The sequence below is a fragment of the Cetorhinus maximus genome, chromosome 2 (assembly GCF_964194155.1).
Source record: "Cetorhinus maximus chromosome 2, sCetMax3.hap1.1, whole genome shotgun sequence".
Taxonomy (NCBI): domain Eukaryota; kingdom Metazoa; phylum Chordata; class Chondrichthyes; order Lamniformes; family Cetorhinidae; genus Cetorhinus; species Cetorhinus maximus.
The window spans coordinates 185,522,967-185,667,145 of record NC_135880.1 but is presented as its reverse complement, the minus strand read 5'-3'; the positions used below and the strand labels follow the sequence as shown (position 1 = coordinate 185,667,145).

Sequence of the window (144,179 nt, the reverse complement as noted above, 5' to 3'; positions counted from 1 at the left end):
GTGCAATCACATCCTTCCTATAATGTGGCGACCAGAACTGCACACAGTACTCCATCTGTGGCCTCACCAAGGTTCTATACAACTCCAACATGACCTCCCTACTTTTGTAATCTATGCCTCGATTGATAATGGCAAGTGTCCCATATGCCTTTTTCATCGCCCCACTAACATGCTCCTCCGCCTTCAGAGATCTATGGACACACACGCCAAGGTCCCTTTGTTCCTCAGAATTTCCTAGTGCCATACCGTTTATTGAATACTTCCTTGTCAAATTACTCCTTCCAAAGTGTATCACCTCACACTTTTCAGGGTTAAATTCCATCTGCCGCTTATCTGCCCATTTGACCATCCCATCTATAATTTTCCTGTAGCCCAAGACACTCAACCTCACTGTTAACCACCCGGCCAATCTTTTTGTCATCCACAAACTTACTAGTCCTACCCCCCACATAGTCATCGATGTCATTTATATAAATGACAAATAATAGGGGACCCAGCACAGATCCCTGTCGTACGCCACTGGACACTGGCTTCCAGTCATTAAAGCAGCCTTCTGTCATCACCCTCTGTCTCCTACAACTAAGCCAATTTTGAATCTACTTTATCAAATTACCCTGTATCCCATGTGCATTTGCCTTCTTTATAAGTCTCCCAAATAAACTACATCAACTGCACTACCCTCATCTACACACCTAGTCGTCTCCTCAAAAAGTTCAATCAAATTTGTTCGGCGTGACCTCCCTCTGACAAAGCCATGCTGACCATCCCTGATCAAACCTTGCCTCTCCAAGTGGAGACATTCTCTCCTTCAGAAATTTCTCCAATAGTTTCCCTACCACCGATATGAGACTCAATGGCCTGTAGTTCCCTGGCTTATCTCTACAACCCTTCTTAAATAGCGGAACCACATTATCTGTTTTCCAGTCCTCTGGCACCTCCCCCGAGGCCAGAGAGGAATTAAAAATTTGGGTCAGAGCCCCTGCAATCTTCTCCCTTGCCTCCCTCAGTAGTCTGGGACACAAATCATCCGGACCTGGATATTTGTCCACTTTTATGCCTGCCAACACCTCCAATACCTTGTCACTCCCTATGTCAATTTGCTCAAGAACCTCGCAGTCTCTCTCCCTGAGTTCGATACATTCATCCTTATTCTCTTGGGTGAAGAGGATATGAAGTATTCGTTCAACGCTCTACCGATGTCCTCTGGTTCCACCCATAGATTGGCCCCTTGGTCCCTAATGGGCCCTACGCTTTCCCTGGTTATCCTCTTCCCATTGACATACTGATAGAATATCTTGGGATTTTCCCTACTTTTACCAGCCAGGGCTTTCTCATATCCCCTCTTTGCTCTCCTAATTGCTTTCTTAAGCTCCACCTTGCACTTTCTGTACTCCACTAATGCTTCCGCTGATTTGCTTCCCTTGTACCTACTAAAAGCCTCTCTTTTCCTTCTCATCGTATCCTGAATATCTCTAATCATCCATGGTTCTCTGGGCTTGTTACTCCTTCCTATCACCCTAGAGGGAACATGTTGAGCCTGTACCCTCCCCATTTCCTTTTTGAATGCCCCCCCACTGTTCCTCTGTAGATTTCCCCACAAGCAGCTGTTCCCAGTCTACCTTGGCCAGATCCTGCCTTATTTTACTAAAATCCACTCTCCCCCAATCCAAAACATTTTTTTGTAACTTGTCTATTTCTTTGTCCATTACAAGCTTAAATTGTACCATGTTGTGGTCACTATCACTAAAATGCTCCCCCACCACCACCTCAGCCACCTGTCTGGCTTCATTCCCCAGAATTAGGTCCAGCACTGCGTCATCCCTTGTTGGACCCTCAATATATTCACCTAAAAGGTTCTCCTGTACACATTTCAAGAAATGCACTCCATCCAAGCCCTTAACACTATGTTTTTCCCAATTAATGTTGGGAAAGTTGAAATCACCTAATATAATTACCCTATTGTTATTGTTTTTACACACCTCCACAAATTGTGCACATATTTGCTTCTCAATTTCCCACTGACTATCTGGGGGTCTATAATAAACACCTAACAATGTGGCTGCCCTTTTTTTATTCCTAAGCTCTACCCACAAAGCTTCATTCGATGCCTCCTCCAAGATGATATCTCTCCTTACTGCAGTAACTAACTCCTTAACTAATAATGTAGTGCCTCCTCCTCTTTAACCCCCTCCCGTCTCACCTGAAGATTCTATATCCCGGAATGTTGAGCTGCCAATCCTGCCCCTCCCTCAACCACATCTCATTGAAGGCTACTAGATAAAAAATATTCCCTGACATGTCACTGTCACATGAGTTGGGACATGTCCATAACTTTTATTGAAAGATTGGACAAAAATTTAAATATCCTCATGAAACCTCATGCCGCCTGTAGATGAGGTTTCATGCTTTTTCCGAAGCCCACCAGGATTTGCGGCCTGCCCGCCAACCTTAAGGTTGGAAGGGCAGGTCCATTAATGACCTTAATTAGTTTTTCAATTGCCTCAATAGGCCGTTGACAGGTCGGCGGACGCGCAACTGGCTCGGCTGTGCCCCCGCCGACCTGAAAATGGAAATGACGCGGGGTCACGTTGGGAGTTCCACCCGATGTCATCCTGCATCATTTTATGTGTCGGCGCTCGCCGACTGGAAGATCCTGCCCATAGTCACTAAACCAGGGGACTCACAGATCAAAACTCATTATTCATGCAGAGTTGTTAACAGACCCATCTCACACCTGGTACTGTCTAGGCCCATTTCAAAATGGGACCACTGAGGGGACAATGGACATCATTTACATCTTGATGAGCTTAACCCTCTAGCAGAGTCAGAGGGTCTTCTAGACAATGGCTTCCCAACACAAGATCCTCAATATGGATGGTCACTCTTTCAAAAGCTAATGGCTGGGACATTATCAGTTCTGAAACCAAAGTCAGTTGCAGACAATAGATAAATGTCCCCTTTGACAACATTGTGGAGAAAGGTCAAAGGACTCAAGTGACCATTTTGAAATCTCTATATTCCTTTGAGAACTGAGAAACCCTCAGACTACTGATTTAGCACCAACTGGAAAGAACTCCAGCAGATCCTGGCTGAGTAAGCAGCCGACTGCCATCTCTCAGCTCTTTGAAGCCTGTTTGATTTTAAAAGTCTCTGATCATTGCCTGCCAAGTGGTCTAAGCACAGAAAGCCTATCGTGCTGCAGCCTCATTCATTTCAAGGGTTTTCTTGTCTCCAGCCAGAAACTCCGCCATGAGAGAAACACCCTCTGGACTTTGACTTCTCGGACTCTGGAAATCACGTGAACTAATATTCATTTCTGTTTTTTTTAATGTTGTTGCCCATAGTTGTAAATCTTCCTTTTTTCTATCCCCCCTTATTGTATATGTGTGATTGTGTGAGGTTGTGAACACTCTCCCTTCAACCACACCGCGCCCCCCCCACCCCCACCCCCCCGCCCCCCGTGTTTGGATGTGAATAAACTAACCTTCTGAGTTAATCATAACGCGGGTTTGCTGTGAGCTATTATTAAATTGGATCACATAAATGGAGGGATTGGGGAACATGCCACAGCCTACTTTACAAATAATTCAAAAACACCTCTATTTATAGACAGAAGGGGAGTGGAAAAAGAAGTTCAGTCCTCTTTCTCCTGTCCATAACACTATCTTTGTGGCAATCCTGTATTTTTGTGTATAATTTCTTCCTTTGCCTGAGGTACACAGTAAATACCAGTGAGTGGAAATGGGAATTTTATCAAACTATATATTTTTGTTATCCAAAGGTATTAGGAGATGAGGAGCAAATATGTCTATATAGAATTAGGTCATAGGTTAGTTATTATCTCATTGAATGGTGTAACTGGATTGAGGGGCTAAATGGCCTACTCCTGTTCCCAGGTTCCTATGTTAGCCACAGACTAAAGTTGTGAGGAAAAAATCAATTAAAAACAAGTGGATTAGATTAAAGAAAGAGTACCCTGATCAAAATCCAATCAATGCCCGTAGAGATACTACCAAAAAGGGATGCAGGGCAACTGAAATTTTTCACGTACCATGCATCTGTGCCCCATCCATTTTTTCAGAGCTGATTCAACTTCTTTAATTTGATTTTTAATTGTTAGCTATCAACCAACCCTGCCTCACTTTCCACCAGAGACCCATCTAAGTACACAGCCCAATGACTACAGACACTGCTAAATTCTCTCTCTCCCATTGGCAGATTTCTTTGCCATCCCAGACACTCTGGCCAGGATTTTCTGTGCCCGCTGGCATCAGGTGTGTTCGTTGGAGTGAGCAGGCAATATGGTGAGAAGGCCAAAAATCGGTTTCACGACGTCATGAAACCAGTTTGCGATCGTCCGCTCAGCCCGTCGATGGCGGGCTGCATTCCCCACCATTGGGAACCTCATTGTAATACATCAGCATATCATTATAATGCCATCCGCCGCTGGATCATCCGCCCACATCGGTGGGAAAACATGCTGGTGCAGAACACGTATTGATAGCTGTGACGTGCAGAAGTCGGGACCTACTGCCAGGGCCTTGCTCACATTGCGGACATCCAAGGGGCAGAAGATGCTGGAGCCCAACAGCTACCGGACCCTGGAGGAACGTCCATGGCTGGGTGGATTCTCATGGACATGGCTCTGCTGCAAAGCAGCTCACAGCAGTTGGAAAGTCACCATTGATGCTCACAACTGATGATGGTCAAGGGGGTGGGAGAGGAAGGTCTAGGATCGACTAGGAGAGGAAGAAGTGTCAGGGTTGAGGTTAGGAGGGGAGAATGAAGGTGTTTGGGGGTGAAGGTGAGGGGGGAATGAAGGTGTCGTGGGTGAGGTTGGGAGGGAGGAGGGAGTACGGGCGAGGAGGGAGTACGGGGGGGAGGGGCTAATGGGGGGAGAAGATGGAAACTGGGGAGGTAGGTGTAAGGGGGGGTTGTAAGATGTAAGGAAAGGAGTTTGGAGGGGGAAGGAGTGCAGAGACGGGAAGGAGTCCAGGGGGAGGAAGGAGTGCGGAGAGAGGAGGGATTCCAAGGGGAGGAAGGAGTGTGGAGAGGGGAAGGAGTCTGGGAGGAGGAAGGAGTGTGGAGAGGGGAGGAAGTGAGGGTGGAGGAAGAAGTCCGGAAGGAGTAAAGCTGGAGGAAGAAGTGAGGGTGTCTGAGGGAGTTAGGGAGGGGGAAGAAGTTAGGCTGGAGGAAGAGATAAGGATGGAGGAAGGAATCAGGAGAGGAGAAGGACTAAGGGTGGCGGGAGAAGTAAGGGTGTCTGAGGGAGTCAGGAGGGAGGGAGGGACTAAACGAGGGGGTAGGTCTGGGTTGGGGGAGGTGGGAGGACTAAGCAGCGGGTAGGAGTTCCGGCAGCGGGGAGAAGATGTCTGGAGGAGGGAAGGGGAGAAGATGTCTGGAGGAGGGAAGGGGTTCCAGGGGGAAGGGATAAAGGGGTTTGGAGGGGCGAAAGGGTTCCAGGTGGAAAGGGTCTGGTGGGGGCAATGTCCAGGTAAATGTGCAAGGCAGTGGTCTGATGGGTCTATGACTGCCTCCTGAGGAGCGAACTGAGGGTGGGCGTGGAATGAGGGAATGGCAAGATGACCAAGAGCAGAGTGAGGTAGTAGGGTGAGTGCTCGATGGTAGTGGTAGAAAGGATAGCGAGGGTGGTTGGTGGGAACTCGGAAGCAGACACGGATCTTAAGGGTGGGAAGCGGGAGATCTGGGAGGTGAATGTGGATGGGATGGGATTTTTGGGAAGGAAGGGAACGTGCATGTTCACCTGGACATCCCCGAAGGGTTGAGACAGGTAGGTCACGGAGGGGAGATGGAACTTGATGCCAGGGGAGTCAAGGTGCCCCATTTCCCTCTCATGTTGCCACTGCAGGAACTCACCCATAGCTAGTGCAATGGAGTGCAGGCCTGCATACATCTCCGCTTTCTGCTGGACAAGGGTCTCCATGGTGTCCACCATCCTCCCCATGGAGAGCTCCATACACGCACATGTAGGCACCACTTCATTAGAGAGCAGGTGGACGCACTCTTTTGACTCTCGTGCCACTCTGCTAAGGGCTTCCAACAGCTCTGTGTGATGTTCCCACGCCTTCTGCTGACTCTCCAGGATGAGTTGGGAGGCCAAATCCAGAAGCTTATCATCTGACTCAGACTTCACTGATGCCTGATCCTTATCAGTTCTCCGAGTGCCGGGGAGCTCGCACAAACCTGCCTCCTACTGCTGCGGACATGTGTCCATGTGGTGACCACCAGATTGTGAACCCGAGCCTGCTCTAGATCCAAGACCCACCGAGGTGTGTGTGTCTCTGCGCTGGTGCAGGGTGTGGGTAAGCGCTGTGATGGGTCTTCCAGGCTGCTTATTTCCAGCTCTTCAATGGAGGAAGTGTCCTCTTGGCTGGAGGGGAGGACCTGGATGGGACTGACGGACTGGCTGGTTGAGGGTGTTGGTCACTTGGCAGAGCTTCCTGTGAACCAAAGTAGAGATAAGTAGTGAATGGCAGTAGAGTCAAAAACAGGAGAGAGAGCACTCACATTTCCGTTGAGAGGGATGATGTGGTGCAGAATCCTCACAAGGGTGTTTGCCACCAACCTCACCATCACCACAGACACGGTTCATGTCCTCACCAGTCAGCACATTGGCACACTCCTCAAAGTGAGTGAGGGGCCTAATGTGGGCCACTCCACCTCCGGTCTGAGACCTCTCCCTGCTGATGTGAGCAGGTTTCCCCTGTATGAGAACAGATGGATAGAGTGTGAGCAGGACACATGGCACTGCGTGGAATGTTTGTGTGGTGAGTGGAGCCATGGACTGGATGAGGATATGAGCTCGAGAGGATATGAGCCTGATGGAGATGTGAGGGTGTGTGAGTTAGTGGTGTTGTCCCTTGAGGTGTAAGATCCCTGTGGATGTGTGATGGGTTTGTGAGTGTGTGAGTTGAGAGTGATGATAAGAGTGAATTACCCTGGCAGAATGGATGAGACCATTCATCTAACGGCACTGGGTGGCTGTCCTCTTTTGCAGGGCATTGGCTGCCAATGCCTCCCAAACTGGATTAGTGAGGTTGCTGCTCATCCTGTGGTCAGAGCGGGGGTAGAGGACATCACGGCGAGCCTCCACTGTGTCCAAAAGGTGCTCAAGGGGTGCATCGTTAAACCTGAGGGCTGCAGTCTTTTTGCCTTTCAGGGCCATGTCTTCTGTGTAGCAGTCCCAGGCTGGAAGCACTGAGAGGTGTGTGTGCAGCTGGACTTTAAATATGGCAGCCAGTGTGATGAAGCGGTGAGGTGATGGCGTGGCAAGCAAATGAGAGCCTGCCCGCCTTGGAAACGGCGTGTTTCCTGGGAATGCCTGATCAATCTGATGGGTTTGGGACGATACAGCGTGAGAAGCCGCCATTGCAGCTGGCGGGTAAAATTTAATGCAAATCTGAGATGATTCTGCCCTCTGTTTTAGCAGGATTTAAGGGAGGATTAGAGCGATATTTGAAGCAGGGAAAGGCACTTCCCAGCCAGATTGTAGAGTCTCCTAGAGGCTGCCTCTAGTCAGGAGGTTGGAGCTTGGGTCCTAAGGTCACTGGTCTTTCATCCCTCTCAGTTCTGTCTTGACTTCTTCTCAGATCTATTTCCATTAATTTTAAAACTTGCCCCTGGGGCTGGACCTTTAAGTTCAGTCAACATGTGCCCACATTAAGCACCAACCTTGCTCCAACCTCAGTGGTAACTGTACCGGGACATGGCCCACCCCATGCAATCATTTTCAATTGATGTCAGTTGTAGATGAGCACAAAATATCAATGGGCATTTTGGTCGTTGTCTAGATGATGGTAGAGTAGGATGGGTGAATTAAGACCACTTGCCAACCAGTCCCTACCATACCAATCCACACCATTAGGGGATTGTGAAAATGTTACTGGACCAGTAATCAGACACCTGGATTTAAGCTTGCGAGACACAGAATCATAGGTCACAGAATGGTTACAGCACAGAAGGAGACCATTTGGCACGTCATGTCCATGAAAGTGTAATCACCTACCCTACTCACCCCCTGCCCATTCCCCATGGCCCTGCGAATTTTTTCTCTTCAGATGACTGTACAACTTTCTTTTGAAAGCCATGATTGAATCTGCCTCCACCACACTCTCTGGCTGTGCATTTCACATCCTAACCATTTGAAAAACCCTTTAAAAAAATTCTCACGTTTCGTCTTTTGCCAATCACTGGTGCATCTGGTTCATGGGATGCAACGCTTCAGTAGAGGCTAATCCAGTGTTTTATGATTTATCATAGCTTTCATGCTTGCCCTTGAGCAGGTAGTGGTGTACTGTCTTCTTGAACTGCTACTGTCCATGTGTTGTAGCAACACCTACAATACTGTTAAAATCAGAATCACAGAATTGTTACAGCGCAGGAGGAGGGCATTTGGCCCATCGTGTCTGCACCGGCTCTCTGAATGAGTCACCTAGTGCCATTCTACTGCCTTCTCCCCGTAACCCTGCACATTGTTTCTTTTCAAATAATTATCTAATTCCTTCTTCAATGCATCGATTGAGCCTGCCTCCACCACACTGACAGGCAGTGCATTCCAGACACGAACCACTTGCTGTGTGAAAACATTTTTTCTCATGTCGCTTTTGCTTCTTTTACCAATTATTTTAAATCTGTGCCCTTTATTTGCACCCTTTGTTTTTTTATTTCCTTCCCTTCCTACTAAAATGAATCACTTCAGGTGAGTTCAAATCCCACTATGGCAGCTGGAGGAATTTAAATTCAATTAATTAATAAATATGGATTAAAAAGTTAGTATAAGTAATAATGATCATGAAACTACCAGATTGTTGTAAAAATGCATCTGGTTTAGCAATGTCCTTCAGGAAAGAAACATCTGTTGTCCTTACCCAGTCTGCCTTACTTATGACTCCAGATCCATACAATGTGGTTGACTCTTAACTGCCCTCTGAAATGGCCTAGCAAGCCACTCAGTTGTATTAAACTGCTACAGAAAAGTAAAATCAGAATAAACTCTGACAGACCGCCAACTAGGCACCAGAAATTACAATGGCACATCTTGCCCAGTTGACACCGCCAACATCTGGGGGCTTGTGCAAGAAATGGGGGCACTGTCCCAATGCCTAGTCAAGGCCATTAGACCTAATGTCCCTGACTCCTCCATCGCCATCATCAGTGGTGGTGGCAAAGTTGTATATAGTCAGGAGGGAGTTGCCCTGGATGTCCTCAGCATTGCAATCTTATGGCATCAGATCAAACATGGGCAAAGAAGATTACCACCTACCGCCCTACCTCAGCTGAGGAATCAGTACTCTTCCAAGTTGAACACCACTTGTGAGAAACACTGTCATGCCAGTAAGGATATCATATTCCTAACTTTCAAGATATGGATTCTACCAATGCAGAGTCTTTAAAAAGTGGACAATGTGCATCAGAGATGGCCATCAAAGACCAGGTGATGTTCTGTGGTTTCTGCACAGACAAAGGATTAACTCATATCGGAACATTCTCCTGGAAAGTTATTAAAATGTAAAAGACCATGGATGGAATGCCCTCCCTTGAAAAGATATTCAAAATGCAAAACCACTTGTGAATTTACACCTCCTGTTAACAGGATAGTTACCAAAACTCAACATTGATAGCCCCCCCCACCCCCGACAGAGCGCCTGCGAGCTGAACACTTAACAAAGATGGCTGCGGAGAAACCAGTTTATCACAAGCAGGCGTGAACAATCACCATTCATCTTCCACTATGTCGCAATGGCTTCTACCTTTGGATCGTTTGTGTGGACAAAAGAAGTATTGATCACGTGGTCACATGTTCAAAACTGACTTCAGATAACAAAATTTATAACTCCAGGAACCAGCCAGACACATGGTAGTCTGGAAACCAACAGGACAAGAAGGACCATTCCTCCAGCAAGAAGAATAGAACCCTGCCTTAAGAACAGTCAAACCAGGCAGTGAGAGCAGTGGTGAGGGGAGCTAATTTGTCTTCACCTGCAAAGATTCATCTTGACAGAAACTTAGTAATGATTTTGTCTAGAAACCCCCGAGGCTTCCGTCTTCCATTCATCAAAAGAACCATGAGAGAGAACCCCTCAGGGTCTAAAAAAGTGTGCATCTTGAAGGACTGAAATTTGAACACATGATTTACTTTCTTGTATTTCTGCTAATAATCTAAACGCATGCCTTGTCTCTAAAATCCATCTTTACTTGTGTGTGTCTCTCTGTGTGCCTGAGGGAGTGAGTGCATTTTGTTGCATTTACATTTCGGGGTGCTGTGTGAATAAATATTGGGCCAAATTCTGGATTGCTGTAGAAATTGCCTGAGAAGTTTCAGCTTCCGATGGGCAATTCTCCTGCTCCCCAGGACCATCCACGAATGTCTCCGACTCTGAGTTCGACTTGGGACAGATCCACAGGATCTTGAGTAACCTAAAAAAAATACTTGTAAAACCTAGACTAATATCTCGGTAACTACATGACTGACCCCCAGTCAACCCCCGCACCCCCTGACTCCCCAACCCAATCTGACCAACCTCTGACCAGCCAACTACCCTCCCAACCCGACCAACTCCCATGGCCCCACCTGACCCAACTACCCCCTCAACCTGAGTATCCCCCCACCCACTACCCTCTAACCCACCTCACCCATTTACCTACCTAACCCACTTACCCACCTAACCTCACTAACCAATTACCCACTTACCCCTACCCCACTTACCCACCTCACCCATCTACCTCCTAGTCGCTTACCCATCTCATCCATGTACTCACCCACCCACATCACCCATACATCTACTCACTCACTTGTCCATTCACTAACATTCAAACTGGTCATTAAAACTTACCATACAGCAGCTAGTACTGTAAAGAGGGGTCTTTTACGCTGTTCCTCTTCGCAGGTCCATGTATGGATTCCTAAGCTGAACGAGTTCTTCAGGATGCTGCCTCAGAAGTCAGATCCTTTTAAACGTAACCAGGTAAATGCACAGTTTTCTGATTGATCAGCGTCAGACACAGTGATTCCTATGCTGATCAGAAGATTTGGGCTATTATTTTTTCTTCTGATTTAAATGGACCTGGAAGCCTGCTTTGTGTTTATTACTGAAAAATCACAACGCTCAAAAAGCTTAAAACCTCCCTCTAAAAAATCTTGTTGTGGACACCAATTGGTGAAGAGAAAGGGGAAAATTTATTCCACCATCTCTCTCCCCGTCTGTTACAAGCACTGAGGGTAGTGTGTTCCTCAGGGTAGTATCCTAAGCCCAACCATCTTCAGCTGTTTCATCAATGACCTTCCTTCTATCATAAAGTCAGAAGTGGGGATGTTCGCTGATGATTGCACAATGTTCAGCACCATTCGCGACTCCTTAGATACTGAAGCAGTCAATGATCATATGCAGCAAGATCTGGACAATATCCAAGCTTGCGCTGACAACTGGCAAGTAACATTCATGCCACACAAGTGCCAGGCAATGACCATCTCCAACAAGAGAGAATCCAATCATCTCCCCATGATATTCAATGGCATTACCACTGCTGAATCCCCCATATCAACATCCTGGGGTTTATTATTGAACAGAAACTGAACTGGACCGGCCATATAAACACTGTGGCTGCAAGAGCAGGTCAGACATGAGGAATTCTGTGGTGACTAACTCACCTGCTGATTTGCCAAAGCCTGTCCACAATCTACATGGCACAATTCAGGAGTGTGATGGAATACTCCTGACTTGCCTGGGTGAGTGTAGCTCCAACAACACTCAAGAAACTCAACGCCATCCAGGACAAAGCAGCCAGCTTGATTGGCACCCCATCAATGACTTTCAACATCCACTCCCTCTACCACTGACACACAGTAGCAGCAGTGTGTACCATCTACGTGATGCACTGCAGAAACTCACCAAGGCTCCTTTTACAGCATCTTCCAAACCCATGACCTCTACCATCTAGAAGGACAATGGAAGTGGACATGGGAACACCACCGCCTGGAAGTTCCCCTCCAAAATCACACGCCATCCTGAGTTGGAAATATATTGCCATTGCTTCACTGTCGCTGGGTCCAAATCCTGGAACTCCCTCCCTATCAGCACTGTGGTAATGTCACGAAGATATAATAATTTTCATAATGTTATTGGAATTTATTGTAAAGTAGAGCAATAGTGGGATCTATGTCTATGGGTCTGTGTGGGACTTAATTGAATTAAAGGCAGCTGGTCTGAAGGATTTGATGTATCAGAAGATAAGCTAGGTTTGAAATGTTAATTAGGTAAACATGAGTGAAGTTTTGCATTTTTAAATAAACCAGACTAGCTTGAATTCAAAAGAGGGGGTGAAATGTTTCACCTAGCCAGGAGAAATTAAGAAATAGTGGGCAGAAATTTTCACTTGGCTAGCGGGCGCGTGCCCGACCTGCTCGAGCGTGAAATGACATGCGAAAGTTCGTGTTGGCCTGTTAAGGCCATTAAATATACAATTAAATTCATTTTTTCGCTGCCCATCCAACCTAATGGTTGGTGGGCTGGCGAAAAGGCCAAGCGGCCTTTGCATTTTTTGGAAAGCTCAGACAAGGGCAGGATGAGGTGTCCAAAAGCAAATAATAAAAAAATAAAGGTTTTAAAATTTAATTAATAACATGTCCCTGCTCATGTGGCAGAGTCACATCAGGGGACATGTTTCATTATATTTTTCTTTATTACTTTTTTCATATCTCTCCATCACCCTGAGGCACAGAGCTGCCTCAGGGAGATCACGCAGTGCTCACTTGCATGCCTGAGTGAAGTTCGCACTTGGCTCGCTCACGCTCCTCACCCCCATTCGCACAGGCTGCGCTGAGCACTGCTGCTCGCGTTTCATGCTGGGCGAGCCTTAATTGGCCCACCAGCATGAAATCGTGGTGCAATGCCGATCATGGGCGGCGGTCGGCTTCCCAACTGCCCCTGCCCGCCCCCACCGAGCACCCCCACCAAGGGCAAAATTCTGCCCAGTATGTTTATTTTTCCTAAAGATTACTGGTAAAATTGGTACTATGATAGATTTTTATTATTAGAGAGGTGAAGTTCAAAGACATAGTGAAACAATGGGATTTGCATTCAAAGGGGAAATCAGTATAAAGGAGATGAGGCTATGTGCAAGGGAGGGAATTCCAAGATCTAACAAGTGTGAAAAGCCTCCAGCCTCTGTGCCCAAACTGCTGTCTGCAAGAACTGAAGTTAAGAAAACTCATTTTGAATTTGATTATTCAGGGTATCATGTTACTTTGCCTGGTTCTTTTAAAATATTATGTGTTTTTACAGTTGCCTTAACAGAGGTGTAACTGTGGGTTAGATTATCAGGGGAGCTGTAAGTTATTATAGTGGTAATTTGTAAACCTATGAGCTTAAAATCATTTTTTTATTTAATAAAGGTTTAATTAGTTTTTTAAGAAACCTATAAGACTTGGTGGCCTTTTTACTGAATTTAAAGCCCGCATCTCGAAATAAGTACAAATTGCAAATAGGTGTGGCAGCTGCTTCAAGTTTCCCTCTGGGATTTGGACATTTGGCATTTACCATCTGTCTGCCATAACAGGTAACCTACACCACAGGGACTGCAGTGGTTCAAGAAGGCAGCTTACCACCACCTTCTTAAGGACAACTAGGGATGGGCAACAAATGTTGATGGAAAAAGCCAGCGACACCCACCTCCTGTGAAAGAATAAAAAGGGAACAGAATGTATTATGGGTGGCAGATTTCAATGCCCATCATTAAGAGTGGCTCCATAGCACTACTACTAACTGAATTAGCTGAGTCCCGGAGGACACACCTGCCGTACTTGGCCTGTGGCAGATGGTTGAGAGAACCAATAAGAGGGGAAAAGCATAGCATCCAGAAGCCCTAAAAAAATTGAAGTCAATGGGGGAAAAAGGGCATCAGGAGAAAACTCTCCACTGCCTGGAGTCATACCTAGCACAAAGGAAGGTTTATGCGGTTGTTGGAGGCCAATCATCTCAGTCCCGGGACATCACTGCACAAGTTCCTCAGGGTAGTGTTCTAGGCCCAAGCATCCTCAGCTGCTTCATCAATAACCTGCCCTGTATTATTAGGTCAAAATTGTCAATGTTTGTTGGTGATTGCACAATGTTCAGCATCATTTGCAACTCCTTAGCTACTGAAGCAGTCCATGCCTGTATGCAGCAAGACTTAGGCAACATTTGCTACAGCTGATAAATGATAAATTAAAGTCGCCGCAAAAGTGCAAGGCAATAATCGTCTCCAATAGGACAGAATCTAACCTTTCCCCCTTGACATTCAATGGCATTAACATCGCTGAATTTCCCACCATGATCATGGAAGTTAGCATTCACCAGACATTTAACTGGACCAGCCATAGAAACATTTTGGCCACAAGAGTAGGTTAGAGGCTGGGAATTCTGTGGTAACTCACCTCCTAACATGCCTAAAGCCTGCCTGTCATCTATAAAGCACAAGACAGGATTGTGATAGAATACTCTCCACTTGTCTTGATGATTGTACGACCAACATTATTCAAGAAGCTCAACACCATCTAGGACAAAGCAGCCCAATTAATAGACCCTCTTAAGAATTCATTCCCTCCACCTTTGTGGCACAGTGACATCAGTGTGTACCATCTTGAAGATGCATTGTAGCAACTCACCAAGGTTGCTTTGACGGCATTTTCCAAACACGTGACCTCTCTCACCTAGAACAAGATGAGGTGACAGGTGGGAACACCGTTACCTGAAAGTTTACCTCTAAGTTTACCACTGTCGCTGGGTCAAAATCCTGGAATTCCCTCACTAACAGCACCATGCGTGTATCTACACCACATGGACTCCAGTGGTTCAAGAAGGCAGCTCACTGCCATCTTCTCAAGGGCAATTAGGATTGGCAATAAATGCTGTCCTTTTCAGTGATGCCAATTCCATGAATAAATAAAAATAGTTCAAGTATTAGTAGCAGTTGTTTTGAGGCTTCAAAAAATAAAGATAAAGATAATGGTCCTTTTTCAGCACTAGCTGACTTTGAGGTGTGCTGGTGCCAGAATGAGGCGAGTTTCCCTAAGAGCCACTAGCTAATATAGATGAGTCCCTCAGGAAATGCATGCGTCATTCCCTCAGGTGACACCAATTCAGCCCCAGGACTTTGGCCTCCAATTGGTGGCAGTTCATTTAGAGGAACCACCGTCTGAGGACTCAACCTTGCTCAGGGTCACATATGCTGTGGGTGAGTTCCAGTTTGGTGAGGAAAGGGCGCAGGAAACTAATCCGATTGAATAGGCCATATGGGGTGGGGCTGATGTTGCTGCAGGATTTGGCACATATCCATCTATCATGCTGCCAAATGCACTATGACATGCAAGTGAGCACTTCACAGCTGAGTCGAAGAAATAATCCCTGCCACAGAGTGAGGACCAACTTCAGAGAGCATCGCTGCGGCATCCGGCTGCGTAGAGTTCCTCAATGACCATCAAGTGGATCTTGCATCACCACTTGGTGACTACAGGAGCTACAGAATCAATTGTTGCAGATTCCCTTTAATGCTGAGCAAGTGGAGGAGCTGCTACTGGCTAAAATCATTTCCAGCAGCCATTCTTGGACTGGCAGCCAAGGGAACATTGCCTCCAGCTGTAGTTTAGCCCTCCCCATCTTCAGGCACAGCAGACATTTCAAGGCTCTTGTACTATACCAGCCCATCATTCCAGACTAGGACCTGAATTACAGGGAGTTTTCAACAAGTAACCTTTGAAACCCTATGTCCATATCCACCTCCTCAAGCTATGATTGTGCCTTTGATAAACCCAACACAAATCAGGGTGAGTGGGCCATTTCCAGTAATTCCTCTGGACAGGCGTCCAGAAGACCAGAGTATCATCTGCATTCGCATGTTTCCATGTTTTCACAACTTGGTTGGTTTGACCATCAGAGGACCATCCACTAGTAGACTTACTGGTAGGTGACATCAATGTCTTCTACCATCCATACATCTACATTGAAAGTGAGTGAATGATAATTACAATCAGCTTCAAGTTCCAGAGGCTCAACTGTTGAGAGATTTCCCCAGTTGAACCTTGTTTTGTATGTTAAAAGCAAAAAAACTGCGGATGCTGGAAATCCAAAACAAAAATAAAAATACCTGGAAAAACTCAGCAGGTCTGACAGCATCTGCGGAGAGGAGCACAGTTAACATTTTGAGTCCGTATGACTCTTCAACAGAATTAAGGAAAAATAGAAAAGAGGTGAAATATTAACTGGTTTAAGGGGGGGTGGGACCAGTAGAGCTGGATAGAGGGCCAGTGATAGGTGGAGATAACCAAAAGATGTCATAGACAAAAGGACAAAGAGTTGTTGAAGGTGGTGATATTATCTAAGGAATGTACTAATAGGTGACATTAAGGGTAGAAAGCAGGACGAGCAAGGTACAGATAGCCATAGTGGGGGTGGGGTGGGGGGAAGGGATCGAAATAGGCTAAAAGGTAGAGATAAAACAATGGATGGAAATACATTTAAAAATAATGGAAATAGGTGGGAAAAGAAAAATCTACATAAATTATTGGAAAAAAGGGGGGATCGGAAACACCTTCGGTCTGTCCGCAAGCATTCCCAGACTTCCCTGTCGCTTGCCATTTCAACACTCCACCCTGCTCTCACGCCCACATGTCCGTCCTTGGCCTGCTGCAATGTTCCAGTGAAGCTCAACGCAAACTGGAGGAACAGCACCTCATCTTCCGACTAGGCACTTTACAGCCTTCCGGACTGAATATTGAGTTCAACAATTTTAGATCATGAACTCTCTCCTCCATCTCCACCCCCTTTTTCCAATAATTTATATAGATTTTTCTTTTCCCACCTATTTCCATTATTTTTAAATGTATTTCCATCCATTGTTTTATCTCTACCTTTTAGCCTATTTCGATCCCTTCCCCCCACCTGACGCCCACTAGGGCTATCTGTACCTTGCTCATCCTTTCTACCCTTAATGTCACCTATTAGTACGTTCCTTAGATAATATCACCACCTTCAACACCTCTTTGTCCTTTTGTCTATGACATCTTTTGGCTATCTCCACCTATCACTGGCCCTCTATCCAGCTCTACTGGTCCCACCACCCCCCCTTAAACCAGTTTATATTTCACCTCTTTTCTACTTTTCCTTAATTCTGTTGAAGAGTCATACGGATGTGAAATGTTAACTGTATTCATCTCCGCAGATGCTGTCAGACCTGCTGAGTTTTTCCAGGTATTTTTATTTTTGTCTTGTTTTGTATGTAATGTTTCCACAGGTCTTATTTGTCACAGTATCTGATCTAGAGCTGGTGATCCTGGGAGCATAGGAATTGATGCTACAGTTGAATACTACCACTCTGAATTCAGGAAGAATGCCAAGTCACTTGAGAAAAAAAGCCAACTTTTTTTTTAAAGAGAATCTTGATCCTTTATTCTGACAACCTTCACATAAGGCTGGAGACTGTGTACTCAGGGTGACGGGGACAGGTCCTGCAAGGGAACAGACTCTGGCTTCCAGGACAAATTGATTAAAGTGAGTGTTATTCATGGGTGCTAAGTCCAAACAGTAAGCTGAGCTGTCAGGAGTAGATCCGCACTTTCCCATCTGCTCTCTTTGTTAACTCCTGTAAACTGCTCTCTTGCAAACTGAACCCTTGTAACCTCCTCTTCATTCTTTAAGTAACTCGGCATTTTTAACCCCCACCCCCCCCGCCTCCCCGTTGTCTCTTAGGCCTTATGGCAATGTCTGGCCACTTTCTTTACTTCATTCTGCAATGGTGTTAGAATGAGTTCTTGAGTGTGTTAAAAGTTGACAAGCCATGGAAGTTGGGGGAAAACATGTGGATGTGCCTTCCGAAGTTAGGAAGTCAAAAAAATTGTCTTAGGAGGGAAGTTATACCTTAAGATATTTTATCCAGGTGCCAATGCATCCCAATGATTAGGTGCATGTTCTACCCAGTTTATTTGCTAACATTTTGGAGCTGGTGTTTCATCCAATCTCAGAAACCGAATTCCAATCTGCTGAACACAGCACAACTGACAACAATAACCACTTATATTTATATCATGGATTTAATGTAATAAGATGTTCCAATAAGCTTCACAGGAGCATTATAAAACAAAGTATGACACTGAGCCACAAAACGCTATGTTGGGCTGGATTTTATGGTTTTCAGAAGGGTGAGGAAGGCGGAAAGGAAAGTGAGTGGTCTGCTCACTTCCACCACCACCATCTCAGCTCAGTGAATCAAGCGTTGGATGGCCAATTAGTGGCCTCCTCAGCAGGTAGACGGCCAACTAGCAGTGCGAAAGGTAAGCTCCATGCCCAATCGGGTGTCTAGACCAAGACATCGTGTGGCAGAAAGGTTATGCTGTGAACAGAAAGTCTGGCACAGCTACAAATTTAAAGGCTCCTCTGCTCTCTCAATCTCTCTTTTTTCTTTGGGCAGGCTCAAAAAAGTTAACAAAGTCCAGAGACATGCAGGCGCTGTCACCTTCAGCAGCAAAATCCGCTGTCACATGCAGCCATGATCCTGGGGACAGGCCTTTTCTTCCACCCTTGTTACTTTGTCATAGCAGTTGCAGAGCACTCCCAAACTTTATACCCGCCTGACAGCCGAAAAATATAGCAAGCAAAGAAAAATTGCATACAGTTGGCTCTTGAACAAGCTCAATCGCTTGTTAATTGGTTATTTCAAAATGTTGGGCAGGCTTCTGATTTACAAGCCTACTGGCCTTCTGTAATATCTGAGACTGGCGTGTTGATGATGTGTTGTCTACCCAATGTCATCACGCTGTATTTTACATTTGTGTGAGCCCTATTTGTGGCCGTGATATCCAACCCTTTGGGTTAGATGACCAAAAGCTTGGTCAAAGAGGTTTTAAGGGTCATCTTAAAGGATAAAAGTGAGGTAGTGAAGTGAAGAGGTGTAGGGCAAATTCTCTAGAGCTTTGGGCCTCGACAACTGAAGGCTTGGCCACCAATGGTGGAGTGATTAAAATCGGGAATGCTCAGAAAGTTAGAATTTGATGAGCGCAGATATCTTGGAGGGTTGTGGGGCTAGAGGAGATTACAGAGATAGGGAGAGGCGAGGGATTTGAAAACAATGATGAGAATTTTAAAATCAAGATTTGCTAGACTGGGAGCCAAGGAATGGAATAAATAAGGGTTACAGCAGCAGATAAGCTGAGATGGGGCAAATGTTACTGAAGTGGAAATAGGCGGTCTTAATGATGGAATGAATATGAAGTCAGAAGCTCATTTCAGAGTCAAATGTGATGCCAAGGTTGCAAACAGACTGTTTTAATCTCATTCTGTAGCCAGAGAGAGGTATGGAGTTAGTAGGTAGGTAGCGGAGTTTGGAGCGGGGACTGAAAAAAATGGCTTCAGTCTTTCCAATATTTCATTGGAGGAAATTTCTGCTCATCCAGTACTGGATGTCAGATAAGCAGTCTGATAATTTAGCAACAGTGGAGACGTCGAGAGAGGAGGTTGAGGAAGAGTTGGGTGTCATCAACATACATGTGAAAACTAATGTTTTGCTTTTGGAAGATGTCATTGACAGTCAGCATGAAGATGCGAATTAGGCAGAAGCCTTAGAAGAAGTTTAGCCAGTGGGCTAGTGTAAAGGAGGGATGTGACAGAGACAGCTGATTGATGGTCTTGTACTTAGTGAGAGAAAAGTCCATGAGATCCTCACACTTGTTGGAGGTGATGGTGGAGGAGACAGGGGAGAGGATAAAGTAGATGGTTGGCAGTAGAGAAAAGGAGCCGGGGTTATGTTTCCTAGGATTAACCTGGAAGAGTATGCACTTTTAGCAGACAAGAGCAGGACCCAATAGTGCTTTAAATGGTCCGGTCAGATCTGGTGGTGGAGGCTGAGCCAATTGTCCATCATATCCTTTCAAGTCTGTGCTCATTGGACTTAAGGGAGTGGAGATGAGGGCCATATCAGGGGCAACGCCAGGTTGAAAGAGAATAATTCTTACAGTGGACTAGGGCGTCCAAGGTAGAGGTGGTGGTGCAGTTGAGTAAATCAGAGCTGCAGAAATGTTGCGGTGAAAGTAAGGCCATAGACAGTTGGGATTTTGAAGATGCAGTTATGAGTAAATTGGGGACAGTTTTTCCAGGGACAGATACAGAAGGAAGGAGGGTTGGGTATTGGAAAGGCAATATGGGTGATGAGGGAAAAGAAATGATGACCTTATCTGTGATTGATATGATGGGACTAGCAAGGCCATGTGAGGTGGCAAGATAAAGGTTATTATGGGTTTGGGAATTGACATGGAGCAAGAGATTAAGGGAAGGTAAAAGGATAGTGAACTCAGAGGAGAGAATGATGAGTTGAAATGGAGGATGAGAAGTTGTTCAGTGCAAAAGGCTAAAGGAGGAAAGCAGTGAAGAGATCTCAGTGAGAAAACTTTTATCATATTTGGCAGGGTGACAATCTGTGCTGGATGTTCCAGGATTGTCCCAGAATTTGACTTCCTGTCCCACGTCGTGTGCGTGGGCTTCCCAGGACGCCATTTGTCCTGGATTCCTCTGGATAACAACTGAGATAACTGCTCCGAGTCCCCTTTTGCTGCTGCCCAAGCACCTTTGGTATAGCCAGCACAGTGAGCATGCACAGACCAGAACCAGCTCAGTGAGCACGCGCAGACCAGAGCCAGCTCAGTGAGCACGCGCAGACCAGAGCCAGCTCAGTGAGCACGCGCAGACCAGAGTCAACTCAGTGAGCACGCGCAGACCAGGGCCAGCTCAGTGAGCACGCGCAGACCAGGGCCAGCTCAGTGAGCACGCGCAGACCAGGGCCAGCTCAGTGAGCACGCGCAGATCAGAGATCGACAAGAGAATTGAATTTTTAAAATATTCTTTCATGGGATGTGGGCATCGCTGGCTGGGTCAGCATTTATTGCCCATCCTAATTGCCCTTGAGAAGGTGGTGGTGAGGCAATTGGGATTGCTGCTTGGAAAGAATGTGTGAATGAGCCAAGAGGATGTTGAGAGGTACAACAGAGGGAAACTGTAGGCTTATCCACGAGGGAGTGAAGCCTGAGATAGCAGGAAGAGAACAGGAACGGTGAGGAGCACTGAAGGTTTGGGGCAGGGAATTGGGAGGGTAGAGTATTTGAGAGGGCAGAAGTGAAAGGAAGCATGGCGCTGGGGGTAAAGAGGAACGAAGTTAAAAAAGGAGCAAAAGTGGAAAGTGAGTGATGGATTTGGGTCTGAAGCGGCAGCCAAAATGTTCATGCAAATGGACTCAGGGAAAGCTCAGATCCCAGTGAATCAAATGGTGTTACATATAGCACTTTAGAAAATACAGATTTGGATAGTTTTGATTCAAGCTGTAATGATACATAAGTGAGAACAATGGAGAACTCACCGACAGGCTTCAAGTCATCACTGAATGTTCAGTTCCTGGTACAGAATTGGACTGGAGATCCTTAGAGATGTGGTGAATTCAAGGAAATCTGTGGGCAATTCCTCTCCCACTCACTGAGATTCCAGGAGAGACATATCAAAATATAACCTAACTACTCACTCCTATAACTGTCAATGTTCTCTAAGGAATCTGTCAAACATCCTTTGGAAATACTCAAATGACCCCACACTCACCAGGCTACATATGCTTGTTCCAGAGGGAAATGATTCTGTGACAAGTGATATTATCTGGTACATATAGGTAGTTTCCAATCTGACCACCCCTTCCAATTCAAATAAACTTTGTATCTAATCCCTTCATTTCAGGCTGCACTTCATCAATTATTATGGAATAATCATAACCCTCACAACCAAACCTCATTATGAACAGCTTGAAGACTTGTTATCATCCTGTTACTACTTCTCCAGCCTCTCCAATATCTTAATATTCTACATCAAGTGTGGGGTCCAAACCTGTTCGCACTACCCCAAGTGTGGCTGTACCAAACCTAACAATAGGTTTTGTCATTTTTCTCTTTGGCCCACCAACATAAACTGAAACACTTTCATTTCCCTATAGCATCCTCACACTGCTCGTACGCCTTTAAACACAAACTGATCAACTACCATCTCCAGACCTCTTTCCTGATGTGCTTTGTTCAGCAAATACCTTTGTAGAATGTAGACATTCCAGGAGAAACCAAGTTCCATGTACATAACACTTCATTTATCAATAAACCAATCAAAATTACAGGGGGTTACACTACCCAGAGAATGGTGAGAGTTCAGGACTCATTACCACGAGCATTTATTGAGGTGAATAGTATTTATACATTTAAAACAATGGAAGATAAACACATGAAGGAGACAGGTTATGCTAATAGAGTGAAATTAAGTAATGTGGTAAGAGGCTTGTATGGAGACCAGAGACCTACTGGACGGTTTCTGTTCTGTAAGTTGTTTGTGAAGTAACATCATCCCCACATGGGCCCATTTACCAACTAATCTAAATCCATCCTCAACCAATTGATACATCAGCAGTGAATGTTACATTATATTTAACTCCTTTCTTGATCAATAACAAAAATATTGACCAGTAAGGGATCCTGAGGATCTCCATTCATATCTGCGACCTAATCTGATCCATTATCATTGATAGCAAATTTATCTGAAATCAATCCATGTGGGGGAGATGGTGGCATAGTTGTAATGTTGCTGGTCTAGTAATCCAAAGACCCAGGCTAATGCTCTGGTGACATGGGTTCAAATCCTACAGCTGGTGGAATTTGAATTCAGCTAATAAATCTGGAATAGAAAGCTAGTCTCAGTAATGGTGACCATGAAACTATCATCAATTGATGTAAAAACCCAACTGGTTCATTAATGCCCTTTAGGGAAGGAAATCTGCTACCCTTACCTGGTCTGGCCTACATGTGACTCCAGACTCACAGCAATGTGGTTGACTCTTAACTGCTCTCCAAAATGACCTAACAAGGTCAGTTCAAGGGCAATTAGAGATGGACAACAATGCTGGCCTTGCCAGCAAAGCCCACATCCCATAATAAAATGAAATTTTAAAAACCTCAGATGTAGTTTTTTTCACTCACATTGTAACCGGCACTCTCACAAATCCATCCAGCGCTGGTGAGGACAGTATTGATTGAGACGGTTAGTTTGATGTAGCACAGTGGGGATTAGTAGAGGAGGAGTGAACAGGAGCAGATGGAGGTGGGTGCTTGATGAGGAGCAGGGTACAGCCTTCAACAGAAGCAAAGCACAAGAGGCTGTTGGTGTCACTGGCCACTTTTCCCTGGAGTTTTGAGTGTATGATGGATGTTTGGAACAGTTTACATTGCCACATCTCTGGGGTTCTAATGAATGGCGTTGAAATGCTGCAATCAGCATTGGAATAAAGCAAATCGGAATTCCATTCACCATCTCAGTGATTTACAACCAAAGAGCAGCTTTTGTGGAGTTGCTGTTGTAATGTAGGAAATGTAGCAAATTCTTTGAACGGTTAAATCATGAGACCAGGTTACAGTGACTAGACTTGTATTTTATTGAGTATACAAATGAGATAATTTAATTGAGATGTTTAAGGTGATCAAAGGAGTTCAGAGGATAATACTCGACAGAGAGAAACTTTCCTTGCCATGACAGCTGTGACCTCTGGATACTGACTGTTTGGAAGGGCATTGGAAGAAGCGAGGAGAAACAGAAAGCTCAGGTGGCTGAGAAGAGGGTCCAGAGAAATCAGGGGCCAGTGAATCCTGCACCTTCTCAGACCACTGTCTGCCACCGCAGCAAATACAGCAGAGACTGCAATACCAGACTGGGGCTCCCGAGGCCCATCAGACAATGTTTAACATAGAGTTGACCAGCAAAGCGCAAACCATTGTCTTATGAGACAATGTTATCGAAAGGCCTAGGGCACTAAAGGCAGGGCCACCAATGGTGGTGCAATTAAAATTGGGGAAGCACAAAAGGTCAGAATTAGAGGAGTGCAGATATCTCGGAAGGTTGTGGGGCTGCAGATTAGAAATAGGGAGGGGCGAAGCCATGAACAGATTTGAAAACAAGGATGAGAATTTTAAAATCTGATGTTGCTCGACCAGAGCTGGTGTAGGTCAGCGAGCACATGGGTGCTAGGGGAATGGGGCTTGCCGTGAGTTAGGACATGGGCAGCAGAGAGTTGGATGATCTTAAGTTTATAGAGAGTAGAAACTCCATCACTAGAAGGATTCAAATTGATGAGGAGGGGCTATTTGATAAACTGTCGGTACTTAAAGTTGACAAGGCACAAGGATCAAATGAGATGCATCCAATGATATTGAAGGAAGTGAGAGTGGAAATTGCAGGGGCCCTGGCCATAATTTTTCAGTCTAGACTCTAGGGAGATGCCAGAGGACTGGAGAATTGCAAACATTTTTGAACAAGGGCACAAAGGTTATTAGGATAAGCCCAGCAATTACAGATCAGTCAGTTTAACTTCAGTGGTGGGGAAGCTTCTAGAAACAATTATTAGGGATAGAATTAATAGTCACATGGAAAATGTGGGCTGGTTAGGAAGAGCCAGCATAGATTTCTTCAGGGAAAATGGTGTTTAACTAACTTGCTGGAGTTTTTTGAAGAGGTAACAGGGTTGATGAGGATAAAGCTGTTGATGTAGTGTACGTGGACTTCCAACAGGCATTTGATACAGTGCCGCACAACAGGCTTGTGAGAAAAGTTATAGCTCATGGAATAAAAGGGACAGTAGTAACACAGTTACAAAATTGGCTGAGTAATTGGAAATAGCGTGTAATGGTTAATGAATATTTTCGGGCTGGAGGAAGGTTTGTGGTGGAGTTCCCCAGGGCTCGGAACCTCCCTTGATATAAATTAATGGTCTAGATCTTGGTGTGCAGGGGCCAATTTCAAAATTTGCAGATGATACAAAACTTGGAAGCATTGTCAATTGTGAGGAGGACAGTGTAGAACTTCAAAAGGACATAGGTAAGTTGGTGGAGTGGGCAGATAGGTGGCAGATGAAGTTCAATGCAAAGAAGTGTGAGGTGATTAATTTTGGGGAAGAACATGGAGGGACAATATAAAATAAGGGGTGCAGCTCTAAAGGGTGTGCAGGAGCAGAGGGACTTGGGTGTATATGTGCATAATTCATTAAAGGTGGCAGGACAGGTGGAGAGAGCAGTTAATAAAGCATAAAGTATCCTAGGCTTTATTTATAGGGGCATAGAGTACAAGAGCAAGGCAGTTATGCTGAAAACAAAAAACTACTGCGGATGCTGGAAATCCAAAACAAAACTGAATTACCTGGAAAAACTCAGCAGGTCTGGCAGCATCGGCAGAGAAGAAAAGAGTTGACGTTTCAAGGAGGACTCGAAACGTCAACTCTTTTCTTCTCCGTCGATGCTGCCAGACCTGCTGAGTTTTTCCAGGTAATTCTGTTTTTGTTTTGCAGTTATGCTGAACTTATATAGGACACTAGTTAGACCTCAGCTGAGTGTCGTGTATAGTTCTGGGTGCCACGCTTTAGGAAGGATGTGAATGGATTGGAGAGAGTGCAGAAGAGGTTTACAAAAATGGTCCAAGGGATGAAAAACTTTAGTTATGAAGATAGATTTGAGAAATTGGGACTGTTCTCCTTGGAAGGGAGAACACTAAGAGGAGATTTGATAGAGGTGTTCAAAATCATGAGGGGGCTGGACAGAATAGATAGGGAGAATCAAAGGTTATCGGTCATAGATGGGAATATGGAACTTGAACCACAAACAGATCAGCAATGATATTACTGAATGGCAGAGCAGTCCCGAGGCACTGAATGGCCTATTTCTGCTCCTATTTTGTATGTTCATATGTAAACTGTTCATGCTCATAAAAGGATCGAGAACAAGAGGGCACAGATTTAAAGTGATCTACAAAAGAAGCAAATGCGATGTGAGAAAAAACTTTTTCACACAGCGAGTGGCTTGGGTCTGGAATGCACTGTCTGGAAGTGTGGTGGAGGCAGGTTCAATCGAGGCATTCAAGAGGGCATTAGATGATTATTTAAATATACACAATGCGCAGGGTTACAGGGAAAAGGCAGGAGAATGGCACTGAGTCATAATGCTAAGAGTGCCGACGTGGAGACGATGGGCTGAATGGCCTCCTTCTCCCTAACACTTCTGTGATAGAGTGTGGGAGACCCGACAGGATCAGATTGAAATAGTCGAGTTTAGAGGGATCAAAAGCATGAGTGACAGTTTCAGCAGCGCATAAGCTGAGACAGGGGTGAAGTCTGGAGATGTAACGCGGGTAGAAATAGGCAGTCTTAGTGATGGAATGATTATCCGGTCAAAACTTCATCTTGGGATCAAATGTCAAACCAAGGTTACAAACAGACTGGTTTAATCTCAACCAGGGAGAGGGATGCAGTTAGTAGCTAGGGAACGGGGTTTGGAGTGGATACCGAAAACAATGTGCCCAATATTTAATTGGAGGGAATTTCTCCTCAACCAGTACTAGATGTTGGATAAGCAAGTCAAGGGAGGTGGTGATGAAGTATAACTGGGTGTTGTCAGCATACATGTGGATGATGTCGCCAAGGGGCGGCATGTGGACAAGAAATAGGAGGGGGCCCCCAAGTGTAGATCTTTGGGGGACACCAGAGATAATGGTTCAGGATTAGGAAGATAAGCCATTGAAAACGATTCTATGGCTGCAATTAGATTTGAATGGGACCACGTGAGAGCAGTCCCACCCAGCTGGATGACAGTGGAGGAGGATGGTGTGGTCAACCAAGCCAAGGCTGCTGACAGATCAAGATGGGTGAAGAAGTTTACTTTTGTAACTGTCACTTAATATAATTTGTGACTTTGATAAGAGCTATTTCAGTACTGTGGTAGGGGCAGATGTACCATTTGCTCCCCTGATAGCTCAGTACCACATAGGGTCATTCCTAACATCCAACAGGGAAGTAGTTGGATCTGCTGCTAATTTTTGATTTACTGGAGAGTTTATCACACTCCTACAGAACTTCTGTTTGCGTGTGCTGCAGCATCTGTGGAAGCAGGTGACAATCTGAGTAGCGAAGGGCCTGGCTTCTCCTTGGTTATTCCATACTGTGATCAGTGAGTTGGACATATAGTCTATAGTGAAGATGGCAATGTACACTTTCTATAATGGAGACTGATAATACATGTTCGGCAACAAGAGATGTTAGTATATATATACTCTAGAATGTAAACTGTGATATACGTGCCAGTATACAGTTCCATAATGTAGGCTGTGATATTTATGTTCTGAAATGGAGATGCTGAAAAACATGTTCAATAATGAAGCATGTGATGCAGATTCTATAATGGGGCATATGATGTAGAAGATCTATAATGGAACGTGAGGTGGATACTTTCTATAATGAAGAAGGGGATATAAAGGTTCTATAATGCAGACTGTGATATACATACAATGTAGCCTGGTGTTAAAGTTCTACAACTGTTGCTGATATCGTCTGTACAGTCCTGAGTGGGGATCCATTGCGTTGGATCAGGTGTTCCATTATTCTTGTTACTTCAGTGGCAGATTCCAGTTTTTTAATGTGGGTTTTCAGCACGCTCACAATGGCTTCTTCTTCAGCCCAAACACTGCGACCATAAGGATAATTTCAATACATGCTGGAAGAGTACTGAAAAACAAGCAGAACCACCATGACATGTAAGAATAAAAAGTCTTCTTTATATAAGCATTTTATATTGGACAATCTGGACACAAACACAAGAGTTATCAAAGCAGAGCTTGCATGTCTGGGCACAGGTGCAGCAACACCAGTCATGATTCCGTTGTTGACCTGTGCTTTGTATATAGTTGAGAGTTGGTACAGGGGTCCACAGTAAGGTGTTGGTAGAGATATACCCACACTGTGTGTTTGGGTACAAAGTTAATGAAGTACTTTTTGAACCAAAGTCATCATTATAATGTAGAGAACTTGCCAGCCAATTTGTTCACATCAAGCTCCCACAAACAGCAATGCAGTAATGATCTGTTGATTGGCAGCTAAATATTGGCCAGGACACCAGAGAGCGTTCCTTTGCTCTGAGCATTATGACTTAGTGCCATTCTGAGAGCAGTTAATAAAGCATACAGTAATCTGGGTAACCAGTCCCTTATTAAAAGGGACATAGAGTATAAGAGCAAGGAAGTTATGGTGAACTTAGTTAAGGCACTAATTAGACCTCAGCTGGGGTATTGTGTACAGTTCTGGGTGCCACACTATAGAAGGGTGTGAACGCAATGGAGAGAGTGCAGAAGCAGTTTTTACAAATGGTTCCAAGGATGAGAAACTTAAGTTATGAAGATAGATTGGAGAAGTAGGGATTGTTCTCCTTGTTCAAAATCATGAGGGGGCTGCATAGATCAGATAGAGAGAAACTGTTCCCGCTCGTAAAAGAATTGAGAATAAGAGGGCACAGATTTAAAGTGATCTGCAAAAGAGGCAAATGTGACGTGAGAAACTTTTCACACAGTAAGTGATTCGGGTCTGGAATGCACTGCCTGGAAGTGTGGTGGAGGCAGATTCAATCGAGGCATTCAATAGGGCATTGGATGATTATTTAAATAGAAACAATGTGCAAGGGTACGGGGAAAAGGCAGGAGAATGGCACGAAGTCATAATGCTTATTTGGAGTGCTGGTGCAGAGGTGATGGGCTGAATGGGCTCCTTCTGCCTGTAACAATTCTGTGATTTTATGTGACTTCAGATCCACAGTAATGTGGTTGACTTTTAACTGTCTTTTGCAACAAACTAGCAAGGCACTCAGTTCCAGGGACAACAAATGTATAAAAAATGCTGGCCTTGCCAGTGGTGTCACATTCTATAAAAGAGTAAAAAAAATTAAGTCTCTGGAGTAAAACTTGAATCCATAACCCCCTGACTTAGGGGTGAGCAGGCTACCCACTGAGCCACAGCTGGCACACAAGTGTACCCAGTGCTGAGTCTGGATGTGTTGGTACAGGTGTACCTAGCATTGGGCATGTGTTGATATAAGTGTAAGCAGCACCAGGTACCTGGGTGTGTGCCAGTAAGAGTGTACCCAGTGTTGTGTGCACAGCAACAGTAGCTGGCCATTCAAATCCTCAAACCTGTTCCACCATTCAGTAAGATAACCTCTGGTCTATGACCTAACACTTATGTACCTTGGCTTCATACCTCTATTACTCTTCACAAACACAAACCAGTGGATCTCAAATCTAAAATTAGTGAATTGGCATCTACTGCTTTTTGTGGGAAAGGTTCCACAGTTCCTGTCATAATTTGCCTAAGAAGTGTTTCCTAACCTTTTGCCTGAATGGCCTGGCTCTGATTTTACGGTTACGCTCCCTTGTCCTAAGACTCCCTCGACAAGCAGGAATACTTCTCTGCTTCTCTCTGATGAGTTCTTTTCTAAATCCTCAAAAAGTCAATCAAATTATCCTTTCACTTCTACATGAGAAATGTCCAGTGTACAGATGTGGTCTAAGCAGGGCTTTGTATATCCGTAGTAAAACTTTCTCTGCTTTATATTCCAAACCTGTAGTTATAAAGGTTAACAATCCGTTAATCTTTTCGGTTATTTTATTATATTGTGTGTACATAAACCCCATAATCTCTTTGGACCTTCACTATTCCTGGCTTTTCATCATTTAAATAATGTCCAGGTCCATTCTTTTTTGGTACAAAATGGATGACTTCAAAATACATTGAAATCTTTCTAACACAGTTTTCCCCACTCACTTAATCTATTAATGCGGCTTTGTAATTTTATGCCCTGCTTACACTGCTTATTATGCTACTGATCTTCGTCTCATTGCCAAGCTTTAATATTTGGCTCTGTATTGTATTATCTAAGTCATTAATAAATATAGTAAATAGCTGAGATCCAGTACAAATCCCTGGGGGCTACTGCTAACAGCTTCCTTTCCAATTCAAGTATATTCTCATTATCCCTACTCTCCACCTTCCAACACCGAAACAATCTCCTCACCAGTCGATAATTTCACATAATTACAGAATTGTTAGTGCAGAAAGAGGCCATCGGCCTATCGTGTCTGCACCGGCTCTCTGAATGAGCATTATGACTCGCTGTGCCATTCCCCTGCCTTTTCCCTGTAACCCCGCACATTGTTTATATTTAAATAATTATCCAATGCCCTCTTGAATGCTTCGATTGAACCTGCCTCCACCACACTTCCAGGCAGTGCAATCCAGACTTGAACCACTCGCTGTGAAAATGGTTTTTTTCTCACATCACATTTGCTTCTTTCGCAAATCACTGTGTCCTCTCGTTTATAGTCCTTTTACGAGCTGGAACAGTTTCTCCCTATTTACTCTGTCCATCCCCCTCACGATTTTGAAAACCTCTATCAAATCCCCTCTTAGCCTTCTCCTCTCCAAGGAGAACAGTCCCAACTTCTCCAATCTATCTTCATAACTGCTGTTTCTCATCCCTGGAACCATTTTTGTAAACCTCTTCTGCACTCTCTCCAATGCATTCACATCCTTCCTAAAGTGTGGCACCCAGAACTGTACATAATACTCCAGCTGAGGTCTAATTAGTATTCTATACAAGTTCAGCATAATGGCTTTGCTCTTAAGAGTCATAATGGCACAAAAAGAGGCCATTCAGCACATCAAGTTCTGTTGGACAATCCAGTCAGTACCATTTCCCTCAAGTACTTTCCTTTTGAAATCATCGATCATCTCTGCTTTTACTGCCCTTGCAGGCAGCAAGTTCCAGGTCATTATGGCTCAAAGTGTAAAAACCCCACTCCTCTGCCCCATATCTCTTGCCCAAAATCTTAAATCTATGTCTCCAAGTCCTTGTGCCAGCTAATGGGAAGAGGTTTGATTTGTCTACCTGGGTTCTTTTAACTATCTGAAGCTAGTAGTAGTTGTGCCGATCCAAAATGTTCTACTTGTTAATATGGTTGAATGGCTTCTGACATGGCTTCTTATTGGTATTGTAAGAAGAATGGGATCAATAACCTGACAAGAATAGTCATCAAGTGCACCAGACGAATCCACAAATGCTTCACCTAGCCCCTTGTCAAGGAATTGTCCAAGTTTTACCACCATTCGGCACTTGAGAGCTAACGAGGCTAAATTTGGCTTGCTGAACTGCTTTACGTTAGCCCAGTTCTGATTATATTGGTATTTAAATTTCAAACCTCCCATCAGGATGCACATAAATTACAGAGTGAAATAATTTTACACTTTTTTGCCATTTAGCGAAGTGCTCTGATCCTAAACCACACTCCCAAATTTTGTTACGATCTGGATGAGACCCGCAAATTTTGTTAGGATTGGTTAGGGACTCTACTAACTTTTGTTTTAAAGTAGACAAAATTAGAAATCATATTAGTAAGGGAATAAAGCTATAAGATTCCAAGTTTTAAACAAACAGGAAAATATTTACTATACAAAAGTCAGCAAAGCAGAGTCAACACTATTTATTTTATACTCTAACATCCAAAATCAACATGAGGTAAACATGAACTAACAGGAAAACTGTGGTCGTACACACCACAAACAGCATGTTAAATACAGACACAACAAAGACAGGTCCCCCTGAATTTTCTCAGCGACACACCCAGATGTCAGTGAGCCTCCTGAGGCATTTCAGCTCCTCTCTTTTGAAGATCTAGCCTCTGGTTTCCCTCAAAGGCCACCCCAATAACTGCACCAATGAGTGCACGTCTCTCAGTTGCTCAGCCTCTTCTCCCAAGACTGCATTCCCACTGGATTCATAAGGCTGTACCCCAGCATCTGGTTACCAGCACTGTTGCAGCTCTCTAACTACTCTGAGCAGAATCCCATTGCTCACAGGCTTTCCTTTGCCCCCAAATTCCAACTTCATGGAGTAAACATCTGCTTCACTGCGCTGATAATTACCCAAGGCTTCTCTTAACCCCAACCTCCCTAGCAGCACAAAGCTAGCAATCTGCTTCAGCTCCAGGATCAACTGAGCAACCAAAGCTCACCACGGCCTGCTGTCCCCACTGCCCCTTGAACTGATCTGTGACCTTTTAAATCTTAACATGGTCAGCTCCTGTCCTTAGGCAGAGTCTAAAGTATCAACCCTTGGTAGACTCTGTAGCTTAAATATTACAATATCCAGTCAATCAAAGGTCACTCCCACAGGTGATAACTTACAAAACACAGACAAAAATCCAAAAATATAGATTCCCTCTCAAAAATCAGACAATATCATAAACCAACAATTTTTAATAGCCTAATAATCATGGTTAACAAACTATAAACAGTGAATATACAAATTATTCTGCATTAACTACTTACTGATTATAAAGTTACAGTTGAGATCAGAGATTAACATAAATTGGTGAAGATAACTTAGGATCGGACTTCTTAGCTAGCTGATAACATTAGATAACAACTCTATTGAATAGGTTATAATCAATATACTTGTAGTTTTGGAAAAGTTCCTAAACACAATCACATCTATATAAGATGGTGTGGATGAACTGGTTGTCTATTTTCCTCTAGGAGGATAGTTAGCTCTCTAACATATCAGTGTGGTGAATCTCTATTTGCATGGGTTTCTATTTGTTCCTTCTGCATCATCTCTCTGGGGTAAGTTCACCTTCTGTACTAGTAGCAGTATCTGGACTAGTTGATCTGAAGGAAGCTTTTACATCTACCTAATAAACTTACATTGGCCTCTATTTGACTATAGACAAGCAATTCTAACCCTGGATGCATGTCAGATGTCAGCAGCTCATCCACGTAATGCTAAGGAAGCCTAAGGCCCAGTTTTGGGCCAGCCTGATTCCTGGGCGGGGTTTGAGCCCAAAAAACAGGGTCAAGCAAATTGCTACCCATGGTGTTCTCCATTTATTGAGTCAGGAATAAATGAAACCTACCAAAATTAAATTCTGTAACAAATTTAGACAATTTACAGTCTTGCTTATTGTGCCAAATAGATGAATCACTCCCTAACTAAATGATTCATCTACCATTAGTCACCAGCAACGTTATAAACAAAATAGCAATGCCAAGGTAGAACAAAAAGAACCACATGCTGGATGTTTGCAGGGTTCAGAAACAACTGAGCTGTTTGTAACAGTATTGTTGTTGCACATATTAAATAAGGAGTAGGGCGGGGGAGAGAGAAAGAGACAGAAACAGTATGTGGAAGAAGAAAAAAATACCAAGGAAAAATAATGCAACATATTTTATAATGAACGATAGTAAGTAAAGAGATAAATAGAAATAAAAGCAAATAGAATTACTCCATGTCCCTATTAGTAGCCTAGGATACTGTCAACTCCAACTCCAGCATGATGCCACCACCAAACACATCTTCCCTTCACCCCACCGGCAGCATTCCGTAGGGATCGTTCCCTCCGGGACACCCTGGTCCACTCCTCCATCACCCCCTACTCCTCAACCCCCACCTATGGCACCTCCCCATGCCCACGCAGAAGATGCAACACCTGCCCCTTCACTTCCTCTTTCCTCACCGTCCAAGGGCCCAAATACTCCTTTCAAGTGAAGCAGCATTTCACTTGCATTTCCCCTAACTTAGTCTACTGCATTCGTTGCTCCCAATGCGGTCTCCTCTACATTGGAGAGACCAAACGTAAACTGGGCGACCGCTTTGCAGAACACCTGCGGTCTGTCCGCAAGAAAGACCCAAACCTCTCTGTCGCTTGCCATTTTAACACTCCACCCTGCTCTCTTGCCCACATGTCTGTCCTTGGCTTGCTGCATTGTTCCAGTGAAGCCCAACGCAAACTGGAGGAACGGCACCTCATCTTCCGACTAGGCACTTTACAGCCTTCCGGGCTGAATATTGAATTCAACAATTTTAGATCTTAAACACCCTCCCCCCCATCCCCACCCCGTTTCTTCCCCCTCCCTTTTGTTTTTTTCAATAATTTATATAGATTTTTCTTTTCCCACCTATTTCCATTATTTTTAAATCTACAACTAATACCTTGTCAGTCTTTCCACTCCACCCCCACTAGAGCTGTACCTTGAGTGTCCTGCCATCCATTCTTAATTAGCACATTTTCTTAGATAATATCACCACCTTCAACACCTCTTTGATCCTTTTGTCTGAGATCTTTTGATTATCTGCTCCTATCACTGCTTGCTTGTCCCTACAACCACCGCCCCCCCCTCAACTTCTCTCTCCCCCCACCCCCACTTTAAACCAGCTTATATTTCACCCCTCTTCTAACTATACTCAGTTCTGTTGAATGGTTGTGAGGACTCGAAACGTCAACTCTTTTCTTCTCCGCCGATGGTGCCAGACCTGCTGAGTTTTTCCAGGTAATTTTGTTTTTGTTTAGGATACTGCATGCTTTATTAACTGCCTCTTGCCACCATTAATGGCTTATGCGCATATGCACCCAGATCCCTCTGCTCCTGCACAACCTTCAGATTTGTATCCCTTATTTTATATTGTCTCTCCATGTTCTTCCTACCAAAATGAATCATCTCACACTTCTCTGCATTGAACTTCATGTCACCAATCTGCCCACTCCACCAACTTATCTATGTCCTTTTGAAGTTGTACACTGTCCTCCTCACAGTTTACAATGCTTTCAAGCTTTGTATTATCTGTAAATTTTGAAATTGTCCCCTGTACACCAAGATCTAGATCATTGATATGCATCAGGAAAAGGAAAGGTCCCAATGCCGACCCCTGGGGAGATCCACTACAAACCTTCCTCCAGCCCAAAAAATATCCATTAACCATTACTTGCTGTTTCCTCCTCATCAGCCAATTTTGTATCCACGTTACTACTGTCCCTTTTATTCCATGAGCTATAACTTTACTCACAAGTCTGTTGTGCAGCACTGTATCGAATGCCTTTTGGAAGTCTATGTATGCCACATTCACAGCATTACTCTCGTCAACCCTCTCTGCTACCTCTTCAAAAAACTCCAGCAAGTTAATTAAACACCATTTTCCCTGAAGAAATCTATCCTGGCTCTTCCTAATCAGCCCACATTTTTCAATGTGACTATTAATTCTATCCCGAATAATTGCTTTTAGAAGCTTCCCCACCATGAAGTTAAACTGACTGGTCTGTATTTGCTGGGCTTACCCTTACAGCCTTTTCCGAACAAGGGTATAATGTTGCTCCCCTGAGTCTAGGGAAGACTGAAAGATTATGGCCAGTGCCCCTGCAATTTCCACTCTCACTTCCTTCAATATCCTTGGATGCATCTCATCCTGTCCTGGTCCCTTATCAACTTTAAGTATCGCTAGTTTATCCAATACCACCATCTTATCCATTTTGAACCCTTCTAGTGATAGTGTTTCCTCCTCTGTCACCATGGCCTGGGTATCATCTGCTTCCTTGGTAAAGACATTTGCAAAGTGTTTATTTAACACCTCAGCCATGCCCCTTGCCACCATCTGTAAATCCCTTTTTTAGTCCCTAATCGGCCCTACTCCTCCTTTTACCACCGTTTTACTATTTATGTGCCTACAGAAGACTTTGGGATTCCCCTTTATGTTGGCTGCCAGTCTTTTCTCTTAATCCCTCATTTCTCTTATTTGCTTCTTCACCTCTCCTCTGGACCTTCTACATTCAGCTTGGTTTTCAATTGTATTTCCTACCTGATGCCTGTCATAAGCACACTTTTTCATCTTCATTTTAATTTCCGTCTCCTTTTTCACCCAGGGAGCTCTCGATTTGTTTGCCCTGCCTTTCCTTTTTGAGGGAATATACCTTGATTGTGCCCGAGCCATTTTTTCTTTGAAGGTAGTCATTGTTCAGCTACAGCTTTTCCTGCCAACCTTTGGTTCCAGTATATCCGGCTCAGCTCCATTCTTGCTCCAATGAAGTAGGCTCTCCCCCAGTTAATTATTCTAACACTGGATTGCAAATTGTCCTTTTCTACCATCATCCTAAACCTTATGATACAATGATCACTGTCTCCTAAATGTTCCCCCACTGACACTTGATCTACTTGGCTCACCTCATTTCCAAGAACCAGGTCTTGCAGTGCCTACTCCTTGTTGAACTGGACACATGCTATAGAAAATTTTCCTGAATACACTCTAGGAACTCTTGTTCTTCTCTGCTCTTTACACTACCACTATCCGAGTCTATATTTGGGTAATTAAAGTCCCCCATTATGACTACTCTATAATGTTTGTATCTCTGTAATTTCCCTGCAGATTAGTTCCTCTACATCCTTCCCACTAGTTGGTGGCCTATAGACTACACCAGGCAATGTAATTGCACACTTTTTGTTCCTTAGCTCTGGCCAAATTGATTCTGTCCTTGAACCCTCTGGGACATCCTCTTTCTCCAGCACTGCAATGCTCTCCTTAACCAATACCGCCACCCCTCCTTCTTTCCTATCTTTTCTGAATACCTTGTACCCGGGAATATTTAACACACAGTTCTGCCCTCCTTGAGCCAGGTCTCCGTTATTGCCACAACACCATAATTCCGCGTGGCAATCTGTGCCTGTAACTCACCAATCTTATTTACTACACTTTGTGCATTCACATACATGAAGTATAACTTTGATTCAGATTTAATTACTTTCTCCCTTACCCTGCCTCTGGCTATTAACTTCTTATTCTCTATTCCAGTGCTATCTGTCTCTCCCAGTATTTTGTGCACCTTGGTACTACTCTCTGATATTCTCTCTTGGTCCCCACACCCTTGCTGAGTTAGTTTAAAGTCCCCCCCACCACCTCACACGGAACCCCACAACAGCACAAGCAAAGGAAGGAAACTCAGAGCAAGGAACTCAGTCCTGGCTCTGTTCGGGTGCAACCCATCGACTTGTACAGGTGCCATCTTTGCCAGAGCCAGTCCCAGTGTCCCAGGAATCTAAAGCCCTCCCTCCTGCACCATCTTTCCAGCCACGCATTCATCTGCCTTAGCCTCCTATTTCTGTACTCACTTGGACACGGCACTGGGAGTAATCCAGAGATTACTATTTTTGAGGTCCTGCTTGCTAATTTTCGACCTAGCTCCCTAAATTCTATCTGCAGGACCATGTCCCCCTTCCTACCTAAGTCATTGGCACCAATATGGATTATGGCTGTTCACCCTCCCCCAGAAGAATGTCTTGCAGCTGCTCGTTGACATCCTTGACCCTGGCACCAGAAAGGCAACATACCATCCTGGAGTCACATCCACAGTCATAGAAATGCCTGTTTCACTTCTATAATTTTGGTTATAAATCTTTTATTTGGAGCCTTCTCCAATGCCTTTGGGATCCACATATTGAGGCTTTAGAAGGGGTGAACAGGTTGACCATTCAACAAATATCCAGTATAAAACATTTCAGTTATAAAAATAGGCTAAAAGAGCTGTAACTCTATACTGTAGATAAGTATAGACCTAGGGATGATCTGCTTGAGGTTCATTAAGCTGATGAAGGGAATAGATTGTGGTCTAGTTCCATTTCCTATTAAATAGTTTAGGGAGGACCAGGGGACCCAACAGTAAGCTGTGGTAAGCCGGAGACAGGTTAAATGTGAGGAGGTGGTTCTTTGCCTAGAGAATAATGGACCTGAGGAACAGGCTCCCATCTCGTACAAAGGACATCGATTTGCTCAACTCCTTAAGCATGAGTGGAAGACCTGTTTCTGGCTGGGCCAGACACTGTCTCTTACAACAGTATGTATCATCCAGGATTCAAGCCAAGAGAGATCTTCTGGATTAGTTTCAATTGCCCAGTGAAGGAGGAATTTTCCAGATTTCACCCTCCCATTCCCCAAAATTGGTTTGGGTTTTTAACCTGTTACAACATGTGTGTGGGGAAGGCTGGATGGATCAGAAGAAGCTTGATACCGTCCAGGACGAAGCAGCCCGCTTGATTGACACCACATCCACAAACATTCACTCCCTCCACCACCGACGCACAGTAGCAGCAGTGTGTACCATCTACAAGATGCACTGCAGTAATTCACCAAGGCTCCTTAGACAGCACCTTACAAACCCTAGACCACTACCATCTAGAAGAACAAGGGCAGCAGATAGTTGGGAACACCACCTGGAGGTTCCCCTCCAACTCACTCGCCATCCTGACTTGGAAATATATTGCCGTTCCTTCACTCTCGCTGGGTCAAAATCCTGGAATGCCCTTCCTAACAGCACTGTGGGTGTACCTACATGGATGGCAGAGGTTCAAGAAGGCAGCTCACCATCACCACCTCAAGGGCAACTAGGGATGGGCAATAAATGCTGGCCCTGCCAGTGAAGCCCATATCCTGTGAATGATTAAAAAAAAGAGGGCCTTTACATCTCCATCACTGTTCAAAAAATCTATTGACAATTTGCCTGTCTTTTATTTCAGGTACTTCTTTAAAATATACAATTAGGGTTGTTAGACATGACCTAACCTTTTGCAAATTTATGTGGCTTTCCTTAATCAGCTCAACATTTTTCTAAATGCTCAATTACTCTATCCTTAATTATAGATTTCAATAACTTTTCCATAAGTATTAGACTAACAGGTCTATAAGTTCCTGGACACTGTCTCGCCTTTCTTAGGTAATGGAGTTACAGTTGCAATTTTCCAACCTAAAGGAACAATTCCTGAACTGAGAGCACTCTGGAAGTTTATGGCTAAATTACATAGGATTACGTATAATATACAGCACAGAAATAGGCCTTTCGGCCAAACCAGTCTACCATGCCATTCTTTATGTTCCAATCGAGTCTCGTCTCATACTTTCTCACCTAGATCTATCCTCGTAACCCTCTATTTCCTCCTCCATCATATGTTTGTCTAGTTTCCCCTTAAATGCTTCTGTACTATTTGTTTCAACGACTCCCTGTGGTAGCAAGTTCTACATTTTTACCACTCTCTGAGTGAAGAAGTTTCTTCAGAACTCCCCGTTGGATATTTTTGGTGACTATTTTAAATCAATGGCCTCTAGTTTTGCTCTTTCCACAAAAGGAAACAATCACTCTGTATCCACTCTATCAGAGCCTTTCATATTTTTAAAGAACTCTATTAGGTCACCTCTCAACATTCTTTTTTCAAGAGAAGAGACCCAGCTTATCAATCCTTTTCTGCTTATGTTTTAGTTGTGTCAGCATCACAGACTAATGTCGTATTCTGCCGACATTTATACGGGTAGCACTAGCTAAACCAGGTATGACCTGCTGAGATGGTAGTCCTGATAATGAAAACTCATAAATGGAAACAATCTAAAGATGGGTCTTGAAGATTTCAAGTGATGGCGCTGTGACTGTTTCCTTTGGCAGCTTGTTCCATTGTGGGATTGCCCTTGGGAAGAAAGATTGTTAAAACACTAAAACAAAAACAGAATTACCTGGAAAAACTCAGCAGGTCTGGCAGCATCGGTGGAGAAGAAAAGAGTCGACGTTTCGAGTCCACATGACCCTTCAACAGAACTGAGTATAGTTAGGAGAGGGGTGAAATATAAGCTGGTTTAAGGTGGGGGGCGGGGGGAGAGAAGTTGAGGGTGGGGTGGTTGTAGGGACAAGCAAGCAGTGATAGGTTCAGATAATCAAAAGATGTCACAGACAAAAGGATCAAAGAGGTGTTGAAGGTGGTGATATTATCTAAGAAAAGTGCTAATTAAGAATGGATGGCAGGACACTAGAAAGGAAATATTGCTGTGAAAGCGGGTTTTAGTAAACACCTTGTCAAACACCAGGAGAGAAATGGAAAGCAATGAAGGTGAACAAGGCAGAAGAGACAGACAGAAATCCTGTCGGAGAACAGATCAATACTTCTTCAAGGAAGGCATTTCTTGAAGAGGGGTGGCACTATCTTGGAAACAAATGGGGTGGAATTTTACAGCTCTGTCACAGCAGGGGAGGGGCTGTAAAATGTGGTGAGCTGTTCGAAAGTCCATTGGCTTCTGTGGGGCCAGAAAATCCCGCTGGCAAGAGGAGCTGTAAAATCTGCCCCTGGTCTTTGTAGTTTGTGTGGATGGCTACCTTGTGTTTTGTCAATGCTGGAGGACACTAGGTACTTGCTTAGGTGAATTCCCACCAGTCCGTTCCATATTTTATTGAACATTGTCAGTCTATTTCTCTCCCTCCTTTGCTTTAGTGATTCCATTCCAAATCTTTGATCCAGGGTGTGACACTGGTGTATTTCCCATACGGATTCACGCAGCATGTCTTTGGATTGCTTCAATCTTATTTATGTCTCACCGTATAAGAATTCCATACAAAACCTGCAAACTCCAACATTAGACAAACAAGCTATAATTCTGATATTTTTGTTGCAATACCAAAGATTCCTCCTCAGAAATTTAAGAACCCTGTTTACTTAGGATGCTATCCCCTGAACGTGGAATCACCATTGATGGTTGCTTTTAAGATGAGCCCCCCCAAATATGGCTGTGTATCTATCTGGAGAATTTGATTACAGAACCTCAAGCTGTTGGATCTTTTTTTTTTTGGTAATGCACATGACACAGCATATTTTGGCATTGAATGCCATCCCCCCATTGGTCCTGCCATTTTTGCAATTCCCGAAGATCATCTTGCAGTGAATTCATATGATCTTAAGTTTTCCTTGATGCGTGAGTCACGCAGTCATCTGCAAATAGTTGCGCCCAGTTTTTTAATTTATTGTTATGTATGTCAAGAAGAGTAAAGGTCTCAACAGAGTACACTGGGACACTCCGGCGAGAACATCTCTAGGACAGGATGATTCCCCATCGCGCACCACTCTTTGTCTTCTGTTGGTAAAGAAGTGTCACGTCCAATTTAACAATGTCCCCCTGATTCTATAGCAGCGAGGTTTGGACAAAGCCTTTTCATGAGGAACTTTGTCCAAGGTTTTTAAGAAACCTGATATTGCCATGTGATTAGTTTAATTTCTTGAGACTTGAGGCTATGTCATTGACAGTCTAGTATTTATATTCGTGCATTTCTGGTATCATCCCTGTAAATCTTCTCTGCAACCTCTCCTGTGCCTCTACATTCTTTTTATAATATGGCGAGCAGAATTGCATGCAGTCTTCTTAAGGGTGGTCTAACTAAAGTTCGAGACAGTTTTAGCATAACTTCCCTATTATTCAATTCCATGCCTCCAGAAATAAAACTCAGTGATTGGTTTGTTTTCTTTTATGGCCTCGCTAACGTGTGGTACAACTTTTAGTGATGGATATATTTGTATTCCAAGATCCCTTTGTTCATCAGCCCCAACTAGACTCGCACCTTCAATTTCCAATTATTTGCCTATTCTGCAAGTTTATTAAAGTGCTCAGTATTGACTATCCTCCCTGAATTTGGTGTCATACATGAACTCGGAAATTGCATTTTTGATTCCAAAGTCCCAATTGTTAATGTAAATTGTGATCAGCAGTACTTCCAGCACTGATCCTTATGGGACACCACTTACCCACCTTCTGCCAATCTGAATAATTTCCCACTTTAACTCCCACTCTGTGTGCTGTCTTGAAGTCAACTAGCAATCCATGCTGCCACTCGTGCCCTGATTCCACATTCTCTGATCTTATTCATAAGTCTAATGCGGGGCATCTGCTTGAAGATCTTTTGAAAATGCAGATAAATTACATCATTTTTTTATTCATTCACAGGATGTGGGTATCACTGGCATGGCCAGCATTTATTGTCCATCCCTAATTGCCCTTGAAATTGAGTGGTTTGCTAGGCCATTTCAGAGGGCAGCTAAGAGTCAACCACATTGCTGTGGGTCTGGAGTCACATGTAGGCCAAACCAGGTAAGGACAGCAGATTTCCTTCCCTAAAGGACGTTAGATTCAATAGTGAATCTTCCCTTTCATGATATTTGAAACATTGGGTTACAAAGGAGTCTTGATCACATCGTAGGAACTCTATTCCCTTATACCCTTTATCTACCTCTTCTGTCCAATTAACATCAGGATATTTGAAATCTCCCATGATTATTACTCTATGTTTTTACTCAATTCCCTAATTTTTCTGCATATTTCTTCTTTCCTTCACGCCAATTGATGTGATTGATCCTTTATCTTTTAACTCTATCCTTATAGATTTGATTTTTGTCTTTCTGATAGCTGCGTCCCATTTCTCTACTGCCATCATGTTATCTTGAATAAGTACACTCTCCCTCTATCTTTTCTAAACATGTTATACATTACAATGTTTAAAACCCCAGTCCTCATCTTTCTGTAGCCATGTCTCAGTATCCCTACTATGTCTGGTATCTCCCAATTTACGATTACCTCCAGCGCCTCTGTGTACTTTGCTGTACAGACATATTAACTAATTAATTAACTTTTAATAGGATTTTCTCTCAATTTATGTTTAACCATCTTTATAGACTTCCATTCCTTTACCCTTGCAACCAATGTCCTCCTTTACTTTACTCTTTCCTAATTTCTCCTGTCCTGTTCTATTCACATTTAGGCTACTTACGTTTCTTGTAGATCCCTCTCCCCACTCCCTACTAGTTTAAAGCTTTTGCCACCTCCCTATTTATCCTTTCTGCCAAGACAAGGTTCCCATCTTGGTAAAGCTCCTTCCTGTCTCAGAACTAGATGCCAGTGTTTCATGAAAAGGAACCCCTCTTTCTCACATCAGCACACTTTAGTTAGATGTTAATTCTCCTGATCTCCCTGTTCCTATACTAATGTGCACGTGGTTTGGGCAATAATCCAGAGATTATTACCCTCAAAGTTCTACTTCTTAAATTTAAATCCTAACTCCTGATGCTCTTTCAGCAGAAACTCCTCCATCTTCCTACCTATTCCTTTGTTCCAACATGGGCCACAACAACTTGGATTTACCCTTTTCTTTTCCAAGTTCCTCGCCAGCTGTCGTGAGATATCTGTTACCCTGGCACTGGGTAGGCAACACACCCTTCAGGGATATCAATCTTGGCTGTAATGAGCTCTAACTATCTCTCAAATTAGTGTCCCTTATTACTACTACATTTCTATTCTGCTCTTCCCACTGCCCTTCCACCACACCCAAACCTGGATAGTCTTATGAGCCACAGTGCCTTCGTCTGCATTGTGGTCCTCTCTGCATTCTTTCTTCTCACCTTCACAGGTAGCTAGTATATTGTACCTGTTGAACAAGACCATTGTCGGTGGGACCTCCTTCGCAACATCTCATATACCCCCATTACCTGGCTCTCTATCGATCACACCCTCCCTTTCCTGAACCTGTCTTTTCCCCTGGAATGTGACCGTATTTTGGATAAAACTGTCCAGAATATCCTCCCCCATCCCTTACATGTCAGGTCTCTCCAACTTGCACTCCAGCACGGTGACTCTAAACCGGAGAGATTAGGAATAGAGACAGCTATTGCAGGCAGGTTTGTTCAGGACAGTCTCACTATCCACAAACTCCCATATTCTACAGCCCAGACACACCAACCTGCTCTGCCATATCTTAGGCTTGTCTTATTTAAGTCTTTATATAATGATTATGTGTAGTTATATCAAGTAGTTCAGCTAGTTAAGCTATAGGTTTAGTACAGTACTTATACTTTGCTGGTACTAGTTTAAGTTACTGCCCTGGTTTAGAGAAAAAAAGCCTTAAAACTCACCAACTAATCACAGAATTATTACAAAAACAAAAACTACTGGAAAAACTCAGCAGGTCTGACAGCATCTGTGGAGAGGAAGACAGAGTTAACGTTTCGAGTCCGCATAACTCTTCATCAGAACTCGCTTCCTCTCCACAGATGGTGTCAGACCTACTGAGTTTTTCCAGCAATTTTTGTTTTTGTTTCAGGTTTCCAGCACCCGCAGTATTTTGCTTTTATCACAGAATTGTGACATGCTGAAGATGACCATTCGGCCCATTGTGTCTGCATCAGCTCTCCGATTGGCACTAAGGGAATTGTTCATTCTCCCACCTTCTCCATGTAACCCTGCACATTTTTCCTTTACAAATAACTATCCATTGAATGCCTCCACCACACACTCAGGCAGTGCATTCCAGACCTTAACCACTCATTGCGTGAATTTTTTTTTCTCATTTTGTTTTTGCTTCTTTTGCCAATTATTTTAAATCTGCCCTCTCATTCTCGATCAGTTCACAAGTGGGAAAAATTTCTCCCTATCGACTCTGTCCAGACCACTCATGATTTTGAATACGTCTATTAAATCTCCTCTCAGCCTTCTTTTCTCCAATCTGTCTTCATAACTGAAGTTCCTCACCTCTGGAACTATTCTCGTGAATCTTTTCTGCACTCTCTCCAATCACTTCACATCCTTCCTAAAGTGCAACGCCCAGAACTGGACACAATATTCCAGCTGAGGCTGAACTAGTGTCTTACATAGGTTCAAAGTAACCTCCTTGCTCTTGTACTCTATGCTCTGATTACAATTTGAGGAAAGTTATAGGCCATGGAATAAAAGGGACAGTAGCAACATGGATATAAAACTAGCTGAGGGATAGGAAACAGAGAGCAATGGTTAATGGGTATTTTGAGGGCTGGAAGAAGGTTTGCTTTGGAGTTTCCCAGGGGTCGGTAGTGGGACCCTTACTTTTCCTGATATATATTAATAATCTAGATTATTGTGCAGGGGACAATTTCAAAGTTTGCGGGTGTCACAACACTTGGGAGAATTTTAAACAGTGTAGAACTTCAAAAGGACATTGCCACATTGGTAGAATGGGCAGATAGATGGTAGATGAAGTTCAATGTGTTGAATGTGATACACTTCGGTACAAAGAACATGGATAAAATAACAGTATAAAATAAAGGGTACTAACCTAAAGGGTGTGCAGGAGCAGAGAGGCCTGGGTGTATATGTACATATATACATTAAAGGTGGCAGAACAGGCAGAGAGAGCATACAGTATTCTAGGCTTCATTAATAGGGCCTTTTTAAAAAATCATTTGTTCATGGGGTGTGATGTGGGCATTGATGTATTGCCCATCCCTTTGCCCTTGTTCAGAAGGCATTTTTAAGAGTCAGTCACATTGCTGTGGGTCTGGAGTCACATGTAGGCCAGGTAAGGACAGCAAATTTCCTTCCCTAATGGAACATTATTGAACCAGATTGGTTTTTACAACAATCAGCATTGGTTTCATGGTCATTATTAGACTTTTAATGTCTCCGGATTACCAGTCCAGTGACAACACCACTCTGCCACTGACTCCTCCATCCAGAGTACAAAAGTATGATGAACTTATATAAGACACTGGTTGTCCTCAGCTAGAGTATTGTATACAGTTCTGGGTGCCACATTATAGGAAGGGTGTGAAAGCATTGGACAGAGTGCAGAAGAGGTTTACAAAAATGGTTCCGGGGATGAGACAGTTCAGTTATGAGGAAGGATTGGAGAAGTTGGGACTGTTTTCCTTGGAGAGGAGAAGGCTAAGAGGAGACTTGATAGAAGTTTTCAAAATCATGAGGGGTCTGGACAGAGTAGATAGGGAGAAACTGTCCCTGCTCGTAAACGGATCGAGAGCCAGAGGGCACAGTTTTAAAGTGTTTTGCAAAAGAAACGAATGTGAGGTGAGAAAGAACTTTTTCACACAGCGAGTAGTTAGGGTTTGGAATGCACTGCCTGGAAGTGTGGTGGAGGCAGGTTCAACTGAGGCATTCAAACGGTCATTGGATGACTATTTAAATAGAAACAATGTGCAGGGTTACGGGGAAAAGGCAGGAGATTGGCACTAAGTTAAAATGCTGAGAGAGCCGGTGCAGACACGATGGGCTTTCTATACCGTAACAATTCTGTGATTACGCACCCAGATGCCTATGCACCTGCACTCCCTTTAGAATTGTATCCTTTATTTTATATTCTCTCCATGTTCTTCCTACCAAAATGAATCACGTCACATTTCTCCACACTGAACTTCATCTTCCACCTGTCTGCCCATTCCATCAATTTATCTAAGTCCTTTTGAAGTTCTACACCATCTTCCTCACAGTTCACAATGCTTCGTACATTGTGCCCTGTACATCAAGGTCTAGGCCATTAATATGTATAAGGAAAAGCGAGGGTCCCAACACTTACCCCTGGGGAGCTCCACTACAAACCTTCCTCCAGCCCAAAAAACATCCATTCACGACTACTCTCTGTTTCCGGTTACTCAGCCAATTTTGTATCCATGTTACTATTATCCCTTGCCTCTGGACTTCAGCTCTCAGGGCTCGCTGTGTCCCGTTCCTGGTTTCAAAAGCGATAAATACTGGACGGAGAAAAAAACTGCAGCAGTATGGGGAAAGATTGTGGGAGTGGGACTAACCCAATTGCTATTTGAAACAGCTGGCACAGATTCGATGGGCCGAAGGACCTTCTCGTGTGCTGCATTATTCTATGATATGATTCTTATCCTCTAATATGAAGACTGATACAAAGCAATTATTCTGCAAGTCTCCCCTTTCCTTATTTTCATTTGCAGTATTACCATCAGTTTTTAAAGAGCCCATATTACCCTTCTTTGTCACAGGCTTACCCAGCACTGTGTCTGGATGTACCCAACGTTGTATGTCTGCATGTGTGTTGTCATAGCAGTACCTGGATAGAGGGGAAAAGAATCAGTGTGTGTTTTCCAATGATCCTTTGTAGTTTTTGATCTGAAAAGAGGTGCTGCTTATCTCAAGTTTCTGCTGTCAAGCTGTATTCTGGCTGGTTGAAATGAGAGTTACTGCTGAGAATGGTTGTGTGTCAATGCCCAGGTCTATTTTGAGACAGTGTCCAGATGGTTGGTGTGTCAATACGGACCTGTTTTGTGCTGGTACCCAAGATCAGGCTCCAGACATATCATGATTCGGTTCTTAGACTGGTGGTCAGTCTGCAGGGGCCTGGATGAATTAGAAGTCCAACATTCATTTTGGTTTCAATCTCCAGCCCAGTAACGACTCCACTATTTGAATGATATGCATTTCCAGACACCGACCCCATTTTGCAGACTTATACCATTTTTGGAGGGCAGCAATTAGAATCAAATTTACGTCACAGAAAGAGTCCATTTGGCCCATCATGTCTGCACCGGGTGAAAAATGAGCCACTCAGCCTAATCCCACTTTCCAGGATTTGGCCCATAGCCCTGCAGGTGGCAGCACTTGAGCTGCATGTTCAGACACCTTTTAAACGAGTTGAGGGTTTCTGCCTCTACTACCCTTTCAGGCAGTGAGTTCCAGACCCCCACAACCCTCTGGGTGAAAAAGCTTTTCCTCATCACCTATCTAATCTTTCTACCAATCACTTTAAATCTACGCCACCACCCTCACCCCGCACCTCGGTCATTGACCTCTCTGCTAAAGTAAATAGGCCCTTTCCATTCACTCTTTCCAGGCCCCTCACAATTCCGTAAATCTCAATCAAATCTCCCCTCATCCTCCTCTGTTCCAAGGACAACAACCCCAGCCTAACCAATCTTTCCTCATAGCTGTAATTTTCCATCCTGGAAAACATCCTCTTAAATCTCCTCTGAACTCTCTCTAATGCAATTACGTCCTTTTCTGTAATGAGGTGAGCAGAACTGCACACATGTTCAAGCTGTGGCCTAACTAATGTTTGATATAGTTCCAGGATAACCTCCCTGATCTTATATTCTATGCCTTGGCTAATAAAGGAAAGGATTCCATATACCTTCTTAACCACCTTATCAACCTGTCCTGCTACTTCAGGGATCTGTGAACATTCACTCCAAGGTCCCTCACTTCCTCTACACCTCAGTATCCTCCCATTTATTGTGTAATCCTTTGCCTTGTTTGACCTTCCCAAATGTATCACCTCATGCTGGGTTGAATTCCATTTTGCCACTTTTCTGCCCACCTTACCAGTCCATTGTTAACTTCCTGCAGTCGACAGCAATCCTCCTTGCTATCAACCGTGCCGCCAATTTTTGTGTCATCTGCAAACTTCTTGATCATTCCCCCTACATTTAAGTCCAAATCATTAATAGATATCACAAAATGCAGGAGACCCAGTACTGAGCCCTGTGAAACCCCACTGGAAACAGCCCTCCAGTCACAAAAACATTCATCACCTTTGTTTCCTGCCATTGAGCCAATTTTGTATCTAGCTTACTTCATTCCACTGGATCCCAGTGTTCAATGTGGGATCTTGTCGAACTTAATGAAAACAAATCAGTGATACCTGCAGAAGCCAAAGATATACCAGTAGGTCCAACACTCCCATTTCTCGAAGACAAAGAAGGACAGACAGATGCAGGCACAGCAATGTGCTGCAACAGCTGAAGCACAAGTCAGGGAAAAATTGCACGCAGGAATTGCAGCAGTCAGAACCAACACACACAGTACTCATTTTCATAATGAATCACTTTTTTAAAAATGGAGTATCTACCTTGCAAACTCTTGTTCATTCTTCTAAATGATAAGCATCTTCCACAAACTTAGCTCAACAGAAGAGGGAGATGGTGCATAGAGATAATGGGCTAGTAATTCAGAGGCCCAGTGGGTTCAAGTCCCACTCACAGCAGCTGGTGGAATTTGAATTCAATTAATAATTCTGGAATTGAAAACTAATCCCAAGTAATGGTGATCATGGAACTATCATTGACTGTCATTAAAAACCCAACTAGTTCACTAATGCTCTTTAGGGAAAGAAATATGCAATCCTTACCTGGTCTGGCCTGCATGTGATTCCAGACCCACAGCAATGTGACTCTTAACTGAAATGGCCTAGCAAACAACTCAGTTCAAGGGCAATTAGGAATGGGCAACAAATATTGGCCTTACCAGCGATGCCCACATCCTATGAAAGTAAAAAGATTCTAGGAAATTTGTGTGAAAATTCGTGTAACATTGCTACTAGGTGATGCCCATACACTGTCCTATCCTTGCCCTCTTTATCTTCTATGACTTCAGAGCCTTGAATCTGCACAGTTCAAGTGGCAGCGTTGGGTATGGAGAAGGGCAGTTAAATGTTTCTTTGGTTTCTCAGACATTTGTTAATCCAGGACAGTATGCTGAACCTCGGGCAATGCGGAGAGTGGGAGGAGCACGTTATTTTGGACATGGCAAGAAACTGACTGTGAATCTTTCATTCTGCATGGAGGTTATGAAGGCAAAAACAATGTTTTTTGTTCTTGGGATTCCAAATATGAGGGGGGAGAGATAAAGTTACAGGACGAGAGAAGCTCAGTCATCGAGTATGTTTAAAACAGACTGGCAGATTGCTAAACACCAACGACATAAAGGAATTTGGGGATAATGCGGTCAAAAAAAGCTTTGAAGTGGATGGTCAGCCATGATCATACTGAATGGTGGAGGCTCAATGGGCTGAATGGCCTACTCCTATGTTCCTAAAAGTCATCAGTTTTTAACCTGTTCATTAGACGGAGCAATGTCAACGACAGGTTCTATTTTGTGGTGAATATGAGGGAATAAAAAAGGAGAAAATAACCTCTCTCACTGGAAGTGCTCTAGAAAAATCTTTTTTTGCTTGTCACTATGATCCCTTTTATCATTTAATCTCTCTTGCCTTCCACCCTTTCAAAGACCTTCCCTTTTGCTCTTTCCTCTCCTCCTCCCTTTCCCTGCCTGCCTTAAAAAGTGTGAAATCTCTAAGCGCCTGAAACTTAACTCTGTTTCTGCCTCCATGGAACAAAACAGACCTGCTGAACAATTCTGGCATTTTCTGTTCTTATTTCAGATTTCCAGCATCTGCAGTACTTTTCTTGAGAGAAATCCATTCTTACAGGTTTCCAGATCTCAAGACATCTCAGCCCCCACCTACATCCCCCACCCCTTCCCTCCTTCCTCTGAATTAATAGACAGCTCAATATGTTTCAAAGCTGACAAGGGAACAGGCCATGCTCAATTTAGTTATGAGCAATGACTCAATTAATTCACAAACTGACAGTGAGGGAGTTTATTGCAGTGACAATTACATGGTAGAGTTTGACTTTAAGATCGAGAAAGGGAAAGATCATACACCAACCAACGTTTTAAACTTAAGGCTGACTTTGAAAGAAAAGGGTACAAGCTGAACAAGTTAAAGTGGACTGAGCAGTTAACAGATAAACCTACAGAGCAGTGGGAGATATTCAAAGAAATATTTAGTATAATACAAAACCAATACATGTCCACAAAAGAACAAAAATTCAACTTGTAAGGTCAAGCAATCACAGTCAACATTTAAGATTCAGAACTAAAGGCGAGGAAAATTTTTTTCACCCAGTGGGTGGTTGGAGTCTGGAACAAACTTCCTGAGAGGGTGGAGGAGGTAGGCTTGATTGAGGTGTTCAACATGGAATTGGATTGCTATCTGAAAAGAATTAATGTGCAGGGTTGGGATAAGGCAGGGAGCAGGAATAGGTAGAATGCTCTCTCAGAGAGCCAATGCAGACTCGATGGGCCAAATGGCCTCCACCTGCACTGTAAAGATTCTGAGATTCTGTAAAGGAGCTGGCTTACTCGATACCAAGTGATAATCCAGAGGACTGGGAGAAATACAGAAAGCAAAAAATAGCACAAAGAATATATCAAGTGCTCTAAAAAGCTATACAAAAAGTACTTGCAAGCAATGTAATGGGAAATATTAAGAAAAGCATAAGTGTATTATAATTAAGACACCGGCGAAGGAGAAGTTGGTTAATTAAAAACAGCCACTTATGATAAAGTAATAAACAAGGTAATGACAAATAAAACAGCTTATCGGATTGCTGTTTGTGGGAGCTTGCTATGCACAAATTGACTGCTGTGCTTCCTACATTACAACAGTGAGTATACTTAAAAAGTACTTCATGGGATGTAATGCGCTTTGAGATGTCTGGCTGTGAAAGGCATTATGTGAATGCATGTCTTTCTTTGTTTATTAAACAAGTATTTTGTACCTGTTTTCACAATAGAGAAAGAGAATACCAATTATAAAAGGAAAACTAAGAAGTGCTTGGATGTGCAGAATTTGAGTATTGCTGAAAAGCTTTTTCTTTTACTTAGTCCATCTTTGGATAATTAGGGGTCTATTCTTCCTAAATTTTCCTGTAATATTTCTTCCTCCAGCTCTTGTTGATCAACACTCCCCTTCTTATTCGTTAATTCAATCAAATATATTCGCTTTTTTGTATCACTCCCTACTTTAGAGTTCTATAATGGAATCTTTGATCATCACTGCTACCTCCCTTCTAAATATTTTGTAACCCGGAATGTTCCACTCCCAGACCTTCGTTAGGTCTCATCTCTGTAAATGTTAGATTATACCTCTAGTTTACTAGTTTTATTATAATGCTAACTACATTTATGCACCTGCACCTCAAATCGGCCTCTGCCGTTGACAATCTTGCTCGTTTTAATCCTGTCTTCTCACCTATTTTCTCTTATTTTCCCTACACTCCCTGACCCCTCAGCTTCCTCATCTCATATTTTCTCTCCTCTGCCACCATCCCAGCCTATGTTTCCATTCCCCAGGAAAAATGCTTACTGCAATGCCCCTTAATACACATCTTGTCACTTCTTGATCCATCTATGGGCTGCAGCATGGCTGACTGATAAATTTCCCATGTGGTGTTTTAGAAGCAGCTGCTGGCAGAACACTTTAATGCTGTAACAAGAGTTGTCCCTCCTATAAACATTCCTTTTAGGCTAGCCTGCAGCAAATAAAAAAGCTAAGAGATGGCCTTTCTAGTGAAGTAGAAGTGGTAAAAGTGTTTTCTCCGAAAGCACCGGGAAGGTAAGTAGTGTTTTTGATGAGATAAAAAATTGAGCTTGCGCCTAAACATAGAAAATAGGAGCAGTAGGCCATTTGGCCCTTCGAGCCTGCTCTGCTATTCATCATGATCATGGCTGATCATCCAACTCAACTGCTCCCGCTTTCTCCCCATATCCTTTGATCTCTTTTGCCCCAAGAGCTATATCTAACTCCTCTTGAAAACATACAATGTTTTGGCCTCAACTACTTTCTGTGGTAGTGAATTCCACAGGCTCATCACTCTCTGGGTGAAGAAATTTCTCCTCATCTCTCCTAAATGGTCTACCCCATATCCTTAGACTGTGACCCCTGGTTCTGGACTCCCCCACCATCGGGAACATCCTTCCTGCATCTACCCTGCCTAGTCCTGTTAGAATTTTATAGGTTTCTATGAGATCCCCCCTCATTCTTCTGAACTCCAGCGAATATAATCCTAACCGACTCAATCTCTCCTCATATGTCAGTCCCGCCATCCCAGGAATCAGTCGGGTAAACCTTCGCTGCACTCCCTCTATAGCAAGAACATCCTTCCTCAGATAAGGAGACCAAAACTGCACACAATATTCCAGGTGTGGTCTCACCAAGGTCCTGTACAATTGCTGCAAGACATCCCTGCTCCTGTACTCAAATCCTCTGGCTATGAAGGCCATCATGCCATTTGCCTTCTTTACTGCCTGCTGCACCTGCATGCTTACCTTCAGCGACTGGTGTACGAGGATACCAAGGTCTTGTTGCACATTCCCCTCTATCAACTTATAGCCATTCAGATAATAATCTGCCTTCCTGTTGTTGCCACCAAAGTGGATAACCTCACATTTATCCACATTATACTGCATCTACCATGCATTTGCCCATTCACTCGGCTTGCCCAAATCACACTGAAGCATCTCTGCATCCTCCTCACAGCTCACCCTCCCACCCAGCTTTGTGTCATCTGCAAATTTGGAGATATTACATTTAGTTCCCTCATCTAAATCATAAATATATATTGTGAATAGCTGGGGTCTCAGCACCGATTCCTGCGGTACCCCACTAGTCACTGCCTGCCATTCGGAAAAAGACCTATTTATTCCTACTCTTTGTTTCCTGTCTGCCAACCAGTTTTCTATCCGTCTAAATATACTATCCCCAATCCCATGTGCTTTAATTTTACACGCTAATCTCTTATGTGGGACTTTGTCGAAAGCCTTCTGAAAGTCCAAATAAACCACATCCACTGGCTCCCCCTCATCAACTCTACTAGCCACATCTTGCCAGAATGTAAAAAATTACCACAACAATATGCACAGAAAGAGCAGGAGTTCGCCTAATGCTTTAGTCAACATTCATTCTGAACCTATACCACCTGGTCAGTTAGCTCATTTGTCCTCATTACTGAACTTCCAAAGCAATCTAGTTATTCTGTTTTCTCTCTCAGCACCTAACATCACATTTCGTCATCTCTCGTGCAAGTTGTGTACGTTATCAGAGTTTAATGGGAATGCAATCTAATTCCAGGAGAAGCACCCCATGCAGATGGGGCTCTAATGAGATGCTGGTCAACTGAGATAAAGAACTCACCATCTTTTTTGCAATTAGTGAGTCTGACCGAGACCCTCGCGCTGAGGGGCGGGGGTCCGACCAAGACCCTTGCGCTGAGGGGCGGGGGTCCGACCGAGACCCTCGCGCTGAGGGGCGGGGGTCCGACCGAGACCCTCGCGCTGAGGGGCGGGGGTCCGACCGAGACCCTCGCGCTGAGGGGCGGGGGTCCGACCGAGACCCTCGCGCTGAGGGGTGGGGGTCCGACCGAGATCCTCGCGCTGAGGGGCGGGGGTCCGACCGAGACCCTCGGCTGAGGGGCGGGGGTCCGACCGAGACCCTCGCGCTGAGGGGCGGGGGTCTGGCCGAGACCCTTGTGCTCAGGGTCTGACCGAGACCCCCGAGCTGACTGCTGCAACATGAAGAGTTTCAGAAACAGGAATGTCTTGATGTATAAAAGGAGAAACTATCTGCATAGGAACGAGTAATAGGAAGAGTATGCCCTTCAGCCCCTCGAGCCTGCTCCATTGTTCAACTAGATCTTCATGGCTGATCATCCAACTAAATGTCGGCCCGTAACTTTCGCGCTCCCCAGCGTTGGATTTGGTGGGGTACCCCAAATATGCAGTGGGGAATCTCTCGGTCAAGTTCCCAGGCAAGGGTATGCACGGCAGTTGCCCAGAAGTGCTAACTTCTTCTGGACAACTGCGCTGGGAACCATCTGAAAATGTGATTTAAATAACAAACTTCGATGGTTCCGCCGAGGTTATACCAATAGTTACCCAGAAAAAGTTAGAAGAATTAAAACCTCCTTCTAACTTCTGGGTTTAACTAGGGTAAACACCCAGACCGACCCCACGGGACTGGCCCCACACCCCCCGCCATGGGAATCCCCCAATCCACCCCATCCCCATCGACCTCCGTCAATCCCACCTTCCCCCCACCCCCCCTCACCCACCGACCTCATCCCCCACCCTGGCCTTGGACCCAGACCACCCACCCCCAACAACCCGATCTGACCCCAGACTTCCCCACACCCCAACCCGACCTGACATTGGATCTTGGACCCGACCTGACATCGGACTCCAGCTCCCCCCACCCACCAATTCCTCCGACCTCCAATTCCCCCCTGCTCTACCTCCGGACGCTCCTCCCCCACCCTCCGGGCGCCCCACCCCGACCACCTCCCTCCGCCCTCTCACTAACCTCCCTGACATCTGGACATGCCCCACCCCTGACAGCCCCCCCAGCGTCTGGGCATGCCCCCCCAATCCCTTAAAGGCCACCCCACCCAGACTCCCCCGACCTCCGGGCGCACCTCCCACACCCGCCCCCACCCCCCCAACCCCGACACCCCTGGCCCCCGGCCACGATCCCCCGCCCCCACCCCCACCCCCCTGGGCACGATCCCCACACCCAACCTCCGGGCACGATCCCCACCCCCACCACCCCCGGCCATGAATCCCCCCCACCCCATCCTCTGGGCACACGTTCCCCACCCCCCTTACTCCGGGCACACATTCCACCCCCCACCCTTCGACCATGCCTCCCCCACCCAACCTCTGGACGCACCTCCCCCCTGAACTCCAAATGGGCCACTGACCTCTGGAAGCAACCCACCCTCCAGATGCCCCACCTGGCCTCTGGACACACACCCATCCATGCGCACCCCCCCACCACCCCCCCCCCCCCAAAAGGGCACGTGGACTCCTTGGCTATGCTGGATCTAGACTTCACTGGGGCCTGTGAGGGTTCTTTCGATGTAAGCCCCAAGCAGCTCCACCAAACGGAAGTAGTCACGCAATTTTCAAGACCAGGTAAGTGTGCATTTATTTCTTCTAATTTCTGCGGGCCAGCACTTTCCGACGCTACTTGGAAGTTACGGCCCATCATTTTCCTGCATAATCCCCATATCCCTTGATGTCTTTCATGTCTAGAAATCTATCAATTTCTGTCTTGAACATACAAATAACTCACCCTCCACAGCCCTCTGGTGTAGAGAATTCCAAAGGTTTACCACCCGAGTGAAGAAAATATTCATCTTGGTCCTAAATGGCCTACATCTTATTCTGAGACTGTTTCCCAAGCCAGGGAAAAAAAATCTTCCTGTAATCTACCTTGTCGAGCCTTGTAAGAATTCTGTATACTTGCATACAGTGAGTATCATCAATGATCCACACACACAGCAACTGGTCAGAGAGATTTACTACGTTTGGCTGAACTTCCATCGCAGGCAGTTTGCATAAACAGTCAACATGGTACATGGCCTACCTGCAGAAAGCGAATATCCACCAATATGCACTGCACGACCACTGCTCAAAGAGGAAAAAGAGGAGAGCGACTGAGGCACTGGCATGTGTTCCAATAGCTGAGGCACAATTAATAGGAAAGAGTCAAAGGGTCAGCGCTGTTCAGAATCAGTGGCACCCCAAGCTCCGTTACCCAAACTCATTATGCCTGTTAATGACTTAAAAATTTATTTACACAATATCATTCAGCACAGGAGGCCATTCAGCCCATTTGGCCAGTGCCAGCACTTTGGTAGAACTATTGAATTAGTTCCATTCTCCTGGTCTTTTCCCAATAGCCCTGTAATTTTTTCCCTTCAACTATTTACCCAATTCCCTTTTGAAATTTACTATTGAATTTGCTCCACCATTTTTTCCACTGCCCTGCAACAAAGCACAGCAGTTGGAGCATGTACCAATGAATAAGGTGCACTATTTGACAAACTACAAAAAGCTGATTTGGTGGTAGATTTGGCAAAAAGTGAGTTTGCCAAGGCTAAAGTCACCTATTTGGGACAAGTCCTGGGGCAAGATCAAGTGTCGCCCAGACAAGCTAAAGTTCAATCAATTATGGGCTTTTCTGTCCCTAAAATAACACAAGAAATACTATGGTTCCTCAAAATGTGTGAACTGTACAGGAAGTTTGTCTTGAATTTCAGCACAGTAGTCGCTCAATTAACAAAGTTGGATTAAAATATAAAAGTTGACTAGACAGTCTTGTCAGACCACCTTTGATAGTTTAAAGGCTGTATTAATAAACAAACCTGTCTTAGCTGCTCCAAATTTCAATAAACCATTCAAAATAGCTATTGATGCCAGTGATGCAAGTGTAGGAGAGTCTCAAGTAAACTTAATACATATCAACAAAAATATTCCACAATTGAAAAAAAAAATGTTAAGTCTTGTCATGGCTCTTCAAGAATCTGAAGTTTATGTTTTGAATAATAATGGAGACATTAATTTTCTCTGATCATAATCCACTGGTGTTTTTGGAGAGGTTCTGAACAAAGAATCTTAGGTTATTTCGCTGAAATTTGACCCTGCGGCTCTTTAACCTAAAAATTGAGCACATACCCAGAAAAACAGTGTAATTGTTGATGCTCCGGGGGTGTAGGAGAAGGCAAGGCTCTGAGTTATGATAATTCTATGACATTTGAATCCTGCGAATCCTAATTGGTATATTCATTTTCTTTTGCTTTGGTTCAGCCCTTATAATTTTGTAAATATATGTATAATTGCAAAATAGGAAAAGGTAACCTGTACGGTATGCAATAAGCTACTTGTTAAGAATTCAGGATGATAAGAACTTCCTATATTTTAAAATTGTTGTAAATAAAGTTTTACTACAGTAAACTTTATTTTTCCCAAAGGGAGAAGTGTGATGGAATCTGTGGGCAAAGCTTGTTTTTTTTTGAGACAGAGCCCAACTGGAAAGGGAAACTGACTCTCACAGTTGCTTACTAATACTGAAACTGAGATTGGAAACCAAAACTTCTGGTTGAAACTGTATAAAAGGAGACAACCATCAGGGCTCCATAGATGATGAGTCCAGTGGTGCAGTGCAGGCAGGCTGAAGAAGACAGAGTCTAGATCCAGAAGCTGAGAATAAGCAAAGGTACGGTTACAGCAGCTGTTTTTGTTACTTGAAGGATCTACACCATCCAGACCATCGTAAGCAGAGTTGAGGGGGTTCTGCAGACGTGTGCCATATTTGGTGAAGACCGTGCCCGTGGAAATTAGGTTGGTTGTGCACTGCTGTAGGCCAAGGATCAGGCTGAATCCTAAAAGAAGTGGAGCTGAAAATTCTTTGTGAGGAAGAGAGTTTTGAAGGACTTAGTGACTGAGATTGATGACATATGCGATGAGTGAGTTGCAGAGCCAATTTATAAGCTCTGAATTGTATCTGCCATTTAATGTGTAATTTATAGCTTATAATCGGCCACAATTTGCCTGTAAATTCGTGTTAACATATGTTGTTGTAGAGTATAGTAGGTTATCTAAGATAGTATTTAGCGTTTGCCTTGTTTGACTCATGTATAGTAAACACTCTTTAGTATTAAGCCATGGAATATTGCAACTTCATTCTTGCAGTAACTAACTGGGATTTCGGATTTCTTCATTTTCTAAAAAAAAAGTTTCTGATCTCATCCAGAATTGTAACAGTATCGGGATTGTGACAATGTCATATGGTTTAGATTGAGAAGAGCAGGGAGCAATCTAAAGTAGAAGAAAATGACTAACTTCAATGGAATTCAAGGGGATGTAGCCAGGGTAAAATGAAACCAGAAAAACTGTAATGGAACAATGGGTGATGTTTAAGGGAGTGATGTTTCATGTACAGGCTAAGCACCAAGACGAAAAGGCAGGAGAAACAAAGCCAGGGCTCTTAGAGAATATGATGAAAGAAAAATAAAAAGGTGTACGTCAGTGAATTCCTCATCGACAATCAGACAAAATTCAATAAGTTGAGAGGGTAAGTGAAGAGGAAAATAAGGCTGGCAAAGAGAGAACAAAATCAGAATTAGTTAACGTGAAAGGGAACTTGTACAAGGAATGTAGGAAGTTAGCATGCATGTACTGCAAGCAATTAGGAAGGCAAATAGCATGTTGGCCTTGATTGCAAGGGGATTAGAGTACAAGAATAAAGAAATCTTCCCACAATCGTACAAGACTTTGGTGAGAGACCGGAATGCTGTGTGCAGTTTTGGTCTCTATATTTAAGGAAGGATATACTTGCGTTAGAAACAGTACAGCAAAAATTCACTAGTTTGGTCCTTGGGATGAGAGGGTTGTCCTATGATGAGAAGCTAAGTAGATGGAATCTATATTCTCTGGAGTTCAGAAGATTGAGGGGTGATCTCATTGAAACATACAGGATTCTGAAGGGGATTTCTAAAAACTTTTGAAAAGTTGTTTCCCCTAGCTGGGGAATTTAGAACTCAGAGCTGCAGTCTTAGGATAAGCAGCAGTCGTTTGGCATGGAGATGAAGAAAATGACTTCACTCAGGGGGTTTGAAATCTTCAGAATTCTCTACTCCAGAGGGATGTGGATGATCCATCGTTGAATATATTTAAGACTGAGAGATTTCTGATCTCTCATGAAATCAAGCAATATGGAGAGTGAGTGGGAAAATGGATTTGAAGCCAAATTTCAGCCCTAATTGTACTGAATGGCGGAGCAGGCTCGACAGGCCATATGGTCTACTCCTGCTCCTACTTCTTATGCTATGAACTAAAAATCTTCTACCAGCATGTAAATAGTAAGCATGTAGACGAGGCAGAAAAAGGTCTATTAGGAACAAAGAGGTAATATATATGCTTGCAGATGCAGGGCAAGGCTAGGACACTTAAAACAAGTACTTTGTATTGCTGTTCTTTAAGGATGAGGGTGCTAACAAAATTCGGGTGGAAATGGAAATGGTAGAGGTAATGGATAGGGTGAAAGTTGTTGGGCAGGACGTATTGTAAAGGCTAGCCATACTTAGAGAGTGGATAAGTCATTTGGTCAGGATGGTTTGCATTCAAGGTTGCTAAGGGAAATGGAGGGTGGATAGAGCAGAAGGGCTTGCCATAATCTTCCAATTTTCCCTAGATAGGGTGGCAAATGTGATATCCTTATTTAAAGAAGGGTGTAAGAACTTTCCGAGTAACCACAGGCTGGTCAGTTTAACATCAGTGGTATGTAAGGTTTTAGAAACAATAATCTGTTGTGAATGCGAGGTTTTATAAAATGTTTATGATTTTGAAAACCTTGAAAAAAATGGGAATAAAGTCCCACTTAGAAGCTATTGACTCACTTGCTATGGGTAAAGCTCCAGGTGGTTATGTTATACCCTGGTGTCCTTTGACACAGGGAATGCTAGGGGCATGTATGAGGGAATCAAAAAAGGCAACAGGTATGATATGATTTGATATGATATATGATTTGGCCAGAGTGGACTGGGAGCAGCTACTTTTAGGTAAATCTGCGTCAGAGCAGTGGGACTCATTCAAGGAGGAAATAGGGAAAATACAGGGCCAACATATTCCAGTAAAGATAAAGGGTGGGACCAACAAATCCATGTTGAGGATGGGTTGGATAAAGAGAAAAAAGGAGGTTTATGGCAGATACCGAGGGCTCAAAACAGCGGAAGTCCTAGAGGAGTATAGAATGTGTAGGGGGGAAACTTAAAAAGGAAATTAAGAGAGTAAAAAAGGGGCATGAAAAAACATTGGCAGGTAAAATAAAGGAAAATCCAAAGTTATTCTACAAGCACATTAACAGTAAGAGGGTAGGGAAAGAGTAGGGCCCATTAACAACCATAGTGGTAATTTGTGTGTGGAGCCGGAAGACATAGGTAGGGTTCTAAATGAATACTTTGTGTCGGTGTTCACAAGTGAGAGGGATGACATGGGTATGGAAATCAGGTAGAAGTACTGTGATATAACTAAAGAAATTAGCATAGAAAGGGAGGAGGTTCTAAGTGGTCTGGCAGGCTTAAAAGTAGATAAATCTCCAGGCCTGGATGAAATGTATCCCAGGCTTTTGAGTGAGGCAAGGGGGGAGGTAGCAGGGGCGCTGGCAATAACTTTAAATACCTCTCTGGCCACAGGAGAGGTGCCAGAGGACTGGAGGACAGCCAATGTGGTACCGTTATTCAAGAAGGGAGGAAGGGATAAACCAGGGAACTACAGGCCAGTCAGTCTAACCTCAGTGGTGGTGAAACTATTGGAAGCAATTCTGAGGAACAGAATTAATCTACACTTGGAGAGGCAGGGATCAATCAAGGACAGTCAGCATGGTTTTGTTAAGGTGGGGGGGTCATGGCTGACCAATTTTCGAAGAGGTAACCAGGTGTGTAGATGAGGGTAATGCATTTGACATAGTCTACTTGGACTTCAGTCTACTTATCCTTTTGATAAGATCCCACATAGGAGACTGATAAAGAAGGTAAGAGCCCATGGGATCCAAGGCAATTTGGCAAACTGGATCCAGAATTGGCTGAGTGGCAGGAAACAGAGGGTGATGGTCGAGGGATGCTTTTGTGACTGGATGCCTGTGTCCAGTGGGGTTCCACAGGGATCGGTGTTGGGTCCCTTGCTGTTTCCGGTATATATAAATGATTTAGACTTGAATGTAGGAAGGTTAATCAGTAAGTTCGCGGATGACACGAAAATTGGTGGGGTGGTAAATAGTGAGGAGGATAGCCTTAGATTACAGGAGGATATAGACGGGCCGGACAGATGTTAAATCAGTGCCAAATGGAATTTAATTTGGATAAGTGTGAGGTGACGCACTTGGGCAGGACAAATAAGGCATGCAAATACACGATGAATGGTTGGACCCCAGGAAGTGCCAAGAATCAGAGGGACCTTGGTGTGCATGTCCACCGGTCCCTTAAGGTAGTGGGACAGGTAGATAAGGTGGTTAAGAAGGCAGATGGGATACTTGCCTTTATTAGCTGAGGCATAGAACATAAGAGCAGGGATGTTATGCTGGAACTGTATAAAACGCTGGTTAGGCCACAGCTGGAGTACTGCATGCAGTTCTGGAATCCGCATTATAGGATGGATGTGATTACACTAGAGAGGGTGCAGAGGAGATTTGCCAGCATGTTGCCTGGGCTGGAGAGTTTTAGTTATGAGGAGAGATTGGATAGACTGGAGTTATTTTCCCTGGAGCATAGGAGATTTAGGGGGAACATGATTATGAGGTGTATAAAATTATGAAGGGCATAGATAGGGTAGACAGGAAGGAATTTTTTCCCTTGGTGGAGGGATCAATAACCAGGGGGCATAGATTTAAGGTAAGGGGCAGGAGGTTTAGAGGGGATGTGAGGAAGAATTTTTTCACCCAGAGGGTGGTGGGAATTTGAAACTCACTGCCTGAAAAGATGGTAGAGGCAGAAACATTTAAGAAGTATTTGGATGCGCACTTGCGATGCCATGGCATACAAGGCTATGGGCCTAGAGCTGAAAAATGGGATTAGAATAGTTAGGTACTTGTTTGACCGGCGCAGACTCAATGGGCCAAAGGGCCTTTTTCGGTGCTGTAGACCTATGACAACAGATTCATCAACAAGGAAAATGGCTCCATTGAAAACAAAGGCCGAGGAAGCGATCGCTGACTGCAATAGTGTTGGAGAGACGGGTGGAACACTACCTTGAATTGTACTTTAGTGAGTACACTGTCGCTGACGAAGCTCCAGGCACCATCGAGCCCACAATGGAGATGCTTAGTAAAGATACTGACGTGCTTGCCATGGGCAAAGCTCCAGGTGCTAGTGTTCTACTGCTTGAACGCATCAAGAACAGGAAACTAGCACTCTGCATGAACTTCTGTGTCTACTGGAGGGAGAGGGCCGTGCAACAGAAATGCTGTGAACAAAGGAGAGCACTATATATTGCCTTCACTGATTTCACCAAGGTACTTGAGCATGTGACAGAGGCAGTCTCTTTAAGCTGCTGGGGAAAATTGGCTGCCTTCCAAAGTTGCTCCATGTGATCTCCTCTTTCCATGACAACATGATGAGGAAGGTCAGCTATGACGGGGCAACACCAGAACTCTATGAGATCCACAGTAGGGTCAAACAGGGTTGTGTTCTGATGCCAACATTTTGGCATTTTCTTCTCTTTGATGCCTTCATATGCTCATCTACAGAGGATGGCTACTTACATACCAGAACTAATGGAAAGCTGTTCAGCCTTGTTCGCCTGAGATGCATGACAAAGGTGCACTAAGTCCTTATCAGAGAGTTGCCCTATGCTGACGATGTCACACTAGCATTCCATACCGAGGAACACCTTCAGTGGCAAATGGACAGACTCTCTCACTCTCCTTGGTTTGACCATCAACACCAGGAAGACAAACATCATGGTCCAGGATGATGCCATACCACCATCTATCAGCAATGACAATGTGATGCTGGGATTGTTGATTGTTGATAGTTTCACATATCTAGCCTCAACAATCACCAGTAATCTGTCATTTGATGCTGAAATCAACACGCACATTACAAAAAATGCAGCTGTTATGTCAAAGCTAAATAAGAGCACGGAACAACAATAGTCTCATAGCACCAAATTGTTAATCTACCTGAGTGCACTTCTTTACAGTGGAGATACCTGGACAACATATGGTAGGCAGGCAAAAAGGCTGAATAGGTTCCACCGTTGCTGTCTCAGACATATCCTTGGCACCTCTTAACAGGAAAAAGGTCACCAATGCAGAGATCCTGGACTGTGTTAATTCCATCAGCATCCTTATTTATGAAGTCCAGTATTCTCCTGACAAGAGATGTTAACCAAACTGGTGTGTAATTCCCTGGTTTCCCGCTCTCACCATTCTTAATCACTGAAGTGATAAGCACAAATTTTCAATTTTTGAACCGAGAGAACTTTGGAAGATTACAGATAGGGTATCTTCACGTTCTCACAAACTTGTTTCTTACGCTAAGGTGGAAACCACCCGGCCCATAGGATTTGTTATTCTTTCGTGTGTCATGAAGATATTAATGTATATAATGTTATTGGAAATTTTTAAAATTGGACTTGTAGTAGGGTCACTGTGGGTGAGTGTGTGTGTCTTAATTGGATTAAAGCCAGCTAGTCTGGGTGCTTTGATGTATAGTAGGTTTGAGATGTTAAAAAGCATGGTAGAGGGTATATTTGCATTTTATTGAATAAACCATTCAGAGACTGGGGGTGAAATCTTGCACTTAGCTAGGAGACACCAAGCACTATGTTTATATCACTAATAAAATTGGTACTATGAAAGGGGTTTTATTGTTAGTAGAGGTGGAGTTCAAAGGGTCTGGTGATACAATGAGTATTTACTTTCAAAGAGAAGGCTAGGTACATACAGAAAGGAGTTGTGTGTGTATAGGTCAGAAGCATGCCACCTGAAGCCTACAATGGTGCAAAAGAACCAAACTGAAAGAAAACTCATTTTGAATTCGTAAGATAAAATGTACTTTGCTTGGTGTCTGTTTAAGTCTGTGGGTTATTGTTGCCTCGGTGAAGATAATTACCTAGGGGATTTGTTTAAAAGTTATTATGGTAGTAAATAGTAGAAATGTGCATGTGTTTAATTCTTTGTTAAATTAATAAATGCTCAATTTAATTTATATAAAAAACCTCTTGAGGCTTGGTGGGTTTCATTTCTGAATTCAGAGCTGCATCTCAAACATACCAATTGAAAATACAGGTTATGACAGTTGTTTAAAATTTCCCTCTGGGATTTTAAATAACTCAGCCTTTACCAACTGCTGTGTCATAAGTGCCATTATTTTCTTCATTCCTGTTAATTTGCTGATGTTAATTTTGGTGAGTCCCTGTGCCTGATGCAGTATTAGTGTTCTTGGGATTTCCATTATCCAGACCTCTTTCTCCACTGTAAATACTGATGCAATTAATTCAAATGTGTTCGCTATGCCCTTATTCTCATTGACAATACAACTGTTTCCAATTTTCAAGGAGCCCACATTGTTTCTGACCATCCTCTTTTTCCTCTAATTGCAATAAAGTGTTTGGCCCAGATCTGCATCATTACAGAGAGCCCCGTGGCGAAAATAGTGGAAATCGATGAAAATCCTAAGTTAAACCCCCAAACATGGCAATTTATTTTCGGAGGGGTGGGACTGGAGTCTGGCTGGGGTTCGTGCACGCGTGGTTTGTGAAGGCACCTGGCAATTTAAATCACCAACTGCTTCCACTGAAGAGGGATTTTGGTAGGCCAGGAGTGTGAAACCGTGTTTGCGGATTAGGCTAGCTAAAAGCTGGTCTGAACTTCGTGGATTCGTTTGGATAGCCAAGGTATAGTGCCCCTTTGGATATTGTCCCAGGACATCTTTGGGACAGGGAAGGCACCCTTTGTGTGAGGCAAGACACCCTTTGGAATTCTTAAAAGTAAATGATTGTGCACTTTTTATGCAGCTTGCTGCAGCGGCCCTCAGGAAAAAGTGCCCCGAATGGTGGGTCTGCATTCAGTGGGGACTGGGGGTGTCATAGTCATATAGTCATTGAGGTCTACAGCACAGAAAAAGGCCCTTCGGCCCATTGAGTCTGCGCCGGTCAAACAAGTACCGAACTATTCTAATCCCATTTTCCAGCTCTAGGCCCATAGCCTTGTATGCCATGGCATCGCAAGTGCACATCCAAATACTTCTTAAATATTTCTGCCTCTACCACCTTTTCAGGCAGTGAGTTCCAGATTCCCACTACCCTCTGGGTGAAAAAAATCTTCCTCACATCCCTTCTAAACCTCCTGTCGCTTACCTTAAATCTATGCCCCCTGGTTATTGATCCCTCCACCAAGGGGGAAAGTTCCTTCCTGTCTACCCTATCTATGCCCCTCATAATTTTACACACCTCAATCATGTCCCCCCTCAATCTCCTCTGCTCCGGGGAAAATAACCTCAGTCTATCCAATCTCTCCTCATAGCTAAAACTCTCCAGCCGAGGCAGCATCCTCGTAAATCTCTTCTGCACACTCTCTAGTGCAATCACATCCTTCCTATAATGTGGATTCCAGAACTGCATGCAATGCTCATGCGCCCTGGAGTCCAGCCTGCCACTCCTGGACGCAGATCAGAGGATCGGAGGCAGCCCCAAGTGCCAAGACGGGCTGGTTAAAAGGCCTCAGTTCTCTGAGACTTCATCCCAGTTTTATTGTTGAATATTAAGCCCTCTAGCCCTCACCCACCCATTCCCCATCAATGACAATCTATGCCCCTCCACCCACTCCAATGGCCCCTCATTCCCTCCATGCCAACCTAAGGGCCCTCATATCTTCCATGCCAAACTATGCCCATCCACCCACCCTCATGTCCCCTTATAGCCCCTGTCAACCTAGTGCTAACTCATGCCAACCCATGACCCCTCCACCCACCACCCTTTGCCCTTACACCCTACATGCCAACTCACTCAGTATCCACCAAGGGCAGACCTCAGGATCCATGCTGAGCTGAAATGTAATATAGTTCTATGGGGAAAATGTTCTCCCCATTAAGGGGGTGGGGGAGGGGGGGGAAGTGCGGGAGCGGGCGCAACTCCAATCGGCGCCCCCGATCGGGGACATGCCACCATTTTACGTGGGTGGACCGATGAAGGCCTATACGCTCCCTGTGCGGGTGGAGGGGGGGGGGGGAGATTCCCTCAGCCAGGAGTGCGCTCTTTCGCGAACGCGCGCAAAAGCGCTCACAGATCTCCCTGAGGCTAAGTGCTGCTGCAAGGAGATGGGCTCTGATTTAAAATTTATAATAGAAATGATAAAAAAATTTCCCTGACATGTCCATAATTTTTATTGAAACCTTTAATAAAAATTTAAATACCCTCATGAAACCTCATCCCACCCATGGATGAGGTTTCATGCTTTTTCCAAAGCCCGCCAGGGGTCCCAGCCTGCCCGCCAGCCTTAAGGTTGAACGGGCAGGTCCATTAATGATCTTAATTAGTTTTTCAATGGCCTCAATAGGCCGTTGACAGGTCGGCGGGCGTGCAGCTGACTCGGCTGTGCCCCCGCCGACCTGAAAACGGAAATGACGCAGGATGATGTCGGGAGTCCCTCTCAACGTCATCCCGCATCATTTTACACATCGGCGAGCGGGCCCTGCCCCCGCTTGCCGGCCGGAAGATCCTGCCCTATGTATCTATTATAGACTTCGCTACATAAAACTACACTCCAATAAAAGCCCATTCAACACAGTTAAATCCCTTCAAGTACTTAATCCCTTATAAAAACAAACATTTGTATTCATAACCCCACATCAAAGATAGCTAATCCTTTAATAAACTCTTGGATCTGTCAAACTGTGAACTTACAGCCACCACTGTGATAATGACAAGTTGTAGAAGCAGTCAAGCAGTAAAGTGGTATAATAATAGCATTTAGGGTTGTGTCAATAAGCGTTTATTGAAACTGCAAGCACTGATGTTTTCCAACTCAGAGACACAGGCAAGTTAGCTTTTTCAAAATTTAAATGGATCACCATTTAAATAATTTGACAGCTTGACTGGTCCACAGGCCTTATCTGCCTCTTATGAGCATTCACGCCTACTCTTAAAAAAAATATAAGTCACACAATGTGGGATAAGGCCCTTGATCCAGCGAAAATGGGGTCTGTTTGAACTTAGAACCGAGTTCAAATAGCCCTGCTGGGTTTGAGAGTCATGTGAGTCATTTCCCACCAAAATATCATCTGTTGGAAATCAGGGATCCAGGGTCCCGGAGCCATTTTGGATAAGGCAGACTCTGTGAAAATCTAGGCCAAAGGCTAACACATGTAACTAAGAATTAAATTAATTCCTGACGGATTCAAAATTCAGGTGTTTGGTAGTTTCACAAATTGCCAAATATTTTGATTTACTGGTGTATAATATACTGAAGTAATCAGAAGTAATTAAGTTTCAGTGAAACCTAGTCTAAGATACAGAGGGAAGCTAAGCATAACCCATTTATAAAACGTTACAGTTGAGACTGGTGATATTCTGATCCTTCACTACCTGGTTTCCTTATAATATTGCTTGGGACTCCCCCACTGTTGTACTGCAGAGGGCTGCTAAGTCACTATGTATCACTGCACAGTACCACAAGGAGCTGACAACTAAGTGACAAAGGCAGAAATTCACCCTGAACCACAAATAGTTGCATACTGCATGGCAATGGGCACAGCATTAAATGCAGCTGTCCTACCCAATGTCTTCCCAGATAGAAAACATTGCATATAAGGGACAAGCCTGGGCTCAGAATTAGTTTAGGTCCATTTCTGGGAGCAAATTAGGAGCAATTTGGGAATGCAACACTCTGCTCCCCATAGCCAAATTTGTGGATGTGGCCAAGCCAGTGGTCAAAAAAGATTAGTGAAATTTAAAATATAATTCTGTGGACCCAGGAAGTCTGTGCCTGTCTCCAGCTATTGGCCCTCGCCTCTCCTGGGACTTACCCGAGGGCCACTGTCATCCAGGCAAGAAGCCTGAAATCCATTGCTTCTGTTGGGCGAGCTGCCTCTGGAGGCACAACAGCTCAACCTGATTACTTAAGTGAGGCCTGAGGACCAATTTCTTCATTCACTTTGATCATTCCCACTTACCGGCATAAAAATAGCCTGAAGGAATTTCTAGTTTATTGTGTGGGGCAAACCTGATACCTGGCCCGCTCATGAGTGAACAATTCGTCAGAGGGATCATTTTAACAGATTTAAAGCATCTGCTGGAATAAAGCATTGTCGGCATGAATTTGGTAGTGGGGCCAATGCCTGTGTAGATTTGGCACAGGCTGTCCCACTGACATATTGGTGTACTTTGTGCCTGTTTTATTGAAAAATGCATACCAATTTGTATCCTCTGTACTTTGAAACAAATTTCTTTAGGTTTTGCCGACACAATGCTCATGTCAACGATGTGCCGTGGACCCTGGCTCTGCGATTGCTACCAGCACAAGGTGGAAATGGAGATCAGTAATCCAAGTCTACAAAGTGGGATTCAATCTTCCTGAAAGTAGCCTCTTAGAATGTCACAGGATACAATTAAAACCGTGGCAACTGCAACTTCACTGAAAAACTTGGAAGATAAAAGCTCACAATAAATTACCCAAATGTTTAAACTGATACCTGTGGAATAATTTAACCATACACTATAACTCCTCTCATCATTGACAAGGTACAGTTAAGTAATGGAAAAGGTACAGTTAAGTAATGGAAAAGCTACAGGAGATGCCCGTTACAGACACTAAGATACAATAGCCGGGATTTTCCGGCACCGTCATGACGGGATCCAGTGCAGGAGATTGGGCAGCCCAGCCTAAAGTCCATTTACTTTGGATGGCACTGGACGATCCTGGTGGTGGGCAGGGCTGGAAAATCCCGCCCAATGTCTTTCAACCTATCTGATCCTAGTCAGACATGATTAACTCAAAGCGCTGTGTGACTGTCTAAAGGATACAAATGAGGTTCTGCGTGCTGTTGAACATGGAGACTCCAGAGAAGAAACCCAGCAGCTCAATTAGAAACATGCCCAGAGTCACCGACAATGCCACAATTAATCTGGAAGGAAGCAAAGGAACAACAATCAACAGACATTCAAGAGAAACCAATAAATTATTGTGCACAGACTACTTGAGAAAACGTGGAACCAGATATGCAAAATGTGTAACACCAGCAAAACACAGGAGAGCCGTCTGTCTAACATGCCTAATTTGTCATTCATAACAAAAACAGAAAGAGCTGAAAAAACTCAGGTCTGGCAGCATCTGTGGAGAGAGAAAGAGTGTTAATTTTTCACGTCCAATATGATTCTCCTTCAGAACCTCTAATCTGCCATTATATTAGCCACCATTAACCACACCTCAATTTATTCTGTTTTTGATTTCATGATACAGTTTATTATATTTAAAAATTCATTTAGTTTACGTTTTTAGATTATATCTGTGATTTGGAATCCTTCCCTATCTATACCAAGATTCAATGACTCCTCACCCTTCTCAATGACAGGGAATATAATCCAAATTTACCAAATCTCTCATCATAACTCAGTCCCATCATTCTCTGAGTCGTCCTGCTGAACTGTCACCGGACCTTCAGCAAGGTCAATACAGCCTCCCTAAGGAGAGATGCCCAAAACTGAAGGCCTGGCTAGTTTTTGTATAACAGAAGGAGCACTTCCTTAATATTAGATTTAGGTCCATAATAGGCATAGCAAGTGGCATCCTTAAGAGTCCAACAAGACAGGCTCCACATGTGCACTCGTGTCATGCCAGAAGTGCTTCACTCACCATACTGGGTCAGACTGCTCAGTCAGTGCCTGGTGTGACCTTTAAATAGCTGTGAGGCCCACTGTTCATGCCAGTCAGGGGCTGAAAACCTGTTTTGAAACCAATGGATAAATTGGCTTACTACCGACCTTATTATCCGAAAAAATTCTTATTTTTCAATCATCTTGATATATAGCCGTGAGGATCAGGAGTGCTACTCCCAACTCACATTAGAAGTGTAGGCTGATGATGGCTATCAGCAGCCCCTTCCCAGGCTCCCGAGGCCAGTATCTGAACTGACTGATCTTGTTACCCCAGGTCGGGACTGCAAATAGCACCAGTGCTCATCCGTACTGTCCTAAAGAGGATAGTGGACCAATTTGCCATGGTCTTCTGTCAACCTCATACGCAGCACGTACAGCACCAGGATAACACCCCAATTCATAGAGTCACAGTCATGGCACAGCAGGTGCCCATTAAATCCATGCGGCTTTCTGTAGAACAATCCAATCCAATCCACTCTAAGCTGTAGCCCTGTAAATTCATTTCCTTCAAGTGCCTTTCTACCTTTTGAAACCACCGCCAACATCCTTATAGGCGGAGAGTTCAGGTCATTACCACTTGCTTCGTAAGAAGCTCTTCATCGCCATGCATCTCTTGCCCAAAACCATAAATCTGTGTCCCCTTGCCCATAAGCCATCAGCTAATAGGAACAGCTTTTCTTTGTCTACTTTATCTAATCCTATCATAATCTTTTATACCTTCATCAAATCTCCCCTCAGCCTCCTTTGTTTCAAGGAGAATAACCCCAGCTTCTTCAACATAACTTTGCAGCTAAAACCCCTCGACCCTGGAACCATTTTAGTAAATCTCCTCTGCACCCTCCCAAGGACCCCACATCTTTCCAGAAATGTGGTGACTAGAACTGGATACAATGCTTCAGTTGCAGCCTAACCAGAGTTTCATAAAATAATTCAAGCGCAATCCACTTCCTAGACCAATGGCTCTTGTGATGAAGTCCAGCTTTTCAGAGTCTTAACTGAGCACTGGTGAGGGAGCTTTAAGGGTTAATTTCTATCTAAAGTCTAGCCTTTTCTTTTCTTTGATTTAGCAATTAACTAAAAAAAACTTCTCAAGTTAAGTGAAGTTAAGTTTTATTCAGGCCTTAAAACAGGGGTATACAAGCTCTCCGAGAGTAGCTGCAGCTAGTTAATTAGGTAGCTAGCTTAAACTGACTTTTCAGAAGCTTGAATCAGTTGTTTTTCAGAAAGTATAAATACAGGCCTTCCTCAGTGCTGTTTTGTCTGCCGAGTGCTGCTTCAAGTGCACAGAGTGTAATGCGGGGGTTTGGTGAGTGAGGGAGTTCAGTGAAGAGGGGAAGGATGTGCTTCTTTCTTTTTCTACCTTTTTCCAACCTCAAGTAGCTGGTTCTTACTTCAGTACAGGGGAAGTTGTTGATTTTTGAGTAACTGGTAAGATATTCTATTTATTCTAATTGTAATAAATAGTTTCTAAAGTTACAGTATGACAGGTCAGCTGGTCCATGGAATGTACATCCTGTGGTACATGGGAATTCATGGAGGCACCAAGTATTCTAAACGAACATATCCACAGGAATTGTCACCAGCTGTAGAAGCTTAAGCTCTGGCTGAAGCCACTGTGGTGCATCTGCAAGACTTAGAACTATGTGGATAGCATGTTTAAGGAGGTGGTCACACTGCAGGTTAGGAGTGTGCAGGCAGAGAGGCAATGGGTGACCTCCAGGCAGTCCAAGAGAATCAAGCAGGTAGTGCAGGAGTCCCGAGTTTGTCTTGCTTGCCATTTGGTTTTCCATTTTGGAAACTGGTAAGAGCTATGGTTCTTCAGGGGATTGAAGGCAGAACCAAGTCTGTGGCACATCGGGGCGGCTCAGCTGCACAGGAGGGAAGGAAGAAGACTGGAAAAGCAATAGTAATAGGGGAATTCAATAGTCAAGGGATCAGACAGATGTTTCTGTGTCAGTAAATGTGACTCCAGGATGGTGTGTTGACTCCTTGGTGCCGGGGTCAAGGATGTCACGGAGCAGCTGCAAGACATCCTTCTGGGGGAGGGTGAACAGCCAGGGGTTGCGGTCCACACTGGTGCCAATGACATAAGTAGGGAGAGGGATGAGGTCCTGAAAGCAGATTGTAGGGAGTTAGGAAAGAAATTATAAAGCAGGACCTCAAGAGCAGTAACCTCAGGAATATTGTCAGTCCCACATGCTAGTGAGCATAGGAATAGGAGGACTGATTGATTGAACATGGATAGAGAACTGGCGTAGGAGGGAAGGCATCAGATTTCTGAGGCATTGGGGCTGATTCTGAAGCAGGTGGGGCCTGTACAAGATGGGAAGGTTACACCTTAACAGGACCGGGACTAATATTCTCACAGGGAGATTTGCTAGAGCTGTTGGGGAGGATTTAAACTATCTTGTCAGGCGTTGGGAACCTAAGGGTAGCTTAAACTGGAAGGAAGTAAAGATGGCAACAGGAAGAATAAAGTAGAAAGCAAAATTAGAAGGCAGCGAAACAAAGGCAAGCATCAACTAGGCTTCGAATGTGGAATAATGTCAAAAAGACAAAGTGAAGGGCACTCCATCTGAATGCACGCAGCATTCACAACAAGGTAGATGATTTAAAGGCACAAAGAGATAAATTGATATGATCTAATTTCCATTATGGAACCGTGGCTATAGGGTGATCAAGACTGGGAACTAAATATTCAAGGATATCCGACATTTAGGAAGGACAGGCAAAAAAGGAAAAGGAGGTGGTATTGTACTAATAATAAGTACATTAGTAAGGGAGGATCTCAGATCGGAAGATCAAAATGTGGAATCTGTTTGGGTGGAGCTAAGGAACAGCAAGGGACAGCAAACATTGGTAGGAGTTGTTTATAAGCAACCAAACAGTTGTGGTGTGGGGCATGGTATTAAATCAGGAGATTAGAGAAGCATGAAGCATGGGTAATATAGTAATCAGGGGTGACTTCGATCTGCATATAGACTGGATAAACCTAATGAGCACTAATGCTGTTGAGGACTAGTTTATAGATTGTGTTGGGGATGGTTTTCTATAGCAGTAAGTTCAGGAATTGACTAGAGAACAGGCTATCTTAGATCTAATATTATGTAACGAGAAACTGCTAATTAATAATCTTGTTGTCAAAGAACCTCTAGGGATGAGTGACCATAATATGATAGAACTTTACATTCTGTTTGAAAGTAAGGTAGTTCAGTCTGAAGCCAGGGTGTTAACTTTGAACAAAAGAAATTATGAAGTTATGAGGGGCAAACTAGCTGAGGTGGAATGAGAAAATACATTAAAAGGTATGACAGTACATGGGCTATGGATATTATTACATAGTTTACAGCAACTGTGGCTAACAAAGGAAGTTAAGGATTGTATAAGATTAAAAGAAAAGACCCAGAAATAGTAGCAAACCTTAGGATTGGGAGGGTTTTAGAATACAGCAAAGGAAGACTAAGAAACTAATAAAGAGAGAATAGAATATGAATGTGAACTAGCAAAAAAACAAAAACGGACTGTAAAAGCTTCTATAGTTACATAAAAAGGAAACGTTTGGCTAAGACAAATGTGGGTCAGTTACAGGCAGAGTCAGGAGAATTTATAATGGGGAATAGAGAAATGGCAGAGAAGCTAAATGTTTACTTTGTGTCTGTCTTCACTGAGGAAGAAGCAAGATATCTGCCAGAATTAGAGTTCCAAGGGACTGGGGAGAATAAGGAATTGAAGGAAATTAGTATTAGTAAGAAGGTTGTATTGGAGAAATTAATGGGATTGAAAGTTGATATATCTCCAGGGCTTAATATTCTACATCCCAGACCGTTGAAAGAGGTAGCTATGGAGATAGTGGATGCATTGGTGATCATCTCCCAAAATTCTAGATTCTGGAGTGGTTCCTGCAAATGTCACCCCACTATTTAAGAAGGGAGGGAGAGAGAAAACAGGGAACTACAGGCCTGTTAGCTTTACATCAGTAATAGGAAAAATACTAAAATTTATTATAAAGTATGTGATAAATGGACACTTGCATAATAATGATCTGAATGGGCGTAATCAACATGAATTTATGAATGGGACATCATGTTTGAAGAACCTGTTGGAGTTTGAGGGTGTTACTAACAAAATTGATTAGGGGAGTCAGTGGATGTAGTATATTTGGATTTTCAGAAGGCTTTTGATAAAGACCCCACAGGAGGTTGGTTAGCAAAATTAAAGCACATGGGATAGAAGGTGATATACAGGCATAGATTAAGGGTTGGGTAACAGAAGACAGGTCATTCTCACATTGGCAGGCTGTGACTAGTGGGGTACCACAAGGATCAGTACTTGGGGCCCCAGCTGTTCACAATATATATCAATGATTTGGATGTGGGGACAAAATGTAATATTTCCAGGTTTGCAGATGACACAAAGCTAGGTGGGAACTTGTATCATGAGGAAGTTGCAAAGTGGTGTCAAGGGGAGTTAGACAGATTTAGTGAGTGGTCAAGAACATGGCAGATGGAATATAATGTGGAAATATGTAAGGTTATCCACTTTGGTAGGAGGAACAGATGTGTGGGGTATTTCTTAAATGGTAAAAGATTAGAAAGTGTAGATGTACAAAGGGACCTGGGTGTCCTCGTCAATAAGTCACTGAAAGCTAACATGCAGGTGCAGCAAACAATTAGGAAAGCTAACGGTACGTTAGCCTTTATCAGAAGAGGATTTGAGTACAAGAGTAGCGAAGTCTTGCTTCAATTGTATAGAACCTTAGTTAGACCAGACCTGGAGTACAGTGTGCAGTTTTGATCCCCTTACCTTAGGAAGGATATTATTCCATAGAGGGAGTTCACCAGACTTGTTCCAGGGATGGCAGGACTTTCCTATGAAGAGAGATTGGGGAAACTGGGCCTGTATTCTCTTAGAGTTTCGAAGAATGAGAGGTGATCTCATTGAAACCTACAAAATACTTAAAGGGGTAGGCAGGGTAGATGCAGGTAAGATGCTTCCCCTGGTTGGGGAGTCTAGAGGACGCAATTTCAAAATAAGGGGAAAGCCACGTAGAACTGAGATGAGGAGAATTCTTTTCACTCAGAGGGTTATGAATCTTTTGGAATTCTCTGCCCTAGAGGGCTGTGAAAGCTCAGTCATTGAATATGTTTAAAGCAGAGATTGGTATTCAGCAATCTGTCAATGACCTAAAGGGATGTGAGGAAAAATACACCGAAGTGGGTGATCACTCATGATTGTATTGAATGGCGGAGCAGTCTCGATGGGCTGAATTGCCTACTTGTATTCCTATGTTCATTCTGCTTTCTGATCAAGAGGCAAGTTGCTGGGTTTACAAGATTAAAGCCCATTAATTTAAGTATAATTTGTTTGAAATGTTTTGGCATCACACCCTCAATAATGCTTGGAACAACATCAGGCTACTTTGTGCAGCAAGGCTGCCTGGCAAATCTCTATTGTACCATTTAGTTTATAATGTCTCATGTTTTGGAAGGAAAAATGAGACAATTATAATTTTTCTTGGAATATGAGCAGCACTGGCAAGGGAATGTTTATTGCCTAGGCTTGGTTGCCTGACAGGTAGCATGGAACTGGAGTCACCTTCACAGAAGTGGCAGGATCCCTTCCCTGATGGGCATTAGTGAGCCAGTTGAATTTTTATGACAATCTACCTGGCCCACTCATCATTTTCTGTTGCCAGATACAAATTACCATATGTTCTGAATTTAATTTCAATGAAGATACTGTACATCATATCAACTGACGTTTGAAACAAGAGACAGACTGGTCTCATTCTTTTTCTAATTAAAGGGAGGCTCTGAGAGATGCTAGATTTGAGGACATGCACTCTATAACAGGCAAGATTAGAGCCAATCAGTGATACTGACAAGCAAGTGAGATAGGACCACACAAGTTACAATCCCTGTGGGGTAACTGTAAACCAAAATAACTACATTTACTGAATACCCCAAAATGAAGAAATTACCAACAAGATTCCGCTTCTTGTAGCTTTTACTTAACACAGTCAGAACCAATGCAAATTTGAATGAATTAAAAGGCAAATGATACTTCAAATAAAAAGGTAAATCTCACATTAATCATTGCAACCAAGATAGATTGCTATTAAAGCATTCGCATCATCCTCCACAAAAATGTGACACCACGTAGCTACATTGTTCCAAAACATGCTGTTCTTTAGTCAAGCAGAGTAGGTCCTATCCAACAACAGCTTTCACTTAGAGTTTCACAGTTACGAACATTATCAGCAAGAAACACTTCTACAAACCCTCTCTCCCTCGGGTCAAAAAAGTCCTGATGGTGTAGCTTTCCAGAGTTCCTTTTCAGCTGCCCAACCAAAAACACCTTGGTTCACAGTTGGCCACTTTTGGTAAAGCAATGTGCTCTTTAGTGTCTCTGAGCTATTCACACTGCTTTCCAGGTTGTAGATCTTTTTAGCCAGCTCGGACAGTCCACCATGAGCTCCCGTCTCCTTTTCTGCCAAACAGAAAAGCTGACTCTCTTCCTGCGAGTGATTACTTCTTCTACTCTCAAAACTCGAGTTCCTCTTTCTGTCTCTGTCTGCTTTCTTTGTGTTTGCATCTGTGTGCTGACTGCCTTCTCCCACCAGCTCCTCTGCTGATAGCTCTCCTTTGTGTTTGCAGCTCTCCTATGCATCTGCCAGCCACACAGCTTCTTTCTTAACTTTCTTCTTGTTGATACTGCTTCCAGGTCAAGGGTCACCAGGTCACATAGACCAGTATTTCTTATCCAAGAAAATTAGAACTAAACTCAAGTTCTTTTCGATCATTCTTAAAAACAATTATAGACTCCACAGACCCTTTAAGGAAATTACAAAGTCTTCTTACTGTACTGCTTCTGGGACAACAGGTGTCACTGATGTTAAGATGAATGGGAAATAGACTAAACTCTATGAAAATGGTATTCTGTTCACTTGAATATCTATATGAAATAAACCAATTGGTTTACAAGTGTCCTTATGTTAGGAGACATGGTAGAAAGGGGTTAATATGTAGTTCCAGCAGAGGATTCTAGGAATTTATTTTCTCTACTAACATATTTCAGTGGATCTCACTTGAAAGAAATGCCTGCTACTTCACCCATATCAATCAATACAACTGTTAAAGAACAAATTGTCATACTGTCATTGCTTGAACTCAAATAAATATAAGGCACTCATTCCATTAGAATGATCATAAAGCTGACTTCCAGAAGATAACAGGAGCACATGGGGAACACATGAGATTACAATACCCACTGCACACAAATACCTGCAAAGAGGCGCTTGAATTTTCTGCCAGGAAACGTCAGGATATCAGCAAACTGATTGATTGTAAGCGCAAGACTTTCTGCGCCTGGCGGAATGACCAAAACTCAAAACAAAAGAAACTGACTTGCCAACAAGCAAAGGCAGAGGTACAAAGATGCACAGATGACATGAACAACTTGTAGCTGGCAGATAAGGCAAAGGAAATTCAACATCTCGCTGACATGAATGATATCCGTGGCTTCTTCACTGTCACAGAGACCATTTATGGCCCAAGTAATCAAGGGCCAATTCCTCTGAGGCCCTAACAATGGGGGAGGTCTACGAACAAATGGGGCAGAATTTTCCGTTTGATGTTCGGGGGGCGAGCCCCACACGTCTGTGCGTAAAATGACACATGGTGACGTTGGGCGAGCGTCCCAACGTCACCGCGCACCATCGTAATATTTTGCTGGGCGCTCGCGCGATGAAGTCCGACGTATGCCCGCCTTTAATTAAGAGGCCAGTTGAGGCCCTTTAGTCTTCAATCGATGCCGATTTTTCAGTGCCCGTTCGATCTTTGGGTCGGTGCACAGGCCCAACAGGCAGGCAGGGAAGAGACTTTTCTATTAAGCTCATCCACGGGCGGGATAAGAGGGCTTAGTGGGGTCATGAATCTGCTTTGTGAAGTATTTATCGGAGAAAGTATTTTAAACTTGCTTGTGTGATCTGCAGTACTTCAGAACTCATCCCAGGAGCCTTTTCTGGACTTTTAACCTTCAGGTCAGCACTCTGCAGCGAGGAACCTTTTGCTGGCCTATAACTTTCAGGAAGCCTTCCCTTAGCCTGGATTTGGGATCTGATCTGTCCACTGGAGGCAGCTCCTCTGAGGAAGAAGGGAGGGCTCGAAGGAGGAAGAGGCCAGGAGTGCACACTCAGCCTCCAGGGGAGCCACCTTTGGTTGGACAGGCACGGGCACAAGGGGCACAGGGCCAAGAGGTAGTCCAAGGTGGAGGGGGCCACAGAAGACACCACGATCCTGCTACCAGGGTATACAGGCGGCGAAGCAGTTACCTCAATATGTCTGAGGTGCAGTGCCGAAGGAGACTCCGACTGTCAAGGGAGACAGTCAACTATATCTGTCAGATGATTGGCCCTGAGATCTTCCCTAACTGTGGGTGGACACCCCATGCCAGTGACGCTGAAGGTCACAGCTGCCCTCCACTTCTATGCCTCTGGCTCCTTCCAGGGCTCGGTGGGTGATCTTTGCAGTGTCTCCCAATCAGCTGTACACACTTATGTCAAGCAGGTCACTGACGCTCTGTTCAGGCGTGCATCCATTTCCGCTGGGACCAGGCAAGCCAGACACAGCGAGCAGCCTTTGCTGGCTTCCCCCGTGTCCAGGGTGCTATAGACTGTACACATGTGGCCATCAAGGTGCCAGCAGGTGAGCCCGGTGCCTTCGTCAACAGGAAGGGCTTCCACTCCATGAACGTGCAGATAGTGTGTGACCACAGAATGCTGATTCTACAAGTCTGTGCAAGGTACCCAGGCAGCTCCCACGGCTGAGCAGCGGTACAATAGGAGCCACGGCTCCACAAGGGCTGTGGTGGAGAGAGCCATCGGTCTTCTCAAGATGCGCTTCTGATGCCTGGACCACTCAGGGGGCGTACTCCAGTAGCCCCCAGATCGTGTCTCGGTGATAGTGGTTGCATGCTGCACTCTCTGCAATCTTGCGCTGAAAAGGAGGGACACAGTGGACGATGAAGATGTCGACGCAGTGGCTGAGTCCAGCAATGATTCCAAGGATTAACAATGCACAGGGAAATGCTGAGGGGGTAGACGCTGACCCGGGACTACTCCAAGGAGGCAGTAACACCCGGGATGCTTTAATCCAATGAACCTTCAGCTAGCACAACACAGATGGATCACCTGGATTAGCCTAGCCTGGCGCCTCGATATTCGACACCTAAGTGCAAAATCTGCCAGGTCATCAGCAGGAACTAAGGGCCTTGTATATAAAGTTGAATGTCCAAAGAAACACTCATGACACTTTTCTTAAACATACACATGCAGAAGAAATGAGCCACCCTCACCCATGGTCACATATCTGGCATTTAATGTGTGTTTCAGAAATTCTCACAATTATTAAACACTAGTGTAAACAATCAAAAATAAATCATAAGGACCTAATCTCGGGCCAACACAAAAGCACCAGTGAAAAACCCGTAGTGTTCCTAATGTGCCTTATGCTTTCGTTTCCGGGTGCTACATCTTGGTGCTGCCCCATCGCTTGGAGTGGCATCTGAGACAACCTGCTGACTCAGCTGTCCTGTTGACCTCGATGACCTTGGTGGTCATCCTCTGGCGCGTGCAGCCTGTGCCGGCCCCGCCTGGGAGGGAGCTGCCAGTTCCACAGCTGGCATCTCCCCAGTCGTTGCAGCCTCATCGGATGATACGCTCACTGGGAGAGGGATGGAGGAGCTGGTGCTCTCATCCAGAGCGTCCTGAGAGGAGCCCGCAGAGACGACAGGCAGCTGTCGCCTTGGACCTCCCTGCTCACCATGGATGGATGGGCAACGAGCTGGGAAGCTTGCTACCCAGATCATCTCCCACAGTGACCAGCTGAGCTCATTGCCAATGTGAGGGCTTGCTGGTCAGAGCATATCCTCAGGAAGCCCTGGCAGATCTCCTAGAGTAGAATCTCCAGGAGAGACGCCACTTTCTCCATGGAGGACACATGGCACTCGGACATGAGGCTCATAGCTTCAGCGAGCATCCGCGTAGACTTCTCCACCACGGAGACCAAGCCAAGCACAGCCTCATGTATCACACCCAGAAACTCCCGCACACCCGGCCACATTTCCTGCAGCTGCTGTGTCGTGGGCAACTCCAGAGGCACATCATCAGGCACCAACTGAGCATGTGCCTGGTCCTTTGCAGTCCTCCGACTGCTGGCGCCATGGGCACTCTCTGTCTCTGCCAGCTCCTTGCGCGACTGTGAAGTGCCCTCACCACTGCGCCCTGGGACACTAGCCAATGTTCCAATTCCCGTTGAGATGCTAGTATCTGTGCTGGTGACTGCCTCGCAGAAATGGTGTGACGCTGGTGAGTTCGAGACTTCAGGTCCCTCAGGAGTGAGAGGGGTTATCTGCTGCTCCTCCTCCTGGCCATGCTCCGATGATGCTGAAAGGAAGAACAAGGACAGTGGATCAGTTAGCGTGCACACACTGACAAACTTCATCCCTGTCCCCCCGACTCATTATGCGCTCAACCTTACAGAACCAATTGACACGAAAATTGTTGGGGTGGTAAATAGTGAGGAGGATACCCTTAGATTACAGGAGATGGGCTGATCAGTGGCAAATGCAATTTAATGCGGGTAAGTGTTAGAGGTGATGCACTTGGGCAGGACAAATAAGGCACGGGAATACATTATGAACGGTAGGACCCTGGAAGGTTATGAGGGTCAGAGGGACCTTGGTGTGCATGTCCACTGGTCCCTTAAGGTAGTGGGACAGGTAGATAAGGTGGTTAAGAAGGCATATGGAATACTTGCCTTTATTAGCCAAGGTATAGAATATAAGTGCAGGGAGGTTACGCTGGAACTGTACAAAATGTTGGTTAGGCCACAGCTAGGGTATTGCGTGCAGTTCTGGAGTCTGCATTATGGGAGGGATGTGACTGCACTGGAGAGAGTGCAGAGGACATTTACCAGAATGTAGCCTGGGCTGGGGAGTTTTAGTTATGAGGAGAGATTGGATAGACTGGGGTTATTTTCCCTGGAGCAGAAGAGATTGAGGGAGGACATGATTGCATAAAATTATGAGGGGCATAGATAGGGTAAACAGGAAGGAACTTTTCCCCTTGGTGGAGGGATCAATAACCAGGGGGCATAGATTTAAGGTAAGGGGCAGGAGGTTTAGGGGGATGTGAAGAAGAATTTTTTCACCCAGAGGGTGGTAGGAATCTGGAACTCTGCCTGAAAGGGTGGTAGAGGTAGAAACCCTCATAACATTTAAGAAGTATTTGGATGTGCGCTTGCGATGCCATGGCATACAAGGCTATGGGCCTAGTGCTGGCAAATGGGATTAGAATAGTTAGGTACTTGTTTGACTGGCACAGACTCGATGGGCTAAAGGGCCTTTTTCTGTGCTGTAGGCTTCTATGGCTGTATGACTCTATGACCCAGCAATGTTGCAACAATAACTAATTTAACAATCTTCAGTGCTATGGCTGTTGGGAGGACAATGCGGACTTCACTGTTGGCCTTAAATACCTGGCCGTGCCACCCCAATCTCACCGACTCCAGTAGATCTGGGTGCATGGTGCCTCTCTAGCTCAAGGGCCTCCTGTTCGAAACGGCTTAATATGGAGAGCTGTGCCTGGCCGCCTCCAGTCCTTGCACGCTCGGACACATTGTGAGCATTCTTCTCCTGAAAAAGAGAGACGACCATTCATTTTCATCATGAACTCTGCTCGCACACACCACACCCCAACCAGAGTGGGGAATATCAGGCCTCCAGTGCCTCCTCTCCCTGCTGCTGCTGATCACTCAGGCCAAGATGCTAGGCCTGCTCCCCACCCCCCCAACACATGCTACGTACATCACATTAGGAACCACACAGTATTTCCTCCCATAGCAAGGAGGCACAACCACGTGCAGCTTAGAGGGCAGCAGATGGTTCTTTGCCATGACACCTTGAGGCTCCCCTTCCACCATCTCATCACCCTGAATAGGGCATGTTTTGGAGTTCTGAATATGCACCTAGCTGCAGCTCCTCTAGGTTGCTCCCAAACTAGTCATGTGCGACTAAGAACAACACTGGGGAGAACTCATCTCATGACCCACTCAGGCTGTCCTCAGCATGGGTACTATCTGCTTGGCCACCCAGCAAAGGAAAAATGCCCTAAATTATTCATTGCAGTAACAACACTAAGACTTGGAGGGGTTGGGGGGGCGCCTCAGACGGTAAGGCTACCTGCTGGGTTAAATGCCCAATGCAAACATGGTACTCACTCTGCTAGAGCGCAACAAATCGTTGAAGTGCTTGCGACACTGGATCCAGGTGCACTGCACCACGTCACGGGAGCTCACCACCTCAGCCACCTCCTCCCAGGCACGTTTGGTCATGTGGGGGGGGAGGGCAGTGGCCTCCTCCTGGGCGACCAACACTTCCCGCCGTGCTGCCACCTCCTCGAGGAGAGCAGCAAGGCAGTCATCAGAAAAATGAGGGGCGCTTTAGCACCCCCCCCTCCGCTGGCCTTCCCTCCAGCCTGGCCGGCACACCTGAACCCCTCTGGTGCGGCCTAAAACTGGCCATTGTGAGCAGTCTACAGAAGGCTACCAGGCTTTCTTTTAAATGGACTGCTGGGTCGCCATTGGGCCCGGCGGTCTGTGCATGCCCGCTGCCGCCCGCGCACTCCCACTATCCGCGGGAGTTGGCAAATACGCTGGGTAGGCCTTAATTGGCCCACCCGTATAAAATGGCGGAGAGGACCCGATCGCGGGCAGTGATTGGGTCCGCACCTGTTCGTGCTCCCCCCGGCCCCACCAACGGAAAATCCTGGCCATGGAGTAAGAGCAGGAATAGGCCACTCAGCCCCTCAAGCCTGCTCCACCATTCAATAAGATCATGGCTGATATAATTGTAACCCCAACTTCACATTCTCACCTACGCCTGATAACCTTTCACCCCCTTGTTTATCAAGAATCTGTCTACTTCTGCCTTAAAAATATTCAAAGGCTCTGCTTCGACCACCTTTTGAGGAAGAGAGTTCCAAAGACTCTCGACTCTCAGAGAAAAAGTTTCTTCTCATCTATTTTTAAATGGGAAACCCCCTATTTTTAAACTGTGACCCCCAGTTCTAGATTCTCCCACAAGAAACATCCTTTCCACATCAGCCCTATCAAGACCCTTCAGGATCTTGTGCTTCAATCAAGTCACCTCTTACTCTTCAAAACTCCAGTGGATATAAGCCTAACCTATCCAACCTTTCCTCATAAGACAACTTGCTTATTCCAGGTATTAGTCTAATAAACCTTCTCCGAATTACTTCTAACGCATTTACATCCTTCCTTAAATAAGGAGACCAACACTGTACACAGTACTCCAGGTCTTACCAATACCCTGTATACCTGAAGCATAACCTCCCTACTTTTGTATTCAATTCTCCTCGCAATAAACGATAACATTCTATTAGCTTTCCTAATTATTTGTTGTACCTACATACTAACCTTTTGCGATTCCTGCACTGGGACACCCAGGACCCTCTGCATCTCTCAGCTCTGCAATCTTTTACCATTTAGATAACATGCTTCTTTTTTATTTTCCTGCCAAAGTGGATAGTTTCACATTTTCCCACATTATACTTTGTCAGTTCTTTGCCCATTCACATAACCTATCCATGTCCTATTGTAGCCTCATGTCCTCTTCACAGCTTGCATTCCTACCTTTGTGTCATCAGCAAATTTAGCAACCATATCTTCAGTCCCTTCATCCAAGTTATTTATATAAATTGTAAGCAGTTGAGGCCCCAGCACTGATCCCTGTGGCACACCACTCATTACATCTTGCCAACCAGAAAATGACCCATTTATGCCTACTGTTTCCTGTTAGCTAGCCAATCTTCTATCCATGCCAATGTGATACTCCCTACACCAAGAGCTTTTATTTTCCACAATAACCTTTGACGTGGTCCTTATCATATGCCTTCTGGAAATCTAAGTATGGTACATCCACCAATTTCCCCTTCATCCAGAGCACATTACTTCTTCAAAGAATTCCAATAAATCGGTTAAACATGATTTCCCTTTCTCAAAACCATGTTAACTCTGCCTAATTACCTTGAATCTATCAAAATGCCCTGCCATAATTTCTTTAATAACACCTTCTCACATTTTACCTATGACAGATGTTAAGCTAACTGGCCTGTCAATTCCTGCTTTCTGTCTCCCTCCCTTTTTGAATAAAGGAGTCACATTCGCTATTTTCCAATCTAGTGGAACCTTCCCTGAATCTAGGGAATTTTGGAAAAGTAAAACCAAAGCATCAACTAACTCACTAGCCACTTCTTTTAAGATGCTAGGATGAAGCCCATCATGTCCTGGGGGCTTGTCAGCCTGCAGCTCCAACAATTTGCTCAGGACCACTTCCCTGGTGATTGAAATTTTCCCGAGTTACTCCCTCCCTTCCAATTCCTGATTTATAGCTATCTCTGGGACAGAACCATGGAAGAGTTAGAGCACAGAAGGAGGCCATTCAGCCCATCTTGTCCATGCCAGCCTGAGGACACCCAGGTGCCCTTTCTAATCCCACCTTCCTGCACCCGGCCCATAGCCCTGCAGCTTACAGCATTTAAGGTGCAGATCCAGGTACTTTTTAAAAGAGTTTAGAGTTTCTGCCTCTACCACCAACTTGGGCAGCAAATTCCAGACACCCACTACCCTCTGCGTAAAAAAGTTCTTCCTCATATCCCCCTTACACCTTCTGCCACTTATCTTGAATCTATGTCCCCTGGTTCTAGAATTCTCCACCAAGAGAAACAATTTTATCCTGTCCACTCTATCTATTCCCCTCATAATTTTGTACACCTCAATCAAGTCACCTCTCAGCCTTCTTTGTTCTAAGGAAAATAACCCCAACCTATCCAATCTCTCCTTGTAGCTACACTTTTCTAACCCTGGCAACATTCTTGTAAACCTCCTCTGCACTCTCTCCAGAGCTATTACGTGCTTCCTGTAATGTGGTGACCAGAACTGCACACAATACTCCAGTTGTGGCCTCACCAGTGTTTTATACAATTCCAACATTATATATATCCTTACTTTTATATTCTATACCTCTGCCAATGAAGGAGAGCATTCCATATGCCTTCTTCACAACCTTGTCTCCTTGAACTACTGCCTTCAGGGACCTGTGTGCTTGTATGCCAAGGTCTCTCACTTCATCTGCCCCTCTTAGTATATTCCCATTTATTGTGTAATCCTGTAATTGTTTGACCTCCTTAAATGTATGACCTCACACTTCTCTATGTTAAAATCCATTTGCCAATTTACTGCCCACTCCACCAACCCATCTAAATCGTTTTGGAGATTATGGCTATCCTCTACACTATCCACTACTCGGCCAATCTTTGTGTCATCTGCAAATTTCCCAATCGCGCCCCCCATGTTCACGTCCAAATCGTTAATATATAACACAAACAGCAAGGGTTCCAACACCGAGCCCTGTGGAACACCACCTGAGTCAACTTTCCATTCGCAAGGGCATCCATCGACCATTACCCTTTGTTTCCTGTTACAAAGCCAACCTTTTATCCAGTTTGCCACATTACCCTGAATTCCATGGGCTTTTACTTTCCTGACCAATCTGCCATGTGGGACCTTGTCAAATGCCTTGCTAAAATCCATGTACACAACATCCACTGCACTACCTTCATCAACCATTCTTGTCACTTCCTCAAAGAATTCAATCAAGTTTGTGAGGCAAGACCTTCCTTTAACAAATCCATGCTGACCATCCCTGATTAGTCCATGCCTTTCCACGTGACAGTTAATCCTATCTCTCAGGATTGATTCTACTAACTTGCTCACCACCGATGTAAGATCAACTGGCCGATAATTGTTTGGCATTTCCTTTGATCCCTTTTCAAACAATGGAACTACGTTTGCATTTCTCCAGTCCTCCGGTACCTCCCCTGTATCTAGTGAAGATTGGAAAATCATCCTCAGAGCATCTGCTATCTCCTCCCTGACTTCCTTCAGCAGCCTCGGAAACAATTCATCTGGCCCTGGTGACTTATCCACTTTCAAGGATTTCAACCCTTAGAGTACTTCCTCTCTCTTTATGACTATCCCGTCCAATATCTCGCAGTGTTCCTCCTGGACTACTGTATCTACATCCTCCCTTTCCTTTGTATACATGGAGACAAAATATTCATTCAAAACCCCTCCCACAGCCTCTGCATCTACACATTAGTTTCCATCTTCATCTCTGATAGGTCCCACTTTTTCCTTAACCTTTTAGCATTAATGTATTGGTAAAACATCTTTGAGTTATCTTTAACTTTACTTGCTAATCTTTTTTCATGCCCTCTCTTTGATTGCCTTATTTCCTTTTTTACTTCGTCCCTGCACTTCCTATATTCGTCTAGGCTATCTGCAGGGCTTAGTTCTTTGTGCTTATCGTACGCTTTCTTTTTCTGTTTGATCTTCCCTTGTATTCCTCTAGACAACCAGTGGGGTCTAGATTTGACAGTACCACTCTTATTTTTGTAGGGGGCATGTCTACTTTGTACAATTAGGATCTCGCTTTTTAGTGCTTCCCACTAGTTTTCCACTGTTTTATCCTCCAGCAGTGCTGTCCAGTCCACCTCAGCCAAGTCCCTTCTCATTTCTGCAAAATTTGCCTTCCCCCAGTTCAAGACTTTTACTCCTGCCTTATCTCTGTCCTTTTCCATGGTAATGCTAAATCTAACTGAATTGTGATCACTGTCCCCGATGTGGTCGCCAACTGTCACTTCAGCCACTTGCCCATCTTTGTTCCCCAAGACTAGGTCTAGAATTGCATCTCCTCTTGTTGGGTTTGTCACTAACTGGTTGAAAAAAATTTCCTGGACACACTGCATGAATCTTTCTCCCTCAGCGCCCCTTATATTGTTTGAATCCCAGTTGATATTAGGATAATTGAAGTCTCCTACTATTATTGCCCTCTTGTTCTTATAAGCAGAAATTTGCCTATATATTTGTTCTTCTATCTCCCTTTCACTAGTTGGGGGTCTGTAGTATACTCCCAGTAGTGTGACTGCCCCTTTTTTATTTCTAAGCTCAATCCATAAAGCCTCGTTTGTTGACCCATTTAGTATATCATCCCTTCTCACAACAGGAATTGATTCTTTAAACATTAGTGCTACCCCACCCCCTCCTTTTTTATCTCCTACTCTATCGTGTCTGAAGACTCTATAACCAGGGATATTAAGCTGCCAGTTTTGACCCTTCTTTAGCCAAGTCTCCGTTATAGCAATGACACCCTGCTGCCATGTGTCTACCTGTGCCCTTAACTGATCTACCTTGTTTGTAATACTCCTTGCTTTGAAGTATAAACAGTTTAACCTCGTCAATTTCCCTTGCTGGACACTTTATAAACTTTGCTTCTCCTGTAATTCCATGTCTATCACAACTTCCCTAGCTAATGTTCTACCTCCATTTTTCTGATCTGAATCTGACCCATCTGATCCTACTCCTGGGATCCCATCCCCCTGCCACACTAGTTTAAATACTCCTCAACAGAACTAGCAAAAGCCCCCGGATGTTACTTGTATCCTCTAAAGTGAAGGCCGATGCCAAATACCCAGTCAATTCATCTGCCATCTCCTTATTTTCCATCAATAATTCCCCAGACTCACTTGCAATAGGACCAAAGCTCACTTTGCTAACTCTTCTTTTTTAAATATCTATAGAAACTCTTACTATCAGTCGTTATATTTCTAGTTAGCTTTCTCTTGTACTCTTACTTTTTCCGTCCTTATTAATCTTGTCATGCTTTGCTGTTTTTTATATTCCATCTGATCTTCTGACCTGCTACCCATCTTTGCACAATCATGCTTTTCCTTTAAGTTTGCTGCTATCTTTAACTATTTTAGTTAACCATCAATGGTGGGTCCTCCGCTTGGGATTTTTCTTTCTCATTTTAATATATCTATTTTGTGTATTGTGAAATATCCCCTTAAATGTCTGCCCACTAAATCTCTATTGACCTATCCTTTAACCTAATTTGCCAGCTCACTTTAGTTAGCTCTGCTTTCTTGCCCTCACTTTAGTTTAAAAGACTAATCTTAGGCCCACTCTTCTCTCCCTGAAACTGAATGTAAAATTCAATCATACTGTGATCACTGCTATTTAGGAGCACTTTCACTACAAGGTCATTAATTAATCCTATCTTGTTGCAAAATACCAGGTCTAGTATAGCCTAGTCTCTGGTTGGCTCCAGAGCATGCTGTTCCAAGAAACTATCCAGAAAACATACTATGATTTCCTCATCTAGGCTACCTTTGCCCATCTGATTTTTCTCCAATCTATATGTAGATTAAAATCCCCCATGATTATTGCCATACCTTTCTGACAATCTCCCATTATTTCTTCATTTATACTCCATACTATCATGTTAACAGTAACATGTGGTTACTGTTATGGGGTCTGTACACGACTCCCACAAGTGATTTCTTGCCTTTATCATTTCTCACCTCGACCCAAACTGCTTCTATATCCTGGTTTCTTTCTTTTTTATTCATTCACATGATGTGGGCTTCACTGGCTGGGCCAGCATTTATTGCTCATCCCTAGTTGCCCTTGAGAAGGTGGTGGTGAGCTGCCTTCCTGAACCGCTGCAGTCCATGTGGTGTAGGTACACCCACAGTGCTGTTAGGGAGTTCCAGAATTTTGACCCAGCAACAGCGAAGCAACGGCAATATATTTCCAAGTCAGGATGGTGAGTGACTTGGAGGGGAACTTCTAGGTGGTGGTGTTCCCATCTATCTGCTGCCCTTGTCGTTCTAGGTGATGGTGGCCATGGTTTGGTAGGTGCTGTCTAAGGAGCCTTGGTAAATTTCTGCAGTGCATCTTGTAGATGGTACACACTGCTGCTGCTGTGCATTAGTGGTGGAGGGAGTGAATGTTTGGGGACGTGGTGCCAATCAAGCAGACTGCTTTGTCCTGGATGGTGTCCAGCTTCTTCAGTGCTCTAGGAACTGCACTCATCCAGGCAAGTGAGGAGTATTCCATCACACTCCTGACTTGTGCCTTGTAGATGATGGACAGTCTTTGGGGAGTCAGGAAGTGAGTTACTTGTCGCATGATTCCTAGCCTCTGACCTGCTCTTGTAGCCACAGTATTCACATGGCTAGTCCAGTTCAGTTTCTGGTCAATGGTAACCCCCAGGATGTTGATAGTGGGGCATTCAGTGATGGTAATGCCATTGAACATCAAGGGGTGATGGTTGGGCTTTTTTGTTGGAGATGACCATTGCCTCACACTTGTGTGGTGCGAATGTAACATGCCATTTGTCAGCCCAAGCCTGGGTATCATCCAGGTCTTGCTGCATTTGGATATGTGCTGCCTCAGTATTTGAGGAGTCATGAATGGTGCTGAACATTGTGCAATCATCAGCGAACATCCCCACTTCTGACCTTATAATGGAAAGAAGGTCACTGATGAAGCAACTGAAGATGGTTGAGCCCAGGACACTACCCTGAGGAACTCCTACGGTGATGTCCTGGAGCTGAGATGACTGACCTCCAACAACCACAACCATCTTCCTTTGTGCTAGGTATGAATCCAACCAGCGGAGATTTTCCCCCCGATTCCCATTGGCTCCAGTTTTGCTAGGGCTCCTTGATGCCACACTCGGTCAAATGCTGCCTTGATGTCAAGGGCAGTCACTCTCACCTCACCTAGGAAGTTCAACTCTTTTGTTCATGTTTGAACCAAGGCTGTAACCAGGTCAGAAGCTGAGTGGCTCTGGCGGAACCCAAACTGGGCATCAGTGAGCAGGTTATTGCTAAGCAAGTGCCGCTTGATAACACTGTTGATGACCCCTTCTATTTCTTTACTGATGATGGAGAGTAGACTGATGGGGTGGTAATTGGCCGGGTTGGATTTGTCCTGCTTTTTGCGTACTGGACATAGCTAGGCAATTTTCCACATTACTGGGTAGATGCCAGGTTGTAGCTGTACTGGAACAACTTGGCTAGGGGCACGGCAAGTTCTGGAACACAAGTCTTCAGTACTATTACCGGAATGTCGTCAGGGCCCATAGCCTTTGCAGTATCCAGTGCCTTCAGCCGTTTCTTGATATCACGTGGAGTGAATCGAATTGGCTGAAGGCTGTGATGCTGGGGACCTCTGGAGGCAGCCAAGATGGATCATTCACTCGACACTTCTGGCTGAAGGTTTTTGCAAATGCTTCAGCCTTATCTTTTGGCACTGCTGTGCTGGGCTCCTCCATCATTGAGGATGGGGATATTTGTGGAGCCACCTGCTCCAGTGAGTTGCTTAATTGTCCACCACCATTCACGACTGGATGTGACAGGACTGCAGAGCTTAGATCTGATCCGTTGGTTGTGGGATCACTTAGCTCTGTCTATTACTTGCTGCTTATGCTGTTTGGCACGCAAGTAGTCCTGTGTTATAGCTTCACCAGGTTGACACCTCATTTTTAGGTATGCCTGGTGCTGCTCCTGGCATGCCCTCCTGCACTCTTCATTGAACCAGGGTTGAACCCCTGGCTTGATGGTAATGTTAGAGTGGATATGCCAGGCCATGAGGTTACAGATTGTGTTCGAGTAGAACTCTGCTGCTGCTGATGGCCCAAAGCGTCTCATGGATACCCACTCAAGAGTTGCGAGATCTGTTCAAAATCTATCCCATTTTGCATGATGATAGTGCCACACAACACGATGTAAAGACGATCCTGAACTTTGGTCATCCTTACTATTATGCTAATACAATCATTAATTAACAGAGCCATCCTTCACTTTTTCCTCGCTTCCTGTCTTTCGTCCATGTCATGAGCCCTTTCATATTCAGGTCCCAATCTATGTCATCTTGTAGCTATGTCTCTGTAATGGTTATTAGGTCATGTTTAATTCTTTCGATTTGCACTATCAGTTCATCTGTTTTGTTTCAAATATTACATGCTTCAGATACAGAGCCTTTAATTTTGTCATTTTATTATTTTCGTGACCTCTAGCCTTATCTGCTGATTTACTCTTAGATTTGTACTCTGTTGCTTCCTGTCACTTCCGATATTGAAATCTTTCTCTCTTGCCTTGTCTCTACTCTTTGATTTATCACATCTTCCCAAATTTGATCCCTTATTCCCACTATTTAGTTTAAAACCCTCTCAACTTCCCTAGTTACATGGGTCGCTAGAACACTGGTCCTAGCATGGTTCAGGTGTGGGCTGTCCCAACGGCACAGCTCCCACTTTCCCAAGTACTGGTGCCAGTGCCCCACAAGCCGAAACGCACTTCTCCCACACCAGTCTTTCAGCCACACATTCATCTCTAATTTTTGTACCCTATGCCAATTTGCATGTGGCTCAGGTAATAATCCAGAGATTATTACCTTTGAGGTTCTGCTTTTTAACTTAGTGCCTAGCTCCTCATACTTTCTATACACAATCTCTTTCCTAATTCTACCTATGTCGTTGGTACCTACATAGGCCACGACGACTGGATCCTCCCTCTCCCACTACAAGTTCCTCCCAGTCCTGAGGAGATACCCCAAACCCTGGCACTGGGCAGACAACGCAGCCTTCTGGATTCTTGCTCTTGGCTGCAAAGAACAGTATCTATCCCCACTATGCACTGTCCCCTACTACCACTGCATTCTTTTTTGCTTCCTATATGATGGTGCCATGGCCAGCCTGCTCATCCACCTCGCTTTCATCTATTAAGGTTGCAAGCAGTTGTTTGACAATTGCAAAATCTGAGGCTCCTCCACAACTGTCTGTTCGGTCCTTTTACCTGCATCACTCATAGTCACACCCTCCTGTCCCTCGCCACTGACTAAAACAGACAACCCTATTCTAAAAGGTGTAACCATCTTCTAATACAAAGTGCCCAGGTATTTCTCCCCTTCCCTGATGTTGTGCAGTGTCTGCATTTCGGCTTCCAGATCAATAATCCTGAACCAGAATTCCTCTGGCTCCTTACACATTCTATAGACATGTTTGTCTTGGATTGTGTTGGCATCCAGGAGCTCCCAGATCTGATTGGGGCCTCAACTCCACATTCCCCCTACCCCCGATAGCTTTTGAATCCTGAATTTATCTACCTTTGCCTGAAAAATATTGAATGACCCTGCCTCGACCACTCTCTGGGGAAGAGAGTCCCAAAGACTCTCAACCCTTGGAAAAAAATTCCCCTCACCTCCGTCTTAAATGGGCGACCCCTTATTTTTAAGCTGTGTCCCCTAGTTCTAGTCTGTCCTGAAACATCCTTTCAGCATTCACCCTGTCAAGTCCCCTCAGGATCTTATATGTTTCAATAAGATCGCTCCTCATTCTTCTAATCTCCAATGGATACAGGCCCAGCCTGTCCAACATTTCCTCATAAGATAAACCCCCAATCCCAGGTATCAATCGAGTGAACCTTCTCTGACAGCTTCTAATGCATTTATATCCTTTCTTAAATAAGGAAACCACAACTGTACACAGTACTCCGGATGTAGTCTCACCAATACCCTTTACAACTGTGACAAAACATTTCTACTTCCATATTCCATTCTCTTTGCAATAAGCGACAATATTCCATTTGCCTTCTCAATCACTTGCTATATCTGCATACCAATCTTTTGAGACTCATGCACTAGGACACCCAGATCCCTCTGTACCTCAGAGTTCTGCAATCTCTCTCCAGTTAAATAATCTGCTGCTTTTCTATTCTTCCTGCCAAAGTGAATAAGTTCACATTTTCCCATATTATACTCCAATTGCCAAATTTCTGTCCACTCATCGATATCTCTTTGCAGACTCTTTATGTCCACTTCACAACTTACTTTCCTACCCATCTGTGCCTCATCAGCAAACTTAGCGACGACACAATTGGTTCCTTCATCAAAGTCATCTGAGCAAGGAAAGGGAGCTGTCAATGCCCGTTAGAGGGAGCATTTTGAAGACCTTATCAATCATGAATCAATTGTTGATGACTGTTTTCAACTCCATCCCACAACACCCAGTTAGAGATAAGCTCAGTACTCCACCAACGCCTATGGAGGTGATGAAAGCCATCACACAAATGTAGAACAACAAAGCAGCAGGTGGTGATAGAATCTCCACTGAAATCTTTAAGCACGGAAGAGAAGAACTAACATTACAGTCCCATGCCCTCATCCTATAGATCAGGAAATCCCGAATTATCTCAAGGACACCATGATTATGACAATCTTCAATAAAGGGGACAAAATCCAACTATGGAAATTACAGAGGCACCTCTCTACTTTTCATTGCAGGAAAAATCATTGCAAGAACCTTCTGAGCCCATTTATTATACTTGCTGAAGAGCTACTCCCTGAGTCCCAATGTGGGTTTAGGCTATTCAGAGACCGGGGTTTTACAGCATGCCAACAAGGAGAATGTTGCGAACAACACCAGCCTCTCTACATAGCGTTCTTTGACTTGACAAAGGTCTTTGACTCTGTAAACCATGAAGCATTCTGGAAGATTCAGCTGAACAATGTGCTCAAATTTGTTACCATCCTTCGTCTGCTTCATGATAAGCGAGTGGTGATCCTTAACAACAGATCCATTACAGCCCTTTTTGAGGTTAAGGCAGGAATCTTCCTTGCTGCCATGCTCTGTCTGACTAGAGACAAGCCCCCTGAAGTGCAGCTTATTTACTGAATGGATTTTAAACTATTTAATCTCAGACGATTCCAATCAAAAACAAAAACCACCCCGATCTCAGTCATTGAGCGCCAATACACTGATGATGCCCAGTAAGTGCTGTGTCGGAAACGGATCTCCAGAGAATCATCGACGCATTTACTGAGGCATACAAGAAGATGGGACTTACACTCAACATTCAGAAGACAAGTCCTCCATCAGCAAGCTCCAAATGCATGTACCGCAGCCTCATTGACTGGAATTCATGATGAATGCCTGGAAAATGTGGTACACACTTCCAGAAGTTATCTTTCACAGAAGGTTGACATTGATAAAGAAATCTAACATCGCTTGAAATCTGCTGGTGCAGCCTTTGGTCATCTGATGAAGCAAGTGTTTGAAGATCGCGACATCAAAACTGAAACCAAACTCATGGTCTACCATGTGGACCTAATCCCTTCCTTACTGAATGAGGCTGAAAAAAGGACAACATATAGGAGGCACCTCAAGGCACTGGAGTCATACCAACAACACTGCTGGTGGGAGATCTTACACATTAAGCAGGAGTACAAAGGCACCAACAACATTGCCCTCTCACAAGCAGGCGCCACAAGCATTGAGGCAAAGATCATCCGCAATCGGCTTCGATGGGTTGGTTACAGAGTTTGGATGTCAGATATCAGGCTCCCAAAGCAGTTGTCATCTGCCAGCTCAGGGCAAATTCCTGCCTCACTTAACCCAGATAAATGAACCCCTCAGACATCTTTAATGACAGGACCAGGCGTGCTGATAGACGGAGCAGCAGAAGCATCCGTTTGAACAAATCAAAAGGATGCTAACATCCTTGGAGGTCCTAGTCCACTACAACCAGAAATTCTCACCATTGTGGCAGCTGATACATTTGCAACAGGACTAGGGGCGGTGCTATTCCAGGTCCAAAGTGATGGAAAAAGACCTGTTTACCATGCATCCAGGTCATTAACCAGGACTGAACCGCGTTATGCTGCTATCAAACTGGAAGCCCTTGCGGTGAGTGGGGCATGCGAGAAATTCTCCAATTACATACGGAGCCTCCACTTTAAGAATGATATTATTAAAGTTGTTAAACACAAGGAATATTGCAGGGAAGCCACCGTGAATTCAGCAATTCCGGCTCAGACTCGTGTTGTGGCTCCATTATGGAGTATGTACAGGGTAAATGACATACTGTCCAGAATAACTGCCACGTACCCAGTACAGGAAGGCAAAATATTCATAGCTGAAGTGGCAGCCTTCACTACCAGATACTTGCAGGCAACAGACCTGAAGTTGTGTGAACTTTGTATGGCTCAAGCACAAGATGAAGGGTGCATCCAGATTTGCAAGTACTACCTGGATGGATGGCCACAGTACATTCCATGCAATCCTGTCTGCAGGCAATATTTTGAACAGTGGCACCATTTCAGCTTTGTGGACGAACTCCTGGTCTATGTTATAAAAGTGATGATACCACAGGCCCCCCCGCCTGGAGGTCCTCCACAAGATCCACCAAGGACATCTTGGCATAACCAAGCAATGAATCAGGGCACAACAGTCTGTATGGTGGCCAGGGATTTCAGTCAGTTGAACAGATAGTCTCCAGCTGGCACCAGTGTCACTTGTGCTAAGTGGGATAGATCTCAAACAGGTCTAGCAACTCAAGAGTGGGCATCAGGAGCAAAGGGCCATTAGCAGCAGCAGAATTGTACTCAACCACAATCTGTAACCTCCTGGCCTGGCATATCCCCCACTCTGACAATACCACCAAGCTAGGGGATCAACCCTCACTCAATGAAGAGTGCAGGGAGACATGCCAGGAGCAGCACCAGGCATGCCTAAAAATGAGGTGTCAACCCAGTGAAGCTACAACGCAGGAATATTTGTATGCCAAACAGCGTAAGCAGCATGCAATAGACAGAGCTAAGCGATCCCACAACCAGCGGGTCAGATCTAAGTTCTGTAGTCCTGCCACATCCAGTTGTGAATGGTGGTAGACAATTAAACAGCTCACTGGAGGAGGAGGCTCCACAAATATCCTCACCCTCAGTGATGGGGGAGCCCAGCACATCAGTAAAGAAGATAAGGCTGAAGCGTTTGCAACAACCATCAGCCAGAAAGTGCCAAGTGTATGACCCATTTGGCCTCCTCCGGAGGTCACCAGCATCACAGATGCCAGTCTTCAGCCAATTCGATTCACTGCATGTAATATCAAAAAACAGCTGAAGGCACTGGATACTGCAAAGGCTATGGGCCCTGACAACATTCTGGTAATAGTGCTGAAGACTTGTGTTCCAGAACTTGCTGCGCCCCTAGCCAAGTTGTTCCAGTACAGCGACAGCACTGGCATCTACCCAGTAATGTGGAAAATTGTCCAGGTATGTCCTGTACACAAGAAGGACAAATACAACCCGGCCAATTACCGCCCCATCAGTCTGCTCTTGATCAGTAAAGTGATGGATGGGGTCATCAACAGTGTTATCAAACAGCACTTGCTTAGCAATAACCTGCTCACTGATGCTCAGTTTCATTTCCGCCAGGGCCACTCAGCTCCTGACTTCATTACAGCCTTGGTTCAAACATGGACAAAAGAGCTGAACTCCCGATGTGACAGTGACTACCCTTGACATCAAGGGAGCATTTGACAGAGTGTGGCATCAACAAGCCCTAGCAAATGTGGAGTCAATGAGAATCGGAGGAAAATTCTCTGCTGGTTGAAGTCATATCTAGCACAAAGGAAGATGGTTGTGATTGTTGGAGGTCAATCATCTCAGCTCCAGGACATCACTGCAGGAGTTCCTCAGAGTAATGTCCTCAGCCCAACCATCTTCTGCTGCTTCATCAATGATCTTCCTTCCATCACAAGGTCAAAAGTGGGATATTCATTGATGACTGCACAATGTTCAGCACCATACGCAACTCCTCAGATATTAAAGCAGTCCATGTACAAATGAAGCAAGACCTGGACAATATCCAGGCTTGGGCTGACAAGTGGAAAGTAACATTTGCAACACACAAATGCCAGACAATGACCATCTCCAACAAGAGAGAGAATCTAACCATCACCCCTTGACATTGAATGGCATTAACATTGCTGAATCCCCCGCTAACATCGTCCTGGAGGATACCATTGACCAGAAACTGAACTGGACTAGCCATATAAATACTGTGGCTGTAAGAACAGGTCAGAGGCTTAGAATCCTGCGGCGAGTAACTCACCTCCTGACTCCCCAAAACCTGTCCACCACTTAGAGGACACAAGTCAGGAGTGTGATGAAATGCTCTCCACTTGCCTGGATGAGTGCAGCTCCAATACTCAAGAAGCTCAACACCATCTAGGACAAAGCAGCCTACTTGATTGGTACCCCATCCACAAACATTCACTCCCTCCACTACCGACACACAGTAACAGCAGTGTGTACCATTTACAAGATGCACTGCAGGAACTCACCAAGCCTCCTTAGACAGCACCTTCCAAACCCATGACCATTACCATCTAGATGACAAGGGCAGTAGACACATGGGAATACCACCACCTGGAAGCTCCTCTCTAAACCACTCACCATCCTGATTTGGAAATATATTGCTGTTCCTTCACTGTCGCTGGGTCAACGTCCTGGAACTCCCTCCTTAACAGCACCGTGGGTGTACCTACACTGCATGGACTGCAGTGGTTCAATATGGCAGCTCACCACCACCTTCTCGAGGGCAATTAGGGATGGATAATAAATACTGGCCCAGCCAGCGACACCCACGTACCATGAATGAATTTTTAAAAAATCCACAGGCAAGAGCAGAAAAAGCCACTCCTGACTTCATCCTTCCCATCAAGGCCTTGGGGAAGCCTTGGTGTCGATTATTTATATAAAGGGAAAATCTTTCTTCTAGTCGACTATTATTCCCAATGGATAGAGGTGCAAAAGCTAAATGACCTCACCTACGTAGCCATTATTACTTCCTTGATAAAAATGTTCTCTACACATGGCATTCCAGATGCAGTGATCTCAGACAATGGACCGTAGTCCGCCAATGAGTGTTTTCAATCCTTCGCAAAGTTGTATGGATTTGTGCATGCCAAGGCCTCCTCAAAATACCCCCAGGCTGAGAAGAATGACAACTTAGAACTCGCTCTGCTGAGCTATCATTCGACACTATTACATTATAGGTTTGCCCCGTGTGAACTCCTGATGGGCTGCAGGCTAAAGACTCATCTTCCCTTCCTGCCCCACACCTTGCTACTGAATATCATGGTGGAAGACCATGATCAAGCTAAGAAGAAGCCCTATTGAGCGAGCCAAGCTTGTACTTTCAACCAGCAGCATACAGCTCAAGACCTCCCGCTCCTGGAAAGAGATGAGGGTATGGGTCACAATAGAATTGTGCAGGTATGGTAACTGCAAAACTACTGCAACAAGATCGGACCAGGTCAGGACACAGTAGGCATCATTCGGCAGAACAGATCTGCCCTAATCTCAATGGACAGAAAACCATTAACAGCATGGACAAGTTTTTCCAGCATTTTTTGTTTTTGTTTCAGATTTCCACCATTCCCAATATTTTGCCTTTATCTTAGTGTTTAATTTACTGTCACTTCTCTTCTAGGAATGCCTACCTTGAAGAAGTACTGCTCTTCTCTCCGACAGGACTTCCGCTTGTCTCTTTTGCCCTGTTCAACTTCATTGTCTGGTCCACTCCTCCATCACTCTCAACACCTCAACCTCCTCCCACGGCACCTTCCCATGCAATCGCAAAAGGTGCAACACCTGCCCCTTTACTTCCCCCCTCCTCACCGTCCAAGGGCCCAAACACTCCTTTCAAGTGAAGCAGCACTTCACTTGCACTTCCCTCAATTTGGTCTACTGCATTCGCTGCTCCCAATGTGGTTTCCTCTACATTGGAGAGACCAAACACAGACTGGGCGACCACTTTGTGGAACGCCTTCGGTCTGTCCGCAAGCAAGACCCAGACTTTCCTGTCGCTTGCCATTTCAACACACCATCCTGCTCTCATGCCCACATGTCCGTCCTTGCCCTGCTGCAATGTTCCAGTGAAGCTTAACGCAAACTGGAGGAACAGCACCTCATTTTCCAATTAGACACTTCATAGCCTTCCGGATTTAACATTGAGTTCAACAATTTCAGACCATGAACTCTCTCCTCCATCTTCACCCCTTTTTGATCCCCTTTCTTCAATATTCATTTTTATTTATTTTTTCCACTTATCTTCATTATTATTATTTTTTAAATTGATTTCCATTTTTATTCATTGTTTTATCCCCAGCTTTTAGCCAATTTTTAATCTTTTTTCTCACCCCCACCCCACCCCCACCAGGGCCATCTGTCACTTGCTCATGTTGTTTTTTCCAGAGTGCTTACCCTGGTCTGGCTATCATCACACTCTGCTTTCTACTCTTAATGTCACCATTAGCACCTCCTTTAGCCAGTACCACCACCATTAACACCCCTTTGACCTTTTGTTTATGACATCTTTTGCAATCTCTCCTTTGCCTCCACCTATCGCTGGTCTTCTATCCAGCTTCACCTGTTCCACCCCCCTTAAACAGTATATATTTCACCACATTTGTGCTTCCCTTTAGCTTTGAAGAAGGGTCATACAGACTCGAAACGTTAACTCTATCTTTCTCTCCACAGATGCTGTCAGACCTGCTGAGTTTCTCCAGCATTTTTTCTTTTTGTTACAGCATGGACAAAGTTCACTGAACCTGAAGAGTGTCACACCTATTCCACCAAAAACGAAGGAAACAAGCAGTAGCAGCCCTCTTGAACGGACGTCAGAGAAGCAGGATTCCCATCTACTCCTGAAGGAACTCTACATTCCTCAAGAAGACTGGTGAAAACATCAGAGACTTTCCCTTTAAGAGAAGAGACTTTAGCAGAAGGTGGAGGATAATGTTTGTAAAATAGTATGGGGATAAAGATGCAGAGGGAGATGTACAGTAAAGGGTTAACTCTAATAATTGCTATTGAACTTGTACAAAAGAGCTATATCACAGCAATGTCACTGAGAGAAGATGATCGAATAGCATCTCGGAGGGCGGTTCTAGCTATGTCTTAGTCCTATCTAACCTTTCTAAATTCTTAATATGTAAATAAATATTGCCACCAGCGAGATCTCTTTCAGAGTAAAAAGCCAATGAATCCCAAGAACAAACCACAATAACAGATTAACTATCCAATACACACTTTGGGGTGGATGTCGACTTTGTACAACTGTGTAAAATAGGCGATAGTGAGTTGGCAGTCCATTTACATCTCTCCACATTCTGAAATCCATTGGAAATAAAAAAAAACAGGCTGTTGGCCACTGACCCATCTTACACTATTGCACAACATCTATTCCTACGCCTTTCCATATTTTTGACTCACATCGACCAAACTAAATAATTTATTTTATAAAATCTAGTTTTAATCCTGAGGTTATTGTAAAAACAGAACAAAAACATAACATGCTCTGGACAAATCGCAGGCACATTGTAAACTCAATCCAGCCACCCCAGATTGATCGAGACCAAAGTTTATATCACTACTCAATGTGCTAGGTAGCTGTGTTGACAATGTGCATAATGTCATTATAATATACCCCTTCATTGGTATAGTACTTACTCTGTGTCACGGCTTTGATACTGGCGAGCGGTGTAGTTTGGAGGGAGACAAGCCAGGACATTGTTCTCCTGCAACAGAGAAGGAACAAACATCTGAGAATAAACTCCCTTTGTATGATCAAGCAAAACAAAACACAGTAAAAAGTTTGGAGTACATAAATGGGCCCTATAAGCAATGCAAAATTATACATGCAAGTTTCTTCTTTCAACCCATCAAGCTGCTTACTACTCATAGTCTTAATATTCCTGCTTTCAAGAAACTACCTAATGCCCTTTCAAAATAATTTGTAGACTCTGCTTTGGCAACATTTTCCGGCAATCTAACCCCCCTTTTTAAAATTCTTTTACGGGGTGTAAGTGTCAAGTAAGATCAACATTTGCTGCCCATCCCTAATGGCCTTCGAGAAGATGATGGTGAGCCATCTACTTGAACTGTTGCGGTCCATGTAAGTACACCCAATGCCGTTAGGGAGTTTCAGGATTTTGACAGTGAAGGAACGGTACCATAGTTCCAAGTCAGGATGGTGTGTGGCTTGGAAGGGAACTTGCAGGTAATGGTGTTCCCATGCATCTGCTGCCCTTGTCCTTCTTGTTGTAAAGGTTCACGGAATTGGAAGGAGCTATCAAAGGAGCTTTGGTGAGTTTCTGCATTGCATCTTGTACATGGTACACAATGCTGCCTCTGAACATTGGTGGTAGAGGGGGTGAATGTTTAAGTTGGTAGATGAGGTGCCAGTCAAGAGGGTTGCTTTGTCCTGGATGGTGTCAAGCTTCTTGAGTATTGTTGGAACTGCACTTGTCCAGGCAATTGGAGAGTATACCATCACACTGGGCCTGTGTGTGTAAATAATCTCTTTCTAACCTCTCCTATAATACTCCTTGTGATGATCTTAACATATGCCATCTCGATGCCGTCTCACTGTTTGTTTCCAGCAGTCAACCTGTCATTGTGTATCTTATAACCCCTGATACAGCATCTTAAGAGTCTAATACGTTGGTTAGACTTATACAAGTAAACAAGGTGATTTTCATTGCATTCATCGGCTTGATCAAAGCATTTGGCTCAGTAAATGCCAAGGTTCTGTGGATTGTGCTTCAATGATTTGAGGTCCAAGAAACTTCATCACAATCCTGCAATTGTTTCATGACATGACTGCAACTGTCTTGAATGGGAGATCTCAAACAGATGCCTTCTTCGTTCAGATTGGGGTCAGGCAAAGGTATGCGATAGTCCCCATACCATTTACGATCTGCCTGAGGTTGGTTATTCATCTCAAAGATTAAGTACCCTCAGGAGTCAGTATTAAATACTGTTTAGATGGAGAACTCCTTAACCTCAGTTGCCTATGTGCCAAAATTTAACTGGCCATCATAGATGTACATGATCTACAGTTTGCCCACTCCACACTGGATTTGCCAACAACTCTTGATCTCCTCAATTCTGAATACAAAAGACTCAGCGTGTCCTTGAATGTTACCAAAACAAATCTCATTTCAACCCTCACCTGATCAGCCAATTGGTTCACCTGCCATATATGTTGAAAGGGGCACTCTGGAATATGTTGAACACTTCCCATACCTTAGCAGCCACTTCTCCCAAAAGGCCACCATTAACAAGGAGATCCAACATCAGTTCAACCTTCTACAAAATTATCTATGGCAGCAAGTATTTGAAAACAAAGACTTCTGCAAAAGAACAGAAGCTTTAGTGTACAGAGCAGTTGTGGTCATCACCTCTTGTACTGCAGCGAGACCTGGAACGTGTATCATCACAGCGCTAGAGAAATTCCAGCAGCAATGCCTCCGCCACATCCTCCGGATTTGGCAGGACCTCCGAACAAACACTAGTATTGTTCTTGAAGCCAGGTTCACAGCATTCAGGCAAAACTCCTGCAAAATCAACTTCAACATTCTGGCCACTGTGTCCAGATGGCTGCAAACTGAATCCTGTGTCATGTCCTGTTCCCTCAGGCCTTAACATCCCAGGTTAGGACAAAGAAAATGTTTCAAAGTCACTTTGAAGCTCTCTTTGAACCTCAATGGTATTCGCGTAATGACTGGGAGGAGCTTGTTTCCAACCATTCAGAATGGTGACAACTTGTCAGTCAAGCTGCACCACGCTTTGAATCTCAACATCATAATGTTATACAGAATGGCAGCAGAGAAAGAAAGAAAGAAAAGGAAGCAAATCCTGCACTCTGAATCCACTACCTTGTGGTCAAGGTCGTGCGCCATGTGCCCAAAGATCTGCAGGTCAAATATCGGCCTCTTCAGTCAAAAGCAAACCATGGCAGACACTCTCAACTTTGAGTAGGTGTCATCCTTGGACTGAGGGATAGCCAATGACAAGTATTAGAAGTGCCTAGGCTGCAGTCTACAATCAAAAGTAAATTAGATTAAGCCAAGTAAAGGCTAGACAAAAAGAAATGTTGACTTCTTCTTCCTGGAAAAGAGAGAACTTCAGTCATGTTCATCTCAACACAAAAAAATACAAGAAGAAAACTGTTTTCATTTGAAAACAAGGTGTCAATGGAGGAGATCTCTATTAGGTCTCAGGTGGAATGCTGTGTCTAGTTCTGACTCCTCACATGGTGGGACATGTGGAAAGCCTAGGAGCTGGAGAGGGACACCATTAGATTAATAGCTTGCTTAATGGCTGTGTTCAAAATTGGCTCAGCGTGCTCGGTCGTCTTCCAGTTCAAAAGTGGAGTTTGGAAGGTGATTTGGTTGAAGTACTTAAGATGATGAAGGCATTGGGCGATGGTGGAACTTTGTGCCCGCTGGCATCGGTCAAGTTTGTCGGTTTTTTTTAATTCATTCGCGGGGTGTGGGCTTCACCGGCTGGGCCAGCATTTATTGCCCACCTCTAATTGCCCTCGAGGAGGAGGTGAGGAGCTGTCTTCTTGAACCGTTGCAGTACATGTGGTGTAGGTACACTCACAGTGCCAATAGGAAGGGAGTTCCAAGATTTTGAAGTAACAGTGATATATTTCCAAGTCAGGATGGTGAGTGACTTGGAGGGGAACTTCCAGGTGGTGTTCCCATCTATCTGATCCCCTCGTCCTTCTAGGTCGTAGTGGTCGTGGGTTTGGAAGGTGCTGTCGAAGGAGCTTTGGTGAGTTCCTGCATCCTCCATCTTGTAGATGGTGCACACTGCTGCTACTGTGCGTCAGTGGTGGAGGTTGTGGATGTAGTGCCAATCAAGTGGGCTGCTTTGTCCTGGACAGTATCAAGCTTCTTGAGTGCTGTTGGAGCTGCACTCATCCAGGCAAGTGGGGAGTATTCCATCACACTTTTGCCTTGTGCCTTGTAGAGGTTGGACAGGCTTTGGGGAGTCAGGAGGTGAGTTACTCATCGCACAATTCCTAGCCTCAAGACCTGCTCTTGTAGCCACAATATTTATATGGCTAGTCTAGTTCAGATTCCAGTCAATGTTAACCCCCAGGGTGTTGATAGTAGGGGATTCAGTGATGGGAATGCCATTGAATTTCAAGGGGTGATGGTTGGGCTTTTTTGTTGGAGATGATCATTGCCTCACACTTGTGTGGTGCGAATGTAACATGCCATTTGTCAGCCCAAGCCTGGGTATCATCCAGGTCTTGCTGCATTTGGATATGTGCTGCCTCAGTATTTGAGGAGTCATGAATGGTGCTGAACATTGTGCAATCATCAGCGAACATCCCCACTTCTGACCTTATAATGGAAAGAAGGTCACTGATGAAGCAACTGAAGATGGTTGAGCTGAGGACACTGGACACTATCCTGAGGAACTCCTGCAGTGATGTCCTGGAGCTGACATGACTGACCTCCAACAACCACAATCATCTTCCTTTGAGCTAAGTATGGCTCCAGCCAGTGGAGTGTTTTCCCCGATTCCCAATGACCCCAGTTTTGCTAGGGCTCCTTGATGCTACACTTGGTCAAATGCTACCTTGATGTCAAGAGCAGTGACTTTCACCTCACCTCGGGAGTTCAGCCCCTTTGTCCATGTTTGAACCAAGGCTGTAACCAGGTCAGGAGCTGAGTGGCCCTGGGCGGAACCCAAACTGAGCGTCCATGAGCAGATTATTATTAAGCAAGTGCTGCTTGATAGCACTGTTGATGACCCTTTCTATTACTTTACTGATGATCGAGAGTAGACTGATGGGGTGGTAATTGGCCGGGTTGGATTTGTCCAGCTCTTTGTGTACAGGACATACCTGGGCAATTTTCCAAATAGCCGGGTAGATGCCAGTGTTGTAGCTGTACTGGAACAGCTTTCCTAGGAGCGCGGCAAGTTCTGGAGCACAAGTCTTCAGTACCGTTGTTGGCATACTGTCAGGGCCCATCGCCTTTGCACTGTCCAGCGCCTTCAGCTGTTTCTTGATATCACGTGGAGCCAATCAAATTTGGTGAAAACTGATATTTGTGATTCTGGGGGCCTCCGGAGGAGGCCAAGATGGATCATCCACTTGGCACTTCTGGCTGAAGATTCTAGCAAATGCTTCAGCCTTATCTTTTAAACTGCTGAACTGAGCTCCCCTTTCATTGAGGATGGGGATATTTGTGGAGCCTCTCCTCCAGTGAGTTGCTTAATTGTCCACCACTATTCACAACTAGATGTGGCAGGACTGCAGAACCTAAATCTGATCCGCTGGTTGTGGGATCGCTTAGCTCTTTCTATCACTTGCTGCTTATGCTGTTTGGCACGCAAGTAGTCCTGTGTTATTGCTTCACCAGGTTGACACCTCATTTTTAGGTATGCCTGGTGCTGTTCCTGGCATGCCCTCCTGCACTCTTCATTAAACCAGGGTTGATCTCCTGGTCTGATGGTAATGTTAGAGTGAGGGACATGCCGGGCCATGAGTTTACAGGTTGTGTTTGAGTATAATTCTACTGCTGTTGATGGCCCACAGCGCCTCATGGATGCCCAGTCTGGAGTTGCCAGCCGTTCAAAATCTATCTCATTTAGCACAGTGGTAGCGCCCCACAACACAATGGAGGGTATTCTCAATGTGAAGACGGGACTTCGTTGCCACAAGGTGGTCACTCCTACCGATACTGTCATGGACAGATGCATCTACGGCAGGCAGATTGGTGAGGATGAGGTCAAGTATGTTTTTCCCTCTTGCTTCCCTCACTGCCTGCTGCAGACCCAGTCTAGCAGCTATGTCATTTAGGACTCGGTCAGCAGTGGTGCTACTGAGTCCCTCTTGGTGATGGACATTGAAATCCCCTACCCAGAGTACATTCTGCGCCCTCAGTGCTTCCTCCAAGTGATGTTCAACATGGAGGAGCACTGATTCATCAGCTGAGGAGGGTGGTACGTGGTAATCAGCAGGAGGTTTCCTTGGCCATGTTTGACCTGATACCATGAGACTTCATGGGGCCGGGAGTCAATGTTGAGGACTCCCAGGGCAACTCCCTCCTGACTGTATACCACTCTGCTGGGTCTGTCTTGCTGATGGAACAGGTCATACCCAGGGATGGTGATGGTGGTGCCTGGGGCATTATCTGTAAGGTATGATTCCATGAGGATGACTCTGTCAGGCTGTTGCTTGACTCGTCTGAGAGACAGTTCTCCCAATTTTAGCACTAGCCCCTAGATGTTAGTAAGGACGACTTTGCAGGGTCAACAGGGCTGAGATTGCCGTTGTCGTTTCCGGTGCCTAGGTCGATGCCAGGTGGTCCATCCGGTTTCATTCTGTGTGAGCGGACAATATGGCGAAAAAGCCAAAAATTGGATTCACAAGGTGAGGGCATTGCAACATGGCACCGCACTCATGAAGGTCGGCTGTTGGTTTTCAAGGTTGAGGCAGCTGGGGGGGTGAGCAGGTGCTGCCCTGATGTTGAGGCGAGTTGATTGGGGCCGGGGGGGTGGGTGGGGGGGGGGTAAGGGCTGCCCTGCGGTTGATGTAATGCACAGGTGCATGCGGGATGGGGGGGGGTTAGGGAAGCAGCCACGCATTGGGGAAATCTTGTATAAAGTGACCATTCTTCTATAGCTGAGACAGTTCAGACGCAGCCACAGTTGGGCCTCTAGCTTATCTACACGTTCTACAAATCTCCTTGAGAAAGTTGGCCATGGAGCAGTCACTGGTGGAGGCGCTCACAGCCCTTTACAATGTCAGCCTTCCGGTTTGGACCAGCCTCCTCCATGGTAAGCCAACAGCGCAGCCTTGCAGTGTGGGTTAGGAGAATGCCTGCACCTGAGCCGAGAGCACAGCATGCAGTCCAATGGGCAAGGCCACTGTCAATTGGACAGGGAGTGGGGCGGAGAAGGGTGGGGTTTCAGGCAGCCATGCAGTGTACTAATCTCTGGCCATCCAAGTGTGACCTACACTCTCTGGGATACATTAAGGGGCCTTCAAACTTAACCAAGAGAGGTTCTTAGAACACCCAAGCTAACCCATGTGTCACTTTCTTTCATCCTGCAGGAGGAAAACATTTGAAGCATGGAGCCTGTTGAACTAGCTGTGTGCCTCGTGGTGTACAGGCAGCAGAGACAATAGAGAAAAGAGCACCTTCAGGAAGAAGGGGCAGCTGGGGCTCCCACACACACCACTGAAGAGCCAAAGTGAGCCCTCGCTGGTCAGTGCCAAGCTAGACCCATGGTCTACAGATCCCACCTTTCATTCCTGCAGATGACTGAACTTGTGCCGCCAAGGACTGTGGATATCTTGGGAACTGGTCGGTCACATCTGCCGCCTGCTGCAGGATTTGGCCCTATGAGGACATGGAAGGCATTTACTGCCAGTGGGCGTGAAAGTGACAGCGGTGCTCAATTTTTATGCCAGTGGCTCCGTCCAGGGCCCCACAGGCGACCTCTGTGAGATATCACAAGATTCCACCCACAAATGTATCCATGAGATCATGGATGCCATCTTCGCAAAGGCACACAACTTTGTGCATTTTGCCCAGGACCAGGAAAGCCAGGATGTAAGAGTGATTGGATTTGCCCAGGTTTCAGGTTTCCGACAGATACAGGGTGCCGACTGCACTCACGTGGCGCTCAGGTGTCTGTCACAAGAAGTGGTCAACTATGTCAACTGCAAGGACTTCCATTCGCTAAATGTGCAGCTAGTGTGCGACCACCACAAACGCCTCCTGTGACCACCACAAATGCCTCCTGCAGGTCTATGCTCGGTTTCCAGGGAGTGTCTACAACTCCTACATCCTACAGTCACAAATCCCTGCAGTCTTCCAAGGTCCACAGAGGCTGCAGGGTTGGCTCCTCGGGGACAAGGGCTACCCATAGAAGATGGGGCAAATGACACCCGTGCAGCGGCTTCAAAAAGCATCGCAGGGAACATCATGCTGAATAGGGTAGGAGCCAGCATAGCCCTGCTTCACTCCGTTTGCGGCTGGAAGGCATCAGAAGATTCTCTGCTATCCAGGATATGAGCAAGCAAGTCATTGTAGAATTGCCACATCATAATGAAAAATTTTCTGGATAGTCAAATTTTGCCATGACCTTCCATAAGTCCTCACTAACTGTGCTGAAGGCTTTAGTCAGATTAACAAATGTTGAGTCTTGCTCTTGGCATTGTTCCTGGAACTGACATGTAGCAAGCGCCATGTCAAGTGTACCATGAGCTTTTCTGCAGCCACTTTGACTCTAAGTTACCCTCAAAAGAATGTACAGTGCCAGTATTTGAGCTGGTGGCTACAATTGTGAGAGCAAGTGACAGTGCTTTATCTCCATTAGCCAGCCTCTCCAAATGTATTTAACTATTTATGCAGTGAGCTATAAGGAGCCAAACAAGATTTTGAGTTCAAGAAGGACCAAATTTATTAACCACTAATCCAGAGGGAAAAAAATGATAAAAATGCAACCTCTGTTTCACACACACGCACACAGTATCTGGAATAAGGGGAGTATGAGCTCAATAAAAAAAGTTAAAAGAATATATGATTAAGCGTCCTTTGATTTTCCTCGAGGCATAAATTTTAAACATTGCAGCCAATTTGAATTAGCTGGGTTCGTGGACGTGGTCAAATGCAGAACATGTTGCAATTATTATGAGGTCTTGGTTAACTGGTAGTTTCTGATAGTTGACTTCTCGAACTGGGTGACATACACTTTTTCCAAAAGAGAGATGGAGGGAGAGTGCGCAGCTTTTCAGCCTGTTTCCTCTGCTGAAAACTTCCTTGACACTACCTGTGTCACTTGCAATCTCTCTGCAGCGGCTGGCAGTCTGGCCTGTTATACTTCACCCATTGTGTATTTCCAAAGGGTTTTGGGTAGGTCTGTGTATGGCAGTCATTGTTTCAATGCCAGCACTTTGCATTTTGCTGTCTCTTCCTTAGACAAGTTTTTGATGGATCTTTGAATTAACAGTCCCGATGGTATCTTGTTTGCTTTTTCCCTTTCACCTTGGAAGATGGCCTTTGCATTAAGTAGTTTGCTCCGTCTCATTTTAAATTTCAAAATTTTCAGTCAGTTGAAAGTTGAAAAGTTATATTTTCAAAAATAAAGGGGCATAGCCCTGAAAGGAGAAAGGCACAAGGATACGGTTGTAATGAGGGGAATTGGGGGAGGAGGGAAAGCAAGAGGTGTACGCTTATGCCAAGTGCAGCTAGGAAATGAAAAGAGACTGTGGGTTGAAGTGGGATGTGAGATGGATTAGATATGAGCAATTCTTTCAGCCTCACTACTGGTCTCTGTCTCAACCATAGCAGGTCCAACTACAGTGAGCACTCTCTCCTCTATCAGAGCAAGGGCTCTGTGTTTAGGGTTTAGATGTGCTTGTCATGGCTTAATAGTATGTGCAAGATGTGAGGCGGGGGGGGGGGCGGGGGAATGAGGCTTGCGGCAGTCTCAAGCGTGTAAGGGCAAGCAAAACTATGAAGATTAGGTATAAGCCATGATTGGTGAAGATTGTTGGAAAGTGAGAGATGGGAGTGTGATGTGTTGAGTAGTGTGTGAGGCTAGTATTGTGACTGGTGGAATGTGCCACTGATGCATTCACTAATTTGACCATGCATGAGGTCATTGAACTTCTACCAGGCAATAAAACATTACTCTCTCTCACCCAGGCCGTTTCCCCCCTTCGGCCATCATCTTTGCTCACTAAGTCCAAGCAACACAGACCTGAAAATATAGGATAGAAAACTCATTTAACCATTTACTGCCAGATCTAGCTGGACCACATGAAGTACTATCAGGTTCTGCTCTCATCTGCTAAAAGTGCTCACTATTCCAGGATCATCTGCAAATGCAAAGCTAACCCCTAGCTTTTCTCTACTGCAAACTGTCTTTTTAAACTCCTCTCCCGATTCCTTCAGCCTCACCTCCAACAATCAGATTGAAATTATTTCATCAGTTGCCTCTGCCACATCCCTCCCTTGCATTAACTCACCAGACTAAATTTCTGCTAAAGTTTCCTTCTGTCCTAGCCCAGAGCTCATACCTTTTTCTAGTTTTTTCCAGTCTCCCCTTATGCCCTTTCTGAGCTCATTTTGTCCATTAGTCCCATCCCCTGCTTGCTCAACCCTATTGCGACTGCAGTCCACTCATTCCTAGCTGGTGTTGTTAATGGTTCTCTGTGCTCAGGTACTGGATCTCTCTCCTTTAAATCTGCCATCATCATCCCTCTCTTCAAAAAGATCTAACCTTTGGCCCCACCATCCTGGCAACTATCACCTGACCTCCAACATCTTTCTGCTCCAAAGTCACTGAACATGCTGTCTTCTTTCCCATCATTCCTGAAACTCTACGTGAATTACTCCACTCAGGTTTTCGCCCCCGCCATACTACCGGAACAACAATAACCAGAGTCAAATGACATCCAATGTGACTGGAACAAAGGTAAAATACTCCCCCAGGTGCTTCTCAACCTACCTGCAGCCTTTGACATGGTTGACCACACCAACCTACTCTAATGCCTCACCACTTGCTTTCATTCACATAGCTCCATTTTTACCTAACTGTAGCCAAACAATCACTTGCAATGGCTTCGCTTCCTGCTCCTGCAAAGTCACCTCTGCTGTTCCCCCAACAATCTATTCTTGTCCACTCCTATTTCTCATCTGCATGCTGCCTCTCACCAACATCATCTGAAAACACGGCATCCACCTCACCGCCTCTTCTGATTCCTCCACTGCTGCTGAATATCAGACTCTTTTCTGACAACCTGTACCGGATAAGCTGAAATCTTCTCCAATTAAACACTGGGAAGACTGAAGCCATTGTTTTTGGTTCCCACCATAAATTCCGTTCCCCAGCTACCAACTCCATCCATATCCTTGTCAGCTGTCTGAGGCTGAACCAATTTGGTCGTAACCTTGAGTATATTTAACCGGAGATGAGCTTCTGACCACATAACCACACCATCACTAAGAATGTCTATTTCCTCCTCCATAACATTATTTGTTATCCGCTGCTGAAACCTTCATCTATGCCTTTGTTATCTCTGAACTTGACTATTCCAATGCACTCCTGGCTGGCCTGCCACATGAACTTCATAAATTTCATGCAATTCAAAAATCTGCTCCTGTGTCTTTACTCATACCAAGTTCCATTCACCCATCACCCGTGGTCATTGACCTGTATTGGCTCCATAAAGCAACATCTCCATTTTAAAATATACATCCTTGTTTTCAAGTCCCTCCAAGGTTTCTCCCCTCCCTTTTTCACTAACCTCCTCCAGTCTGGCACTCTTCAAAGGTCAGAAGCTCATCTCGGGGTCAAATATAATACCAAGGTTCCAAACAGACTGGCACTCTTCCAGTTCTGAAGAAGAGTCATTTTGGACTCAAAGTTAACTCTGTTTTTCTCTCCAAAGATGCTGCCAGATCTGCTGAGTTTTTCCAGTATTTTTTGTTTTCAACTCAGATTTCCAGCATTCGCTGTACTTCGTTTTTGCTCTTCCAAGATAGCTGTGTTCATATACTTCAGGCCTCGAGCATTCCCATTTTTAATTATTCCATCATTTGTGGTTGCACCTTCAGATGCCTCAGTCCTAAGCTCTGGAATTCATCCCTCACCATCTCTTTACCTCCATTTCTTCCTTTATGGCACTCCTTAAAACCCACCTTTTTAGCCAAGCTTTTGGTCCTCTGCATTCATACGATCTTCAGTGGCTTGGTGTCTAATTATGTTACATAACGCTCCTGCAAGGTGCTTTGGGATATTTTGTGTTAAAGGTGCTAAATAAATTTAACTTGTTGCATCCAGGTCCTCAGGGCTACATAGGGCATTGACCGGCAACAGCTACCTGCTTCCACCGCCTTCTCAGAGTTTGCCCGGAGGTCCTCCTGGACCCCTGTGGATCCAAGACCTCCTTTATCTGGTGACTTCCTGAACCAAAGCCTCCAGTGCTGCATCAGAGAACTTTGGAGCCTCTTCTCTGCCATGTTGTGCCATTCCTGTGGTTTTCTCAGGTCAAAGTCACTTGAATAATGAATTCCTGCACCTGCCCCAGCCAAACTGCACCTCTCTTTAAGATGTATAAGCTTGCTCTAAGTAGCACAGACTAACGTAAACTTATGCTTGGTTCTTACAATTTTGCAACCCCTTCTCAAGTGAGCAGCCACTCAAGTGTTTGCTTAGCGTTGATTGCATGCAGCGATAATGTAAACAAACAGGCTGTACAAAGTTTGCATGTTGCCCCTCATCGAAATGGACAGGGAAGGGTCAATCACGCACATCACAATTCCAGCACCCAATTTCCATCCTAATACAATTACTTCCCTAACGTTTTTTTTTGAAGAGACGCATCCTTATTTTTCTAGCAGCAGAAACCTTTCTACTGCGACTACAAAACACACTAGTGAACAGAAATTAAAAGTGTCTTCGTGGGGATTCAAGGTCTCTCAAAAATGATTTCGAAGGACTACCAATCACTACCACAGAGAAGGTGAAAAGTCTTTTCCTGCTCCTGATTTTGTTCTGCCTTGGGCCTGGACAGTGTTCTGTTCCTGAACGTAAAGCAGAATGTTGGGTCCTTCTGGGATTTCCCCAAGGCAGGGGAATGGAGTGCTTGTTCATGGACTGATATAAACATTTAATTTTAATTTAAGGCAAAGGCGAAGCAAAGGCACCTCCCACCTTATTTAATTCCTCCCAACAGCAGATGGCCATCCATTTGAAACAACACCTAAAGAAGTGCCTCATGCCCTATTCTGCTCAGGTCCACCTATTGTACCTGCAGAGGACAGAGTTGGGGGCACTCTGAACAGCTACAAGGTGGATCTGGAACCAGTGCTCATTACTGTTGCTGCAAGCCAAATATGCTGACTTCTCCAGGTTTTCCCTCCTCCCCAGAAGGGCCACGTCCTGCTCCTTTGGCTGCATTAATTCCCTTTCTGGCCTCATTGTTCACCAACATTCATTTGCTGCTAATGCCCTCATCCATGCTTTTATCTCCACTTTTGAGGGAGGGGGGAGCAATAGTGGTAATGTCAGGAGACTAGTAATCCAGAGACCAAGACAAATGCTCTGGGAACAAGGGTTCAAATCCCACCATGGCAGCTGGTGGAATTTGAATTCAGTTAATAAATTTGGAATATAAAGCTAGTCTCAGTAAGGGTGACCATGAACTATCATCAACTGTTTTAAAAACCCATCTGGTTCACTAACGTTCTTTAGAGAAGGAAATCTACCGTCCTTACCTGGTTTGGCTCCAGGCCCACAATAATGTGGTTGACTCTTAACTGAACTGGTCTAGCAAGTCAATCAGTTCATTGCAATCAGGGATGGGTAACAAATTGCCAGTGACATCCGCATCCCATGAAAGAATTTTAAAAAAACACTCCAATGCTTTCCTGGCCTTGCACTATCCATAAACTTCTGCTTATCCAAAACTCTGCTGATTCTACCCCATCCTGCACCAAGTTCCACTCATCCATCATTATGTCCTCGCTGACCCACATCTGAGATGCTGGACGATCGGAGCCAATTTAAAATTCACATCCTTATATTTAAGTCTTTTCATGGCTTCATCCCTCAGTAATCTCACCCAGCTGTACTGTATTCTTCTGTTGGGGCTGTGTTTCACCTAACTAACGTCAAGTAGCAAGGTTGAGGAAGGTTGTGGGGAAGGGAGGAGGGGCTTCTCTGCTACACTCCTTACTTACCCTGGACCAGAAGATGTTGATGACAATGATTAAATGAGCCACAAGTGTCAGAAACCGGGATGGTATCAGGCTGCTTGCTATTGGCATTGCCAATTCTGTTTCATCGGCTCACAAGTTCTACCTGTGAAAGGAAGATTTTGGGATGAGTGAGTTCCAGATTTCCACTACCACTGGTGTAAAATGTCACGTTCATGCAAAATATCCTCACAATTCTTTAACCTTCTCTAGATGGGTTTCAGCCAAGACTTTGTACACAAAAGCATAACTTCCTCACTTTAGAGCTCTGTTCATTTTTTGATTACTGTGGCCTAGCTATTAATAATTTGCGTACAGGGATACCCAAATTCCTTTGTTCTTTGGCATTTAGAAAATATGCCAATTTTTCTTTTTCACATCCAAAGTGGATCAGAAATACCTGCATAGAAAATTAACGTCAGAGTGGCACAAGGCAAGTCCAAGAGACCCAGAGCTAGCAAGGAAGTCAGAACAGTCTGGGCCAATGAACATATGAACATAGGAAACAGGAGCAGAAGTAGGCTATTTGAGCCTGCTCCTAAATTCAATAAGATCATGGTTGATCTGCTTGTGTTTCGAATTCCACATTCCCATCTACCCCCAGTAACCTTTGATTCTCTTGCCTAACAACAATCTATCTACCTATGGCTTAAAAATATTCAATGACCCCGTTTCCACTGCCTTCTGAGGCAGAGAGTTCCAAAGTCGCACAACCCTCAGAGAAAATAATTCTCATCTTTGCCCCAAAAGGGAGACCCCTAATTTTAAAACAGTGGCCCCTGGTTCTGGACTCACCCACAAGAGGAAACATCGTTTCCACATCCACCTTGTCAATACCGTTCAGGATCTTGTATACTTCAATCAAGTCACCCCTCACTCTTCTAAACTCCAGTGGAAACAAGCCCAGCCTGTCAAACCTTTCCTTATTAGGCAACACACTCATTCCAGGCATCAATCTAGTAAACCTCTGAACTGCCTCCAACGCATTTACATCCTTCCATAAATTAGGAGACCAAAACTGCATACAGTATTCGAGATGCAGTCTCACAAACACCCTGTTTAATTGAAGCATAACATCCTTACTTCTATAGGTCTGGCAGCATCTGCGGAGAGGAACACAGTTAATGTTAACTGTGTTCCTCTCCGCAGATGCTGCCAGACCTGCTGAGTTTTTCCAGGTATTTTTATTTTTGTTTTGGATTTCCAGCATCCGCAGTTTTTTGCTTTTATCCTTACTTCTATGTTCAATTCCTCTTGTAATAAAGGATAGCATTCCATTAGCCTTCTTAATTACTTGTTGTACCTGCATACTAACTTTTTGTGACTCATGTACCAGAACACCTAGATCCCTTTGCATCTCGGGAATTCTGCAGCCATTTTCCATTTAAGTAATACTCTGCTTTTTTGTTCTTCCTGCCAAAGTGAACAACTTCACATTTTCCTACATTATACTCCATCTGCCATATTTTTGCTCACTCACTCAACCTATGTATATCCATCTGCAACCTCCTTTTGCCCTCTTCACAACATACTTTCCTACCTATCTTTGCGTCATCTGCAAATTTAGCTACCATGCCTCAATCCCTGATTGATAACATTCTATTAGCTTTCCAAATTATGTGCTGTACTTAAGTATCAGCCTTTTATGATTCATGCGCTGGGATACCGGTTGTCGGGCTTTTTCTTTACCCGGTATTGGGGGGGGGGGGGGTGTTCACACGGGATTGGGGGGGTTTTACCCGGGATCGGGAGGGGGTTTTAACCCGGGAAGGGGGGGTTTTCCCCGAGATTGAGGGGGGTTTACCCGGGATTGAGGGGGAGTTTTCCCGGGGATTGCGGGGTGGTTTACCCGGGATTGGGGGGGTGATTTACCCGGGATTGGGGGGGTGATTTACCCGGGATTGGGGGGGTGGTTTACCCGGGATTGGGGGGGGTGGTTTACCCGGGATTGGGGGAGTGGTTTACCCTGGATTGGGGGAGTGGTTTACCCTGGATTGGGGGGGGAGTGGTTTACCCTGGATTGGGGGGGGGGGGGTTTACCCGGGATTGGTGGGGGGGGGGGTTTACCCGGGATTGGGGGGGGGGTTTACCCGGGATTGGGGGGGGGGGGGGTTTACCCGGGATTGGGGGGGGGGTTTACCCGGGATTGGGGGGGGGGGTTATCCTGGATTGAGGGGGGAGCGGGGGGGGGGGGGGGTTCCCGCTGTTGCGGATTTTTTGTCGCTGGAATAAGATGGCGGCCGGTTACCCGGGTAACCGCGGAAAACTCAGTCCGAGCGGGAAGAGGCCGAGACCCGACCCGCCATCACCCACAGCGGGAAGTGGAAGTCCCTGTCCTCCCTCCCCCTGTCCCTCTCCCCCATCTCCCCCTCCCCCCTCTCTCTCTCACCTCCAGCCACCACCCGGGGAACGGTCACTTGCAGCTGGAATCGCTGCGCCTGCGCACTGAGTTCCCGCTGCCTGGATAGGGCGTATTCTACTCTGCGTTGCATTCTGGGTAGGGGCATGCACCATTGAAGGTTTCAACACAGAGATAAAAGCAAAGAACTGCGGATGCTGCAAATCCAAAACAAAAACAAAAACAGAAATACCTGGAAAAACTCAGCAGGTCTGGCAGCATCGGTGGAGAAGAGCGCAGTTGATGTTTCGAGTCCTCATGAGGTTTCAATGTGGGATGTGGGCACTTTTCTCTACTTCCCGATAGAATCCTGAGTTGTAAACAATGGATTATCTTTCAGAGTGAGTAGAACAATACGGACAGGTTAAAAGAATCTTTTGGGTTCAGGAAAAGGAGTGTTGTGAATATCAACAGTAAAGGACCACTGGGGTGGAAAAGGAGTGATTGAGGCAAAAAGATCGAAATGTTCACTTTTTTTCAGTATTTTGAGATGAGTTTCTTTTAACCTTCGCGACATTATCTTACAACTTTCAGCTGTTAAGATATGTGTGGTTCTTTACTGTGAATACCTTTGAACGAGTAATCATAGATCAGGCACAGGTTTTACGATTCCCGTAGAGTCCAATAACTTTAACCAAGAGATTTGAATTCCCAGTTACCAACTGAAAGGATCTCATGATAAGATTCAAGGTTTAAGTCTTTTGCTGTAACAAACAAAGAACAACATTGACTAAACACTGAAAATGCTGGAAAAACTCAGCATGTCTGGCAGAATCTGTGAAGAGAGAAACAGAGTTAATGTTTCGAGTCCATATGACTCTTCCAGATACGAACTACTCAGTGTAAAAAGATTTGTCCTAATATCAATGTTGCTTCTTTCGATAACCACCTTAAATCAATGTTCTTTCATTCTCAACCCCTCTGCCAAAGGGAACGTTTTCTCTCTAACTATTTTGTCTGAACCCATCATGATTTTGAATAGTTCTATCAAATTTCTTCTCAACATTGCCTTCTCTAAGGTGAACAAGCCCAGCTTCTTCAATCTATCAATATAACTGAAGTCCATGATTCCTTTAACCATTCTCATATATCTTTTCTGCAGCCTCTCTAAAGCCTTCACATCATTCCTAAAGTGTGGTGCCCGGATTTGAGAACTCCAGTTGAGGCTAAACTAGAGTATTATAAAGATTCATCATAGTTTCCGTGCTTTTGTACTCTGCCTAAATTTATGAAGCCCAGGATCACTTTAACCCTTTTAATTCAGTAGTGCTGTACATGAAGTACCTGTTGCAAATAGCCAATGTCCCAGGTAATGCCTCTCTGCTCTCAACTGTGGGAGAGGGGCAGTTTGCATGTTGAAAAGAGGTTCACAAAGTTTTATTGTGAAACCTAAGATTATTGGATTGGATTTTTGTAGAGTCCACAATGCTTCTCTGACTTTTAAAATGGTGGATGAGACCTGATTAATCGCTTAATTATTAAGTAGAGGGTATCTAGACCAGAATCAGGGGATTACTGTTCTTAGAATTTAGCATTTATAGTAGAAATCTAGCCCTAGGGAACGTATAGTTAATAAGGAGTCAATAAGCAGTTATTAGATTTAAATTAATTTATTAAATAGTTATAGAAATGGCAGTTGCTGGGGTGAAATGCTTCACCTGTGGGATGTGGGAAATCTCTGATGCTTCAAGTGTCCTGGACAACTACATCTGCAGGATGTGTACCCAATTGCAGCTCCTCACAGACCGCACGGATCGGTTGGAGCAGCAGTTGGATGCACTTAGGAGCAATCAGGTGGCAGAAAGTGTCATTGACAGGAGTTTTGAAGACATGGTCACACCCAAGGTACAGACAGATAAATGGGTGACTGCTAGAAGGGGCAGGCAGTCAGTGCAGAAATCCCCTGTGGCTGTCCCCCTCTCTAACAGGTATACCATTTTGGATACTGTTGGGGGGATGGCCTATCAGGGGAAAACAACAGCAGTAGCCAGAGAAGTGGCACTACAACTGGCTCTGTTGTTCAGCAGGGGGAATCAAAGCACAGAAGAGCAATTGTCATAGGGGACTCTATAGTCAGGGACTCAGATAGGCGCTTCTGTGGTCGTGAAAGAGACACCAGGATGGTATGTTGCCTCCCAGGTGTCAGGGTCCAGGATGTCTCTGATCGAGCACGGGACATTCTGAAGGGGGAGGGAGAACAGCCAGAGGCCGTAGTACACATTGGTACTAACGACATAGGCAGTAAGAGTGATGAAGTCCTGCAGCAGGAGTTCAAGGAATTAGGCAGAAAGTTAAAAAACAGGACTTCTAGGGTTGTAATCTCAGGATTACTCCCTGTGCCACGTGCCAGTGAGGCTAGAAATAGGAAGATAATGCAGCTGAACATGCGGCTGAACGGATGGTGTAGGTTTCCGATATCTGGATCAGTGGGATTTCTTCCGGGGCAGGTGGGACCTGTACAAGAAGGACGGGTTGCATCTAAACTGGAGGGGCACCAATAGCCTGGCTGCGAGGTTTGTTAGTGTTGCTCAGGAGGGTTTAAACTAGTATGGCAGGGGGTGGCAACCAGAGCAATAGGTCAGCAGGTGAAATAAATGACTGGGAACCAGTGAATATGGCCAGTAGGACTAAGAGGCAGGGCAGGCAGGGAGAAATTACTGAACACAGTGGAACTGGGGGTCTGAAATGCATTTGTTTCAATGTGAGAAGTATAACAGGCAAGACAGATGAGCTTAGAGCTTGGATTAGTACTTGGGACTATGATGTTATTGCTATTACAGAGACTTGGTTGAAGAATGGACAGGATTGGCAGATAAACGTTCCAGGATTTAGATGTTTCAGGCAGGATAGAGAGGGATGTAGAAGAGGTGGGGGAGTTGCACTGCCGGTTAAGGAGAATATCACAGCTGTACGACAGGAAGACACCTCGGAGGGCTCATGCAGCGAGGCAATATGGGTAGAGCTCCAGAATAGGAAGGGTGCAGTCACAATGTTGGGGGTTTACTATAGGCCTCCCAATTGCCGGTGGGAGATTGAGGAACAGTTATATAGGCAGATTTTGGAAAGATGTAAAAGCAATAGGGTTGTTGTGGTGGGTGATTTGAACTTTCCCTATATTGACTGGGAATCACTTAGTGTTAGGGGTTTGGATGGTGCAGAACTTGTAAGGTGCATCCAGGAGGGCTTCCTGAGACAATATGTAGATAGTCCAACTAGGGAAGGGGCAATACTGGACCTGGTATTAGGGAATGAACCCGGCCAGGTGGTCGAAGTTTCAGTAGGGGAGCATTTCGGGAAAAGTGACCATAATTCAGTAAGTTTCAAGGTACTGGTGGATAAGGATAACAGGAGTCCTCAGGTTAAGGTGCTTAGTTGGGGGAAGGCTAATTATAACAATATTAGGCAGGAACTGAGGAATCTAGACTAGAGGCGGATGTTTGAGGGCAAATCAACAACTGACATGTGGGGGGCTTTCAAATGTTAGTTGATAAGAATTCAGGACCGGCATGTTCCTGCTAGGATGAAGGATAAGCATGGCAAGTTCAGGAACCTTGGATAATGAAGGATATTGTGAGATTAGTCAAAAAGAAAAGGGAAGCATTCATAAGGGCTAGAAGGCTGGGAACAGATGAAGCCTGTGGAGAATATAAAGAAAGTAGGAAGAAACTTAAGCAAAGAGTCAGGAGGGCTAAAAGGGGTCATGAAAAGTCACTGGCAACCAGGATTAAGGAAAATCCCAAGGCCTTTTATACATATGTAAAAAGCAAGAGGGTAGCCAGGGAAAGGGTAAGCCCACTCAGGGACAGAGGTGGGAATCTGTGTGTGGAGCCAGAAGAAATGGGAAAGATACTAAATGAATACTTCTCATCAGTATTCACCAAAGAGAAGGACTTAGCTGTTGATTTGTCTAGGGAAGAGTGTGTAGACAGCCTGGATCATGTTGAGATCAAAAAAGAGGAGGTGTTAGGCGTCTTGAAGAATATTAAGGTGGATAAGTCCCCAGGGCCAGATGGGATCTACCCCAGAGTACTTAGGGAGGCAAGGGAGGAGATTGCTGGGGCCTTGACAGAAACCTTTGTATCCTCACTGACTACGGGTGAGGTCCCAGAGGACTGGAGAATGGTCAATGTTGTTCCATTGTTTAAGAAGGGTTGCAGGGATAATCCAGGAAATTACAGGCTGGTGAGCCTTACGTCAGTGGTAGGGAAATTATTGGAGAAGATTCTTCGTGACAGGATTTACCACCATTTGGAAGCAAATGGGCATATTAGTGAGAGGCAGCATGGTATTGTGAAGGGGAGGTCGTGTCTCACTAACTTGATTGAGTTTTTCGAGGAAGTGACAAAGATGATCAACGATGGAAGGGCAGTGGATATTATATACATGGATTTCAGTAAGGCCTTTGACAAGGTCCTTCATGGCAGTACATGAAGGTAAAGTCGCACGGGATCAGAGGTGAGCTGGCAAGGTGGATACAGAATTGGCTTGGTCATAGAAGACAGAGGGTAGAAGTGGATGGGTGCTTTTCTGATTGGAGAGCTGTGACTAGTGGAGGTCCGCAGGGATCAGTGCTGGGACCTTTGCTGTTTGTAGTATACATAAATGATTTGAAGGAAAATGTAACTGGGCTAATTAGTAAGTTTGCAGACGACACTAAGGTTGGGGGAGTTGCAGATAGTGAAGAGGATTGTCAAAGGATACAACGGAATATAGATCGGTTGGAGACTTGGGCGGAGAAATGGCAGATGGAGTTTAATCCGGACAAATGCGAGGTAATGCATTTTGGAAGGTCTAATACAGGCAGGAATTATACAGTAAATGGCAGAACCCTTAAGTGCATTGATGGGCAGAGGGATCTGGGTGTACAGGTCCACAGGTCACTGAAAGTGGCAACGCAGGTGGATTAGGTAGTTAGGAAGACATATGGCATGCTTGCCTTCATTGGCAGGGGTATTGAGTATAAAAGCTGGGAAGTCATGCTGCAGCTGTATAGAACCTTGGTTAGGCCACACTTGGAATATTGCGTGCAATTCTGGTTGCCACATTACCAGAAGGATATGGTAGCTTTGGAGAGGGTGCAGAGGAGGTTTACCAGGATGCTGCCTGGTCTGGAGGTTATTAGCTATGAGGAGAGGTTGGAGAAACTCAGATTGTTCTCACTAGAGCGACGGAGATTGAGGGGTGACTTGATAGAAGTTTACAAAATTATGAGTGGCATAGACAGAGTAGATGGTCAGAAGCTTTTTCAGGGTGGAAGAGTCAATTACTAGGGGACATAGATTTAAGGTGAGAGGAGAAAACTATAGAGGAGATGTGCGGGGCAAGTTTTTTACGCAGAGGGTAGTGAGTGTCTGGAATTCGCTGCCAGAGGAGGTGGTGGAAGCAGGTACGATAGTGGTGTTTAAGAGGCTGCTTGACAAATACATGAATAGGATGGGAATAGAGGGTTACAGACCCCGGAAGTGCAAAATGTTTTAGTTGACGGGCAATATGATCGGCGCATGCTTGGAGGGCCGAAGGGCCTGTTCCTGTGCTGTACTTTTCTTTGTTCTTTGTTCTTTGATTCTGGGATTCACACCCCCATTCCCAACACTCACGATTGTTGCTGGCGCAGGAGAAGGGCGTGGGTAGCAATCCTGCACTCTGCACTGCAGACCTGGCAGGTTCCTTTGCGGGGGTTGGCATCTCCTGGCCCCCTGTAATTTTTGTGGAGTTGTGCCACCTTCTCAAGAACTCTGGTTCACTGCCCTTCAGAGGTGTTGTGAACCATAGACTGGATGAGGGAATATTTTGAAAGATAATTTCAAAAGGCCTTGCCAATGTCCCCATGCCAACTCATGCTCCCACCCACTCCCAATGGCCCATCTTACCCTCCATGCCAACCCATTCCCCCTACCCACTGTCAATGGTCTTTCAAACCCTCCAAGCCAACTCATGGTACTTCTATGCCCATTCATCCAAAACCAATGAACCCTATAGCAACAATAAACCGTGTGGAAAAATCTTAATAAAACAGCTTTTCATAACTTCTTTAAAAAAATTGCTGTTATTCCAACCCTTAAAAGTGTCAATCAACCAGACCATTAAAGTATCAATAGCGGAAGCTATAAGCAATTGACAGCTCTTAATTTTATGTAAATACATATTGAGCCATTGACAAATAGATCTAAGAAAAACAAGGCTGTCAATCAAGCAATGTTTCTCCTTGTGTGCACCTGTTTGAACTGACTAATGGAAGTTTGGGCTCTCAGCCAAGCATGCATAATAAGGCATGCATGATGTTTAACTAGGAGTTCAGCAAACAGAAGAGTGATAGACTTGAGATAGGATACGAGCAGTAGGGTTTTGGATGAGCTCAAGCTTATGGAAGGAACAAGCTGGGAGGCAAGTAGAAAGAGCATTGGAATAGTTGAATCTAGAGGTAACAAATGTATTGGTGCGGGTTCAGAAACATATGAGCTGAGGCAGGTGCAAAGATGGGCAATATTACAGGCGTGGAACTAAACAATCTTGATGTTGGAGATGATTCAAAGGCAGAAGTTCATCTTGATCAAATGGGACACCAAGGTCAATAGCTTTTGTGTTTCCAATATTTAATTGAAGTAAATATCTGCTCATTCAATGCTGATAATAGATAAGAGGTGCCTAAACTAAAATGCAGTGGAGTGCTTGAGAGAAGCGTTGGTGAGGAACAGCTGGGTGAATTTGATAAGGCCCCTCTCAGTCCAGTAGCAAAGGCAGAAACCAGATTGAAAAGTTTCAAACTGATTGTGGGCAAGATAAGCATGGATTTGGGAGGTGATAACCCATTCAATGACTGGAGAATAAAGGGAAGAAGCCATGAGCATACGAAAATGATAGATGTGCAAAGTCTAACTAGTTTATTGAGCCTGACCAGTCATAAAACCTTTGGCATCATGATGTTCGACCACCAGCTCACCCCATCCCCCAACTGTCACAACGTTATACAAACATACGAAATAGGAGCAGGAGGAGGCCTTTGGTCCCCTTGAGCTTGCTCTGCTATTCAATAAGATCATGATTGATCTGTTTGTTTTGCAAATCCCACATTTCCATCTACTCCTGATAACCTTTGATTCCCTTGCCTGACGAGAATCTATCTACCTCTACCTTAAAAATATTCAATGACCCTGCCTCCACTGCCTTCTGAGGCAGAGAGTTCCAAAGTTGTACAGCCCTCAGAGAAAAAGTTTTCCTCATCCCTGCTCTGAAAGAGCGGCCCCTAATTTTAAACAGTGCCCCATAGTCCTGGACTCACCCACAAGAGGAAACACCCTTTCCGCATCCATCTTTTCAATACCGTTCAGGATCTTGTATACTTCAATCAAGTCACCCCTTCACTCTTCTAAACTCCAGTGGAAACAAGCCCAGTCTGTCTAACCTTTCCTCATAAGACAACCCACTCACACCAGGTATCAATCTAGTAAACCCATTCACACCCTTAAATAAGCCATGGTTAGCACAGATGAACAGCATTGGCTGGAGCTCATCTGATGTCCAACCACATCTAAAGCAAGCAGCGCCTTTCTTATCATAAATAGGACATCAATCCCTCGAGAGAAACATAGGTGGAAAAATGTTATCAGATTTAAAATACTGTATAAAGTTAGCTTTATATTTGCTATAAATCTGACTGAGGATTTTGAATTATTACAATGTAACTTAGTTGCACACACAGGTTGGACGTTAATGATGGTTCAGGGAGTGGGAAATGAGGTGATTGGGGGAATTTAATTGGGCTGAAGATGAAATTCCATCTTCACGATGTTGAGATGAAATTGCTGAATTAGCTGGCAGTGGCTTGGAGGCTGATCAAGCTTCAAGGGATCAAGGGAACCTATATGAAATACTTTAGAATGTCAGGAATACTTATTAAGTCACCAGTTCACCAAATAAAATGGTACCTTTGCGATTAAGTTTGCAGTGAACGTGAATCACATTGCCTTCACTTTCACAACTGGTTAAGGCTGGTGCGGAGCAGGTGAGGGAGTTTTTGTAGTAGATTTGGAATGAGTTGGAGCTGGTTTTCTAGTATAGGGAAGGTCGTTGGAACAGAGGAGAGGAGGTTGAGTTGCTTCGTTGTGGTCATGTGTCAGCTGTCCGAGGGAGGGAGGGTGTCAGCTGTCCGAGGGAGGGAGGGTGTCAGCTGTCCAAGGGAGGGAGGGTGTCGGCTGTCTGAGGGAGGGAGGGTGTCGGCTGTCTGAGGGAGGGAGGGTGTCGGCTGTCTGAGGGAGGGAGGGTGTCGGCTGTCTGAGGGAGGGAGGGTGTCGGCTGTCTGAGGGAGGGAGGGTGTCGGCTGTCTGAGGGAGGGAGGGTGTCGGCTGTCTGAGGGAGGGAGGGTGTCGGCTGTCTGAGGGAGGGAGGGTGTTGGCTGTCTGAGGGAGGGAGGGTGTTGGCTGTCTGAGGGAGGGAGGGTGTTGGCTGTCTGAGGGAGGGAGGGTGTTGGCTGTCTGAGGGAGGGAGGGTGTTGGCTGTCTGAGGGAGGGAGGGTGTTGGCTGTCTGAGGGAGGGAGGGTGTTGGCTGTCTGAGGGAGGGAGGGTGTTGGCTGTCTGAGGGAGGGAGGGTGTTGGCTGTCTGAGGGAGGGAGGGTGTTGGCTGTCTGAGGGAGGGAGGGTGTTGGCTGTCTGAGGGAGGGAGGGTGTTGGCTGTCTGAGGGAGGGAGGGTGTTGGCTGTCTGAGGGAGGGAGGGAGGGGTCAGTTGCCTGAGGGAGGGAGGGCTGTTGCGGGCCTAAGGAGGACTGTGCAGGACAGAGGTAGGGAGCTGGACAACAGAGGGAAGGTCAAAATTACCAGTGGGAGTTCGAGCTTGATGGAGGGGAGGTCAAGAATGATAGGCGTAGATTCGCAGGTAACCGAGGACAGGTCAACGGTGATGAAGGGAAGGTCAAGAATAGCAATAGGCAGTTCAAGGCTTACAGGTGTGGGGTGGAGTCAAGTCAAGGGTGACGGATAGAAGGTTGAGGGTGACTGAGTTGTTCAAGGGCAATGGTGGGAGAGTCGAAGGGTTAGGCAGGGCATGTGTGATGGAGGGAGAGTTGAGGTGATGCAGTGAAAGTTACAAGTGACCGAGGGAGGGTAGAGGGTGATGGCTGGTAGCACCAGATAGTGGGAATGTTAAGGGACATCACTGTGACAACAGGCTGAGATGGCCAGAGACCAGGTCAAGGAAGGAGGAGGCCATGGTGGGGTGGATGGAGACCAGGGTGTGGTAGATGTTAAACAGTGGTCCACAGTCCTTAAGTCAGGAAGGTGGGGTGTGCTTTGCCTGCCTTCTCTCCACAGTTCACTTCAGGCAGACAAGCGTGTCTAGTGCATCCAGTGTTTTTGGATACTTGGGCAGAGGAGCAGAGAGTCCAGGAGAGGATGGCCTTTGGCAATGCTCAACAACAGCCAGAAGACCAGTAAAAGGTAACACCAGAGGGTGAGGCTGCTCAGGATGCTGGCAGCTAGGGGCCAGTGAGACACACCATTGAGTGTATCGCACATGGATCAACTACCTATAGATGTCTGAGAGGCAATGTCAGAGACATGTGAGGAATTTACAGCAGACAGTCATTAACCTATGTCAGCTCCTTCATGAAGACCTATGGCCCCGTGGAATGGGAGGCAACCCTATGCCTGTAGAATTCACAGCATTCGATTTCTAAGCTACCGGATATTTCCAGTTTCACAGGGTACGTGTGGCACCTCCCAATGAGCCACACGTCAGCATCAGGGGATTCACCAATATCTGTTCAAAAGGGCCGATGAATTTGTGAAATTAACAGCCTGTCCTGAGACCCAGACAGCTAGAGCTATTGGATTTGGCTCCATTGCTCAAATTCTACAAGTACATGGGGTAATTGATTGCTGAGAGCTTGTGGGAACAGTCAGTAGCATTCATAAACTGAAAGGAGTTTCATTCCATCAATGTGCAGCTGATAGGTGCTCCATGAAAATGAATCCTGAAGATGTGTGCTCACTTCTCAGGCAGCTCCCATGATTCATACATTTCCACTCACTCTCAAGTGCCACAACTGTTTGACCCCCCTCAGCAACTGCAGGGTTGGCTCCTGGGGACAGAGGATATCCTCTGAGGGCGTGGTTCATGATACCTGTGCAGAATCCACAAAGCCCAGCAGAGGAGTACAACGTCTCAACAAGGATAACAGTATAACAGCCCACTGGACTGCCGGAGCTGAAGTTCCAGTACCTGGACTGCTGCAGTGTCACAGAGAGTCTTTGGATCAATGTGGTCTGTTGCCCTACACAACTTCACATAGCCAAGAGGTGAGGAATTGCAACTGGGGAGAGAGAGGAGCTGGATTCATCCTCAGACAATGGTGAAGGAATAATCAGATGAGCATGAGGGAAGGCATGGTGGGGCTCCATCTGGAGATGCCAGAGCAAAGGATAGATGCATCAGGGAGGCCTGGGAGACACACATTTTCCCCCTTTTTCAGCCAGAGTGAAAGCACTGCAAGATCTGTTGATCACTGCCTCAAAACATGTCGCTGTGGATGTGCAAGCTGTTTGAGCAGCCTCCTTCCAGACCAGCCTACAATGCCATGACCTCTGACACCTAAAAGGACAATGGTGGCAGGCCTTTGCCAAGATCAACCCCATATTCAGGTTCCCGTCAAATACACACACACTCCTGACTTGGAAAGAAGTAGCAGATGCTTCACTGCCACATGTTCCAGACCCTGGAACTGCCTTCCTAACAGCTCTGTGTGCACCTTGAAAAGATGGAATGCATCGGGTGCAGACCCTGTCATGACAGCCCCTTCTCAGGTGTGATGGGGGTGGAGGGGCATCAGGGGCTGCTAGCTTGCCAGTGAGGTTCTTTATCTGATAAAATATTAAAGTTTGAGAAACACTTAAACTTCCTGTCTCAAAGAAGGCAGAGAAGCCTCTACATTCTAGCCACCCCAGAAAATACAATGTCCATATCCCCGTCAGCCACCAGCAATTGTCAATGATGCAGCAAGCCCTTTCAGGCTGTCATCTGGCTAGACAAGTCCCAACAACATGACCAACAAACACTGACTAATTTGGGTGTAACTATGAACAGAACTTTCTGCTTGTCAGGTGGGCGGCGCAGGAGTGGGTGCTGGCGGGCGTGGACCTGATCGCTGCCCGCGATGCCATTTTATGCGGGTGAGCCATTTAAGGCCCGCCCAGCGTGAATCGCGGCTCCCGAGGATAGCGGGAGTGGGTGGGCGGCGGCGGGACTGCAATGACCACCAGGTCCAATGGCGACCCAGGCGGCCTGTTTTAAAAAGCTGCTGCAGCCTTTCAAAGGCTGTGAATCACGGCCAGTGGGAGGGCTCCCCAGAGCACTGCTGGTGAGCAGGCCAGGCAGGAGGGTGGGGCAGGGGGTGGGGGGCACTGTGCCCCTCGTTTTTCTGACGATTGTCTTGCTACCCTCCTTGAGGAGGTGGCACCACGGCGGGAGGTCCTCGTACCCCAGGACGGGAGGAGGATGAGACCCCCCAATGTGACCAAGCATACCTGGGAGGAGGTGGCGGAGGTGGTGAGCTCCCGCGACGTGGTGCGGCGCACCTGGGTCCAGTGTCACAAGTGCTTTAATGACCTGTTGCGCTCGGGAAGGGTGAGGACAATGTTGGCTTTGGTCACTTAACCCAGCAGGTCGGCTTTCCTCCCTGATTCCCCCACCCCCCACCAAGTCTGAGTGCAGTAACTGCATTGAATCATTGATGGCATGTGTCCTTCACTGGGTGGGCCAGCAGATATTGCACATGCCGAGCTCACCCTGAGAGGGTGGTGAAGAGATGGGTTCTGAACCCGCAGCATGTGGTACACTGAGACCTACATGACTGTTTTGGGGGCAACCTGGAGGAGCTGCACCTGGGCGCAGTGCTGGAACTCCAGGATATGTCAAAGTCAGGGCGATGAGATGCTGGGAGGGGAGCTTCAAGGTGGCATTGGCACCAATTGATCTGCTGCCCTCTGCGCTCCACGTGCTTGCGCCTCCTTGCTATGGAAGGTTACACCATGTGGTGCCTAATGTGATGTAAGCGGCAGTTGGCCAAGGGGGTGGGTGAGGGTGGGACAGGTCGAGCATCTTTGTGTGAGTGTTCGGCAGCACCAGGGTGAGGAGGCACTAGGGCCCTGCAATGTCCCACTCTGGTTGGGGTGGGCCATCCGCAAAGAGAGTCCAGGTACAATTATCACTAATCAATGCTCCTCTCTCCTTTTCAGGAGAAGAATGCACATAATGTAGCCGAGCCTAGATTTGGAGAGGAGCCATGTGCCCAGGTCCACCGTTGTCGGTGAGGCTGGGGTGCCACGGCCAGGTAAATCTGCCCAGCAGTGAGGTCACCATTGTTCTCCCAGCAGCCATGGCAGTGCTGAATGGTCAGTGATTGAAGTTTGCAACATGGCTTGACCATTGATTATGGAAGGATGAGCGCTTAATTATCCGGGGGACAGGGATGAAGTTTGTCAGTGTGTACACGCTAACTGAACCACTGTCCTTGTTCTTCCTTTCAGCATCAGCGGAGCAGGGCCGCGAGGAGGAACAGCAGAGGCCCCCTCTCACTCTGAGGGCCCTGAAGTGTCGAACTCACCAGCGTCACACCATCTCTGCCGGGCAGACACCAGCGCAGATACTAGCACCTCAGTGGGAACATCTGCTAGTGTCCCGGGGCACTTCACAGTCGCTGGAGGAGCTGGCAGAGAAAGAGAGTGCCCATGGCGCCAGCAGTTGGGGAACTGCAGGGGACCAGGCACATGCTCAGTTGGTGCCTGCTGATGTGCCTTTGGAGTCGCCCACGACACAGCAGCTACAGGAAATGTGGCCGGGTGTGCGGGAGCATCTGGTGGAGATACATGAGGCTATGCTTGGCTTGGTGTCCATGGTGGAGGAATCTACGCGGACTATCGCTGGTGCAATGAGCCTCATGGTCGAGCGCCATGTGTCCTCCATGGAGAGAGTGGCAACTCACGTGGAGAGGCTCCTCCAGGAGACCAATCAGGGCTTCCTGAGGATATGCTTGGACCTGCAAGCCCTCACAGCGGCATTGACCTCAGCTGGTCAGTGCCAGTGTGGGAGATAGTTTGGGCACCAAGTTTCCCAGCTTGGTGTCTATCCATCATTGGTGAGCAGGGAGGTCTGAAGTGATTTGCTAGAGTGGTTGGGGAGGGTTTAAACTAAAATGGCAGGGGGATGGGAACCTATGCAAGGAGTCAGAGGAAGGGGAATCAAGGACAAGAACAAAAGACAGAAAGGGGAAGAAGAAAAGTGATAGGCAGAGAAATCAAGGGCAAGAATCAAACAAGGCCTCAGTGAAAAATAGTGGGACAAGTAATGTTAAAAAGACAAGCCTTAAGGCTTTGTGCCTTAACATGAGGAGCATTCACAATAAAGTGGATGAATTAACTGCGCAAATAGATGTTAACAGGTATGATATAATCGGGATTACGGAGACATGGCTGCAGGGTGACCGGGGATGGGAACTGAACATCCAGGGATATTCAGTATTTAGGAAGGACAGAGAAAAAGGAAAAGGAAAAGGAGTTGCATTGCTGGTTAAAGGGGAAATTAACGCAATAGTGAGGAAAGATATTAGCTCCGACGATGTGGAATCTGTATGGGTAGAGCTGAGAAACACTAAGGGGGAAAAAACGTTAGTGGGGGTTGTATATAGACCCCCAAACTGTAATGGTGTTTTTGGGAATGGCATTAAACAGGGAATTAGAGTTGCAAGCAATAAAGGAACATCTGTAACTATGGGTGACCTTAATCTGCATAAGATTGGGCAAATCAAATTAGTGACAATACCATAGAGGAGGAATTCCTGGAGTGTATACGGGATGTTTTTCTGGACCAATACATTGAGGAACCAACTAGAGAACAGGCCATCCTAGACTGGGTATTGTGTGATGAGAAAGGAATAATTGGCAATCTAGTTGTGCGAAACCCCTTGGGGATGAGCGACCATAATATGATAGAATTCTTCATCAAGATGGAGAGTGACGTAGTTGATTCTGAGACTAGGGTCCTGAACCTTAATGAAGGAAACTACGATGGTATGAGGCGCGAGTTGGCTATGATGGATTGGGACACGTTACTTAAAGGGATGACGGTGGATAGGCAATGGCAAACATTCAAAGAGCGCATGGGTGAACTGCAACAATTGTTTATTCCTGTCTGGCACCAAAGTAAAATAGGAAAGGTGGCCAAACCATGGCTTACAAGGGAAATTAGAGATAGTATTAGACGCAAGGAAGAGGCATACAAATTGGCCAGAAAAAATAACAGACCTGAGGATTGGGAGAAGTTTAGAATTCAGCAAAGGGGAACCAAGGGATTGATTAAGAAGGGGAAATAGAGTACGAGAGTAAGCTTGCAGGGAACATAAAAACTGACTGTAAAAGTTTCTATAGGTATGTGAAGAGAAAAAGATTGGTGAAGACAAATGTAGGTCCCTTACAGTCAGTAACAGGGGAATTTATAATAGGAAACAAAGAAATGGCTGTCCAACTAAATACATACTTTGGTTGTGTCTTCACAAAGGAGTACACAAATAACATACCAGAAATGTTGGGGAACACAGGGTTTAGTGAGAGGGAGGAACTGAAACAAATCAGTATTAGTAGGGAATTGGTGTTGGGGAAATTGATGGGATTGAAGGCCGATAAATCCCTGGGGCCTGATAATCTACACCCCAGAGGACTTAAGGAAGTGGCCCTAGAAATAATGGATGCATTGGTGGTCATCTTCCGAGATTCTATAGACTCTGGAACAGTTCCTACAGATTGGAGGGTAGCTAATGTCACCCCACTATTTAAAAAGGGAGGTAGAGAGAAAACAGGGAATTATAGACCAGTCAGCCTGACGACAGTAGTGGGGATAATTCTAGAGTCCATTATAAAAGATTCAATAGCTGAGCATGTGGAAAACAGTGGCAGAATCGGACAGAGTCAGCATGGATTTATGAAAGGGAAATCATGCTTGACAAATCTACTGGAATTTTTCAAGGATGTAACTAGTAGAGTCGATGAGGGGGAGCCAGTGGGTGTGGTTTATTTGGACTTTCAGAAGGCTTTCAACAAAATGTGTAAAATTGAAGCGCATGGGATTGGGGGTAGTGTATTGAGCTGGATAGAAAACTGGTTGGCAGACAGGAAACAAAGAGTAGGAATAAACGGGTCTTTTTCCGAATGGCAGGCAGTGACTAGTGGAGTACGGCAGGGATTGGTGCTGGGACCCCAGTTATTCATAATATATATTAATGATTTAGATGAGGGAATTAAATGTAATATCTCCAAATTTGCAGATGACACAAAGCTGGGTGGGAAGGTGAGCTGTGAGGAGGATGCAGAGATGCTTCAGTGTGATTTGGACAAGCTGAGTGAGTGGGCAAATGCATGGCAGATGCAGTGTAATGTGGATAAATGTGAGGTTATCCACTTTGGTAGCAAAAACATGAAGGCAGATTATTATCTGAATGGCTGTAAATTGAGGGAGGGGAATGTGCAACGAGACCTGAGTGTTCTCGTACACCAGTCGCTGACGCAGGTGCAGCAGGCGGTAAAGAAGGCAAATGGTACGTTGGCCTTCATAGCCAGAGGATTCAAGTACAGGAACAGGGATGTCTTGCTGCAATTGTACAGGGCCTTGGTGAGACCACACCTGGAATATTGTGAGCAGTTTTGGTCTCCTTATCTGAGGAAGGATGTTCTTGCTATAGAGGGAGTGCAGCAAAGGCTTACCAGACTGATTCCTGGGATAGCAGGACTGACATATGAGGAGAGATTGAGTCGATTAGGATTATATTCGCTGGAGTTCAGAAGAATGAGGGGGGATCTCATAGAAACCTATAAAATTCTAACAGGACTAGACAGGGTAGATGCAGGAAGGATGTTCCCAATGGTGGGGGAGTCCAGAACCAGGGGTCACAGTCTGAGGATACAGTGTAGACCATTTAGGACTGAGATGAGGAGAAATTTCTTCACACAGAGATTGGTGAGCCTGTGGAATGTGGTACCACAGAAAGTAGTTGAGACCAAAATATTGTATGATTTCAAGAAGGAGTTAGATATAGCTCTTGGGGCAAAAGGGATCAAAGGATATAAGAAAGCGGGAGCAGGCTATTGAGTTGGATGATCAGCCATGATCATAATGAATGGCGGAGCGGGTTCGAAGGGCTGAATGGCCTACTCCTGCTCCTAGTTTCTATGTTACTACGTTTCTATGACCTCTTGTCGGCGCAGCAGCTGCCTGACGTCTCTACGGGCTCCTCTGAGGGCGCACCAGATGAGGGTGGTAGCTCCTCTGCCCCTCTCCCAGTGACCGTTGCATCCGATGAGGCTGCAACGACTGGGGAGATGCCAGCTGTGGAACTGGCCACTCCCTCCCAGGCAGGGCCAGCACAGGCTCTATGGGCCAGAGGATGACCGCCAAGGTCATCGAGGCCAACAGGACAGCAGAGTGATCAGGCTGTCTCAGATGCCACTCCCAGTGAGGGGGCAGCACCAAGATGTAGCACCCGAAAATGAAAACATAAGGCACCTTAGGCACACAAAGGGTTTATCACTGGTGCTTTTGTGTTGGCTCACAATGAGGTCTTTATGAGTTGGTGTGATGTTTAGCACCTTTGTCATTTTGTTTTCTTAAGTTTCTTTTGTTGTAATATTAAATTCAGACATGTCACCATGGCTGAGGGTGCCTCTTTTCTTCTGCAAGTGGATTGGTTACCAATGTTATGAGTGCTTTGTGGGACATTCAGCTTTATTAACAAGGCCCTTAGTTAATGTTCCTAACCAGGTAGATTTTTCACTCAGGTATCGAGTATGGAGCCCGCAGCCTGCAGTGTTGGAGTTCCATCTGTGGTGTGCTAGCTGAAGGTTCGTTGGATTAAAGCCTCTCGGGTGTCCCTGCCTCCCTGGAGCATGCCCGTCTCACTGCTGGACTCATCGTGTGCATCTGCAGCCAATGCATCTACATCTTCATCGTCCACTCGTCCCCCCTTTCCAGCACAAGATTGAGGAGAGCGCAGCATGCAACCACTATCACTGAGACACGATCTGGGGGGGTACTGGAGTGCGCCCCTGAACAGTCCAGGCATCGGAAACGCATCATGAGAAGACCGATGGCTCTCTCTCCACCACAGCCCTTGTGGTGCCGTGGCTCCTATTGTAGCGCTGCTCAGCTTCTGTTCTTGGATGGCGGAGAGGCATCATGAGCCACCTTCTGAGAGGATAGCTCTTGTCACCCAGCAGCCAACCATCCAGCCGGGCTGGAGCACTGAAGAGCCCCGGCACCTGGGAATGTCTGAGGATGTAGGCGTCGTGGGAGCTGCCTGGGTACCTTGCACAGACTTGTAGAATCAGCATCCTGTGATCACACACTATCTGCACGTTCATGGAGTGGAAGCCCTTACTGTTGGTGAAGGCACCGGGCTCACCTGCTGGCGCCTTGATGGCCACATGTATACCGTCTATTGCACCCTGGACACAGGAGAAGCCAGCAATGGCCGCGAAGCCTCTGGCTCACTCTGTCTGGCTTGCCTGGTCCCAGCGGAAGTGGATGAAGGTCAATGCACGTCTGAACAGAGCGTCTGTACCCTGTTTGACACAAGCGTGGACAGCTGATTCGGAGACACTGCAAAGATCACCCACCGAGCCCTGGAAGGAGCCAGCGGCATAGAAGTTGAGGGCAGCTGTGACCTTCAGCGCCACTAGCATGGGGTGTCCATCCACATAGTTCGGGAAGATCTCAGGCCCAATCATCTGACAGATATAGTTGACTGTCTCCCTTGAGAGGCGGAGCCTCCTTTGGCACTGCACCTCAGACATATTGAGATAGCTGCTTCGCCACCTGTAAAACCTGGTAGCAGGATAGTGGCGTCTTCTGCAGCCCCTTCCACCTTGGACTACCTCTTGGCCCTGTGTCCCTTGTGCCTGCACCTGTCCTCCCAAAAGTGGCTCCTCTGGAGGCTGAATGTAGACTCCTGGCCTCCTCCCCCTTCTAGCCCTTCCTCCTGAGAGGAGGTCCCTCCAGTGGAGAGTTCAGCTCCCACTGGGGGCACCTCACTCATATTGTAGGCCCATGGCATTCAAGGCAATGGGCCTAGTGCTGGAAAAGGGGATTAGAATAGTTAGATACTTGTTTGACCGGCGCAGACTCGATGGGCCGAAGGGCCTTTTTCAGTGCTGTAGACCTCTATGACTCTATGACTCTGTGACCCATTCCCATGCTAAGGGAAGGCTTCCTGAAACCTGCAGGCCCAAAAAGATTCCTCGCTGCAGAGTGCTGTCCTGAAGGTTGTGAGTCCAGACCAAGCAGCTGGTATGTGTTTTGAAGTATTGCAGATCACACAGGCAAGTATCGGTAATTTTGAAATATCAATATTTGACATAGCACACTCACGACCCCACTGAGCCCTCTTATCCCGCCCGTGGATGAGGTTTGTACAACTGTGTCCTACTCGCCTGCTTGTTACGCCGACCCGAAGATCACATGGGCCCCAAAAAATCACCTTCGATTGGTGCCTCAAGGGCTTTAAGTGGCCCGTTAATTAATGGCGGGCATGCATTGGATATCATCGCGTGCCCGCCCAACGAAATATCGCGATGGTGCGCGGTGACGTTGGGACACTCGCCCGATGTCACCGGAGTCATTTCCTACCCCCGTACGCCAATGGGAAAATTCTTGCCTATGTTTTAAATCACTCTATTGTTACCAAGTTTAGGTTTTTGGTAAGTTTTAAGCTTTTGGGACTAAAGCTGTTGAGTTTGAGGTGAAAGTGTTACATCTGAGATGTTAGAAATTGAAAGCTTCAGTCAGGAGATTGAGTGAGTTGACACAATGGGTCAATCAGATGAAAAGGGTAAGACCATGGAGGATTAATTTAGCAAGTATGTGTGAGGGACTAAGACCTCACCCTGCATATTCTTTTTATAAAATATATAGAGCCAAGCACATTGCTATCTCTAAACATTTAAAGCAGGACACAGACTCTCTCTGTAACCCTTGAACAAAAGGCGCTACCTGGCAGAATGATGGGAACTTACACATCATTACCTCTGAAGAGCCACTAATGACACATTGTGGACTGCACAGACCAAATTCAAAGAAACTTACGTAAAGGTCATCTGCATTTCAAAACCAAGGCTGGTCAACAGGAGCCTGCTCATCTGCTAAGACAAAGGGCTCCACAACCTACCTTTCAATTCTTAATGGTTGAGACATTCAACAATCTCGGGGACCCAGCCAAGGGACACACATCCCTTGTCAAAGACAGTGTGAAGAGTGGAAGTCTGGTGACATGGACCTCTGGTTTGTTGAACCATTGATATTGCCTTGATGTACTGCAAAATCTTAGTCTGCCATATTACCATCCAACTAGCAGCATCGCAGATGAGGAGCACTGGCCCAGGCTGGACACCGGGCCCCATCTACACTGCTTCTAATGGTAAGCCTCTACCATGGGATTGTACAGGGCCTTGGTGAGACCACACCTGGAATATTGTGTGCAGTTTTGGTCTCCTTATCTGAGGAAGGATGCACTTGCTATAGAGGGAGTGCAGCGAAGGTTTACCAGACTGATTCCTGGGATGGTGGGACTGACATATGCGGAGAGATTGAGTCGATTAGGATTATATTTGCTGGAGTTCAGAAGAATGAGAGGGGATCTCACAGAAACCTATAAAATTCTAACAGGACTAGACAGAGTAGATGCAGGAAGGATGTTCTCGATGATGGGGGAGTCGAGAACCAGGGGTCCCAGTCTGAGGAAATGGGGTAGACCATTTAGGACTGAGATAAGGAGAAATTTCTTCACCCAGAGAGTGGTGAGCCTGTGGAATTCGTTACCACAGAAAGTAGTTGAGACCAAACCATTGTATGTTTTCAAGAAGGAGTTGGATATAGCTCTTGGGGCAAAAGGGATCAAAGGATATGGGAAGAAAGCGGGAGCAGGCTATTGAGTTGGATGATCAGCCATGATCATATTGAATGGCGGAGCAGGCTCGAAGGGCCAAATGGCCTACTCCTGCTCCTAGTTTCTATGTTTCTATGTCTATGTTTCTACTATCATCTACAAGACTGAATCATCTCTGCATGCCTATCTCAGCATATGATGCCCCTCCACCCCCATCACCTGAGAAGGGGCTGTCACGACAGGGTCTGCATCCAATGCATTCCACCTTTTGAAGGTGCACACAGAGCTGTTAGGAAGGTAGTTCCAGGGTCTGGAACATGTGGCAGTGAAGCATCTGCTACTTCTTTCGAAGTCAGGAGTGTGTGTGTATATGACGGCAACCTGAATATGGGGATGTTCTTGGCAAAGGCCTGCTGCCATTGTCCTTTTAGGTATGAAGTCAACACCACCGGAAAAGTGAATTATCCAGCATCGGTTTTCAGCTCACCGACCCCTGTGGAAGAATATCTCATTGAACTTTGATTCTGGACTCTGGAACCCACGTGAAACATTATATCTTTTCTCTGTAACACTGTAAATCTTTCTTTTCTCTATCCCACTTTTATTGTATGAATGCAAAGGAAGAAACCCTCCTCCTGCATTTTGAGTATGTGCAAATAAACTAACCCTTTGAGTTCATCCTATCTTGAATTCACTGTGGGGTTATTAATAAAAATTGGATCACACCAAAACTGAGGGGTTGGGAAATATGCCACCGCTTATAAAGTTGGAAGCAAACCAAAAACACCTTTCTGTTTACGGACGGGTGGTGAGAGGAGAACGTAGTGCTGTTTAAACTAATCCCCTCCTGTCCATAACACATGTAACATGGAAAATCAAGGTTTTAGAACAAAAACCTGGTGCAGAATATCTTGTGGAGAAGGCAGCAGAGTGGATGGTGATCTCACTTGCAAAGCAATGGTTAATGAAAGAATATGGTTAATGAAGAGTCATAAGGACTTGAAACGTTAACTCTGTTTTGTTTTCTCTCCACAGATGCTGTTACACCTGCTGAGTTTTTCCTGCATTTTCTGTTTTTGTTAGTGAAAGCCAAATGGTTTGTGACTTACATTGCTCAATTGTAGAATCAGGAGGAAAGGATAAGGCAATTGGAGCCAGAAAAGGCAGAACCAAAAGAGAAGGCGAGTGATAGAGAGGCAGTAGTGAACTGCCTTATGGGACAATGACAGGAGGAGAGAGAGAAATCATGGACTAATAGTGAGAAACACCAGTGTATTGAATTAATATTTCAAACACAGTTGACAGAATGTCAACAAAAATGTAGGGATTTGAAAGAAGAATGCAAGCATGCTGAGAAGAGAGCAGAAAAGGCTGAGAAGGAGTTAAAAGATGTGAAAGCTGCATTGAGGGTTTTGCAGAGGGAGTCACGTGGGGCCGTGAGCTATCAGTGCTGTTAGGCCCAAATAGAGAAATTCAAAGCTGAGAATGACAGGGGGCACTTTTTGTTTGATGGGACTGGGGAATGTGGATCCCAACAACATGTCTCAATTTGGCGATTGTCAAGCCCCGGCCCAGGCCCCAGATCCTCCAGGTGTCGTCTACTCAGCGATAATGGCTCCTATGAAACTGGAGAAGTACCTGGTTGACCAACAGAACCGGCATATCTAATGGAGTACATATGAGGTTCCTCAGACTAACACATAATTAGCCGACATGGTGAGGGCAAAGTTGAGAAAAGGAGAAGACCCCACAATCATGTTTGTGGTGGTAGAACAGGTGCTGGGTTCAAATACGTGTAGCGACACTCAACATGTAAAAGTGTTGTTGGCAGCCCTGAAGCCAGATATGTGTAGTGGTTTTTACAGAGCACAGTTCGGCAAGGGGAAGCCACTCCGGAGGCTGTAAGGAATGCAATTTTGTGGGCTCTAGGGTATACTGCAGGGGGACCCATATGAACAAGTGTCGCTGGCCTGATTAGTTGAGTTGATCCTTTAGTTGGAATGAAGGTCTTTTAGAAACAGAGGACTCTCATTCAAAGCCTCTTGTGGACAAATGGCCAGGAGATTGGTTCGCAGGTGGACTTGGAAGCTGGAACAAGTACCATATTTTGCTGCTTTACAAGATCAGCTATAATGGTTCAGGTGTTTCTTGTGTTTCAGATGTTTCTCTTCCGGATTTGCTCTGTTCTGGGTATTTTAAACTGTAGTCCTTGAAAGCTAGTTACAGTCACATGACTGCCGGGTTAATGCTTCTGGGGTCCAGACAACCATGATACAATGTCAGTTGACAATGGTCATTCACTCTTATCTCTGGCCCAACCTGAGTTCAAATATTCTCCTTTGTTTAATATGGCACTGAGGCCAACAGTCTAGAGATCCCATATTCCTCTAATACTGATTCATCCTTAAACGGCGGGATGTTTAAACTTCATGGGTCTCTGCAAAGTTCCCTTATTCAGCTCCATGTTTAACTAAATATTAGCCACAGAATCAAATACTGTCCACAGTTTAAATGCTCATACTCACAAAGTATGATCTTACAGACCATAATATTCAATATCGTCACACTTGTACTAAGCATGACACAGATGACAATTATTCTTGATTTGTTCAGGCAGTTTTCTTCTAGTATAATTGTTATATGAAGTTAAGACTTGGTGGTCACTTCATCGCTTATAAGTAGCGCAGGAGTCAGATCCAACATTGGCCATGGGGCAAATGCTACTAAACTCTTGGATTGTGGTTTGATTAGAGAGACAGACTGAGCCGACCATGCCTGATTTGGTTCAGTGTCTCAGCTTCATCTCTGGTCTATTTCCTATTGAGCCAGTGAAAACTGATGTCTCAGCGCTTGTCAGAATGGCTCTGTAGCATCTCTGAACTATGTACTGGCAACCTTCTGACAACATGTGTTTCATGTCTAAGTGAATCTCCTTTTCTAGATTATGTGGGAAGTCTCCTGAGAGTGGGATAACTATTCACTCCCCTGCTGTCACGGCCTTTGTAATACTGCCCACCACAAAAATCTACAGATGTTCAATGCTTCAGATGTTTCAGGTTAGTGAACAGCTTCTAATTAATACTTAATGCTGGTTTACAGTTACAGTATGAAACCTGATGGAAGACTGTTTTATGAGTCAGTTTGTAAAAGATCCAATAAGTGGAGAAGGTTTTGATAGGTTTGATAGAGTAATGGAGATAATCAGATTTCTAACACAAAGCTGGCTAAAGCTTTAAGTGCCAGCAATCAGAATGTGATCACATTTGACATAACGAGAATTGGAGGTTACTAAACCTCAGGCAAATTGACAAATTATTTTCAGACCAACTTTAAGCATTTTGAAAGCATTGTCAGAGTTACCTCCAATAAGAAGTATAAAGAACTCAAGGGCTTATTTGTTACTAAGCTTGACACCATCCATTCACCAGTTTTTGCCACTACCTTCTCTTTCCCCAACTCACTCATAGAAACACAGAAACTAGGAGCAGGAGTAGGCCATTTGGCCCTTCGAGCCTGCTCCACCATTCATTATGATCATGGCTGATCATCCAACTCAATAGCCTGCTCCTGCTTTCTCCCCATAACCTTTGATCCCTTTCACCCCAAGAGCTATATCTAACTCCTTCTTGAAAACATACAATGTTTTGGTCTCAACTACTTTCTGTGGTAATGAATTCGACAGGCTCATCACTCTCTGGGTGAAGAAATTTCTCCTCTTCTCAGTCTGAAATGGGGGTCTTCCCCATATCCTCGGACTGTGACGCCTGGTTCTCAACTCTCCCACCATCGGGAACATCCTTCCTGAATCCACCCTGTCTAGTCCTGTTAGAATTTTATAGGTTTCTATGAGATCCCCCCTCATTCTTCTAAACTCCAGCGAATATAATCCTAACCGACTCAATCTCTCCTCATATGTCAGTCCTGCCATCCCAGAAATCAGTCAGATAAACCTTCGCTGCACTCCCTCTATAGCAAGTACATCCTTCCTCAGATAAGGAGACCAAAACTGCACACAATATTCCAAGTGTGGTCTCACCAAGGCCCTGTATAGTTGCAGCAAGACATCCTTGTTCCTGTACTTGAATCCACTGGCTATGAAGGCCAACATACCATTTGCCTTCTTTACTGTCTGCTGCACCTGCATTCTTACCTTCAGTGACTGGTGTACAAGGACACCCAGGTCTCGTTGCACATTCCCCTCTCTCAATTTATAGCCAATCAGATAATCCTGTTTTTGCTACCGAAATGGATAATCTCTCATTTATCCACATTATACTGCATCTGCCATGCATTTGCCCACTCACTCAGCTTGTCCAAATCACACTGAAGCATCTCTGTATCCTCCTCACAGCTCACCCTCCTACCCAGCTTTGTGTCATCTGCAAATTTGGAGATATTACATTTAATTCCCTCATCTAAATCATTAATATATATTGTGAATAACTGGGGTCCCAGCACTGATCCCTGCTGTACCCCACTAGTCACTGCCTGCAATTCGGAAAAAGACCCATTTATTCCTACTCATTGTTTCCTGTCTGCCAACCAGTTTTCTATCCAGCTCAATACACTACCCCCAATCCCATGTGCTTTAATTTTACACGCCAATCTCTTATGTGGGACTTTGTCGAAAGCCTTCTGAAAGTCCAAATAAACCACATTCACTGGCTCCCCCTCATCATCTCTACTAGTTATTTCCTCGAAAAATTCCAGTAGATTTGTCAAGCATGATTTCTCTTTCATAAATCCACGCTGACTCTGTCCAATCCTGCCACTGTTTTCCATGTGCTCAGCGATTAATTCTTTTGTAATGGAATCTAGAATTTTCCCCACTACCGACGTCAGGCTGACTGGTCTATAATTCCCTGTTTTCTCTCTACCTCCCTTTTTAAATAGTGGGGTTACATTAGCTACCCTCCAATCTGTAGGGACTGTTCCAGAGTCTATAGAATCTTGGAAGATGACCATCCACTATTTCTAGGGCCACTTTCTTAAGTACTCTGGGATGTAGATTATCAGGCCCCGGGGATTTATCGGCCTTCAATCCCATCAATTTCCCCAACACCATTTCCCTACTGATTCTGATTTCTTTCAATTCCTTCCTCTCACTAAACCCTGTGTTCCCCAACATTTCTGGTTCCTCAACACTCAGTTAAACTTATTCTACAGGTCCCTCCACCTTCACCTTGAACTTATATCTTTCTCTAGTTTCTCCATAACTTCCCTCATGGTCTCTCTGGACACAACTTGTCCATAGACCTATCTTCTGCTCCTTATACACTATTCCCACTAAACTGCTGAGTTCCCTATCTGGCTCCCATGTTAATTGTCTCCTAAAGTACTGTCTTACTCTCCTTCAAATCTGTCATCATCATCTCTCTCCTCAAAAAAATCCTTTGAAATATAGAAAATTTGGCGAACAGAAGGAGGCAATTCAGCCCATCTCTCTCCAATCTCCACCATCTTGAAATTTTCAAATTACTTGTCAACATCTGGGTGACCAAAAATTTCCTCCAGGTGAATATTTGGCCAATGTTGATGGCCCGAATTTTGCGGTCACAATAGCAGTGGACACTAAGACGGTCAGTGCTATTGAGATTGCAATGGCATGGCAACTTATAACGATCACTTGTGTGCAGCAAACTGGAAGTTGGGGTGGCCCTCAATGAGCTCTGGAGGAATGCACACTGGATATCCCACTAAGCCAGTCTGTAAATCAACAGGGACATGTCCTTTCAGTTGATTGCCCCGATGTCACACTCATTTTCATGGATTTCACTTTTTTGGACTGTGTTACGATCCCAGCTGATGTTAATACTGGACAAGTCAGATTTCAGAGTGAAAAAAACAAAAAGCTAAAAGCTACTGCGGATGCTGGAAATCCAAAACAAAACAAAAACAGAATTACCTGGAAAAACTCAGCAAGTCTGGTAGCATCGGTGGAGAAGAAATCAGTTAACGTTTCGAGCCCTCATGGCCCTTCGGCAGAACTGCAGCATAGTTTCAGCAAGGGAGAAATATAAATTGGTTTAAGGTGGGTGGGGGGGTGGGGGGTGGGGAAGAGACACATTGAGGGTGTGGTGTGAGCAGATAATCAAAGGATGTCACAGACAAAAGGGTCAAAGAGGTGTTGAAGGTGGTGGTCTTTGTCTGAGAAAAGTGCTAATTAAGAATGGAAAACAGGATATTCAAAGTACAGCTCTAGTGGGGGTGGGTGGAAAGACTAAAGGTTTTAGTTTTAGATTTAAAAATAATGGAAATAGGTGGGGAAAGAAGAATCTATATAAATTATTGAAAAAAAAGCGGGTGGGGGGGGAAAAAGAAACGGGGTGGGGATGGGGGGAGGGGGAGTTTAAGATCTAAAGTTGTTGAATTCAATATTCAGCCCAGAGGGCTGTAAAGTGCCTAGTCGGAAGATGAGGTGCTGTTCCTCCAGTTTGCGTTGGGCTTCACTGGAACAATGCAGCAAGCCAAGGACAGACATGTTGACAAGAGAACAGGGTGGAGTGTTAAAATGGCAAGCGACAGGGAGGTTTGGGTCTTTCTTGCGGACAGACCGCAGGTGTTCCGCAAAACGGTCGCCCAGTTTGCGTTTGGTCTCTCCAATGTAGAGGAGGCCGCATTGGGAGCAACGAATGCAGTAGACTTAGTTAATGCAGTTAACTTAGTCTACTGCATTCGTTGCTCCCAATGCGGCCTCCTCTACATTGGAGAGACCAAACGCAAACTGGGTGACCGTTTTGCGGAACACCTGCGGTCTGTCCGCAAGAAAGACCCAAACCTCCCTGTCGCTTGCCATTTTAACACTCCACCCTGTTCTCTTGCCAACATGTCTGTCCTTGGCTTGCTGCATTGTTCCAGTGAAGCCCAACGCAAACTGGAGGAACAGCACCTCATCTTCCGACTAGGCACTTTACAGCCCTCTGGGCTGAATATTGAATTCAACAACTTTAGATCTTAAACTCCCCCTCCCCCCATCCCCACCCCGTTTCTTTTCCCCCCCCCCACCGGCTTTTTTTTCAATAATTTATATAGATTCTTCTTTCCCCACCTATTTCCATTATTTTTAAATCTAAAACTAAAACCTTTAGTCTTTCCACCCCACCCCCACTAGAGCTGTACTTTGAATATCCTGTTTTCCATTCTTAATTAGCACTTTTCTCAGACAAAGACCACCACCTTCAACACCTCTTTGACCCTTTTGTCTGTGACATCCTTTGATTATCTGCTCACACCACACCCTCAATGTGTCTCTTCCGCCCCCCCCACCCCCCCACCCACCTTAAACCAATTTATATTTCTCCCTTGCTGAAACTATGCTGCAGTTCTGCTGAAGGGCCATGAGGGCTCGAAACGTTAACTGATTTCTTCTCCGCCGATGCTGCCAGACTTGCTGAGTTTTTCCAGGTAATTCTGTTTTTGTTTTGTTTCAGAGTGAAATCTGGCTTGATAAATCCTAAATTTTATTTTCTTTTAGAAACTTTAGAGGTCAGTTACTGAACAGATTCACAGGGGTCAGCTGATGAACTTTTAACAAAAGAATAAAACATTTATTAAACAAGAAAAATGTGCTATATTACACTAGACAAAAAGTTTGGAAAGATTTCAATACAAACACCAGTAAATGAGTCAAATCACACTATCCCTTCACCCCAACTACACCTTTACAGATACACACAAATTCATAAAGCTAACACAATTTACAAAATCTATCTTATTCTCTAATATTCAGGGTAAGTATACAGCACATGTGGACTAATAGGTGAACTGTGGTCGGACAACCACACCCCAAAATGATGGGCTGAATGGCCTCTTTCTGTGCTGTAGCTTTTCTATGGTTCTATGGTAAACCCAGCAATGACAGGCCAGTCAGCTGAATGTCTGTGTTAGGGAAACGTGCAGAGAAAAAAATCAGGACAAAGTGTAAAATAATGTTCCCTCCTGGATTGGTATTAGGACCACTGCTCCATATTAATGACCGAGAGTTGTGCATAGAGGGAATAATTTCAAAGTACATGACACAAAACTTGAAAATTTAGTGAACAGTGAAGAGGATGGTAACAGACTTCAGGAGGCCATAGACTGATTGGTGAAATGACATGTGGAAAATGCAATTTAATACAGAGGATTTAAAAACAATTCTTTTCTGTGATGTGGGTATCACTGGCAAGGCCAGCATTTGTTGCCCATTCCTAATTGCCCTTGAGAAGGTGATGATGAGTTGCCTTCTTGAACCACTGCAGTCCATGTGGTGTAGGTACCTCCACAGTGCTGTTAGGAAGGGAATTCCAGGGTTTTGATCCAACGACAGTGAAGGAACAGCAATAAAGTTCCAAGTCAGGATGGTGTGTGACTTGGAGGGGAATTTTCAGGTGGTGGTGTTCCCATGTATTTGCTGCCCTTGCCCTTCTAGGTGGTAGAAGTTGTGGATTTGGAAGGTGCTGTCGAAGGAGTCTTGGTGAGTTCCTGCTGTGCACCTTGTAGACGGCACACACTGCTGCCACTGTGTGTTAGTGATGGATACAGTGAATGTTTAAGGTTAATGGACTGGTCAATCGTAAGCTCAGGATGTCGATAGTGAGGGATTCAGTGATGATAATGCCATTGAATATCATGAGATGTTGGATTCTCTCTTGTTGGAGATGGTCATTGCTAGGGACTTATGTGGCACGAATGTTACTTGCCCAGTCCTGAATGTTGTCCAGTTCTTGCTACATATGGACACGGACTGCTTCAGTATCTGAAGCGATTCATTTGATTAGAAGGATGTGGAGAGGCGATCTAACCTAAATGATACAATGTTAAAAAGGGCTCAGGAACAGAAATTACTTGGTGTGTAATCTTTAAAGATGATGAGTTAAATTGGTGAATGCTGCTAAAAGGCTAATAGAATCAATTGCTTTATTAATAGAATAATAAAATAGAAAAGCAAGTGTTTGGACACCAACTTTAGGAAGGTACCAAGGCATTAGCAGCAGCGATTTGCTAGAATGGGACTAGCTTCGCTGGGTGAGCCATGTAGTTCGCATAGATAATTCCCGCATACCAATGGTGATACCCTACAGCCAGCTCAGCACGGGAACCCACACCATAATCCAAACTCAGATACAAAGACATTCTGAAAGCCAATCTCAGAGCCTATATGTTCTCCCACTACATGGGAGAAAACAACCCTGGAGTTTGGGATAGTCTTCCCTGAGTTTGGATTAACACTCCCTGATTTTGGAATGGTTTCCCCTGATAGTTTCCCCTGATTTGGGATGCTGGTGTTGCTCAGGATTCAGTTGTGTCTTGGGTTAGCCTCATTAACCACAAGGTGATCTCACCATGGCTTGGCTTTCTGTTTAGTTTGCCTCAATGAATAAACTGTAGATTGATCAAGAAACTGAGAAACTACTTGTGAAAAAGAGGGAGCCATGTTTTCA

At 45.0% G+C, this 144,179-nt stretch overlaps 1 protein-coding gene across 3 annotated transcripts; it reads right to left on the bottom strand.

The window, feature by feature from the left end:
* Nucleotides 1-26,511: 26,511 nt before the first annotated feature.
* Nucleotides 26,512-114,892, bottom strand: tmem107l (transmembrane protein 107 like). Of its 3 annotated transcripts, XM_078530526.1 has the most exons (7): nucleotides 114,835-114,892; nucleotides 112,431-112,551; nucleotides 99,373-99,440; nucleotides 68,240-68,340; nucleotides 55,305-55,401; nucleotides 47,961-48,057; nucleotides 26,512-27,597 (listed from the first exon to the last, which is right to left on the bottom strand). In XM_078530526.1, exons 2-7 carry the CDS (start codon nucleotides 112,515-112,517, stop codon nucleotides 27,577-27,579), a joined length of 471 nt encoding a protein of 156 aa, XP_078386652.1. In that variant the 5' UTR covers nucleotides 112,518-112,551; nucleotides 114,835-114,892; the 3' UTR covers nucleotides 26,512-27,576. The 3 variants fall into 3 exon arrangements, with proteins under 3 accessions (XP_078386652.1, XP_078386661.1, XP_078386670.1); XM_078530535.1 differs by lacking the exon at nucleotides 47,961-48,057; XM_078530544.1 differs by lacking the exon at nucleotides 55,305-55,401.
* Nucleotides 114,893-144,179: the final 29,287 nt, after the last annotated feature.

Excerpts from the sequence above, each read along its gene's own strand:
- tmem107l (XM_078530526.1), bottom strand. The coding sequence starts at position 112,517 with ATGCCAATAGCAAGCAGCCTGATACCATCCCGGTTTCTGACACTTGTG. Across the intron at positions 68,341-99,372 it reads TATCAAAGCCGTGACACAGA|ATTAATTGTGGCATTGTCGG; the intron begins GTAAGTACTATA and ends GCTTCCTTCCAG. Across the intron at positions 55,402-68,239 it reads CAGCACGCAGAACCTCATTT|CTATTGGAACACATGCCAGT; the intron begins GTATCCTTTAGA and ends ATTGTGCCTCAG.